The sequence below is a fragment of the Semicossyphus pulcher genome, unplaced genomic scaffold (genome assembly GCF_022749685.1).
Source record: "Semicossyphus pulcher isolate SPU_LCO1_2020_fin unplaced genomic scaffold, fSemPul1.0.p SCAF_17, whole genome shotgun sequence".
In the NCBI taxonomy this organism is placed as follows: Eukaryota; Metazoa; Chordata; class Actinopteri; order Labriformes; family Labridae; genus Semicossyphus; species Semicossyphus pulcher.
Window position 1 is genome coordinate 2,996,484 of NW_027211681.1, and position 138,624 is coordinate 3,135,107.

Here is a 138,624-nt window from a genome sequence, read left to right on the forward strand (position 1 = left end):
TGGACTGTGTACCTCGGTGTGGTCACCATCTTCAGGGAGAGACACTGTTTGTCTTCCCATGCCTGCCTGGAGAAGTTCAAGCTCCTCAATTGGCAACGGTGTGTACGATGTATTTTTTGGCAGCAGATAAAAATTGAGAGCAGTTGGCTTACTGGTGACTTTAACAAGATGCTTGGTGGCAGTCAAACACTTCTTTTTACCCCTACTGAAGTTGGATTTGAAATATCCTGGGAAAGATCTGTGGATTTAAAATGTAGTATTATAAAAGTATAATAACAATCAAGAGATGCATTAAATTGAAAATACTTATCATTATGATTTTCATAGATATTCAATTTGACTTTTGATCTGAAATTAGTGGAAATTATCAATTAAGTTTTAATTTCACTGGGGAAAAAAACATTGAAATCAAAATGTGACATTTTCTGCGGTCTGTCCTAACATACATTTTTTTCTTACATCTAGAGAGCAAATTTTCTAAGTCAGGGCATCACTTCAGCACTTTTTATATTGCTGTTTGTCAGACAATTTACCTTTATTTAAAAAATTATGAAAATTATAAATCAAATGCCTGACTGAAAGGGAAACAATATGCATATGTGAATTTAATCTTAGCGATTAAACAGAAGGGGTTAACCAAAGTGCATTTAGTAGGTGGACCTTTAACAAGAATATATTTTGCCATTTAAAACAAGCAAATGAAAACATGTGTTTAATTAACAAAACTTGTCATTTCTTGCTGTACAGTCACATTCCGAGGGGCCGGCGGTTGTCCTGTCTCTGGCGTCCTTGCTGAGCCGTTCGTGGCCATGGTGGTAAGCACCAAAGACACCAGGGCCCGTATTCATAAATTTTCCTAGTACAAGAGTTGCTCCTAGTGAAGAAATTCTTAGAAAATTCTTAGAATCGTGACGTTTTCTAAGAATTTCCCCTTAAAGTTAAGACTAGATCCTGGTAAAGACAAAAGTTATTCACAAAGCTTCTCAGCCCTTAAGAGAGATCCTAAGGTGAGAAACTGTTCGGAGTAGTGAGGAGGACTTTTAAAAGGCTTAAAAGTTTCTTAAGCAGAGAAGAAAATGGCGGAAAGACGGAGCGACAGGAGAAAAGTTCTCAAAACATTGAATAACAGTGAGCTAATTAAACAATAGCCTACAAAGTGGATCGTGCAGGGATCATTTTTGTGGTAGATCTCATTAGAGACGCGACGCAACGACGCGATATTGCAAGAAACATTAAAATATTTGGCAACTGGATAAATGCAAAGTGCAGCAGTGATGACTTGGGTCTGTCGCAACCGTCAATCAGCAGAGTGATCACAATAAAAGGGAATAGGCATGGGTATAGCGGGCTTTGGTATGAAACGCACATCCTTATTATTGCACGGGCATATTTTAATTCTGCATTTAAGTTAACTTTGACAGCAGTTACAAGTAAGAGGTAAACTGTCTCACCTGTGCTTGCAGATTCCCGTTTGGGTACTGAAGTCTCCCCTCTCACCTTAGACTTTAACACAGAGCCTACCACTACTTTTTGCACTCTTCACTAGTGTGCGCAACCAGATGGAATTTATCTGCTGCACTACATTTTCCCATGCCTGCCTCTTGGTTTGAGCTGTAAAACCGGGGCTGAATTTATGTCCTGTAATATTTTTTTATTCATCAACTACTTGAGATAAAAGTAAACACTATCCCTCCATCCAATTCGGTTTTCTGGTTCTTCTTGTTAAATGCCAGCAAACACAGCTTCTTATAAGCTTTATATAGGCTGGCCAGCATTCCCAGAAATTGCGAAGATGAGCCATTTTCCCTCGTTAATATCAATTAGATCAAGTACTAAAATTAACAGCATGGTAAATAAAAGTGATCAAGTAAATATAACTGCATGCGTTTCAAACATTCTGTAGGCTTTATACTTTAAAGTGTGGCTTACAATTTATTCAACAGAGATGTTCAGTACATAAAATGGTGTTCGTAATTACACAATGTCTGAGTAAATTCTATGATTAGGCCGATAGGTTTCACTGTCCTTCTCTGCCCATCATCACTGAAAGAGCTTTTTTTTGAAAGAATGTGTCATACATAGCAACGGGGTCAACCACGCCTCCTCACTAAGTTTCTGTTCCTTCCTTGCTCAGAGTTGCTCTGAGAGTGTTCCTAAATCATTCCTAGGCTAGGACTCCTTGCTAGAAGTTTTTAAGCAAAGTTAGGATCTCTCTGAGAGTATTCTGAGAATGTTTGTGAATATGGGCCCTGATTTCTAGCGGCTGACTCAACTGCACCATGGCCCTAAATCAAATCAAGATGTGACATTAACATTTCAGTTAAACTGGAAACAACTGGTCTTATATGTAACTTACGGTTTTCTGCTAATGTTAGATAAAATAGTTATACTTAGGTAGCCTACTTTTATAACCTCAGCTGTTAGCTAAAATAGCCTATATAACTATAGCTATATCTCCCGCTAGCAAATTTAACGGTCAGATAATATAAGATTTCATCAAAAGCATCAAAAAATATAATGTGATATGACAAAACTAGCTATAAATGAACAACTCACCTGACGCTGTGGCGTATTGCTGCTGTTTTCATCAGTTTCTGCCATGTCCATGACCATGCCTTTCCGGTAGCTAGCTACCTAGCGCTCTTTACTCTGATGTTGTAATTGGAGGCGGAACAGCCAATCAGAGTTGACCTTCTCTGACTTCCAATTGGTTGGTTTTGTTGCACCTTGTAATGCTGTGTCAGGTTGAGTGAGCCTACCATAGAGCGTACAGGCAAAGTTGAGCGAGCGCGGAGTGAAGAGGTTGAGAGAGAGAGACAATGGTCCTCATTCACTAATATCTGCGCAGAAATGTTCTTACTCTCCGCTAAAAATAAGTACTTACGCAAAATCACCGTCGGATTTATGACACGTGCGTACCGGCCAAATTTGTTCTCAACATCGTGCGTATTTTAGTAAATCAGAACCATTCTAAATTGACAGGTGCGTGTCCGCGATCTGCAATCAGCATACTGCCACGCCTCTATTTCTCTATATAAGGACATCCGTTTGGTGCCTCATGAAGAGAGCGGTGTTACAGAGAAGCTGAAAGAACGTGAAAGATGGCCTCAAAAGGTAAAAAGAAAAATTTCACATCAGCAGAAATTGAAGCAATTGTGGCAGAGGTGGAGGCCAGAAAAGGCACATTGTTCCGGAGCGTGCACGGGCAGCAATATCTTCCAGCAAGGCCAATAAACAATTTAAAAAAGGCCAAAAGTGTTACATTTCAATATGAACATTTTCATATGTTTTACTCTATTGTAAACTTAATAAACTAATTCAGCTGCTATAATTGAAGATTTTAATTATATGACAATAAAATATGAGCATGACACAGCATTTATGTTTGGTCCATACATTAGTAAATTCAATTATTGTTGTCTATCAAAGCCTTTTTTTTCCAATAAATGAAGTTTTAATATAGTATACATTTAGTTAAAAGGGTGTGTGTTAACATTTCCTGGGACATTTCTTTCATCATTTGTGCGTACGCATGGTCTGAGGGAGTTCTAAATTTGTTCGCAGAGTACAAAGAAATTTAGGTAAGAACAAATTGATGAATCCCAGATTTGTGCGTCAAACGTGCGTACAGATTTGTGCGTACGCACTGTTCGTTAATGATTTTTGTTTGCTCAAACGTCGTTATTTTTTCGCTTGCGTGTAACTTCTTTACAAAACATTATTTAAAGTTGATCGCTCAGGAATTAGGCACAAATATAACATAGTCTTACATCTACGAAAGCATTGGCTGGAAGGTTTTTGGTTGTTTTATATCTTGATTCATATGAATGAGCGACTTTTTTGATGTGCAAGTTTCAATTCAAAGTTAGTAATTATTTCTGGGTTTTTCATGATGCTAATTTACAATTATGTGACACTTCATTACATGATATTGTAGGACCTTTGTTAGCATATGCTAAGTGCAATTATATTGATGGCTATCACTAGTGCTTTTTGCTAGCTGTGTTGAAATCACACTGTAACATTTTTATGCTAGCTAAGAGACATTCTAAGTTTTGCTATTTTTTGTTTATGACAGTTTCACTCATAAACTTTCACCTGTCAAATATGAATATAATCATTAAAGGAGCAAGGCACTCACTCGTCTGTTTAATTAAGTTAACATCCCAGTCATACATAACACATAACGGGAACAGAACATGCCGTGTGAAGTCAAGTGAATTGAGCAGCACCGTGGGAGGTCCAGTAACCTTGGAGTGTCCCTATTCACCACAACACAGAGATAACAGGAAGTTCCTCTGTAACCCCCCGATCTCACAGGATCTGTCTCCGGCGCATTCCGGCGCAGCGATTTTTGGTCCATCAATGGCGCGGCCCCTTACCCAAGGGAAGCATGTCTGGTCCGCAGCGCAGCGGAGCACTGGCCCAAGCAGCTGGATTAGCAAAATCACAAGATTGCAGGAGAACTATATTATCCAGCAAGAATTGAGAACAGTTCAGTTTGCACATCCGAGGTTGATTATCTGCTCATTTGGAAATCATTCCGTGATTTTTGTGCTCCTACCATGGAGGAGTACACTACTTGATTAAAAGTGTTATTTTTTCGAGATTTCAGTGTGTTGATCTTAAAATAAACTGAAAAAAAGTCTGTACCGGTCTGAACATGGTGTTTTAGTTTGAAATGACCGGATGCTGTATGCTGCTTTCGTGTGTGACTTCCTGTTTGGAACAATCTGCTCTGTTGAGCTTGACGCGTGTTTGAAGCGGCCTCCGTCAAAAATAGACCTGGCACGTATCTTTAACGGAGCAGAGCAGAGACACGCTTCTGGGACGCGCCGGAGAAGGACCACAGTACGTGCTGTGGAATCACGATCATTGACTTGAGTCCGCTGAAGACGGATCCTGTGGAATTTGACCCCTCGATCCCACAGGATCCGTCTCCGGCGTGTTACGTCTGTGCCGCGTTTCTGGTCCGTCTTTTCCCGCTGAATTGGGCTACTTTTTAAGTGTTGCCGCGGGTCGAAATCTTTGTCCACTGGTTGGGTAGACCTATTTTGCATGCAAATTACATGAATAATAGGCTATCTATAAATAGAAATCCTTAATTTTTAATATTATTTTAGATGAAATCATTTATTTATACCCAAATCCTACCAAACGGACTCCATATCATTCAGCACTACTTCACTTAAAGTGAAAACGGAATCAAAGAATGGATAGGACGTGTGGCTGGAGATAATACAAAAGCTTTTTGTCGGTACTGTTTGACTGAGATTGCCGGGGGTGACAGGAGTTGTCCATGATGGATGCCAGTTTTAATAGCATCCTCCTCTTACCCACCTCTATGACCGTCTGAGTTTAATTAATCTGTGTATTTTATAATGCATTTGGCAATGATAGCAATGCTGTTAGACTTTAAAAGCAGTGTATATGGTTTGACAGGGGTACATTTTGAGTTCTAGTATTGGGCTGGTTTTTGGGCTGGTTTTGATTGGCCATTGGGCTGGTTTTGTCACACAGACCTGGCAGTCCTGCCTGTGGGAGAGGGCTCGCGCCATTGACGGACCAGAAACACGGCACAGACAGAACGCGCCGTGACGGATCCTGTGGGATCAAGGGGTAAGGGAGACCACCGCAAAAATTGTGCAGACATTGGGCCTCATTTACGAACAGTGCGTACGCACAAATCTGTGCTTGAACTGTGCGTACGCACGTTTGACGCACAAATCTTGGATTCATCAATTTGTTCTTACCTAAATTTCTTCGTACTCTGCGAACAAATTTAGAACTCCATCAGACCATGTGTACGCAACAATCTCCTGTTTAAAGCTACACTTCTTGGCTCCAAAAAGAAACAGTGTCGAACCTTAATAAGTTTTGTTCTTAGCATCTCTCAAAGAGTTTGATGATTTCAAGTTAATAAAGCTGCTGATCTAATTTTACATTCTTGCAGGTTGTGGTAACACACGCTGTAAGGTGCAAAGGTGTGAATTTTGCAACATAGACACAGCTGTTTGTCGTTCACACATTCTACTGGTGCAAAGACGTTTTTTTTCTTCTGTCATGTCCAGAATGCAGAAGCTGAAGAAATTATGCGTGGGGTTATAAGAAAAGTCAAAACACCCACAGTGGACTCAGCTGCAATGTTCACTACACTCCATGATGATCTGCTTGATATATATGTTTACATCCTGGACACACAATAATCGTGCACACACAGTGTTGTATATGTGAACTACACTGCAGCCTACTGTGTACTGCAGGCCGTAATTCTCTCTCATTTATTGATGTGGCTTCTTTGAGTACTTTTATTTAATCATGTTATTGTTCAGTTTTACTTAATTCCTAACTGTGTCAGCAAACAGCTGACTAGCACGTTTATGAAACAGGTTGCTATTACTGTCTTTTAAATAGTTGCCTTTACCTTTAGAATAATTGTGCTGGTGGTGGTTTAATAAATGATGCAACACCTTTAAACACCTGCACTCTTTGTAAAGCCTTCTGAGGAGCTGAATAATTAAAATTGACTGTGAATTGTGAGAAACCAGCGCTAACGGTAAGTATCGAGTAACTGTACAGTACATGTAGAACATGTTCAACAGCTGAACTGTACTAGCTGAACTAAAATGGGCCACATCCAAGCTTTCTTACTAAAATGTTTCCTAGTTGGGTTTGGAAAAAGTCAAAATGTTGATTAAAAGTAAGTTACGATAAGTTGCATGTTTATAGGTGTCAAATTCATTATGAGAGACATTATTCAGAGAGATGGTCACTCTGCTTTTCATTTGGTCATCATGGATGGAGTATTTGGGCTTATATGCTTCTTCCGTCGTAATCATAACATCCTCATTTCTACAGTTATGTTGCACAGGTACTTTTCATGAGACTTGTATAGTCTGTTTCATAACCAGCAAAACACTCCTCACAGGAGCTTTAAAAAATAAATGTGTTTTTCTTAAATAGTAATGAGGTTGTTGGATGCAAAGCCTAAAGTTTATGTTGCTCTTTTGAGGGATAAAGGCAAATACAGAGGCAGCAGCTCCCCCCGCTGGCCTAACTGATTCAAGGATGTTGGATGAAAATGTTCACATTGAAATGTAACACTTTTGTTACAATTTTTTCTATTTCTGCTGATGTGAAATTTTTCTTTTTACCTTTTAGGCCATCTTTCACGTTCTTTCAGCTTCTCCGTAACACCGCTCTCTTCATGTGGCACCAAACAGATGTCCTTATATAGAGAAATAGAGGCGTGGCAGTATGCTGATTGCAGATCGCGGACACGCGCCTGTCGATTTAGAATGGTTCTGATTTACTAACTTACGCACGGTGGTGAGAACAAAATTGGCCGGTACGCACGTGTCATAAATCCGACGGTGATTTTGCGCAAGTACTTATTTCTTGCGGAGAGTAAGAACATTTCTGCGCAGATATTAGTGAATGAGGCCCAATGTGATGAGTCAAAGCAGGTTCTCACTACAAGATGTTTCTTGAAGCTCTTTCTTGGTGAGGATCACAGACCTGAAAGCAGAGGATCCTGGGACAAACTGGTGTGGTTCAGACTCTCAGTGGAGTGCTGGAAACTAGAGTATGGCAACACTATAAGGCGCTTATTTAAGTTAAAACTATTTCTGTTCATTTTTGCTGGCAAAATAAATATAGAAAGTAGTGTAAAAAAAAAGAGAGTTCAGAGCCATCAGAGTCTGTTTCTCTGACAGTTTTTCCACAGCAGACCAGCACTGTGGTGGAACCCATCGGATCAATACTAACACCTATCCCTGGTAAACCTGTCAAAGGTCTGTCTGAGTATGTGTGCTCTGTTTGAACACACACTCATGAAAAGAGAACATGAAAATACCAATTTTGCTGCTACTTGTGGTTTTTTTGTGTCTCACATTGTGACAGGAGATATGTGAGTGTGCTGCTGATGCGTGTGAGCATGAAGTGTTAATTCATAACCTGTTTTTTTTTTACCCAGAGACCACACTCTTCCTCTATGTGGGTGTCACCACAGTGTCAACTGTGCTGCACTTACTGACATTTTCGTTGGTCGTCATTTATAAATACAAGTGTCGATAGGTACTGTATGTCTCACAAATGTATTCACAGAACCATGCACTAATATGCACACAACATGCAAACAGCTTCTTCAAATTATTCTATCTGTGTTTCTCAAGGAGCTGGAGTCAACATGAAAAGGAACAAACCCAAGAAAGCAGAATCAGAGGAACACATCAGTGTGGCAGATGTAAGGAAACGGAAGTCAGAAAAATTGCTAGAGGACACAGAGGTTTACAGCCCTTCTGGTGACCTGGTATCTGTCTGCTGCCCTTCAAGACCCTTGTGCCAACCAAGCCCGAAAACCCTCCTTCTTCAGCCTGACGGCTTCTTTCACCGCTGGTGTCCACCGACGGGTTCTAAGGTTGCCGCTGCGATGGGTACCGACAGCCTTCTGGCCACAACTCCTTGCAGCCGCTTCCACAATGGAGGCTTTGAACACTGTCTGGATGGACCTTGCATACCCGTCAGATAAAAAAATCCAAAAATGTTGAAAAAGTTGTGTCAAATACCTGCCAAATGATGCAATGAAGCAATGTACTTTAGTTTTAGTGCATTGAACTGTTTATAAGAACAGGAGTTCTCATCTTTGTAACGCCCTCCTCTCATCTCCTCTTTTCCTGGATTCTTTATTAGATTTATGAGAATCAGGATGTTGTAGGATGCTCACAGCAGAGGACCTCCAAGCAGCACAGCAACCATCACCAGTATGATGATGCAGGTGAAGACTAACAAAACTCTGTGTACCAAAGCTTCTCCACAATAGAACATATCTACTGTAATAAAATCTCTTGGCTTTAATGTACTTAAGTCATATCCAATACTTAAGTTCATTGCTGTTACTTAGATTTGAAGTTTTGCGCTTACAGTCATTATCATTGCTTCCCATAATTTAACAGAAACTGTAAATAACCATTTCAGTAGATATAACCCAACTGTAAGCTATGTATTTGTGTCTTTTGTAAAAAATAAATGAATTAAACCTTGGAAAGTCTGTTCTTAAAGACCATAGTCTTTGTTAAGTATGTAAATTAAGCAATAGCACATAAGCAAAATTTATTTCCAGAGAAAAACAATCTCCTGTTTAAAGCTACACTTCTTGGCTCCAAAAAGAAACAGTGTTGAACCTTAATAAGTTTTGTTCTTAGCATCTCTCAAAGAGTTTGATGATTTCAAGTCTTGCAGCTTGAAAAGAGAACATGAAAATACCAATTTTGCTGCTACTTGTGGTTTTTTTGTGTCTCACATTGTGACAGGAGATATGTGAGTGTGCTGCTGATGCGTGTGAGCATGAAGTGTTAATTCATAACCTGTTTTTTTTTTACCCAGAGACCACACTCTTCCTCTATGTGGGTGTCACCACAGTGTCAACTGTGCTGCACTTACTGACATTTTCGTTGGTCGTCATTTATAAATACAAGTGTCGATAGGTACTGTATGTCTCACAAATGTATTCACAGAACCATGCACTAATATGCACACAACATGCAAACAGCTTCTTCAAATTATTCTATCTGTGTTTCTCAAGGAGCTGGAGTCAACATGAAAAGGAACAAACCCAAGAAAGCAGAATCAGAGGAACACATCAGTGTGGCAGATGTAAGGAAACGGAAGTCAGAAAAATTGCTAGAGGACACAGAGGTTTACAGCCCTTCTGGTGACCTGGTATCTGTCTGCTGCCCTTCAAGACCCTTGTGCCAACCAAGCCCGAAAACCCTCCTTCTTCAGCCTGACGGCTTCTTTCACCGCTGGTGTCCACCGACGGGTTCTAAGGTTGCCGCTGCGATGGGTACCGACAGCCTTCTGGCCACAACTCCTTGCAGCCGCTTCCACAATGGAGGCTTTGAACACTGTCTGGATGGACCTTGCATACCCGTCAGATAAAAAAATCCAAAAATGTTGAAAAAGTTGTGTCAAATACCTGCCAAATGATGCAATGAAGCAATGTACTTTAGTTTTAGTGCATTGAACTGTTTATAAGAACAGGAGTTCTCATCTTTGTAACGCCCTCCTCTCATCTCCTCTTTTCCTGGATTCTTTATTAGATTTATGAGAATCAGGATGTTGTAGGATGCTCACAGCAGAGGACCTCCAAGCAGCACAGCAACCATCACCAGTATGATGATGCAGGTGAAGACTAACAAAACTCTGTGTACCAAAGCTTCTCCACAATAGAACATATCTACTGTAATCAAATCTCTTGGCTTTAATGTACTTAAGTCATATCCAATACTTAAGTTCATTGCTGTTACTTAGATTTGAAGTTTTGCGCTTACAGTCATTATCATTGCTTCCCATAATTTAACAGAAACTGTAAATAACCATTTCAGTAGATATAACCCAACTGTAAGCTATGTATTTGTGTCTTTTGTAAAAAATAAATGAATTAAACCTTGGAAAGTCTGTTCTTAAAGACCATAGTCTTTGTTAAGTAAGTAAATTAAGCAATAGCACATAAGCAAAATTTATTTCCAGAGAAAAACAATCTCCTGTTTAAAGCTACACTTCTTGGCTCCAAAAAGAAACAGTGTTGAACCTTAATAAGTTTTGTTCTTAGCATCTCTCAAAGAGTTTGATGATTTCAAGTCTTGCAGCTTGTGGTAACACACACTGTAAGGTGCAAAGGTGTGAATTTTGCAACATAGACACCGCTGTTTGTCGTTCACACATTCTACTGGTGCAAAGACTTTTTTTTTCTTCTGTCATGTCCAGAATGCAGAAGCTGAAGAAATTATGCGTGGGGTTATAAGAAAAGTCAAAACACCCGCAGTGGACTCAGCTGCAATGTTCACTACACTCCATGATGATCTGCTTGATATATATTTACATCCTGGACACACAATAATCGTGCACACACAGTGTTGTATATGTGAACTACACTGCAGCCTACTGTGTACTGCAGGCCGTAATTCTCTCTCATTTATTGATGTGGCTTCTTTGAGTACTTTTATTTAATCATGTTATTGTTCAGTTTTACTTAATTCCTAACTGTGTCAGCAAACAGCTGACTAGCACGTTTATGAAACAGGTTGCTATTACTGTCTTTTAAATAATTGCCTTTACCTTTAGAATAATTGTGCTGGTGGTGGTTTAATAAATGATGCAACACCTTTAAACACCTGCACTCTTTGTAAAGCCTTCTGAGGAGCTGAATAATTAAAATTGACTGTGAATTGTGAGAAACCAGCGCTGACGGTAAGCATCGAGTAACTGTACAGTACATGTAGAACATGTAAATACTGTACATAGCAATCTTCAGGAACGTGTCTTGTCAGTGTAAAGGAAAAATGAACAACATAAAATCTGAATATTTGGGGGAATTCTTCCATTTTCTTTAAATTACAGAAGAAATTCTACTCAACAACATTTGACATATATGGACATATTTCTTTTGCATTCACAAAAATGTGATTAATTACATCAATATCAATTTTAGACATCAACTTTGAGGTTGTGCTGTGGTGTTTTGGTGTTTCTGTGCCACTGCCCCTGTAGTGCTAATATGTCACAGTGATGTCTTTCATACGCTGTAGACTGATATCACATGTCTGTCTGTGTTTTACGTTTTAACCTGCTGTCGGGACAGTATGCATACTCTACTGTTACCTACTGCTGTATTTCACTGTGTTTGCAGAATATCCACAATGGTTTGAGTTTGAAATTTTCCATTTGGCCTCTAAGCCATAATGCAGTCACACTGATAACTGAAATTAATGCTTAATCACACCTGAATCATGACTGGATTATTTAAGTCTACAATTAGAATATGATGACAAAATAGGGTTAGGGTTAGGGTTAATATTAATATAATATGATATTAATAAGACAACATCAGCAGATACAAACACACCTGTTGGCTGCTAATTTGAATGGAATGTGTTCTGTTCTTTTCATTTATCATTATATGACTTTTGTCTGCGTAGATCCCAGGAGGTTTTTTTCCATTATTTAAACTTCAGTGTATGTTTGTAGTAACAGAAATTGTCATACAATCTCCATCAGACCATTTGATAACTGGTCACGTGATCCAGAGCTGCTGCCTGAGCTGCTCCCGCCATCATGTGTCACCAGGTAACTTCAAACAAACATACAGCCTGATCTGTTTCAGGACTGTGAACTCTGCATCACTGAAGCTACTTTTAATTTTTTTGTTTTTTTCTTGCAGCTGTTATTTACTGGTCAGAAAATGAGCTAAGGTGTGTTGGTGTCATGGCCTCACTATAGGTACTTTTCGACAGCAGGTACTTTCTCCAGGAACTAAGAACCTTTTGAGGAGCTCTGTGCATTTCGATAGCAGGAATCAGGGTCTAAATTTAGTTCATGGGTAATTGATTTATCGCCTGGAAAGTCCCTTGCTCGGGGGGTAGTACTTTCCAAAGGTCCAGGAACTTTCAAGGCAGGGCCTGCAGTGCTGATCGTTTCTGATTGGTTGAGTACTCGCAGCATTTTATTTCACCCGCTAGAGCTTCACAATATTGGTAAAGACATACATAACGATATCTTTTTGTTTGTTCTGCGATATTTATTGCGAAGTTAAAAAATACAGGAAATTACACCAGATTAGTGCAGTGTGTTTTCATGTCCATATAAACAATTAACGATCATATTTCTTATTATTTGGGAATTTTTAGTCTATTTTCCTTGTCCCTTATGAAAAAGTATAGTTCAGGTGGAGCGACACGTTTCCTTATAAAATAAATACAAATACACCTGTGGGCTGCTGTTGTGTTATTCATACGGTATGTCATCAATCATTTCTAACCAGCACTGGGACGAGGCGCTGCTGTTACAGGAAACCTCTGTTACATACATATACATACATTCATGCATACATACATGAATACATAGAAACGTATATACATATATACATACATCTTATCTATACCGCTTATCCTGTTCTGTCCTGTTCAGGGTTGGAGCCAATCCCAGCTGTCATTGGGTGAAAGGCGGGGTTAACCCTGGACTGGTCGCCAGTCAATCACAGGGCACATAGGGACATATGTCACGGTGAACCTAATGAGCTTTGGACTGTGGGAGAAAGCCAGAGACCCTGGAGAAAACACAAACATGTAAGGGGTGAACATGCAAACTCCACACAGAAAGGCCAACTTTGTCCAAACCTGGGGGTCTGAACCAGACTCCTTCTGGCTGTGAGGCAACAGCGCTAACCACTGCATCACCGTGCAGCCCTGCTGTATATACATGTATATATAAATGCATACATACATAGGCCTACATACAAACATACATACATACAAACAAACAGACAAACACACGTACATACATACATAAATACATACATACATTCAAACATAAATACAAACATACATACATGCATACAAACATACATACATACATAAATACATAAATACATTCAAACATACAGACAAACAAACATACATACAGTATATACAAAAATACATAGTTACATATATACATACATACGTATGTACATGCATACATACATACATACATACATACATAAAGTACTAGCTGAACTAAAATGGGCCACATCCCAGCTTTCTTACTAAAATGTTTCCTAGTTGGGTTTGGAAAAAGTCAAAATGTTGATTAAAAGTAAGTTACGATAAGTTGCATGTTTATAGGTGTCAAATTCATTATGAGAGACATTATTCAGAGAGATGGTCACTCTGCGTTTCATTTGGTCATCATGGATGGAGTATTTGGGCTTATATGCTTCTTCCGTCGTAATCACAACATCCTCATTTCTACAGTTATCTTGCACAGGTACTTTTCATGAGACTTGTATAGTCTGTTTCATAACCAGCAAAACACTCCTCACCGGAGCTTTAAAAAATAAATGTGTTTTTCTTAAATAGTAATGAGATTGTTGGATGCAAAGCCTAAAGTTTATGTTGCTCTTTTGAGGGATAAAGGCAAATACAGAGGCAGCAGCTCCCCCCGCTGGCCTAACTGATTCAAGGATGTTGGATTGCTGAGACTTGGACTTGTGAGTGAATTCAGCACATATTTTTTTTTATTTCACTGTGGATTTTATGATGTTTAATGTTTTATATTACATGAGGATAAAGGTTAATTTAATGTCCAGTTGCCGTCATGCACCATGTACCTTGTCACTTTTTCTGTACAAGGTTGGAAAGGGTATAATATGCACTTGATGATCAAACTTCTTTAGCAAATAACCACCTATTAACTTAAAGGAACAGTGCTCACTTCTAAGCCTTAAGGATTTATAAATAATTATCTACACAAACACTGAATCATACACACTCACCTGATTCAAATGAAAGTTTGTTTCAGTTTTAAGACTCAGCCTGTTACTTTGACATTTGAGTAACAAACTTTTCCTCTTTCACATATTTCAATCAATCACATAAACAAGTCAGTCATTACAACATTTTTACAAGAGAGAAAATCCTCTCATAGCAGATTCCATTGAGTGATAGTCGTTTTCCACGGCTGATAAAAATAAGTGGTATAAATACAGAAGTGAGAGTTCAACATCTACACGCTGACATATCCTGGGTGTAACAGACACACTTCCTGGAGAGTTCTTGTTTCTTTGCAATAGCATGAAGATGAGCAGCCTTCAAATACTGCAGCTCACCTTGTACAGTAAGTCATTCTTTAAATAGCAAATATATCAAGTAATTGAATACATTTTTTTGTTAATTTCTTTTGGTAACATTAAATTGTGTCTCGTCTTTTCAGGTGCTCTGAGCTGTGTGCTGTGTGTAGCAGATCTGGTCACTGTGTCTGGATATGAAGGAAGAGGAATTGGTGTTTCTTGTTCCTATACAGAAGGTTATCAATCTTATGAGAAGTACCTCTGTAAGAACGACTGCAAAGATGACGATGTCCTTATTACAACGGCAGAAAAAACGAAGAACAGATACTCTATCACTGATGACAAACAGAAACGAGTCTTCACAATGACGATTTCTGATCTGAGGAGCACAGATGTTGGGAGGTACTGGTGCGGGGTGTCCAGGACTGGGAAGGATATTTACACTGAAGTAAAGCTGGAAGTTGTACAAGGTAGGTGCTGCATTTGCACATTGTTAAATAAAGACTTAGCTAGACATTTTAGCTTAAAATGAATGCTTTCAATATGTTATGTTATTATTATATTATATTGTGTTATTATATTAACAATAATTCAGACATAATTCAACGCCTTTGTACTTTAGACATTTTCCTGTAGTGATATTTTTTTTTTTTACTTTTACTTTCTTCTTACTGGCAGACAGCTGCTGTGACCATAACACCACAGTCCAAAGTTACGAGGAGGACTCAGTGTCCTTGAGTTGTCCGTATAAGTCTGAGGACGAGAACAACAGGAAGTACATCTGCAGAGGGAAGCAGCCCTCCACATGTCTGCAGCAGGCTCTGATCACCTCTGACAACAACATAAATGGAACGTTCACACTTACTGATGACAAGGCGACGAGGAAATTCACAGTGAAGATTACCAGTTTGACCCGAAGGGATTCTGGGTCGTACCTTTGTGGTGTCCAAAGAAACAATGGCCTGGATGTTTTCTCTGCTGTTGAGCTGGAAGTTAAAGGTCAGAGGTCATAGGTCTTCCCTCTATGATAGAACTGTAAACTGTTAACATCAATAGCACCTTGATTTTGGCTAAAGATCATTTTGCTCTACTGTCTTTCTGTTTTTCAGAGTGGTGCTGTGTGAACTCAAGTGAACTGAGCGGCACCGTGGGACGTCCAATAACCTTGAAGTGTCCCTATCCACCACGACACAGAGACAACAGGAAGTTCCTCTGTAAGGGAGACCACCACAAAAACTGTGCAGACATTGTGACGAGTCAAAGCAGGTTCTCACTGCAAGATGATATTTCTTCAAGCTCTTTCTTGGTGAGGATCACAGAGCTGAAAGCAGAGGATGCTGGGACATACTGGTGTGGTTCAGACTCTCAGTGGAGTGCTGGAAACTACGTCAAGATTCAGCTGTCACTAGGTAAGATTATGGCAACACTATAAGGCATTTATTTAAAGTTAAAACTATTTTTGTTCATTTTTGCTGGCACAATAAATACATTTAATATAGAAAATCCTGTAAAAAAAGAGAGAGATTCAGAGTCTGTTTCTCTGACAGTTTTTCCACAGCAGACCAGCACTGTGGTTGAACCCAACGGATCAATAGTAACACCTACCCCTGGTAAACCTGTCAAAGGTGTGTGTGAGTGTGTGTGCTCTGTTTGAACACACACTGACTGTTCGTGCAAAGAGAACATGAAAATACCAATTTTGCTGCTACTTGTGTCTTTTTTGTGTTTCACACTGTGACAGGAGATATGTGAGTGTGCTGCTGATGTGTGTGAGCATGAACCTGTTTTTTTTTACCCAGAGACCACACTCTTCCTCTATGTGGGTGTCACGGTGGCAACTGTGCTGCTCTTGCTGACAATTTCGTTGGTCGTCATTTATAAATACAAGTGTCACAAGGTGCAAGGTATGTTTTACAAATGCATGCACAGAACCATGCAAGAATACACACATGCAACACGCACACACACACACACACACACACACACACACACACACACACACACACACACACACACGCATGCAAACAGCTTGTTCAATTATTTTTTATGTGTGTGTTTTAAGGAGCTGGCAACATGAACAGGAACAAACCCAAGCAAGCAGAAGCAGAAGAACAGATCAGTGTGGCAGATGTAAGGAAACGAAAGTCAGAAAATTGCTTGAGGACACATGAAATATATTTATATCTATGAGTTCACTCACGAGGCTGTAACGTTTATTTCAGTCCACATTACAAACTTGTCAGACAAAAAACGTACCTAGAATTTGTCATCAGTGTAATAAGCTAGGTTTGTTGTTTCGGAGGCACTTCAAAATCAAAAGAGTCTTAATAATCTGTCATGTGGTCTGCCTATAATGTTTCTCATTAAGATATAACTGGCTTGATGGAGCTGGTTGGGAAACGTGTAGGATCTAAAATAGAAAGGCTTCATTCTCTTGGAAGCATAAATCTGCTTGGAACATTAAGGATAATAGGCCCAAAGGATTTTGATCTCTTGGGCACAAGTTGAGAAATTGGCCTGATGATGTCAATAGAAGAATAATCAATAATCAAAATATTTATTTAGAAACATGACCATTTAAGTGGAAAACATATTGAGCAAAGTCCCAGGATGAGTCCTAATATGTTTTAACCTCGCATAACCATCCATCCATCTAGTCATCCATTATCATCTGCTTATCCGGTCCCGGGTCGCGGTGGCAGCTGGCTAAGCAAGGTGACCCAGGCGTCACTCTCCCCAGCAACGTTTTCCAGCACCTCCTGAGGGATTCTGAGGTCTTCTTAGGCAAGACATGATATATATATATATATATATATATGTATAGGGAACTCTTGGTCTGCCCCAGGGTCTCCTCCCATTTGGACTTGCCCGGGAACCCTCCAAAGGGAGGCGCCCAGGAGGCATCCTATGATCCATTTTACCCTCACTCGTGAACAAGACCCAGAGATACCTAACCTCCACTTGAAGCAGAGACTCTTCCACAATGGAGGCTTAGAATACTGTTCATTCAGATAGACCTTGCATACCCTTCAGATAAAATGTACTGAAAAAGTTTGTCAGATACCTGCCAATTTACTGTACTTGCTAGTTTAAGTGCACTGAACTCTAAAAACCAAACCAGAGTTCTCATCTTTGTAACGCCCTCCTCTCATCTCTTTGTTTTCCTTCATTCTTTATTAGATTTATGAGAATCAGGATGTTGTAGCATGCTCACAGCAGAGGACCTCCAAGCAGCACAGCGACCATCACAGGTATGATGATGCAGGTGAAGACCAACAAAACTCTGTGTACCAAAACTTCTCGTCAACAGAAGATATCTACTGTAATCAAAAGTACATTAAAGCCAAGAGATGAACAGCTTGCAAATTTGTAATCAAAATTTGGACTTTCTGAGGAAAATATCCTGTTTTTAGAGACTAACACGTGTTTCTGTATCATTGTTGCCCAAACTGTCCTGTTTGACTGAAAACTACAGTAATACTGTACAGATATATTCATTACTCATATTCAGTGTCCTTACTAACATTTGAAGTGTGCTTACACTCATTATTATTGCTTTCATTCATAAAAAAAAGACTTCTACTGTAATCAAATGTACTTTAAAGCCAAGAGATGAACAGCTTGCAAATCTGTAATCAAACTTTGGACATTTTGGTAAGAAGATCCTGTCTTTATTGTCTACATTTAAAGCAACCAATACACATTCCTATATCAGTGTTGCCCAAACTTTCCTGTTTGACTGACAACTAGATTATTGTACAGTTATCCACTACTGATATTCACTGCCTTTACTAACATTTCAAGTTTTGCGCTTACCCTCATTATTATTGCTTTTCATAATTGAACAGAAACTGTAAATAACCATTTCAGCAGATATAACCCAACTGTAAGCTACCTATATGTGTATTTTGTAACAATAAATGAATACAATCAAGGAAAGCCTGTTCTTACAGATCATAGTCTTTATTTAATTAAGCAATATCACATGAGCCAAACAAGCCATTTAAGCAGCTGTTTGCGTGTAATTCCTTCTATTTCCAGAGATAAACAATCTCCTGTTTAAAGCTACACTTCTTGGCTCCAAAAAGAAACAGTGTCGAACCTTAATAAGTTTTGTTCTTAGCATCTCTCAAAGAGTGTGATGATTTCAAGTTAATAAAGCTGCTGATCTAATTATACATTGTTGTAGGTTGTGGTAACACACACTATAAGGTGCGAATTTCCCAGCATGCAAATGCATGTTTGACATTCACACATTCCACTGGTGCAAAGATGTTTTTTTTTCTCCTATCACTTCTAGAATGTTGAAGATGAAGAAATGATGCATGGTGGAGTTGTAAGAAATGTCAAAACACCCACAGTGGACTGAGCAACAATGTTCATAACACTCCATGGTGATCTGCCTGATATATTTTGACATCAAGGACATACATAATCGCACAAACAGAGTGTTGCATGTCTGATGCCACCTATGCTCTCTGTCCACACAGTCCAAATGATGTCTGGAGGTAAGCAACAGTATAGATTCAGGCCCCATGATGTATTGCAGTACAATTCCTAGACTTGAGGCTGAGTTTGTAGATCACAGTGAGGTCAAGGGATCTAAAAGAGCAGAATTATTTGATATAAATAAATTATTTTAAATTGTGACGTGTTGTTTTGGTGTTCCCGGGATGCTGCCCTTGACTGCTGAACCATACTGACAACTGGTCTACTGAGATAAATGCTTTACGACAACAGATTATTTAAGTCTACTATAAGAAAATGATAAAACTATATATTAATAAGATAACATCAGTAGCGCAAACACACATGTTGGCTGCTATAATAAAAGTTTGAATGGTGTGCTTTCTGTTCTTTTACAAGTAGGCCTAAGTCTGGTTGGACCCCAGGAGCCTTTGTTATTATATTTAATATCTAAACAGTTGGTACATTTGTTTAGTGACTGAACTTGTAAATTACAAGTTCAGTCACTAAATGAGCTGATGGAGATTGTATTACAACTTGTAATACTATCAGCTCTTTGATTAACAGTCACATGATCTAGCTGCTGCCTGAGCTGCTCCTGCCACCATGTGTAACCAGGTTACTCCAAACAAACATACAGCCTGATCTACGCCAGGACTGTGAACTCTGCATCACTGAAGCTACTTTAAATTTTAAGCTGAGGGTTTAAGTTTTTTATCTTGCCAGTTTTTATCTGGTCAGAAAATGAGCTCAGATGTTTTGGTGTCACGGCCTCACTTTGACAGCAGAGCTGTGGCTCAGGGGGTCCCAGAGACAGAGCCTCATGTGCGGCCAGAAGTCCCGCAGCCGGCCTCGGGCTCAGCCACAGCGGGGTACCGCACCGCTAAATACACACCGGCAGAATGGTTCTCCAACTACCACACCATCCTTCAGCAGGCCGGCACCGACCGCCGCGAAGCCAACAGCATCCAACGAGAGTCCAAGAGTCTGTACCAGGACGCCGAGACAGCCACGCTGAAGACACAGGCTGAGGGAACTCGTCTTCTGGGGGAGAGACTACAGGATATCCACTGCTCGAGGTCTGAGCTGCAGCGGCACATCGCGCAGCTGCTGACCGACACGCACGCGCTGCTGGCGCAGAAGACGAAGCTGGAGAAGGCGCTGGACGCTACCGAGACTCCGTACGCCATCGCCACCGATAACCTGAACTGTAGAGCCAGAAGACCGGGACCGGACCTGGTGAGAGACTCCGTGGAGGAGGAGCTGCTGAAGGTGCTCACTGGCTACATAATAAATATATTCAGTGAAACTGTGAATGAAAGAGAGACAGAGCATCTAAAAGCATCACTTTCTTTGCATGAAAAAAAATTACAAGCATGAACACATAGCCGACTTGACATTAGGGCCAATATTGGATATAAATCCCAAATTTGGGCAAAAATATTATATAAAAATGTATTTTTAATTATTTTTAAATATTATAAATTTATATTTTTTCTATCCAAAATTATCATGGCAAATATGGGAGTATGACTAAAAAAAGTCATCCTTGTTGTAAGTTAATAGTAATAATTGTAAACAATGTCTTATTGATAATAGTTTAATTGATATTTTGGGAATAAACATGTTTACTTATTATTGAGAAATTAAAATAATAAACCTGCAACTTATTATTATTATATGTTTGTTAGATCAGTTGATCAAGTGAAATGATAATTTTACAAACTTGATAATGGATTAACTATTTGGTTACTCCAGCTTCTAAAATATGAGAATTCTCTTAAATTCTATTCAACTGAATATGTTTAGCTCTTGCACTGACAGTGTTCAAAATTTGTCATATGGTAATCTGACATTGTCCTTTTGTCCTGATGTTTAATTGATCGAATCTTGACCGATTATTCAAGAAAACAACCTGCCGATATATCAATGGTAACTCAATTTAGATGGTAACACAATTGTTCTGGTTCACAACTTTTCTCAGGATCATGTTTCACCATTTGTGAATTCAGTGTAACAGTAACACCAGGAGAGGGCGCACCCAGACTTACAATTACATCAAGCTTGTCTTTCGTAGGAAGTGCATTTGATCAGGAGCGTCCAGGCTCTTCTTAAGAGAACTACAGCTCAGGTCGTCAGTCAGATCAAGTAAGTGTCCAAACATTGTGACATCCAAACCCACTCATAGACTATCCTCTTTTGTCTCCAGAGAAATTAAAAATGATCCTTTATTGTTTCTTTGTGTGTGTCAGGATGAACAGAGAGGCCAAGCAGACATTAGAGTTGGACTGGTCTGATAAATACCAGGCCTACAACTTTGATGATCACAGCGGAAGATACAGTAACATGAGCCCAGATACACGGCACCACCCCAGCTCAGCCACCATGCAGGACCAGTGAGTCTACGCGTGTGTGACGTCTTTTATAAAACTTAGAAATAAATTAAATAAATCCACAGTTATGGAAAATGTGAAAGTGTACATAACTTTCATACAATTTGTCCTCTGGTCTCCTCAGGGTGTGTAACAGTATAGCATGGACCAAGTTTACTGAGGACAACCTGACCAAGGCCTTACAGGAAGAACACGCCACCAGCAGTCTCAGGTGTTTATCTGCCAAAGAATCCAGTCAAAAGATGACATGGCTTTAAATTGATGCTTAAATTGATGCTGTCTATGTGTCAGGATGCTGGTGGAGCGAGTGCTGCAGGACACCACAGACGACCTGAGACATCAGTGCTCCTGCGTGGACCGAGCCTTCAGCCAGCGCTGCGTGGAGCTGATAGAGGCCAAGACCCAGCTGGAGATGAAGCTCGCACAGGTAGATAAACTCAAAGGAATTAGGGCTGGATTCACCTATGATTGATTATCTTTTGCGTGATCGTCTGTGTAGATCTTGGAGCAGATTGGGGCCCAGGAGAGGAACATTGTGGCTCTGCAGGAGGCCATCCACAACAAAGAGGCTCCGCTGAGAGTCGCACAGTCCAGACTTTACCTCCGCTCCCTTAGGCCCAACATGGAGCTCTGCAGAGATGAACCCCAGCTCAGGTACACACTCACATTACCAATTATTCTCACACTCACACACACACACACACACACACACACACACACACACACACACACACACACACACACAACTTGTCAATCCCTGTACTCTCTCTTCATCCTACGTGTAGTTTGGAGGGGGAGGTGCGGCAGATTGATGCTACCCTGGCATGTCTGCAGCAGCAGCTGAGTGAGGCCAGAGGCTCCCTGTCCCACCTGGAGGAGTCACGTGTTGCCGTTGAGAAGGACATAAACTGTAAAACCCACTCTCTGTTCATCGAGAGAGACAAGTGCATGACTCACCGTAAACGATACCCAAGCATCTCCTCACTGTTGGGATATTGAAGACCAGTGCTTGTGTGGACTTTGCTTTGTTTCCGCAGATTATTGTGTCTTTGTTGTGCTGTGTTTTGAGGATCAATTTTTATATCTAAAAAGATTTGTAGTTAAGAACATATTTAATAGTATTTGAATTCATCAACTGATTATACATAATACATACATACATTATTACATGCACATACATACATACATACATACATACTGAACATGCATGCACATACATACATAAATACATACATAAATATCTACATACATACATTTACATCTACATTTCTGCCAGGTGGCTCCACCCACTCCCAATTGACAGTATTGGGGGCAGGTGTGGGAAGCCACACACCTGGGGCTGATCTCTACATCAGTGGAGAACAAAGGACAATCGGAGTTCAGTTTTTGTGACACACTGAGAGGAGGAGGCTCTCAGTCTCTTCCTCCTGTGATATCCAGGACAAACTTTGTGTGGCATTTGGAACCGGTAGGTTGGCTAGTGGTCCAGCTAAGGTAGTGTTCTGAATTTTGTAGTTTCAGTGATAGGGCACCTGAAGGAGCTAGATTTTCTGTTTTGGTTTAAGACTTTGTGTGAGGGTAAATAAAAACCCCTTTCCTCCGTTATCCTGACTGTATTTGATTGCTGCACTTCCACTTTTTGCCTGTCCTCTGGCCAGTCCTGTTACAATACATACGTACATACATGCATTTGTAATTATAAACCCTGACCAAAACCACTGTCATGGCAGAACGTAAGCCACTGTGTAAATGTGTGAAATGTCTGGGGAAGAAACGAGTAAGCGATAATGTATAGCGAGCAGGTTGTTATCGTGGAATGGAACCCCGTACCAACCAACCTTATGTTACTCAGATTCAATAAAAACATTTCCACTGATGGTAAGGTAAGACAAGGTGAACGGGACCACAGAAATCAGTGCAGCACCTGATTGAGGTTTTCTGTCTCGTCTAGTCTTTTTCTTTTCCATTCACCATCTTTAAACACAGCCGTATCAAGGACTGTGTTCTGTTTGTTTACGGTTTTGTCTCTTTTTCTTTTTTTTACCCCCTCTGAAGGCACCCCCGATTCAGCGGATTGTTTGATTACAGTTAGTCCTCTGGATTGTGTGATTAGAGCCGCATCCATAGCAACAGTCTGTTCTTCATAACGATGGTCTATTATTGAGAAATAATACACCTCGGAATGCCATAATTAACCAATTGGAATCAAGTATTTAACACAGCTGTGTAATAGGGCTGTCACTTCTCTGCAAAAATCCAGTGCGAACTACTTCAACGTGACATTGAATTTGTTCAAATTATATCGAACACTAACAGCAAAACGGCAAAAAGTATTCTGTTGTTGATTGTTACTTTTTACTACTATTTGCTGCTTATACAGAATGACTGTAAAAGCAATATCACACTCGAGGCCATGATGATATTCAGCACAACATCACTCACTTTCATGTGATATTGATATATATGATATATACTGTATATTGATATAGTGTATATCGTGATATTCTTGACAGTCACCGCAGTTGACTGTGATGTTGTGTGAATATTCCCTTTATTTATTGCAAAAGACAATATTATTTTTTCAAGAAAGACTATGATATGTAAAAACATGCTTTTTTCTTGTTTGTTTGTTGTTGTTTTTTTTTTACTAAAAATATGTAATACATGTACATGCAGTAACTTACAGTTGGGTTATATCTGATGAAATGGTTTTTCAACAGTTTCTTACAAGAAGTCTTTTTTTTTAATGAATAAAAGCAATAATGAGTGTAAGCACAAAACGTCAAATGTTAGTAAGGGCACTGAATATGAGTAATGAATATATCTGTACAGTAGTACTGTAGTTTTCAGTCAAACAGGACAGTTTGGCCAACACTGATACAGAAACACGTGTTAGTCTCAGTAAATGAAGAAAATAAAAACAGGATATTTTCCTCAGAAAGTCCAAAGTCTCATTACAGATTTGCAAGCTGTTCATCTCTTGGCTTTAGCACATTAAAGCTAAGAGATTTGATTACAGTAGATATCTTCTGTTGTGGAGAAGTTTTGGTACACAGAGTTTTGTTGGTCTTCACCTGCATCGTCATACTGGTGACGGTCGCTGTGCTGTTTGGAGGTCCTCTGCTGTAAGCACGCTACAACATCCTGATTCTCATAAATCTAATAAAGAATGAAGGAAAACAAAGAGATGAGAGGAGTGTATTGTACAGATGAGAACTCATGTTACGCACAACTTTAAATCACATCCATCCATCATCTATATTGCTTATCCTGTTCAGGGTCACAGGGAGGCTGGAGCTAATCCCAGCTGTCATTGGGTGAGAGTTGGGGTTACACCTGGACTGATTACCAGTCAATCACAGTGCCAACACAGAGACAGACAACCTTCACACTCACATTCACACCTACAGGCAATTTAGAGTCACTGATTAACCTAACAAGCATGTCTTTGGACTATGAGAGGAAGCATCCTTTTTTTCCCCCTAATTTTTAACACGGACTGAAATGAATATTGCAGCCTCTTCAGTTCACTCATAGATATACCATCATCAATCAATGTATTACTATTTCTAAATCTCCAAATTATAATAAAAGTCATCTCTGGACACCAATAAAGCAGAGCTAGACCATACTTCTGAGAACCAGACTCGTTGGTGAGCAGCCGTCTGCATCGACTGACTGGGATGTGTGGGGATGGGATGGAAGGGGAGGCAGAAAGAGTTTCATGTGTCCTCTAGCAAGTGTTTTGTTTCCTTACATCTTCTAAACTGATCTGTTCCTCTGCTTCTGCTTTCTTGGGTTTGTTCCTGTTGACTCCAGCTCCTTGAAACACACAGATCAAATTATTTAAACAAGCTGTTTGCATGCATATGTATGTGTGTGTGTGTGTGTGTTAGTGCATGGTTCTGTGCATGCATTTATAAAACATACCTTGCACCTTGCAACACTTGTATTTATAAATTACGACCAACGAAATTGTCAGCAAGAGCAGCACAGTTGCCACCGTGACACCCACATAGAGGAAGAGTGTGGTATCTGGGTAAAAAAAACAGGTTCATGCTCACACGCATCAGCAGCAGACTCACATATCTCCTGTCACAATGTGAAACACAAAAAAGACACAAGTAGCAGCAAAATTGGTATTTTCATGTTCTCTTTGCATAAACAGTCAGTGTGTGTTCAAACAGAGCACACACACTCACACACACCTTTGACAGGTTTACCAGGGGTAGGTGTTAGTATTGATCGGCTGGGTTCCACCACAGTGCTGGTCTGCTGTGGAAAAACTGTCAGAGAAACAGACTCTGAATCTCTCTCTTTTTTACAGGATTTTCTATATTAAATGTATTTATTGTGCCAGCAAAAATGAACAAAAATAGTTTTAACTTTAAATAAATGCCTTATAGTGTTGCCATAATCTTACCTAGTGACAGCTGAATCTTGACGTAGTTTCCAGCACTCCACTGAGAGTCTGAACCACACCAGTATGTCCCAGCATCCTCTGCTTTCAGCTCTGTGATCCTCACCAAGAAAGAGCTTGAAGAAATATCATCTTGCAGTGAGAACCTGCTTTGACTCGTCACAATGTCTGCACAGTTTTTGCGGTGGTCTCCCTTACAGAGGAACTTCCTGTTGTCTCTGTGTTGTGGTGGATAGGGACACTGCAAGGTTACTGGACGTCCCACGGTGCCGCTCAGTTCACTTGAGTTCACACAGCACCACTCTGAAAAACAGAAAGACAGTAGAGCAAAATGATCTTTAGCCAAAATCAAGGTGCTATTGATGTTAACAGTTTACAGTTCTATCATAGAGGGAAGACCTATGACCTCTGACCTTTAACTTCCAGCTCAACAGCAGAGAAAACATCCAGGCCATTGTTTCTTTGGACACCACAAAGGTACGACCCAGAATCCCTTCGGGTCAAACTGGTAATCTTCACTGTGAATTTCCTCGTCGCCTTGTCATCAGTAAGTGTGAACTTTCCATTTATGTTGTTGTCAGAGGTGATCAGAGCCTGCTGCAGACATGTGGAGGGCTGCTTCCCTCTGCAGATGTACTTCCTGTTGTTCTCGTCCTCAGACTCATACAGACAACTCAAGGACACTGAGTCCTCCTCGTAACTTTGGACTGTGGTGGTTTGGTCACAGCAGCTGTCTGTCAGTGAAATAAGTACCAGACACGGTCACAAGCACTGACACAGGTGTGGAATTTAAAATGTTCGAGTTTTTGTTTATAATTTAATTACACAAATTAATGGGTATAATTTTGCTCATCCAAAGTATAGATACAGTTCTAACAATTGTGTGTCAGAAGTGTTAAAAATGAAATACATTTTCTTGAAAGTGGGTGTTTTTGCAACACAGAGTAGAAAAGGCTGTTTTCACACTAATACAGACACGCATATACACAAATATACATACATACAATGTATACATACATACAATGTATACATACATACACACATACCTACTTACCTAGGGTGTCATAATTGATGACCAGCTAACCTTTAAGGTTCATGTGGCCTCGATTGCTCTGTCTTGTCAATTCGTCCTGTACAACATCAGGAAGATCAGACCCTAGCTTTCAGAGCATGCAACACAACTGCTGGTACAGGCTCTCCTGATATCACGCATTGATTACTGCAAGTCCCTACTGGCAGGCCTTCCTGCATGCACATTCAAACCTCTGCAGATGATCCAGAACGCAGCAGCATGACTTGTCTTCAATCAACCCAGAACAGCATATATCCCTCCACCGCTCATATCCCTCCACTGGCTCCCAGCCGCCGATCGCATCAAATTCAAAACCCTGTTGCTCGCTTACAAAACAGCAACAAAAACGGCTCCTGCCTACCTGAACGCCTTCAACCAGGTCTACACTCCCTCCCGCCCACTACGCTCTGCCAATGAAAAGCGCCTGGTACTCCCATCACGACAGGGCACTAAGTCGTTAACTAGACTCTTCTCCTCAGTAGTCCCCAGGTGGTGGAAGGAACTTCCAAACTCCATTCGATCCGCAGAGTCCCTTTAACCTTTAGGAAGAAGCTAAAGACCCAGCTCTTTCATGAACACCTCTGCACTTAATGATATTGATGCTACTGATGATGACATTGAGGATGTAGTTTATGCTGACTAGGATTTTCATGATGATGATGACTATACTGATCTTGTTGATGTTGCCGATGATTATTTAATTTATTTTTATTTTTTAAACCGCCACGCCCTATACACTGCCTGTTGCAGCGTCTGCTAAATGAAATTGTAAGATTGTAACACTTAAACATACATACATTTATACATATGTACATACATAAATTTATACATACATACATACTGTTAAGATTCGCCAGTTCCTTGTGTTTTCCCTGTGTTTTTTCCCTCCCTTGTGTGTGTTGTGTCTGTCTTGTCCTTGTTTTCAGGCTGGGCGTGGTTGACCAACTTTCACTCCACTCTCACACCTGCAGTTTATTCTCATCCAGCCATTCTCCACCTGCTGCAGTACTTAAAGTCGAGCTGAAACGGCATTTCGAGAGTATCTAGCTTCCGTATCGTTACGTATTTCCGAGTGAAACAGGACTTGCAGGTGGGACATAACATTTTGATGGATTTGATTTGATCGTTGAGAAGTGGGCGTAGACAGACGTTCTCCACAGCGCAGTAGCTAGCTAACTGACCGAACGTTCTTGGTGCTCTGCGGCTAAATGTTGCTGATTGATTGGTTGAAATTGTTTGGTGCTAGCTTACGTAAGCACACAGGATTTTTTTTTTTTTTACAGGAAGAAAAAAATATCGGATTTTGATATAAGAATCCGAAGAAATTGATTTTCTGTATTTTTTTTTGCCTATATTGTCAAATATCGACCCGGCCGATGCAGATTCTGAGTGTTACTACGGACTCTGTAAACCTGTTTTTGACCTTTTTTTTCCCTCGCCGCAGATACCTGTTACACCAGCCTCAGTCCTTCCACGCCCAGCCTCACCTGTTCTCCGTCCTGACCCCAAGGAGATTTTTTTGTGCCACAGTTATTCTGCTGCTTGTAACCTAAGTTCTTATTAAACCGGATTACCTGTATTCTGCCTCCTGTGAGTGTGTCTGCTTTTGGGGATCCAGTTCTACTATTAAGCGTAATACATTTATACATAAATACATACATTTATACATACATTTATTGTCACGGTTACGAGTTAAACAAAAAGGTGAGGACCCAGATGCAGACTGAAATAATGGATTTAATAAACAAAAGGCAAAAATGCAAAACAAAATCTAAAATCCAACAAAAGACAAAAAGGAAAATCAAAAGGCAGAGCAAAAAACTTACAACAAAACCAGGAACAGGTAATCCAAGAGACACGAGGGGTCAGGGGAAGCACAAAGAATATCCAGGGACATAGACTAACTCCAGAGAAGGACGACACAGGATAGACGACATAGACTCACGCACGGTGGATGATACAGGATAGACGACAATGAACTGGCAACAAGGCAGGGGAGCACAAAGACTAAATAAACTTAGGAGGTGAGGCTAATCAGACACAGGTGAGACAATGAAGGGAGCAGGTGAATCAATAAGGGCAGGGCACATAATCAAACAGGTGGGAAAACACACAAAGGCAGGAAGTAAAGTAAGACAAAACATACATAGGGCAAGAACTACAAAATAAAACAGGAAACACTAAAAACCAAACTCAGGACTGTGATAGCAGAACTCAAGCAGAAAATCTCTAGACAATGAAACACAAATGAATTACATAACTAAACGAGACCAGAACACAATATATTAAATACAAAATTAAACAATAAACTCATGACATTTATACATACATACATTTATACATACATACATATACATACATACATACATACATACATACATACATACATACATACATACATACATACATTTATACATACATTTATAGATACATACATACATACATACATACATACATACATACATACATTCAAACATTTATACATACAAATATACATATACATACAAGCAAACATACATACATACATACATACATACATAAAGAACTAGCAGCTTTCTTACTAAAATGTTTCCTCGTTGGGTTTGGAAAAAGTCAAAATGTTGATTAAAAGGAAGTTACGATAAGTTGCATGTTTATAGGTGTCAAATTCATTATGATACCTGTATATTTCCCCCTTCTCTCCTAATGGCTGTACAAACAACTGCTACAGCTTATATTTATGTAATATTTTTCTTATTTGCTTACCTGTCTTTACTTCCAATTTTACTTCTGCTGCGATATCTTTCCCAAATGTGGACACCATACACCAGTATTGCCCAGCATCATTAACACTCAGATCAGAGATGGTCACTGAGAAGATACGTTTCATTTGGTCATCATAGATGGAGTATTTGGGCTTATTTGCTTCTTCCGTCTTAATCAGAACATCCTCATTTCTACAGTTATCCTTGCAAAGGTACTTTTCGTAAGACTCATAGTTGTCTTCATAGGGACAAGAAAAATTAACTGTTTTCCCTTCATATCCAAAGAAATGGGTCACATCTGCTGCTATCATCACACAACACAAAGCAACTGTGAAGAGAAAAGACAAAATCAACAAAATCAAAAACTTTTATGTTACAATACTTTTCTACCTATGCATAGAAAATGAATTATATTTGATAGATCATTTTTAGAGCTGTGTATTTTTAAAATCTTATCATGAGCACAAAAATGTGGATGTTTTACAGCTTTATATTGAAATACAATTTACATCTGATTAAAAAATAAATGTGTATCTTTTTTAAATCCATCAGAACTTACTGCAGAGGATGAGCAGCACACTCTCAGGGGTCCACGTCTTCATGACTGTGAGACAGTAGAGAAACTATAGCTTTTTTGAATGTCTGAACTGACTATCTGCAGTGTATACCAGGGGGAGAACATTAGGTGGAAGAATGTGACACCCACAACATGCGTCATCAAACATTATCTCTCAGTGTGGTATTAGATTCTTTACCACAGAGTTGCACAGTTTGGCCTCTGTTCAAGTAATTTGTCATGTAACAGCCTGGACAGGTTGCCAGTCAGTCACAGGGCTGACACATACAGACAAACAGTCACGCTCACATTCACACCTACAGGCAATTTAGAGTCACCAATGAACCTAACAAGCATGTCTTTGGACTGTGGGAGGAAGCTGGAGTACCTGGAGGGAACCCACGCATGCACGGGGAGAACATGCAAGCGTCACACAGTAAGGCCCCCTACGTCCTGGGATTCGAACCAGGAACCTTCTAGCTGTGAGACAACAGCGGGCCATCCACCCATGTATTATGATATATTATAATATAATATAACTTAAAGGGGACATTTTCAGGCATTTACTTTTGATGTTTAAGTACAGTTTCCTGTTTACTCTCACATGGGCTACTTTTACTTTAACAATTTTTTCCTGCTGAACTTTTACTTGTACCAAAGTATTCTGACAGTGTTTTAGTACCTTGAGTAAAGGATCTGAATACTTCCACCATGTACATAGATCAATAATCTTAATTTACTTCCAGGGTCAGAAGAGCTGGGTTTAAAGTTTGTGTCTCTCTGAAGTGGAGAGAACAGGGACATTTGTTCCTCTGAAAAATCAAACACTTTGAAAATACATTTTATTAATTATGAAAGTTTTTATCTATGTTTATTTGACAAGTCGTTTGGAGAGCAAGTTCAATTCTTAACCAATGAATTAAAGAATCTTTGAACCGAAAGTCTTATTTGTGCAGCAATATATCCACATTTAAAAAACAAATGTTTGTCTTTGTTTAAAAGACAACTTTTTATTCTGCCCAAAATATTGTTTAACAGTGTCAAGTTTGTATCTCTTATTCTTTTAGTATACTTAATAAACTAAAAATATTATTCAATTAATGAACACCAGAAACAATCCTCAGGAGAAAACTAGTGAAGACAGACAGTTTGGTGAACATCCAGATACAATTTCAGTTAGAAAGCTCTGTCAAAGATCAAATGTTATGAATAAATGTTTAAATAGTTCCTTAGTTTCGGTAACAGCTTGTATTTTGATACTTCACAACCTGCTCTTTGGCATTAGCCCTGCTCAGCATATCACACAGCTATTTTGATTCCCACATTTGTGCAGAAAGCAGCAGCTTTGAGTGTTTGCAGACAATAGTCCACCAGTTGATCCTGTCAGTAAAGATTTAAAGGGAATGTAACACCTGACACCAAAATAACAACGGATGTTTTCAGGGGTTATATCCTAGCATTAAAGGTGGGGCAAATTAAGATTAAAAAAAATTAGGGATACGCAAAATGACATATCAGCATCGGCAGATGTCATTTTTCTGCTGTTATTTTCCACCAATATAACAGCGCTTTAATTTAGCCTAAATGCTTGTTGAGTCCTGAAAAAAGCTTGACGTACTGCTACGACATCAACTCGGTGAGAGTGTGCGCGTGTACTGCCGGCACAACGCCTCTTTCGCCAAGCGTAAAGAAGGGTGCAAGATGTCTGGGGTATGGCAGCGTTTCGGAAACGGACAGCAAGGTTGATCAGCATCATCCAAGCCTGTCTTGTCATGAGTTTCTAGTTTAGTTCTGGTTGTCTTGTATTTTGGTGTTCAGTTATTATTTCTTGTTTTACCTTGTCACCTTGTCTATTGTCATGAGTTCTCATTGTTTAGTTTTGTATTTAGTTTATTCTGTGTTCTTGTCAATTTAGTATTTCACTTGTGTCTCTTTGGTTGGATCATTTCCTGTTTTACTTTGTCACCTTGGGGTGTGTCCGAAACCGCATACTATCATACTAATCATACTAACCGTGACGTCAAATTGAGTATGTCATGCGTTCCCATCTCATAGTATGCAATTTTGTGTATGCGAGAAATCCCCGGATGTATACTAGATCGGCTCGGATATTTGAGTATGAGACGGGAGCTCACTGGTTGTACTCAACCGCCCCAAAATGCATTGCAGCTATTCAGCTTCTACTATGGCGGAGATGGGCTGGAGATCAGACCGGACATACGTAAACGATTAAGTCACGTGATACGGAGAAGACAGCTCTGAGTGTGATGTGAACGGAATCCTAATAGTCAGATTAGTAGGCAGTATGCAGTACATACTGTTTGAGTATGTAGTAGGCAGGACGTTAGTATGCGGTTTCGGACACAGCCCTTGTCTCTCGTGTTGGTCCTCTTCCTGCCTTTGTGTTTCCCGCTTGTTTGATTATGTGCCCTGCCCTGATTGTTTTCACCTGGCCCTTCTTCTTCTTCTTCTTTGGTTTTTATTGGCGGTTGGCAACCGACTTAAGGTACATTACCGCCACCTACTGGACTGGAGTGTGGAGCAGTAGATTGGCAGAAAAATAAAACATAATAAGAAAAAAAATAATAATAAATAAAAAAATAAAAATATATATATATATATATATTTATTAACCAAAAAATAGAATATAAACAAAACAGAATAGAAACGAGGAAACTAAATCCTCTCCATCAACTTTGTTTCTTTTAAATATGTCATTAACTGAACGGTTATTCTGTTTAATTCTGTTCTGACTGAGTAGGCTCTCTATATTAAAACATACCTTGGCTTTCTCTGCTGCCGTTATCAGTGCCCTCCTTTCCTCCTCGTACGCTCTACACTCCAACAAAACATGTTTGACTGATTCAGACTGACCACAGTGGTCACAATTGCCGTTAGGGTGTTTACCTATTTTATGTAGTGTGTTGTTCAGTCCTGTGTGCCCTATCCTGAGTCGTGTGATGACTGCCTCTTCCCTCCGGCTCCTGCCCTTCCTTCGGACCACCCCAACTTGTTTTTGTATATTATAAAGGTGTCTTCCTGTATCTTGAAAGTCCCAGTATTCTTGCCATACTTTTCCAACATGTTTCCTAATTATTGATTTACCCTCTGCCCTACTTAACGGAATTTCTATGTCTACAGTGTGTGATTTAAGTGTTTGTTTGGCCAGAATATCTACCGCTTCATTTCCCTCTATTCCTACATGGGCAGGAACCCAAATAAAGCAGACAGTCAAACCCCTCTTGTGTATTCTGTATAGTGTATTATGTAATTTGATTATAAGATTTTGTCTGCATGATTTCATGGTTTTGATGCTTGTGAGTGCTGCCCAACTGTCTGATGCTATTACTGTATTCCTGTAGTTATTTCCTTCTATCCACTCCAAACCTAATTTGATAGCTAAAAGCTCAACTGCATACACTGATAACTGATCTGTGGTCCTTTTCTTAATGTGTATTTTGTATTGTGGAATGTATACTGCAGCTCCTGTTCGTCCAGTATCAGGGTCTTTTGACCCATCGGTGAAAATCATTGTGTTATCTGAGAAATGATTTTCCAGATAACTTTCAGCTGCCCTCCCGGGAGAGACTTGCTTATTCTTTTTCAGCTGTTGTTTTATTTCAAAATTTACTGATGGTTCTATAAATAACCAGGGGGGAGTATGTGAGTATGGGACTGTCGGACTGAATTGTATTTGAGCCAAACCTGCTTGCTCTGCTTTTATATTTCCTATCCAGCCAAAGCTTGTAAAATTAGAGTCATTATGCTCCCAGCATTCCTCCAGGATGGCTTTAGCTGGATGTGATGTATCATGCCCTTGAAGATTTACCCAATACGCTAAAAGAAGTTTAATTCTTCTGATCCTTAACGGTTGTTCACCCATTTCAACTTGAATGGCTGCTACTGGAGAGGATTTAAAAGCTCCACTGCATATCTCTGTGCCTGCTGCACATCCAGTTTCCTATGATGGCTTTCTGCTGCTGATAAATACCCTATACATCCATAATCTAATGTTGCTCTCATAATGGCCTGATATATATTCAGCAGTGATGTTCTGGTTGCTCCCCAGTCTCTACCTGACAGGCATCTTAAAAGATTGTTCACCATTTTTTTTCTTACTGTTTCTAAATGATGCCTCCACGTCAGCTTTTCATCCATCCACATTCCTAGCAACCTTATGACCCTAACCTGCTCAATTGTTTGCCCATATAATGTCAGGGAAATATCTTTGTGTCGTCTAGAAAAACATATGCCTTGTGTTTTTGTAACTGAAAGTTTAAAGCCCCATTCATTTGCCCACTGCTCCACCTTCACAATTTCTGCCTGCAGTTTCTTCTGTATATATTCCTTATTCCTCCCTCTTATCCATAAAGCTCCATCGTCAGCATACAGTGACTTCCCTATGCCTCTCTCAACATTCTCAAAAATATCATTAATCATAATGTTAAACAGAACCGGACTGCAGACACTTCCCTGAGGTGTTCCATTCTCCACCTGATAACTTTTTGAATACTCTGTACCCACTCTGACTTCTATTGTTCTCCCATACAAGAAATCTGATACCCAATTGAATAATTTCCCACTTACCCCTAACTTATGAAGTTTGATAAGGAGTCCCTCTTTCCACAACATATCGTATGCTTTTTCAACGTCAAATAATACAGCTATCACAATTTCTCTGTTGGTCTGTGCTTTCCTTATTTCTGTTTCTAGACATAACACACTATCCATCGTCCCTCTTCCCTTACGAAATCCACTTTGATATATTGAAAAAAGTTTTTTTCTCTCTAGAAAGTGCATTAATCTCTGTTACCATCCGCTCCATCGTTTTTCCTAACTGTGACGTAAGTGCAATGGGTCTATAGCTAGAGGGATTGGATGAATCTTTACCTGGTTTCAATAAGGGTATTATGATTGATTCTTTCCATGTTGACGGGAGTTTACCTGTGTCCCATATCTTATTAAATAGTCTTAATACTGCTTCAAGTGCATTGTCTGTCAAGTGAGCCAACATACTGTAGCATACACCATCTTTCCCTGGTGACGTTTGTCTTGCCTTTAAAATTGCTCTCCTCAGTTCGAATCGAGTGAATGGCAGATCTAGGTCTTCACCTGATGATGTCCTTCTTTCTGTAACCCCTTCATTTTGTGCGAGGGTATTGTCTCTACACTGCTTGACTTTTCCCGATAAATTTTCTGAGCTATGAACCTTCACAAACGTCTTTGCTAGGAGCTCTGCCTTTTCTACAGTACTTATTGCTGTAATGTTACTACTATGCATCACTGGAATCTCAAAGTTCCTCTTAATGCCATTCATTTTCCTTATCATTCCCCATACATCTGCTAATTGCGTTTCTCTCCCAATTCTATTGCAGTATTTCGTCCAGTATGTTCGTTTTGCTGATCTTATTATTTTCCGAACTAATGCTTGGGCTCTCTTGTACTGAATCAATGTTTCTAATGTATAGTGAGCTTTCAGCTGTCTAAACGTTCTGTTTCTCATTTTTATTGCTTTACTACAATTATCATCCCACCATGGCACACTCTTTCTTCGTTTGTTTCCTCTACTCTTTGGAATGGTTTCTTCTGCTGTCTGTATCAATGCTGCTATCAATTTCCTGTTCATTTCTTCTACATTTGCCACATTCTCTTCCATTAGTTTTACACAGCTAATTTCACTTAATGATTGGAATGCCACCCAGTCTGCTTCATCCAGCTTCCACCTTGGTGTTCTTACTCCCTCCTCTTGATATATCTCAATTCCAATTTTGGTCATTATTGGATAATGATCACTGCCTATTGTTGACCGGTTTAACACTTCCCAAGTACTTACACCTGCAATTAAAGCAGATGTGAGTGTCAGATCAATTACACTTTCTGTGTTCTGTGAGCTATTATACCTTGTGCCCTTTCCATCATTGATACACACCAAACTCATATCATCCATAAACTCCTCTATTACTGATCCATTTACATCTGAATTCTTGCTCCCCCATAATGTGCTGTGAGCATTACTACTTTCCCTTCAATCAGCCCACTTGCACTACTTTCCCTTCAATCAGCCCACTTGCATTATTCAGTATATCAATGCTCAGTCTATTACATGGGTTATAGTAATTGACTATTGTTATATTACTTTTTCCTGTCCAGATTTTGATTACAATGGATTCTTGTTCTTTTCCTATTTTGACTAATTTGTAACTCAGCCCATTCCTCACAAATGTTGCCACTCCTCCACCTTTCCCAGTTTCCCTATCATTTCTTATTGCTGTGTAACCATATATAACAAAGTCCCATTGTGGTTTTAACCATGTCTCTTGTACACATATTACATGAGGTTTATCTGATAAGTTTGATATAATTTTTTTAAATTCCTGTCCGTTAGAGATAAGACTCCGAGCATTCCACTGCAATATAATTAAGACCATGAAGATCCACCAGTCCATGATTGAGAGTTAGACATTTCTCCAGCTAACATTTCCTCTACTGCTTCCCAGCTTGTCCCCTTAAGTCCAAGATATTTCTCAGCTGCTCTTACAATAATCTTAATCTTTTCCGTTTTCCTGCTCGCTTGTGCTTGTGCTGAACAATTGACCGCCTCAACCATAAACATCACAAAATCATTCTTGCCTACGATCAGCGTATCCTCCTTTATATCCAGTTTAGTACATCCTTCACAAGGTCTGCTGTTACTTTCTACTCCCATTGGTTTAACGGCCCCTGGCTGCACCACCTTTACTTTCTTCAGTGCCTCTGCATATGAAATCCCCTGGGAGATTTTGACCCTCTGTACCTCAGCCGCTTTCTTGCTTACTTCACACCCTCGATAAGCAGAAGTATGCTCTCCTCCATAGTTGCCACACTTAAGCTTAGTTCCTTCTTTACATTTACCATACTCATGTTCCCCTGCACATCTACCGCATCTTTGCTTGCCTCTGCATATTGCCGCTACATGACCATACTTTTGACACTTGAAGCATCGCAGTGGAGGAGGAATATATGGCCTCACCTCATAGCTCATATATCCTATGTACATTTTACTTGGTAGTCTGGGCTCATCAAATTTGATAATTACAGACAAGCTATCGCATTTTTCTCCATTTCTGGTCGTTTTCAACTGTCTGGCTTCCAACACTTTTGACCCCTTCACGTTATCTTTGATCTGATCTGTGGATACTACTAAAGGTACTCCTGAAATGACTCCTCTAGTCAATTTCCTGTCTTCAGGTACTGAGCACTGCACATTTTTACCGTTGATCTTGTTCAATCTTATAGCCTTACCTTGTTGTGCACTATCCCTACAGAAGATCAGCAGTGATCCATTACGCAACACTTTAGCATTCTTAATTTCTCCTATCAGCTTGTGTATTGCTTTCGTCAACTGAATCGGGTTCCACTCACCGAAAGACGCACCGTCCTGAGAGAGTTTGATGTTAACTTTATATTCCTCACTCCGCTTTGCTGTTGATGTTACACTTCCTTCACTGTCCGCTTCTTCAATATTGTCACTACCATTTTGTTGACTCCTTTTTTTTCGTTTTCTCTGGCTTTTCCCCATCAAACTCCAACCATCATCCTCCCCGCCAGCCACTTCAATTCCTCCCATCTCACTTCCTGATCCGTCACTTCCTTCTGCCATCTCCTGCCCATTCACAATCCAGCTGTTGCCAACCGCCTTCCCAGGACCAGTTACCGCGTGCAGGGACTTCACCTGGCCCTTGATTGTCTCACCTGTGTCTGATTAGCCTCACCTCCTAAGTTTATTTAGTCTCTGTGCTTTTTGCCTCTGTGCTGGTTCATTGTCTTTGTCGTGTTACCTGTGAAACTGTCGTGTTACCTGTGATTCTGGATTTACCCGTTTCCTCGTCGCTCCCATGTGTTTCTGTTTATTCCCTTTGGATTATTCTTTTACTTGGACAGTAAGACTTTTGTTCTACAATTTGGTTTTCTGTTTTGTCTTTTGTTTGATTTTAGATTTTTTTTTTGCACTTTTTGCCTCAGTTTATTAAACTCCTTACCATTGTCTGCACCTGGGTCCTTTACCTTTTTATTTTACCCAAAACGTGACATGTCTAAGTTTTATGAGTATTAGTTTTTTTTGAAAGAAAAAAATAAATATGGCATTTTTTACATAACCTAAGTTTAAGTACTTCTTATTGCCCATTGAATGTGTATATTTTAAAAAGCGCTGTATGATGTTATTTCTGCATCTGCCAGTGGGCCACTACAGTAAGAGTAGGCATGATATCGATTCCACTGCAGGGCGGACTTGATGTTCTCTGCAATTAGGTGGAAAACACATGTGCCTAATATATCGGTATTGAAATCGGCAAAAAGGGTTGGAAAATATCGGCATATCAGATATCAGCAAAAAATCCAATATTGTGCATCCCTAAAAAAATGATTAGTTATAAACTTTTAAACTTTAAAACATTTAAACAACAAAATGAATTCGCAGTACGCTTCTATAGGCTGAATATGGATTGTCAAATGGCTAAATGTGTTTCCACTTTACTTGTATTTAACAATTCTGATCTTTCTTTTTCTGATTGGCTCAATTTGGGCAGATTTTTATCGATTTGTTTCCATTTTGTCAGTTCATTCTGTCCTTTCCACTAGAGGGAGCTCTTGAGCCTCTGTATCTCATCTCTTGTCACGTCTGTAATTGTGAGCTTCTTCCACGACAAAAGCAGCATATATAAATGTGTATCTGAATTCCTAGTAAAGGAATATTTAAAGTTTTAAAATCAGTTATACATTAAGATGCTACTGTTTGTTTTATATACCATTGTATGTGTTAAAAGACAAGCTGCATCTCGTCTCTGCTGCGCCGCACTCAAACCGACATATTGTGGAATTCGAGCATTAAAAAGAGTCATGAAAGGGAGACACTGCCTGGTACTGTCAAAAGAAGGAGATGCTTACCTTCATGACACATTTAGCATTAGGGCCACTTAAAAGCACTGCAGCCTCATCTTTTTGTAACTTCTGCTCCTCTTCATTTAAATAAGGAGCCTGCGTCTCTATTCTCAGAGAGAGCGTCCTTTGAGCGAGGAGCTGCCACGACTGAGGATGTTATGAAACTGACCTTTATGCAAAGAGAGAGTTTAGGCACACAGTATTTAGTTCATGACACCACTGACTGTGGGCATGGAGCGGTGCCAGCGCTTGTGTATTCCTGCATAGGATTTTACCATCGTGTGGGATAAAGAAAAACACACACCCTGTCTTCAGACATCAGGGTCATAATGAGATGAAAGTGTAGGTTGGGTAAACACAACATTCAATATTCAAAGTATAAAACTAATATTGATTGACTGAACTAAGTGTGTAAGGAGAGAAAATAGATCCTTGTGGTTCTTTATAAGTTGAGCTCACGTGTCCTGTGAGTCCTGACCATGTGACCAGAGAGAGGCTGGTTTGATTTGAACAACCTGCTGCTGCAGAATAGAACAAACAGTTTAAAGGTAAAACAAGTGTTAACAGGTCTGTGTTGGTATGCACACATTCATTTAAAAACATCAAGCTAGTCTGATTTGGCATCTTGAGAATGGGAATATTATGTCTCATTTAAGTTTAGATTGTCTTCTTTTCTTTTTTTAAGTGATTTCCCTGCTCCGTTTTTTTTTCTCCACATCTTCTTCAAATGTGACCCGAAAAAAAGACGAAGAAAAAAGTTGCATAAATAAAGAAAATGGGAGGGATGGATGAAGCAGCAGATCTAAGGGAGTGACAGAAAAAGAAAGAGGGAGGGAGGAGAGGAGAATAGAGGGACAGCAGGACCAGACTCGCTGCCTTCTTTTCCTCCAGTGCTCTGTCCATTCTTTCTCTCAGTGACTCCAGGCTGAGACCAACAGAGAGGTGAGTGACACTTCAGGAAATCTGTCCTCTTCTCCTCTTTATTTCATTATTTGTTTGTGCACTCTGTCCTCCAAAATCCAAGATTTCATCCACTCTTTTTTATTTTATTTATTACTTTAATCTTTTCTTTAAAAACCTTAATTTATCCCTGTTACATTTTATTTACACATAATTGCTTTTACTGCTGCATGTCAGTGTATAGTAAGCAAAATTTGACCCCTAAATGGATGAAGTTGTCTCTCTCATCCTCCAGATCTGCTCTCCTCTTGCACCTTTTCTCTCCACTTGCCTCCCTCTAGTTATTAAACGCAGCTCCAAAGATGAATTAATCATTGCTCTTTAACCAAAGTATCTCTCACACTCGCAGACCTGCTGCTTTATTTATGTGTGAGAACATTTTTATGGCTGTGTTTATTTGCTTTTGTGTCTGTTGGCTGAAGGCATGCAGCTCAGCTTGAGGGTTTGCGGAGAGCCAAAGTTTCCGTTGGCTGGATGGAGAGGCTACTTTTAGCTCTGGTTATTACTCCCTGCGCTCTCACTGGTTCAGACTGACGGCTGCGTTTCTCAAGCCTCTAACTGTCCTGTAAATGACTCTGATTATTTTAAAGGATAATAACATCTATCAATCTTTCCTTTTACTGTGGAATGTCCCAACAGGGTTAGAAGAGGAGTTTCTAATTATATGTTTTGTCACAGTTTGGAATGTGAGCTTCATGGCTTTGTGTGATTTGTTGGATTTTTGTGGTAACATGTGCGTATATATTTAGGGGCTCCTGCTTTACGTACATCCTCTGTTCATTGTACTGTTTAACCTCTCTCTTTTAACCTTCTCATCAGCCTTCTCGATTGTGCTTTCAGGATGCTGTGCCTCAGCTCCCTGTCCACACTCCTCCTCCTGCTTCTCCTCTGCCCCCCTCCGCTGGCTGCCCAGGAGGTGCATGTGCGTCTAGCTGGTGTGGGCCGTCGCGGTGCACACGAGGGACGTGTGGAGGTGTTCTACAATGGTGCATGGGGCACAGTGTGTGATGACGAGGTGGATCTTAATCTGGCCAATGTGCTGTGTAGACAGCTTGGCTACAGACGCGGCTTAACATGGGCGCACAGTGCCAAGTTTGGTGAGGGTCAAGGTATGTCCAACAAATAATGTTTAGCGTTGATCAAGTTAATGATAAATCCTGTATTTCTGTTCATTTAATGACTCTTCATCCTCACTTGGTAGGTCTGATCTGGTTGGACAATGTTCGCTGCAAGGGCACAGAGCTCTCTATCGCAGAATGTCGCTCCAATGGTTGGGGAATCAATGACTGCACCCACTCTGAGGACCTGGGGGTCATTTGCAGTTCAGAAAGGAGAACCGGCAGCCCTCCTGTCCCCTCAGAGCCAGCTCCTTCATCCTCCAGGCAACAGTCAAGACAGAGAAACCCTCCACCTCGATCTTTGTCTCCTCCAGCTGCACCATCAGCCCCAGCCCACATCTCCTCTGCTCCTGCAAGAGGCCATGAAATCGCCCTCAATCGGAACCCAACTTCTTCCCGTCGCAGCATCATCTCACCGCAGGAAAACGGCCACGAGATCCAGATCCTGCGAAGACATCGAGGAGGTTCCAGACCGACATTGCAATCTAGCTCAGCTCTGCCACAAGGGCACCAGCTACCTTCACATCTGGCAAACGGCGCAGCCTACAGGCAGAGACAGGAGACAGTGAGGCCCAGTCCACAGGCAGTGAGACGAGAGGCAGAGGGACAGGTAAACAGGCAGGCCCAAAGCCAGTCCGGGCGGAGGAGCGACAGGCGTCAGTCGCTCAGTGGGAACCATGTTGAACCAGAGCCTGTTTATCCAGACATGGGACTGGAGACTGATACGCAGTACACACAGGTAAAAACACACACACGTAGACACACAACTTCTTGTACAGTCCAGTGAAGTAGCCAAATTTAGGTTTATTCATACTTCCATACATACATACATTTCATTTGTGGAGCCACAGGAAAGTGGACATCTATAATTAGAGACAAACCTTAAACCAGATCCAGCAGCATAAAGGCTTTAAGTTAAATAGGCCCAACCCAAAGATCTACAGCGCCAACCCTTCAAACGTGCAAGAAAGTCTAAGCAAAGGAAATTGCAACTGTTTTTGTTTTTGTTTTTACAGTTTCTTTAACATTTTGTAATCATCATGACAAATTCCTGACACATTAAACAAAGTATTAGTTTCCTTCCTGTTGCCCACATAATATGGATGATTAGAGAGAGTGATGATTAAAGACTTATCATGTTAATCGTCTCTCGACTGTGTGCTGTCTGCGGTATAAAGTTAAACATAGTCATGTTTATTGTCTCAAGTTAATCCTCTTTTAGTGTGCATGACAAGAGCTTGGTTGATGTAGGCTGAGGTAAAAGCCTTCAGAAAGTGTGAATAGGACTGTTTCTTCTCTTTGGCAGTGCAAAGAAGGAAGGTTTTTATTATATTTAGGAGAGAACTTCCATCAATTTTTAATGATCTTTAAAAAACTGTATTTTTTCTGACAGGGATCTGACAGGGTTCACTTAGAGGAGGCTCGTCTCCGGCCTGTGCTGTCCGGCAACCATGGTGGCCTGGTGACAGAAGGAGTTCTAGAAGTGAAGCATGCTGGGAGGTGGCGTCATGTGTGTAACCAGGGCTGGGACCTCAGCAGCAGCCGTGTTGTCTGTGGCATGTTAGGATTCCCTGCCGCTGAAACATTTGACCAAAACGCCTACAGGTGAGTATGTGAGTGGACACAGCAGAGTAAATGAGGAGGAAGAAGACAGAAAAAGAGAGTGTGTGTATATGTGTGTGTGTGTGTGTATGTTATTATAAAAGTGATGGAAAGTGCGGTGGACTACACATCCCTCCAAGGATAGCTGTTCCATCCCCCCCGTAGTAGAGGTTAACCACTGCTGCTGTCATTAGTAAAACCACACTTGGCTCAACTTGTCCACTGTGGCATGAGCCGAGCCCGACTGTCCGCCAGGCCTGTCTGTCCCATAGGCTGAGTTAGCCTCAATAGAGACCTTTAAAATAGACTTAGAGAGTATGTTATTAATGTCAGATCCAGACTACAAGATTATCATCATCATCATCATCATCATCATCATGGTGTGTGTCTTTTCATGAAACCTCCATTACATGGTTTCTAATCCTATAATTAAGAACCCCCTAGTAAAGTGTGTGCAGCAGCACTTACTTTAGTCTGAAAGTCTGAAGACTCACTTCTATTCAACCTGGAACACTAAATATTTATTGCTATGTAATCTGTCTGTATGTCTCTATCAAAACAACAAATTATATCCATAGTTTATAAATCACTTAACAGCAGAATTCTATAGTTAAGCAGCAACATGATTTCAAGCTAGCTAGACAACAATAAAAGCTGTGTCTCTGTGAAGGTCCTTAATCATCCAGGTCATTCTAAGTTTAATCCAAAAGGCAACTAGACTTGGTTGAAGTCTTCAAGGCCAATTGCGTCACAGCGGTGCGTCAAAGGCTGTCCCAATTTGAAGGCTCCTTCAGATGCGGCCGACAAATGCGTCCTCCTTTTCCAGGGCCATGAATCGAGTGCATCCTTCACGACTCAACGTATCCCCAGAGTCATTGCCTGACTCTAACGCGGCCAAAGAATAAAGTATAGTTAGAATAGAATATAGTTTTTGGTTTCAACTCAATCAAATAACTAGCGTCACACATGTTTAAAAAACGAAAGGACCCTTGAAATAACTTGTCTTTAAAATAATTTAAGTTAAGTTACGTGACGTTAGTTATGCTAGCTTGTTAGCCTGCTAGCTACCTGTTGCTAGGCAACAGGAACAGCGTTTGATGAAGCAAGGGTAAGGGCGGAAACAGCTGTTGACACAAACAGGAAATCTTCTGTAGACAAGACCATCTCATTTCAGTTCGGCTTTAACGGTCTACGCAGGCTAGAATGGTACATCCTCTATAGACCGCCTCCTTCAAAGGCTGCAGCCCCTGGATTGGGACACAGCTAGAGAGTTTAGCTAGCATCTGTAGCTCACTAGATTTCTTTTTGTCTTTCTGAAAAGCTACTCCTGTTTTCTGTGTGAAAGGGTTTGTGTGATGAGAAAACAGTGTAGTGTCTTTTTAGGTCATCCTTTAGTTTTTTGTGTGTTTGTCTGATACAGAGAACAGTTCAAATCCAGCACCAAAAAACAGACAAAGCTAGCAGCTAGCTTGTCAGCAAAGGGCTAGCAAAGTGTTAGAGCCAAATATATTACCCTAAGGAGTTATGTGAGACCAAGGCAGATATAATATTAGGAGGAGAACAACATATGAACGATAATGTTGCTACATATCTGCTGGCTGTGCAAATAGGCAACTGTTAGCTAACATGGCATTCACCATATCAACTTAAAAGGGTGACAACTCTGTTGTGTTCACAGCTTGTTTCAGCTGCCCACAACTAGGCAAAAAAACTCAAAATGTCAGGTATAATAAATATAGGTATACAGTATTACTGTAGGCTACTGTAGGCAAGTTCTTTTTCACACAACTAAACCTTTTTGTTTGTTAGCTAGCCATTTGTAAGTTAAATTGGTTATCAACTACAGCTGCATGGGACCTGTAGCTGTTAAATACCAACCAAAAAGTATAGGTGTTTTCTTAGTTAAAAAACACAAGTGCTAATATTTTACTAGGTATTAGCCTACTAGATGAAAATGTAGTTTACTGTACAGAAACCATTGAATAACAAAGCCTAGTCCAGAAGCTCTGTAGCAAAGGGAGCTTTTAATACTTTGTCGTCCCTCTAACACAAAATCATTTCATCAACTAATAATGCCAGGCTGCTGTGCCAATTTTGTCTCTATAAATCCATCTCATCCATCTAACTACAGTCATAAATACCCACTGAAGCACCTACATGAACCTTCAAAGCCATTACGCACATACCAACAAAACCCCAGTGCCTCACTTACACACAGATGCTAATGCGTCCTTCCCTCCAACCTCATCGCAGAGCATCTTACGAGACTTCCAAGTGCACACGAAAATAAACACACACACTTGTTCAGACAAGAACACAACCCTCTGTGTGTCAGTCCGTCTGCCCACAGAGGTCTTTTTATGGCTCGGCTAACAGGACGACTGTACTGACCACTGGCCTGACTTCCACCATCTGTCTCAAATGCCGCCAATAATTACCCCTTGTGTCCTGGCTGCTTCTCCTCAGCTGCCCTGATCACAACCATTTGTCAATGAGTACCACTCTCTCATAATGTCTTATCTCTTTAGGCCAGAGTTATGTAGGTCAGATGCAGGCATGTGAGAATATTCCTTTTTAACCAAATATCCTCACTTTAAGTAAATAAGTGAGTCCTTTGAGTGTTTTAAGTCAAAGATGGAGTGAATACCTTATCAAGAAGGTGTCCAAGTCTGGTTGTCTATCATGCTCACTTTCTAAATCTAATGCTAATGGGGACAACAACTCTGAAAACAACCCTAGAGTTGTCCGGAGAAACATCATATTTCTGTGCCAAGAACCCAACCAGCCGCTTGTGTAAAGACTGGACCAGGCCTGAGAATGTTGTTTGTTTTTTGTTAACCTCCACCCAGCTACGTGGGAGATGAATGGAGCAGCCAATTTTATCTGAAGTAAACAGCAAAGGGAAGAAGAACCCTTTTCCCCCCAGAAAGAACCAGCATGAGGTGGATCTTTGACATCTGGTGCCACATGTGTTTACATATTTTGAAGAAGATATTTATGTTGGACTGCACATTTGAAAAATATTTCCTGAGGTTGAAATTGAGACATGTATCCACCAAGCAAAAAAAAGGCCATATTTAGCTTGACTAGTAGCATGGCTGTAGCTTGCAATAATGGTCGGTTGGCCAGTTGGCCAATTACTTTGGTTCAAACAAAAAAAAAAACAAACATAGGATGATTGGGTTTAAAATTTGGAATGGATGACTATATTCGAAAGAGGCTGAATCCCACTTGGTTATTCCTTGACTTTCCTTTTGCTTTAGCACCACTGTGTAGTTGAAATTTTGGCTTTTTTTTGTAAAAATTTCCCAACAACTAATGCATGGATTGCCATGAAATTTGGTACAAACATCCCCAGAGGATCAATCCTAGAAACATTGGTGATACCCTGACTGGCAGCACCAGCAGTTCAAAGTTTTCCAATATTTCCTGGATGGACAGGCTCAAAATATGGTACATTAGGACATTTATCTTTCACAGACATCACATGAATTCTTCTGATTTTGCCGATCCCCTGACTTTTCCTTTACAGCCACCATGAGGTTGACATTTGTATTTTTGACCGAAATGTCTTGACAACTCAACCTCTGTCTGATTGGTTTTCTATGGAGATTCATGGTTCATGAGGGTGTACCGTATGCCTTTAACGATGATATTTTGAGCTACATTCCTCCATAATGTTGGATGGATTGCCATGGAATTTGTTACAGCCATTCAAGTCCTCCTCAGGATAAAGCGTAACATATTTAAGGATTCCATAACTTTTCTCCCAGCACCATTGGTTATGACAAAAACTCATAAGAGTAATGATAACTCCCATCAACCTCAGTTGTGCTGTATGATAAAATGGTAAATATGGCAAACAGTATACCTGTATACCTTCTAAAGATCAAAGCATGTTAGCAGTCATGTCAACACAGTAATGCGACCATATTGCTCAAAGCACTCGGTACAGTTTGAACAACAGCTAGTGAGGCTGTAGACTCCTGTTTTTATTGTTCCGTACATGATAATAGTGAAGACTTCCCAGTGGTACCCACTGTTCTGGCTGTGGCCCACTCTTGCTCTCGTTCTGAGTTTGTGTCCACTGTAACGGCTGTAATTATGGTCAGAGAGGTCCTCTAATCTAGAATATTCTCTCAACTGAAGCTACTGCCCACCCTTTGCTGTGTCAGCACTTCTCTCTATGGTCATGTGGTTGTTTTTGTGTGTGTATGTGTGTGTGTGTGACTGCCTTTGTCTTGGCCTGTTAAGTTGCTCAGCGCATTTTTACAGATGTTTAAATGCTGTTCTTACAAAAGGCAAGTTTTTAAGCTATTTCCCAGCTCCCTTGTTTCATCACATCCACACTCTCTTTGAGGCTGACTGTAACTACTTCAGTTCTTCTAATTTAATTTGACCCCCCTGCTCCTTCTCTCCTCCGCAGTCACAGCTTCTTCTTTTTTTAAGACTTTTAATGCCTTTGTGGCAATTATACTAAAACCCACATTTCATGGAAAGTACATCATTATGACCCCTTTAAGTTTTCGTTCCATTGAGGTTAATGGGACTGTCTAGAGGCTGTTGTGCAGTCAGTGTTGCATCCTGCTGTCTCCTGAGAGTGCAATTGTTGCCGTCAGGTAGCTTTGCATTTATGCAACATAATAACAGGTTATCTGACTGCCAGCTTCTCTCTCCTGTGTGCATTATGGTATTGTGTGGTCAGAGTTGCATAAAAAACCTGGCAATGAGCTGAAGATGCTGAGAAGTAAGACAGTCTTTTCCTGGTTGAAAGGGTTCAGCTGTGCTGCAGTCACAACCTGTTAGTCGTGCCTGAGGCTTGATGCTGTGGTTCACTTCCCTTCCTTTAATTCTCCTTAAAAGACTGAACGAGCCTTAACTCCGCTCCAACTTGTTTGTCTGTCCAGACAAAGAGCAACATCCAATTTCGTTCGGATTTAAGCTCTCAGCAGGACAACTGAACTGTGTCTCAGTGAAAACCAAAAGAACAAGCTTTTCGTCCTCCCGTGAAGTTAAGCGATGCTCATAAAAGTTGCCCAGTTCACAGAGATTTCTTCTTACATCACTTGATGTTGACCGTGTTTCCCAGCATGCACTTGTAAAATTTGGTAAAGATGCTGGGGTTTTAAAGAGCTTTGTTTTTTACAGAGACAAGGCAGGGAAACTGGATATGTACGTGCATATTTCCATGTCTGGTGTGTGTGAACCGACATGCTACTGCTCGACCGCACAGCAGACACTGCCAAGCACAGCAGGCAATTATATGGGTAGCGTTCTCTCCCCCTTTCTCCCCTCCCTCCACCACCACCTCCCTATCTCTGCAATTTTGATTTAACACTGACTTAAGGAACACTTTCACACTGTGCAGTGCAGACATGCTTAGACACAGATAGACACACTTCTTAAAGAAGCCATGTATGTCACTTCTCATCAGCTAAGGAGTGTGTACTTTATAATCAGTGTATAATCAGATATGTGCTCAGTCCCTTGCAGATGTCGTATCTTTAGTTTTAGGAGAAGGAAGGAAAAAAGAAGAAGCAAAGTATAGAGAAAGAAAATGAAACAACAAAAGGATGGTAGGAAAGAAGAAGGGAAAGATAGGAAGGTAGATTACAAGTAAAAAAAAAAAACTCTACTGAACATTACCTGCTCTACAACAAACAGCTGACAGCGAAAAAATCTGATGAACTCAGTGGAGCATTTGTCAGCTAAAGAGCCAGATACTTTTCTCCGGGGCGGGTGTGGCTCAGTTGTAGACTCAGTCGTCTCTCAATCTAAAAGTTGGGGTTTTCGATCCTTGACATGTCGAAGTGTCCTTGGACAAGATGCTGAACCCCAAATTGCTCCCAAAGGCATAGCCATATATTGTGATTGGAGACTGGCATAGTAGCCTTTGCCATCAGTTTGTGAAAGGGTGAATGTGACATGTAGTGTAAAAGCGCTTTGAGTAGTGTGAGGACGAGAAAAGAGTTATATAGTACAGTCCATTTGCCGAGTACCATTCAGTAGTAGGTGGAGACCAAAAACAGAGCTTAAAGAGAGAGACTATTCAACATACGTTCACCAGTTGGCAGGAAACCAAATAATGATTACATGTTTGCTGAATGTGTTGAATGTTTGCTAACTCTCCATATCATTTTAACATGATATTTCAATTTAGCTAAGACTCAAAGAAGAGCAAGGGTCTTTGCAGATTTCCCCACTTTGAGTCTGTTATTGTAGGGTAGGAAGAATAAAGAAATGTATCTCCTAGAGGAGGTCAGTTGTCTGGACCAGAGTGGTGGTCTAACTTACAATCTCCACAGTTCAACTTCAGCAAACATGACAACATAATGATATGTAACAGTGTAAGCTTATCTAAGGGTGGAAAGTTCCCTTAAATCCCTTCGCTGTCTGGCCTGACGGTAAATGATTTGTGTTGCACATGTTCCATACAGCGGTTTTTCTGGGTCATGGTTGTGGGTTTCCTTATGGGCCCTTCCAACTCAAACACATCTCTCATTTAATGTGCATAATAGTGGAATAGCAGGATGCTGGGGTTCTCCTGGAGAGGAAACATGTCCCGTTTTAGTTTTCTCAAATATTTAATTGCATCATGAATCTGGTCGTACAGTAAACTCTCATCCCGTCTATACTTGGTGTTCTGACTCACTTAATTCAGGCACATTCATGAAGGGCGTCAGTCACACTGCACCTGTCTGTGGTCACGCTGCCCGATGCAAGCGGTCAGCTCTAATGTGTATGTGTGTGTGTCATAGAGAGAGACACTTCCCAGACTCTGCCTGGTTAGTGAATCATTCTTTTTATTGAATCCCTGTCTTTTTTTTCTTTATTAGGTTTTAGCATGTGGTGTGTGTGTGCCCGAGAGTAGGGGGCCTCACTTTGTGTATACACAATGTTTCCCTTTAATATTTGACTCTAGTTTAAGGTAATATCCTTCAAACTCGACACAGTTTAGAAAACCCTGTTGGAGTTGGCAGACCTCAATAAGGCTTCTCTCAGGGATTAATGTGTAGTGGCCTATTCATATTTATGGTTCTTTCCACGTTGATGCCCCAAACCAGACATCCACTGCAGACATATAGACAAACACAGAAACAGAAATACCCATGAATGTTCAATTGGAAGGTCTAAAAAAGTCATGACAAGAAGGTGGTGATTTGAGAGGAAGGAAAGAAAGAAAGAGGGAGTTATGTGATCCCTTATTGTAAATCTCAGTCTTTCTTTTTGCTCCCTGTCTTTTACATGAGGGCTATGTTTAACTACAAACACACCCTTTCCAGCATGTTGTTTCTTAGTTTGTTTATTTTAGGTTTGATCGAAAGCAAAGAGTAGGGATGTCAAGGAAGAGAAGAAATGAGGATGAGGAGGAAAGAGGAGTACAGGAGCAGACTGTGGGAGTATGGGAATGCTGGTTGTTTAGTCTACTGGATGTAAAGATGCAGTCAGACCAAAACAAATCGAGTGTGATATTCTTTTTCTTACAGGAAACTGTGGGATTCCAAATTAGCTGATTCAAACTCCAGGTAAAATCTAAATCTGCTCTTTGAAGGAGATAACTTTATAACATTTATCCAAGCGAAGTTTGATAAATTAAAGTGTTATTTTTCTTTCTGTTCTTTCCCAGGCTGAGGACACAGATCAGTAAAAAAGCCTATTGGGTGGAGAAGGTGCAGTGTCAGGGCATGGAGATGTCTCTGTCGCAGTGTCAGGCACAGCTCTCCATCCCCAGGAGTGATGTCCCATGCAGGGGTGGCATGCACGCCGTGGTCCGCTGTGTGCCCGGATCCCAGTTTGCACGCTACGGGAGAGTACCTGCACCACCGACCGTGCCGGTGAGTGTGGATGAGAAAGTAAAACATTACAAAATGTTTAGAAGAGTAGATCATATTTTTTACTCCTTTTCTTGCAGAGCATTCAACATGTGTACACAGTCGCCATTTTCCTCTGATGTCACAGTCAGGAAAGCTCATGCTGCTATATTGTTCTATGTTCAAGGTTTCAAGTCGAATAAATGTAGGGCATCTGACAAATAAGCTAACATTACTGTTAGCCAAGAAAAAATACACAGTAACGTCCTAGCTAACAATACTGTTGGCCCGTAAGTGTTTGCAAATTAACTTAACTATGGAAATTTAACTAGGAATTCACACCTTATGTAACACACCAAACTGTAGTTTGGTCTGAGTAACATTCAGCCACTTCCCAGCTAATTGTAATATTATCTAGTTAGCAGGCTGAATGCTAACGTTTACTGTTGTGTAACGGTAGCTACTGGGTTATAAAATAGGTTTTTTTACTTCGAAATATGGGCCACTGGTCCATCCAGATTTTCACTGTTCATTGTTTTGTAAGTGACGATCAATAAACAAGTGAAATGGTTGTATTGTTAGATACGCTGCATTTACTACACATAAACTTAAACACAGTAGTACAACATAACAACATGTTAGCTTCCGACCCTGAAAGTGACATCAGAAGAAAATGTCCCGAAGTGAATATGGTCACTCATACCTCTTCCAAGTCTGTGTTAGCTAAATAGATGAAGCTTAGCTACCAGGTAATTAGCGTAGCATAAAGACTAGAAGAAAAAAAGCTAACCTTGCCCCAAGTAGTACTGCACGTCTTCGTCTTATAGTGTATAAATTAAATATATTCACCGCTTATTCGTAAAAGAAAAAATGATGAGGCACTAGAGAGTGGATTTTGTTACCTTCAGTCAGTCAGGATATATGTCTTACCTTCTTCCAATCACATAGAGTCAGAAGAGATCTAAGTTTATTTCCAAAACATCAAAAGGTCCTGTCAAAAAGATGAAATACAACATGTTATCCTTATAACAATGGTTATGACCTACATTGAAAGTTAAATTACAATCATTTGCACTGTTAAATCACTAAGTTCATTATGAGGCTTTAGCCAGAAGCTGGTTAGCTAAACATTCGGAAACCGCTAGCCTGGCTCTGTTCAAATGTAGCATGATTCATCATAAGCGTTCCTAGCTCCTGGATAGCTAGCTGTTTTCCCCAATTTAAGTCATTGTGTTAAGCTTAGCTAACAATCTCCCAACTGTGGTTTCAACCTTTTTCAACTCATTCTCACCCAGAAAGTGAAAATGCATATTTCCCAATATTCAATTAAATCAACAAATCTCTAGTTTCAGTCTTTCGCTCCGTGTTGAGAAAAAAGTGTGTGTTCTTTTTTTTTACCCTATATGAGCAAGAAATGTCTTTGGTGCTGTTGAAAGCTTAAATAGTTTTTAAAAAATTGCAACAAATAAAAATGAGACAAAAACAGTTGTGATAAAAAATAAATTACAAACTTAATCTCCAATTTTAACATGAACTCTCGTTTGAATCTTCCAGCCAGTCGTGCGTCTGAAGGCCGGGCCCAGGATCGGTGAGGGCCGTGTGGAGGTGCTGAAGGAGGGGAAGTGGGGCACCGTGTGTGACCACCTGTGGGACATCACTGCAGCCAGCGTGGTCTGCAGGGAGCTGGGATTCGGGACGGCCAAAGAGGCCCTAACCAAGGCCCAGCTGGGACAGGGTAAAATCAGATGCATAAACAGCCACACACGTAGTGTACTTAAGTCAAACTGCGCTTTGAAGTCTTTCTGGTGATGCATTTCGAAGCTTTACTCACTATGACCATCACCATGGTGAGGTCACAGAGGGAGACGTTTGTATGTTTAAAGAAATATTACTGAGACTTTATTTGTCCTCTTGTTCTATACTGGGCAGATAATCTAAATCATATATATATATATAAAGAGTATAAAAAGGACCATGGGTTACTGATCTGATAACCAGTTTTGTTCTATTGACTTTGTACCAGTGCCTAAGTTCACTATGCACTGTGAGCATGATCAGTTTAGCTCTTTTATCCTTCAGACTAAACACTTCTCAGGCTAAATATCTGTTGCTAAACGCAGCACGCCAAGAACCATGAGTCCGAGCGGACAAATAAACTCAGAGAAAATGTTTACAGTCGGACTTCTACTTCTATCAGAGAAGCTGATTGTTAAGGAACTCTACCCATGACCAATTACGAGGTTCCAGCGACCCAAACAATGGCATGTGTAGTTGTCAAAATAAACCTTTTGTATGTGAAAAGTTACTGCAGCTTTGTAACCAGGATGTCAGGCCATCATCGCTGAGCATGATTGCAAGATTGTGATTGCTCTTGCACTGCCTTTGTTCTGGGTATGTAAATATAGCCACTACTCTGCCGAGCAGTAAAAGTGTTAAACATTTTCTCAGGAAATAGAGCCCACTTTCACACAGACACTCAGTTATTGTCTTTTTTTTCTGGACTAATTTCTGCAGTTACTCTGCAATCACGTTAATTTCCTCCCATTATCTTTCTGCACAAATGAGCACATAGCATGTCCCACAATGGTGGGTGCATTTCCTTTTCTCTACTTTAGCTAATTAAGTAATGCATGGAAACCACTTGATTGTTACTTTAGGGCTCTATTAAAGTAGGTGCTGTGGGGCTGTTTTGTCTAAATAATGAACATGGTTAATGTCAAACTGGAGCACTGTGGCTTTTAAAGTCTTGAGCCACTTTACCAGACTTTTGTGAACATATAACATAGTAGAAGTAATGTGAAGGCTCATGGGTAGTGCATTAAGCGAAGAGCAACTTGATGACATCATTAGCTATTTAAGGCCTAATTATAGGGCTTCATGGGGCTTTAGCTTGGTCCTCACACACCTACACAAACAGTTCAAAGATTTTCCTCCATTTTGGCAGTTTGGGGGCTATTTTGGTTTATACAGCTCCGTCCTGAGTATACAGCAATTTAGACAGAAGGCTCTCTGGCTAAGCTCAGTTTCAGAGCCACATCAGAGGTCCCGATCATGTCTGGGGTTTTAATCCAACTCTGGGGACATCTGTGGCTGCAGAGCCATCAGGTTTAAGAGTCTTTCATGTACCGTGTGTGTGTGTGTGTGTATGTGCGTGTGTCCGAGCCAGCACGTAGCCTATGTTTGGTGAGACAGATGTGAATCAATCAACTGACACTCCCTTCCTCTGTAGGTACTGGTCCCATCCACATGAACAGCGTGCAGTGTACAGGCAGGGAGAAGTCTGTTACAGAGTGTCACTTCAGGCCGGTGCCGCTTTACTCCTGCAAACACAACCAGGATGTGGCAGTCCGCTGCAATGTGCCAAACACTGGCCTGCAGGCAACGGTGAGAAACACTGAAACACAAATAAATACATATACACAGAGAAGGGTGTAGCAGCTTTCACTGAATGACAAGAAAACCCTCTCTCTTTCCTTAACCCTCAGGTTCGTCTGGCAGGCGGAAGAGAGCCATCAGAGGGCCGTGTGGAGGTGCTGATGGATGTTGGAGGGTCGAGACGTTGGGGCTCCGTCTGCAGCGAGAACTGGGGCATCAACGAGGCCATGGTGGTCTGTCGTCAGCTGGGATTGGGCTTTGCCGCAAGAGCTCACCAGGTAAACAGAATATGTTGATGTTTTTCACTAGTTTCTGTCTTTCAGCTTTTATTCTGTGTGCTCCTATATTTCTTTTTCCCCTCTCTTTCTTGCCGGCCTGCTGTTTGTGTGTCTGTGCTGTGTTATTACCGAGGCCTGAGGAAATTACAGGCTTCTCAAACGTCCACTTCCAGCACACCAAAAATAAAAGAGGGAAAGTGAGGCGAAGAGAGTTCGGGAGAAATTCACAGAGCAAACAAACTGAAAATAGAACTGTGCATGGAAAGGGCAAGCGTGAGTGTGTTTTGAGGGGGGGCTGCGGGGAACATTTAACAGGCAGTTTTAGAAACGTGAAAAAGTGTGGAAAATGTGATAATGTGTCCTGATAGCTCCTATAAAAAATGGTGTTTCTCTGTTTATAGCAGAGGCTGTTATTTTCCTTCAGTTCTGACATTTTTCACATGGTAAATTTACTGCACTTCTATAGCATGACTTTTTAGTCCTAGACCCATTAAAAGGGCTTTATACTACATGTCACATTCACCCCATTCACACAAACAATGAGAGGGCTGCTTACCAGCACAAAGGGGTTCCCTAGCTTGCCCAAGGACACTTCAGCTTCAGGAGGCAATCTTTCAATTGGTGATTGACTTGTTCTGTTTCTGTGTCTCTGCACAGGAGACATGGTACTGGCCTGGTTCTTCAGACGCTGCTGAGCTTGTTCTAAGTGGAACTCACTGCATCGGCACTGAGATGTCTATACAGCAGTGCCGGAGGAACACAAATGTCTACTGTCCCAGAGGAGGAGATGGCAGGGCTGCGGGAGTCACGTGTGTAGAAAGTGAGTCCAAAACCAGCAAACATGTGAACACAGCTGTCTTTTTTATGCAATGAGGCTGGAATTAAACCTGAATCTTGACCCCTGTAGCTGCTCCTGACCTTGTGCTGGATGCCCAGCTCGTCCAAGAGACAGCCTATCTGGAGGACCGACCTCTGCACCTGCTGACCTGCGCTAATGAGGAGAACTGCCTGTCCTCCTCTGCAGCCAGGATGAACTGGCCCTATGGACACCGCCGCCTGCTGCGATTCTCCTCCCGTATCATGAACCTGGGCCGTGCTGACTTCCGACCTCTGGCCTCCAGAGAAAGCTGGACATGGCATCAGTGTCACAGGTGGGACATTGATGTGTTTACTCCAAGCAGCTGTGTCACGAAGACGAGCTTTCGGGGTTTCATTTGAAACAACAGCTGCTCTTTTCACGCCTTTAGATGCAGAATGTGTGGTGAGTTTAGTCGCTGCAGGGTTTGGCTTGAAAAGAAAAGCTGCAACCCCGATGGCACAGCATTGGGCATCATTACATGTGGCACAAGAAAAAGGACCTTTTTAAAGAGACTTAGTTGCTACCAGAGGTCATAAAATGAGACGTCTGCAGCAAAAGATGAATGGGTATTAAGAATTTGGTGATGGGATCACTGGGTGCAGAAAATCCCACCGATACTTTATAAGTACAGTCCATTTACTTTTAAGATCTGGACTAAAAATAACCAAAGTCTGTTATTTAACATAATAAAAACACAATCTTTTATCCTCCAAAATGATGTTTACAATAAAAATCCTCCTCACTGGTCACCCGGTTGTTACAGTCAGAAACCATGACTGCACTCAGCCTGGCTTCTTATCTCAGCGGTTGTGGTTCTGTGTCCCAAAACGAGAGGCACAGCTCGGTGTCTCTGTCAGCCGCAACCCAATCACTACCTCAGCAAGCAGCAAACACATGGTTTGACTTTTGGTAGAGTCTGTTCTGGGAATGATTCTGTAATGAGAGAAGAGCAACACCAAACTGACATCTATCTATCAACCTGTGCTTATACAATGTAATTTCTGCAGGATGACGTAGGCCAGAATATGTCAACAAAAAAAGATCTCACTCTAATTCTTTGATAACTTAACATCATTTGTCTTTATCGTCTTCATGCATTAATCATCCCATTGTGATCCAATCCTCAGGCACTACCACAGCATTGAGGTGTTCACCCACTATGACCTGCTGACCCTCAATGGCACCAAGATTGCTGAAGGCCACAAAGCCAGCTTCTGTCTGGAGGACACTTACTGTCCTGATGGTAAGACAAACGACACATTAATGTTACATAAATCTGCTGTAAGGGAGGGTAATGTGGAAGCGAGAGCAGAATCGTGACAAGCAGGGCTACATAAAAGTGCAAAGCACAAATCCCATAATGAGCATTCAAAGTCAGTGGCAAGCTGTAAGATCAGACGCCAAACCTAAATTGATATTGGCTTTACAAAACACAGACAGCTTTATGCAGCGAAGATCCTTTCTATTCATTTCAAAGCCCTAAAAAAAGACCTGGTTTTTAAATCATGTTGTTATAATTTCAGGCTGTTGGTAGAAATTATAATGCACAGCGACTGACAGCAAGGGAAATTTACATCTTCTCCTCTTAAGGTCTCCTTACATGTTTCTATGCGTTTTTTTCTACCAGGTATTCATAAGCGCTATGCCTGCTACAACATGGGACAGCAGGGTATCTCCGTTGGCTGCTGGGACACCTACCGCCACGATATTGACTGCCAGTGGATCGATGTTACAGACGTACGCCCCGGTGAATACATCTTCCAGGTTAGCCTTTCTCTCTCTTTTTTCTTTTTTCGGTCTCGGAAAGGGGTATGAGATGGACGTGTTGACCCGATTTTTGTGTTCCCTTCAATTGCGATCGGAGCCGAGGTAATAATAACTGCAGAGTCATTTGACCTGGTTCTAAATGCCGATTGTAGCCTTTCCCACTAAGCCAAAAAGCCGGGTGTTAGCGGGTGTTAGTGGGGGTTTTTACCAGTGGGAAAACGGCTTTATAAAGTCTGCTCAGCTGCGGATCAAGATAACTGTCCAATGGTGGATCCAATAAAAAGGCAGAGAAAATACTAATCCGCACTTCAATCTTCATGGTGAAATAGCGTAATTTCAGTAGCTTACACAGCCTCTCCGTTCAGGCATGACAGTGAAAACAGTAGAGAGAGAAAACACTCAGGTTGGTGTTTCAACATCTGAAGGTGCACGTGAGATTAAAGCTGCGATAAAAGACTGTAATTTCACTAAATGGCTCTTGGCTGTTTCAGGTGTACAGCATGTATGTAGTTTTAAGGGTGTGTGCATACTTAAGGAAAGTGAATTTAGTCTGGTTTTATATAGAAAGTAGACCTGCTATTAGTCCACCCTTCCAGAAAGTACAGGCTTTTTGGCAGTGGAACTGCTGTGTCAGCGTATCACATTTGGACAAAGTCAGTTTTATGTTTGTTGGTTGGGCATCACATGGCTCGTCTGTTTCCAGACATCCGATCTGCTTTGGTGACCTTCTCGTCTGTCATGCCTCTGTGTCATTTGTTCTATTTTTTCCTGACAGCTTTTTCTGGGTGTTTACAAGTAATCAAGATGTTGAAGTCTGGCTTGCACGTGTATGTTTGTAGTCTGCATGCAAACTACATGCAGGAGCGGTTGCACTGTATGAGTCTGTAGATGTGCAACGAGCCACGTCTTGAGAGATAAACCCAAATATATGTCATAAAGCAGAGATGCACTGTTGCGATGATGATGTGACCCAGCAGCACTTTGTGGTCGTGATTATGGTTCAGCCGTAGTTCGGTTGCTCATAAATTTGTGTTAGAAGTGAGAGACGAGATGGAGGGAGGGCACGGATCGCTCATCTTTCATGCAGTTGGGTGTTTCTCTGAGTCTTCACCAAGAATCACAGGGTGGCAGCCATTTTTAGGACCATACATTTAAGCCGATGAGTCACGTCCACCTCAGCGTGATTGCTCCTGATTGGTCCGTCATTTAAAAATCAGCTGCACAACCTCGCGTTCTTTTTTACAGGACGGTGACGACCTTTCATTGTTCTGTAAAAGCAGGCTGTGGGCCCTTTGTTTCACATTATTACAAGAGCTTTTAACTGCCACCAAGTTAATATAGTGTTTTACATCGGGCCTATAAAATATGTGCTGAAATCATTGGCTGCTCCCAACATGCAATGATAAAAAAAATATGAACCTCTCGACACCAAATTTGGGCTTAAAATGACATAAAAAGAAAAATAATGATGGATATTTTTCATCTTAAATATGTGTCTGTAAATATAATTGGAACCACAAAATTTATACTGTATGCAAAAAAAAATGAAACTGGGTTGCTTTGTTGAATATGTGGTCAAGTTATCTGTTTGATGTGTGCATCAGGAAAATTCATTTGTGTGCTTTTCTTATATACGGCAGGCTGGCAGACAGTGCGGAAAACAACAAACCATGGCAACCCACCATGGCTGCAGCCTAATGATAGGCTGCAACTTAAATCCAACCCAAATTTGTCATCTGCATCTCTGGGCCTTTTTTTCCCCCCTTCATGGAGATAACGGTGGAAAGTGATGTCATGCATCTCTTGAACTCCCGAATTTATATATCATGAGCCATATAGAAAGTTAGAGAACAATAATCCTGTGGCTTCTTGGCTGGCTCTGTGGAAAACCAGCTGTTTCCCTTTTGAGATGTTCCCAAACTTTATTAAAATAACAGTGTTTGCAGTGTTCCTGGTCTAGACTTGGAGCGATAAATCAATGACTTGTCAATAAAGAACTTCATAAACTATAAATATTAATACACACACCTTAAACAACATGTAACTTGCAAGTTAGTGAGCTTTGAGGGGGCCTGTGGGCATATTTTGCAACACTGATAACAAAAGCAAACTGCATGCCTTGATACTGCGAGTCTTTATGCTAAAGCTGACCAATTCCTGGAACTTTATCTTCTCATGATACTGAATAAGCATATTTTTAAATATCCTGAACTACTATTTTAGCTGACACAAAGCCAGGTCTGCAACACACTCAGATTGTAGTTAATCCTTAAACTTGGAATTAACAAGATCTAAAGAAAAACCTGAGACAAAAGGACTCCCCAAAGCATTGGCAAAAGTTGACAAGCATAAAAGCATAGCATTGTTTGGTGTAAAATAAGGTCAATGATTAATCATGGCGTTAATGAGCAACACATTTTAATGTCATGCATAAGTATAAATTATCTTCTAATCCAGCAGTGTTTAAATTTCCTCTTCATTGTAAATACTCAACTCTGCAAAGAAACCTGTCAATATAAAAGATTGTTTTCAAAATTGTCTTTATTATTCAGTGTTGTGGGATGGATCCTTTTTGCCAGATAGTTAATCTGTTATTAATTATATATCCAGAGATATGTTAATATATTAAAAAGGTACGTACTCAAAATGTTGACAAATATAACATATCATCTGCATACAGTGAAATACAAAACATAGGCCAGTCCATTACAACTAGGGTCTTTGGAAGCAAGGGTCAGCCTTATCTGCATGAGGGTTGTGATGGAAATGTGGAGGACAGCTGTCATCCATATCTGATGTTGTCAGATCATTGAATTATCAGTTGACATCATTACCATTAGAATGCTATTAGAATTTAGATGGGGCCAACTGCACACACCAGCAGACCAGGCTAACGTTACCAGCCCTTTATAGTCATGTTAAGATAAATTGTACGTAGTGAAACTGGCACACTTTGTTTGTGATCAACGGCTAAAACTACTTTGTTGGAATAAAGATTGTGGTTTGGGTCAAAATTCTGCTCTTCAAGGAAACTATAAAAGCAGATAGTGAAGTTCTGTTACATGAATGATGCCAGTTGACTACCCGGGAAACTAATCCTGCTTAAAAGTCTTGTCCTTGACCTGACTACATCCTATGCTTCCGTCATAACTACTACAGCCACTGGGCTTCGCCACCTTAATATTAATATGGATCTTGTTACCAGCCAAGAGAAGATAAAACCCTACTCATACAACATATCAGTGCTCCTGATGACACACCTGAATCGGCTGTGTCTTTACACTGGCAGCTTCTGCGTATAACAAAAGAACAGCACTATATTCAGAAAGTAGTACTTTTATAAATCATGTCTAATCAAATGGATACTTTTTGGCACAGCAAGACAGACTTCAGTTTTGCAGCATCTTATCTCTAGTCTTTTTTCCTTTACAGGTGGAGGTCAACCCTTCCTTAGACATGGCTGAGTCTGATTTCCAGAACAATGTGATGCGCTGTCGGTGCAAGTACGATGGAGCACGAGTTTACATGTTTGGATGCCATGCAGGTACAGTGTGAAGAATTTCTCAGTGCACATTTATCCCCTCAACATCTCAATATGTCCTGATTTGTTGCTCCATTTCACATCCTTGTCTGTTTTCGTCAGGTGATGCTTACAGCGCCGAGGTGGAGGACTTGTTTGACCACCAACGTCAGATCTCCAACAACTTCCTGTGAATAAAGGCACAAGCAGATTTAAGGACAGAACAACCGTACAACTCCTCACCACACCTCAACATGTCAGGAGAAGAAGCGTGAATGAAGATGACATGCCAGTAACTTAAAGATGAGGGTCAGAGGGTGGGAACTGGGATTGTATCGGAGAACCTAATAACAATCCTTTGACTGATTGTCACCAGCATTGACTGTTCCTCAAAGAAACAACAGGAGTGGAAATAAGAGAGGACCAAAAAGTAAAAAATAGACCAAAATTGTCCATCGCATAATGTCACCATGATAATACATAGAGTAGTTAATAATTTGAAACATGTGTCTTGAATTGTGTTACAAGTTTAATAGCCTTGATCAAAACATAACCACAGTTAAAAAGTAATGACATGAAGGCACATGAGAACACATCCTTTACCTTTACAGAACATCGTCAATCTGTCATCCATTTAATATCAACCCAGGGTACAGACTGTCTACAAACTCTGTACATGCTTCCTGTGCTTTCACTGTTCACATTACACATGCAGTATTTCCTGTTACAACTGTGTGGTTTTTGATTTTGAATGATTTTTTTTTTTTAATTTCATGGTGCTATTTTGCCTTATTTGAATAAATATTGTAATGTATTGCAAATGTATTGTCATGTACAGTTTTATATTACCTCTCTGGAATATTGTGCTTTAGGTCTCTAATTTATGCAGAATTTTAATGTAATTTTGAGTTGAAACTTGTGCCTGTGTTTTTTTTTATTGTCACTTTTATTATGAGAAATATTTTTAATTGTTTGTTCTTGACTTGTTTACCATCGGTTACATCAGATGAGATCTGGTTGTAACACGTTTTTGCGCCTTTAACAGTACTTGGTAATGGTAGTGAAAGAATAAACGTCAGCTTGACAAACTGTATGTTTATTTGAGGCATGGTTATTTAACAACAGGGTTTGCTAACAAAGAAGAAAGACGATGACTAATGTTTCTGCATAAGATTTTGGGGAATCTGTTAACATTGTAAAAGGGATTCCCTAATTTAACTGACAGAGGACAAATAGTTAAACTACAAGCTAATGCTAACAGCAATCAAGGCTGCTTATGCTAGTTTGACAGTCTGTAAAACAGCATCTAGACTCCGCTGCTACCTTCAGCAGATTTGGAAAAAAACAGTGAAGTTGAGACACAGCTAAGTTTCACATCTTTTTTAAAGGAGCCTGAGCTAGCCTGAGTTTTATGGATGTTTCCAACCTCATTCCCACCGATGAACACATACAAGTGCTGGAAACTCTGACATTATCATTTTTCATTGGCCATACTATTAATATGTAACTGACTTGGGTCTTATATTTTCCTTTTTATTAGTAGGAGTATAATAGAATTTTTACTTTAAAGTAAAATGGCAAATGAATAAACAAAGAGTGACAGACTTGTAAAATGTGATTTTTAGTGACACCTGGGGATACTGTTGGCTGGACTGGCTGCCATATTCTTTATGGTGATGACCTATCATTTATATGTGGATTATAAAATAATCCTACCTTTCTAACCTAATAACAAACAACTCCTTGATAACATCATGTGATGTTCATCAGTAGGACTTTCAACAATTAATCAGACTTATTATCATACATTTCAACACATTTGATCCATGGCAGGGCTGTTCAACTTTTGCTAACAGAAGCAATGGTATGGTATGGTAATGTTAAGCTACTATCTTGTATTTAGCTAAAATGCTATGCAGTTGTAAGGTTAGCATCAGTGGAGAAGAATCATAAAGTCAGCAAACTGAATCGGTTATATCCATTAAAAGCAATTTGTTTAATGTTAGCAAACATTAGCCATCAGTAGTTTTTAATGGAATGTTGCGTTTAATTGTCGATGAATTCATTTCATTAATTTTTAGGGGAAGAATCTGTAATATCTTTTCTCAAAGCACATAGTCACCCTTTAAGTTTGCAGTATCATCTTACACATAATCTACTGTGTGACTGGCACGGACTGCAGAGGGAGAATTAGTAGTCAGGTAAAGGGAATAGTTAGGGTAGGGGAAGTCCCGCCTTCCCCTGGAACAAAAGACCCTGCGCAGCCTCTACTCCTAAATCTAAACTGTACTTCACTGAGCTAAAAAGCAGTAAAGGGCTGACTTGTGTTGTACCTTGTTTCCCTCCCTCGGGGAACATTTGTTATATGCATAACATCTACTTCCCTTTTGGTTGGTACACTCGATACAACACATAAGTATGAGGACATATCAGCATGCCCCCGAGACGCCCCTGCAGATAGACTGAAAGAAACTGGCCCTGACGCAGCAGCAGTGATGACGTAATCCACATCACTTTCCTGCTGAGAGCACAGACTGGGTGACATCCTGAGCTGCCGCGTCCAGACAATTAAATAAACTTAATGAATGTATGTGGGGAAGCCCAGCTTACAGCTGAGCACACATCCGCCACAGAAATCCCTTTAGAAAGGGCCCAAGATGCAGCCATACCCCTGGTGGAGTCCCCTTGCTGGCATAAGCAACCAAAATAGCTTCTACCATCCAGTGAGAAAGGCGATGCTTTAAGATTACATTAGATTAGATTAGCAAAACAGGCAAAAAGGCTGATTAGTTGTGCGCATTTCTCATGTTTGTTCAACATACACATACAATACACGTACCGGGCAAAAAATATGCAGATGCCGTTGCTCGGTTGATGCAAACGGGGTCCTTGAGGCAGCCCAAAAGTTAATGCCCTGTGTGAGAAGGCAGGTACTTCAGGGATGTAAGCAACGCAAAGGATGAACCAAGAGTGCATGGATGTCTCCCACATGTTTCGCTGAGCATAAAGCCAATAAGAACGCTGTCTTACAGGAAAGCTTGTCAAAGTCCAGCCTGTATGGTGCATCGCACAATGCATCTAAACCAGACAAGGTCCCATCGAGGGATGATGCTTTTGCGCATCGGCCTTTTACGCTGTATGCCATTCATATAACGCATCACCAGAGGATGGGAGCCAGGGGATTTTCCATCAAATCCCACATGATAAGCAGAGATAGCTGAAAGACAGACTTTGAGAATGGCAAAATATGAAGCACAGAGCTTTGGAATGGCATAATATTCCTTTTGTGACACCAAGCATCAAAAAGACACCACTTCAGTGTATATAACCCTTGCCTGGACACTTCACAGTTATGCTAGCTCTGCTAGACCGACTGGAACAGCTTTTGTTTTTGTCAGGTGCCATTCCACTCTACCAGTTAGCTTGCTAAACAAGTGTATGGTAGCTGGGCTGAAATTGGCAAGCAGCTAGTTAGCAAGCTAAACCAGTGCTATGTAGAGAACCTTGGTAGTGACGCCTTGGGCAGGGAGCTAGTTTACCTCCGGGCGGGCAATTAAATTGCTATCAGGGGTCCTACGGGAATCAGGTTTTGTGAGGTGAAGCGCAAAAAGCTTGAGGAGCAGAGCAGGGTCTTTTGCAGTCACAGGGGAAGGCGGGACTTCACTTTCCCCCCACAGTCTCATTGACCATTACAGGTGTTTTTTTCTTCAGGTTGGTCTTGCGAGACGCGATCCCCATACTTATGTGTTGTACCAAGTGTACCGACCGAAAGGGAACAATCTATTTCATTGGTAGCAAGCTTTGAATTTTACGAAAGGAGTGTGATGTAAGGTGTTCGCTGACACTGGTTGGTGCTTGGAAAGATAACACCCGACACCACCAGAGTCCTTTAATGTGGTGGGACATGAGATTATTCCTTCATTTGGACCATGCTTCATATAATTTGCTCTATGACACAACAGTTTGTCTCTGAAGCAGGTTTAAGGCAGAGTTAGCACGTAAAACGACTTGCTCAGTAGTGGTTTGTGCTTGTGTAGTTAATCTAACGATTGTGTGCGAAGCACCCAGTGGGCTGCTCTGCGGTATATTACCTCCTTGTGAAGCCACAGTAAAGCACGAGATTATAGGCAGGGCTCGGATCTCACACGATGTTGGTAAAGAGCAGCAACAGCTGTATGTGTCGAGCACAGGGAGGTCCACTGCTGATCTGGCAGGCTCATAATGAACATTTGTTGGCATTTAGTTTTTTTGCACACTGAAAGTCAGTTAAGGAGATTCTTCAAGGTGAGCTGAGCTGGCTCCAGCTGTTCAAAACATAACAGGATAACAGGAAAGTTTAAGTTTAAACAATTGCAACTTCAAGGAAGACATTAGCTTACCAATAGAAAGAAAGTGCCAAATTTGAAAAAGGATGTAAGCTTATAAGAGATGACAAATCAACATACAGTATATTCTGTCTGTGTTTGTCTTCAAGGATGCCTTCTGGTTTACATAAATGACTATAAGGATGTAACATCAGGCATAAATATTTCAACTTTGACCATGTATGAGTACGTGTAATGTTCTAAAAACACTTTAAGAAATCTCTAGAAAGTTATTAATACCTGCAGTGATATTAGAGTTATTAAATTGCATGAACATGAATGTCTTGCCAATTGTGGACTAACAATAAAAAAGAAAAACTGAAACTGAACACGTAATGGTGCCTTCTCTGAGGCTGCAGCACTTTAATGAGCCACGTGGCACTGTGTCTCAGCCGTTGTCAGCCAATCGCACAGTGGAGCAAACACGGTTAGCTGCAGCAGTGATGGACTGCATTTATTTGGTTAGTAGTAGCAGAGTTAAGTTTCACAGGGATACTATAATTAAATTATGAATGATCACATTTTAAATCTACCCAGCAATCTGTTGCACTACTGTGTTTACATATCAGCTTTCAGTGGGTGAGACCAAAGCAAAAAGACATTTTTTGTCTGACTTTGATATGAAGTTCAATAATTTGCAGGAAAGCAAAATGACACATTTGCAGCGTTTTCCAACATCTCCAAGAATAAGACTTAATTATTGGCTTAGGAGGTGAAGGAGACGCAGTGCCACATGGTCTGTGGTCGGCTGGGTGAAGCATCAGAGGAGGCAGCTGCATCCAGCTGTCACAAACGTCTCCAGAGCCTGCTCGTGTGTTTCAGGAAGCCGAGTTATGAAAGCTGAGGCTGAATAAGGAGGCAGAGATTGAAGTTCAACGTTTAATTTAATTCAATAAACATTTACTCTCTATAGTAAAAGGCTTCATCTCAACTTTCAACACAAATAAAAAACAGAACATTGGAATTAACCATCACAGGTTTTTAACTTTTAAGCAATTTCAAAGAGTTGTGATGAACCCAGTGGTACAACTTTAAAAAGAAAATACTTCTGTCGCTGTGCAGCCACCTCAACACCTAATACTATCCTGTTTTTAGGATGTAGTTCAAATGTACTAGCATAGAATAATTAATTTACATCTTTAAAAGGAAGGTCTTATCTCAACAATGTTGTCATATACCATAGAATGATGTAATATATCATCAAGATGAATTTAATTTTACTTGATCTACAACAGAAAGCCTTGCTGCCCCCACACTTACAGGTGGATTTATTGGGTCATCTATGAAAAGGAAAAATCTCAAATAGGACAACATAAATCTAAAATCTATTAAAACATAATTATAACAAAGCATGTGTTACCCTTTACAAATGTTTAAACGCACTTACTACAAACGTGTTACAATATTAGGAAATACAAAACAATGTCAAAGGTGAGGTTGTGTTAGCTATGAGCCCTGAGGCAACTGTCCCTGCATGGAGAAAATATGAGCATACAGGTAAGGAAATAGTATGACACTCTTATCTAATGTAACACTGCCGCCAAATGGACAGTGGATGATGAGAAGTTCAATTATAGTTGGTGAGGAATTGTGGAAGAAAGAAGGGAAAATTGCGAGAATCCATTTCTGGGAAGTGTGGTGTTTTGAAGGAGTGGCCAGTTGAGAAAAACAGAGCAGGAGAGGACGCAGAGGAGAAAACTCACTTTGCTGAATCAAGGAATCTAAAACAAAACAAAACACAGAACACACAGACGGGGGGGTAGTTTTCTGTCCCGTCACTTCCCCTCCCAAGCATCTTCTTTCTGCTTGGCTGCCAGGTTCTTTTGTTCTGAAAGATCAATCACAGACAATCAGTGAACGCCTGTAACTCATCACATAGGCCATTTGCTGCTCTAAATTAGTCAGAGAGACGCCTGTAAATTATCTCTGGATAAAACCATATGTGGCGTCCATTCCAAGGACACTATGTTCAGCACATGATGCACTGCTGCGCTGACAGTCACTGTGTGTGTTGTGATCATAAATAAAGAGCACAGCAGTGCACCCAGGCTGAGAACAAAGGAGGTTTTTTTAGTTTGTCTATACTCAAGCCCTGACTTCCTGACTGGCTGTTCAGTGGACGGCCACTTGTGGTTTTCTGCGCCTATATACTTATGTTCCATCCATGAAGGGGAAAGGCTGCTGTACTGATTATAGACCGGGTATGATCCGCACGGTGGTGCAAAGAGAGCAACTTCCCTGGCATCAATTTGCAACTACACTTTCCATTTTCTTCAGTAAAGTATAAGAACAGCTCCCTCAAGTGGTGAAGACCTTGTGATGCTAAAGCCTACAGACAGATTAAAACTGTGACATATTTTGAAAATTAGTGTATTCACAGGAGCTTGTCTGGGACTGGGGCACTAACGTAAACATATTTAATCCGTTATTCACTTAAGAAGCATTCAAAAGGAGGATTTGCAGTTATTTCGGTCAAAAGTCTGCTTCTTAAATATTTAAGCTATTGAAAAGGAAACAGCACTTCACATTAAAAGACCTCAATCGTAAACTAAATATAATAATGCACCTCTTGCATCCTGGAGTTTCCTCCTCTCTGCCTCACGCTGCTCCTTCGTCACGTTGCTCTTCACACCGAGGGCACCAATCACAAGCTTGCGAGCGAGCGCTGCACTCGTCTGAGGTCTCTCTTTAGCCGGCAGGAGGTAGTCTGTGGATGGGAGGAAAGCAGAGTAAAAAGGGACACTGGTTAATAGTTGTATTAATGTGTGAAATACAGAAACAAAGTGATAAAAGAAGTAGAGAGACACAAGCTGTATTTGAACCTGAGCAGCTACGGGCTTTGGCCTTTGTAGCAGAGGAGGATTTGGAAAGTGGTCGCAGCTTCATCAGTGGATTTTTGGATCTTAAAGCTTCCCGTGCTGAAAATGAAAAAGGAACATACAAGTTTTAGGCAGGTGTGAAAAAATGCTGTAAACTAAGAATGCTTTCAAAAATGTTAATAGTTTATTTTCATCAATTAACAAATGAACAGAAGAGAAATCTAAATCAAATCAATATTTGGCGATAAGTAACTGCCTGTATTTCTCAGCATTGAGGACACCATTAATCCTGACCAAATCTCCAACTCCATTTGAAGAAACGCAGCCCCAAACTTGCAAGGAACCTCCACCACCTCTTCCTCTGTTGCCTGCAGGCACTCAGTATTGTACCGCTCTCCAGCCCTTCGGCGAACAAACTGCCTTCTTCTACAGACAAATATTTACAATTTTGACTCATCAGTCCAGAGCACCTGCTGCCATTTTTCTGCACCCGAGTTCCTATGTTTTCGTGCATAGTTGACTTTTGGCCTTGTTTCCATGTCGGAGGTATGGCTTTTTGGATGCAACTCTTCCATGAAGACCACTCCTGGCCAGACTTCTCCGGACAGTAGATGGGTGTACCTGGGTCCCACTGGCTTCTGCCAGTTCTGAGCTGATGGCACTGCTGGACATCTTTCAATTTCGAAGGAAAATAAGCTTGATGTGTTTTTCATCTACTGCACAAATTTTCCTTGGCCAACCACTGCATCTACGATCCTCTACGTTGCCCGTTTCTTTGTGCTTCTTCAGAAGAGCTTGAACAGCACATCTTGAAACCCCAGTGTGCTTTGAAATCTTTGTCTGGCAGAGACCTTGCTGATGCAGTATAACTACCTTGTGTCTTGTTGCTGTGCTCAGTTTTGCCATTGCAGTCGGGGGAGGAGTCATAAAGTCGGACACGTCTTTGTTGACAAGTTTGCTGCTGACTTTGTCAAGCATCTATAATACCAACACCTCACTGTAAATTGAAGTGAATAAAGTCTTCATTTGTTGTTGTTGTTGTTGTTATTAACTCTATCAATATTATTTTAATTGGATTTAATATTAAGTTCTCATTATACTTTATTCAGGGATTTTGATAGTTATTTCGATATAAACGTCATTGTATTTGTTTATTAAGACAACGTTCAGGAGGAATGAGTAAAGCAATACAATGTGAATGACAGTACTTTGATAAACCTGTTTGGTGTCTGTCTGAGTGCTTCATTACGTTTAATGAATAATAATAAATAAGACAGAAGTCTCATCACTTCCTTGTGGGGGGTGTCGAGGCTTTTTTCAGCCAATAGGCGCTTCATTCAAACCAGAGCAAGTCGTTTCCCATCATGCATGGAGTTGTGTAGTCGGTGGAGAGCAACTGCGACGTCTGGCCCTGAAAACTGCGGCCGCCTCGCTCCCGCAATACTTCAAATCCTCGCGCAGTCAGGTTTTCAGAGCAAGTCGGACAACAATCTAACCACCATGCAATATTTTTGGCAAGGCTGCGATCGATTCTGCACATGTCTCGCTCGTCTCGAACAAGCCTTATGACTGTGTTTCAACCCACATGTGAAATTGATGATCATTAGCACCTGTTTGGTATAATTGGTTGATCATACACCTGACTATGATCCTACAAAATCCCTGACTTTGTGCAAGTGTACCTAGAAGAATTGATGCTGGTTTGAAAGCAAAGGGTAGTAACACCAAATATTGATTTGATTTAGATTTTACGTTTGTTCGCTTACTTATCATTTTTGAAATTGATAAAAATAAACAATTATTTATATTTTTGAAAGCATTCTTCAGCTGCACATGATATTGTAATTTTAAGGTAGCCCCACACATACACAGACATACACTACATCCCCATCCTTTCATGGACAGCAGTCCTTCACTAACCTGCTATGGGGCTTGAGAAGAGACCCAGTGCATGCTTGTCATCAATCCACTTGATGTCAAAGCCTCTTTGTCTGAAAACCATTAAAGAGAGAATGTTAGAAAAACAAAAGGAAGATGAAACTGTTGGTTTTGAGTCTTCTGGATCTCAGATTAAATACATATACCAGGGATCAAACACACACTGAGATGCCATGTGCTTCAGATAGGAAGCTACTTCTGATCTTAAAATACAGCGAGGACATGAAACCTGATGTACATTGGTGAATGGGCACTTAATTGTAGTAGTTACCTTTTAAAGCATATAGCAGAACTTTGAATTATACATACTGGTAGCACTGAAATAGTTTGAGAAGGTCCTCTGTCTTAAACTCGGCAGGGAAGTCATAGATCTCCACAATGTGGGCCATTTCGTCCTCCGTGAGGTCGATGTCGTCCTCTTCATCGCCATATCTATCCATGTTGTAATAATCAAACCCGGGCTGCTGGATTGACTCCTTCTTTTTACCCTCCTTCAAAGCCAGCTGGGTGGATGAAGGAGTGAGAAAAGTGGGCATGATGGAAATTACAGAAGATTAAGAGGGATAAGGTCAACAATTTAACTGTAATTGAAACTTTTATTAAAGCACTTGTACCTAAGACTGCATTAGTTTTAGCTAGGTGTACAAATAAACAAATGAGTATATGTGAATGTAAGAGATAAGTTCTACAACAAACTCTCACCTCTTCAAGCAGGTGTGGATCCAGACAATCTCCATCATCATTGAACAAGGTGTCCCAACTATCCTCTTCCACATTTTCATCCTGGAGGGATGTTGCCTCCAGCCATGATGTAGCAGCGGCCTCCGCACTGGTTAAGTCAGGGTGCCCATTAACCTGAACATCTGTATCCTCTAACCTCTCTTCCATGACCTCGGGCTTGCTGTCACCGTCCTGCATTTCACCTCCTCCCACAGTGGCTCCCATCTCCGTTGCTCCAGCCTTGTCCTTCTTGTTTTTGGCGTTTTTTCTTGCCTTATCAGTGTAGCGAGGTCTGGGTCTTGGTTTGACTTCTCCCTGAGTCTGAGCTTTGTCTTTGGAGTCATGAAGTCGTTTCTTGGGGACATACAGAGGCTGACTTGGCTTCTTTGACTGAGACGGAGATGTGGGTGTTGGCTGGGCTGGAGCACAGTCTTCCTTTGGTTGTTCTGACTCCATTATTAAACTATGTTAAAACATCTGGATCATGGAGGAAGGGAAAGAGGAGAAAAGGGGAAATAACAACATGTAGTATCATGTATAATTTTGTTCTCAACCGTTAACAGAATTACAAACGAGTGTAAAGACAATATTAATTATATATATTTATTTAAACGAGTTGAACTTGTTGATTAATCAAGGAGAAATGTTGCTAAAATTAAAAACAAAGAGCACTTAAACCAATACCATGCAGTTAGCTAGCCAATTTAGCTTACAAGCTCTACTTCCTCCCGTTCAGGTTGAAATATTTGTTAATTGAGGACACAAAGACGAAGTTAATATGAATACACGTTAGAATATGATTCTGTTCATTTATATTTGTTTTCCAGACCAAATAATGAATGATAATTGTTGAAATTCAATTGTAATCTTTCAGCTTACCCGTGTTTGGTATGTTCAGAAACAGATTTCCGTCGCAGCTCTGACGCAAATGTAGGATTAACGCACAGCATTCTGGGAGATGTTGTTTTTCTGTGATATTGCTGCTTAACCATTTTTGACCGCAAGTACGCTATTTCAACACCAACTTAGTGTTTTTATCATTATACCAATTGTCTTTTTGGGTCAGAGGTCCTATCCCAGCAGGAAATATTTATGCACTGTCTCTTGAATGTATACTCTCTTGGCCGTCGCTGAAATATATTTCTATACCAGCGACTACAAACAGAGCCGATTGGTCAAGATTCTAAACTTTCACACAGTTCTTCGCTGATTGGATGATACGTTACACAAGCTGTTTCGTAAAATTTAAAGGCAGGAATTGTGTAAGGATTCGGACATCGTTGCAGCGAAGGCAGATCCTTCTAATCTGTACACACTGATAGAGCTGACAGGTAAATTCTAGCACTAACTGAATTCTTGCATGCCTCTCCACCCTGGAACAAGCAGGGATGGATAATAGATTCGTGAAGCAAATTAATTTGTATATCGTGTTTTAACACTGCATTGTAGTTGTTTATAGACATTTTTTTGTAGGACTTCTTTCTCAAACAGGGTCAAACACAATCGTGTTCTATAATTTTTTTTTTCTTTTAGAGAAAAACCTCCTATGTAAAACAGTTTTAATTATTTAAAAAAAAACCTATATTCCTCTTATTTATTTTTGTCTTTGCTTTGATTGTTATTTCATAATTGGGGAAACCCAGCAATTTAGCATTGCATGGTAATAGAACTGAGCAATTCACATTAGACAAATGAAAATTAGCATGTAAAACTCATACGCTATAAACTCATACTAATACGTTAAATGCGATTCTTTGACCTAACATGCTGTCTATCATGTGATAACAACAACATTTCTACACAATATAATTGCTCGTGATGCATTGTCTTTCCTGCTTCATGTAAAGACTTCTGCATCATCAGCATATTGAATTGAAACTTATGACCTAACCCTGTCCTGTGTTCCACCTGGTTGCAGTGATGCAGGGTTCAGGTCTGTTGCTCCTGCTGGTCGGACTCTGGCATCAGACCCACAGCCAGAACTCTGAGGCCATGTTTCAGGTTGTAACACAGACGATGCTTCCTCCTGACAGTCTGCACAATCCCACACAGCTCAATTATGGGATGGCTGTCACAGACGTGGATGGTGATGGCGACCTGGAGGTGGTAGTGGCTGGGTGAGTGTGAAAAGAGTGTTAAGACCTTTTATTACACTTTGTTGGTTAGTTTCTATGAAACTGTGTAAGCAATTCAGGCCTTTGTGATGCTCTCCCTCAGGTACGATGGGCCCAACCTGGTGCTGAAGTACGATCGCACTCAAAACCGGCTGGTAAACATTGCTATTGATGACATAAACTCCCCGTACTATGCCCTGAGGGACCGACCAGGAAAGGCTATTGGAGTTACTGCTTGTGATGTTGACGGAGATGGACGTGAGGAGATCTATTTCCTCAACACAAATGGTGCCTTCTCTGGTAAATGATGCAGTCTTACAATATGTCATAAGCATTTTTGCACAAGGAAATAATATCAGGTAGCTGAAAGACTTGTCGGCATGCTCACTGACTTTTGTTTTGCAGGACGGGGAACTTATTTCGACAAACTCTTCAAGTTCCGTAACGGCCGCTTCGAAGATCTTATAAGTGACGAGCTCAATATGCGGCGTGGCATTGCTAATAGGATGGCAGGACGTTCGGTGGCATGTGTTGACAGAAAGGTTAGTAAAATCAACGTAAACCTGTTTCTCATTGATTCACAATTCCTTACATTAACACTCTTGCCTGTTGTTGCTCGTCAGGGAACAGGACGTTACTCGATCTATATTGCCAACTATGCCAGTGGCCGAGTCGGCCCCCACGCTCTCTTAGAAATGGATGAGGCGGCCAGTGATGTGACCAGAGGCATTATTGCTCTGTCTGATGTGGCTGATGAGGCCGGGGTCAACAAGCTCACAGGTCAGAGGTCAGGTTGGGGAAGTGAAGTCTGTGAGGTTTCAAAGTTTGCTGCATCAGTTTAATGATATCTGGTTATGCAGGGGGGCGCGGTGTGGCGGTTGGACCGATCCTGAGTGAGTCGAGGTCGGATGTTTTCTGTGACAACGAGAACGGACCCAACTTCCTGTTCAAGAATAAAGGAGACGGGACTTTTGTGGATATGGCCAGACAGGCAGGTGTGTATGAAACCGAAAGGGAGGAAGGCGAAACAACGTTTTAGTCAAGGCCAGAATTTACTTTAATCAAAAGTTAATTTTTGTGTATAGTTAGTAATTAAGAAATTGAAGGTCTTTTAAAGTTTCACACCAAATAATGTATATTTTTCCCAGCTATGTGTAATACAAACCAGTTTAAGCATTGCTAGCACTAGCAAAGGCAGAGTTGTTTTGTCAGACTAATAGCTTTGTTTCCATCAGAATTGACTTTATTACTATTGAAAAGATTGCTATGAAAATTATTAAATGACAAAATTAATGAAAAACTGCTGAACTTTGTGTTTTGTGCTGTTGAGGCAAGGAAATATTTACGTTATTATGGTTGGGGTACCAGAATGCATTGCTGTCTGACAAGATGTTTTATACCTACTACCACCAGGAGGTAACAATGTGAGGAATTTTAAAATCCTCAGCTCCAGGACTTGAAGCTCCTGTGAGGGACTTTCGGTTTGTGTTGTAAGCCGTACCTCTTATCTCTTTGCTGATTTTGTCCTGAACATGTTTAAGTGGTGTTTTTTTTAACAAAAAGTCTCATCCTGCTTTCTTTAACAGTCATATGTATCACTCACTTTACATTTTTGACCTGTAAAATGTAAACAAAGGCAGCATGCAGTTAATCGCTTTTCGCAGTTTCAGGCATTCAAAATAACTATATAGAAATAATCAGTCTTGTCGTTTATGGTCTGTTTTGCTTTTGTTGCTCATATAGAGTCATCAGAATTACTTTCAGTCTGTTTCATAAGCAGCGAAAAACTCCTCACAGGACCTTTAAAAAAAATTATATAATGAAAGTATACAATTTTCCTGCACTAAGGCTTTTAATACATGTCTACAGGCGTGGAGGACACGTTCCAGCATGGCAGAGGTTTGGCACTAGCAGACTTCAATGGCGACGGAAAGACAGATATCGTCTATGGCAACTGGAATGGCCCACACAGACTTTTCCTGCAGGGCAGCAACTCTAAATTCCGGGTAAGAAAGAAATGACGGAAGATGCACAAAAAATCTGACTTAAAAACATCTGTATGATGGAAAGTGTTGATAAAGCAAAACTTGAATGTGTTTTCATTTGCAGAATATAGCTACTGCAGCATTTGCCACTCCCTCACCTATTCGCACGGTCATTGCTGCCGACTTTGACAACGACAAGGAGCTGGAGGTGTTATTCAACAATATTGCCTACAGAGGCCCCGCCCCCAACAGGCTGTTCAGGTCAATATTTCCATTACTATGTGAATCTGAGGTTCAGTGAGAGGCAACAACTGACACATCATTGAGACATGGAATACTGTTTGCATTATTAGTTATTTAAAGTGTCTTGTGTGTTTGTTTTCAGAGTGTCAAGGAGAGCAAACGCAGACCCTTTGATCCAGGAGCTGAATGTGGGAGACGCTGCAGAGCCACAGGGGCGAGGGACAGGTCAGCTCTGTCTTTACTCAGAAAAGAGGACTTTGGACAACATGTTTTCATCAGTTTTGTTTTCAAACCTACCTCAATCTATCTAAATGTCATTCAAATCTACCTCTCTGTTTGAATGAGATTTAGAAAGACAGTCACAGTGAAGTAGTTCTGTAGGTCAGTGCAGCAGTGAAAACTGTTGTCTGTGTTGGACAGGTGGCACTGTGACAGACTTGGACGGGGACGGACAGCTGGACCTGCTGCTGGCGCATGGAGAGAGCGCCGAGCAGCCAATTTCTGTCTTCAAGGTCACACAGGTGTGTACTCGCATGTGTGTGTTTGTTTGCCAGTGCTGGAAATAGTATTCAGATCCTTTGTTGAAGTAAAACAAAACAAGTTGATAATACTCTCTTAAAAGTAAAAAGTCTGTCATTTAAAATCATATTATAAAAGAAAATAATTATTAACCCCAAAATAAAGTCAGACTATTAAAATAAAACCGTTTTCTGCAATAAAATGTCCCTTGTGACTGATATTTATGATTTATGACATTATGAGAGTGTTAATAGTGAAGTATCAATACTTAAGTACTTACTTTTGGAGCCAATTAAAGCTGCTGTGAGGAACTTTCGGTTTGTGTTGATTTTGGCGCCCCCTATGGACAAAGCCGTACCTCTTATCTCTTTGCTGATTTTGTCCTGTACATGCTGAAGTGGTGGTTTTTAACAAAATCTTGTCCTGCTTTCTCTAACAGTCATATGTATCACTAAATTTCTGCCCTGTAAAATGTAAACAAAGGCAGTGTGCAGTTAATCGCTCCGTCTGACACCTACCCCCCGCCAGAGGTTTCAGGCATTAAAAATAACTATATAGAAATAATCAATCTTGTCACTGATGGTCTGGTTTTCTTTTGTAGCTCATATAGAGTCATCAGAATGAGTTTCATTATCAGTAAAAAGAAAAAACTCCTCACAGGACCTGTTAAGTGATAATCTCGAAGTTCTCAGTTTCGTTCTCTTTAATGGTACCTTTGGTGATAAACAGTATACCTAATTGTGGGAATACACTTCCCTTGTATGCAGATGTCTACGGTTGGCTCCCTTTGTCAGGGTTCTAACGCTGGATTTTCCTCTCTGACGGTTGCTTTCCTTTTTAGACTGTTTGCCTTCATCTGAGCATCAAATTTGTTTCTTTTTCTTTGGATTTTCACTTATTTTTGAAGTTGTATCTGTAGTCATCGATCTTTTCTCTGTTTGTTCAGCCATAGTAGACTACTGTTTACTCGCAACACTTGCAGAGACCGGAAAAGCAGCCGCTTAGCTCCACCTACCCTCTCTGGCAAACCAACCCCTGCTGGGTGATGGAAAACGTGTCACTAACTGGGCGGCGCTTGTGATTTTTCTGCGAATGTCGCCACAAACACCCAGTCCATAATACTGCAAATAATATACTGCAAATGCAAAGGCTTTGATTAGTGGACCATAGGCCCAATCACCATTGTGTTACCTCATTCGGCAATAGATAGTGACTTAACAGACATTTATTTAAATGAAAATCTTCCAGATTATATCTTTAAGTTGGAGCTTTTTTAAATACTACATATCACGGTGGCTTTTCAGACAAACACACAGCGATGTAAGAAAACACATGCAAATAGTTGTTCTTGTTGGAGAGACAAAGGAGACAAAAAAATCAGTCTTTCGGAGCTCCTTTTGGTTAACAATTGGTGTAAGAAGCCGAAAAGATCGTGGACCAAAAGATTAATTCATTGAAACTAAGCGCATGTTTTAATGTAAAATATAAATTAACAAAGTAACTCCGGCGTACAGATAAATATACCTGCTGTATAAAGTTCAGTGTTTTCCCCTGAAATGAAGCTGAGTTGAAATATAAATGAGCATAAAATGATGATGGATGGACAAAGGAAAATGCATTACTCAACTTAATTTGAGGTACCTAATCACAATTTGATTGCATGTACTTTGGTACTTTCCGCCACTGATGTTTGTTTTTAGTAACTAAGCCCTAAAGATCCACCACCTAATCTGTCAAACCTCATCAGGGCTCATCCAACAAATGGCTGCGGGTCATCCCTCGCACCCAGTTCGGCGCTTTTGCCCGGGGAGCCAAGGTCACGGCCTTCACCCGTCTGAGTGGAGCTCACACACGCATCATCGACGGAGGCTCGGGGTACCTGTGTGAGATGGAGCCTGTCGCCCACTTTGGTTTAGGTACTTCTTTTACACTTTCAAAATTTACAGACATTGAAAGAAATGGGACAATCTAAAATATATCTCAAGACAAAAGAATTATAAGTTGCTACTTTAAAATACAATCTACACAAAGGTGTTTTTTTTACCAGATTAGCCTAGTTTATCTTATTTTTGCATACAGACTAGAAGCAGGGAGAAACTGGTACTGAAACAGTTTATTGACACTGGAGATTATCCATCATCCAAACACTGAACAAAGACAACCTCACAGAGACAGCAGTGTAAGAAGTCATGGTAGGCATGTTTTTCAACTATTGACAGATCCAGAATAACTGTCTCCATTGTTTCCACTCTTCATGCTAAGCTAAGCTAATCATCTCCTGGCTCTCCCTTCATACCTACAGACATGAGTATGAACCAATCGTCTCCTCTAGTTTTCTGCACAAAAAGAAAATACTTATCCTGACACACACAGAAAATGATGTAACTTTTGAAAGGTTAATTTTCCTTATGGATGATGGTCACTGATCTTTCTTCAGGAAACGATGAGGTGACAGTGTTAGAGGTCTCCTGGCCAGACAGCAGCTCCATAACCCGAACCCTTCAGCCAGGTGAAATGAACTCAGTGGTGGAAGTAGCGTATCCCAAAGAAGGGGAAAGTTCTGCGCTTGCCAATGACACTCAGGTACGCAGAACGGATCCACAGCATGAATTATGAACATGGGTAATATTATATCCAGTCTCTGATAGAGGCGATCACAGTCAGTCTATTGTTTCTCTCTCCCTCATAACCTTCAGTCCTTTGTCTCTCTACACAATCAATGTATTAAGTTTGTATGTTAATCAATTTCACTCTTCTATTTGTTCAGTGTGGTAAAGGTTTTACTGTCCAGAATGGCCGCTGTGCAGGTAAGCAACTTCTTTTAAAATGAGGTAATTTCAGTAAATTTAGAAGTGTCTTATACCCCTTTTCCACCAACGCGAACCTGGTTCTAGTTCGGGGCTGGTGCTCGTGCTGGTTCGGAGCTGGTTCAACTTTAGAACCAACTCTGAACCAGTTTGTTTTTCCACCCGCTGGAGCCCGTGGAAGAGCCACGTCATGACATCGCTCTATACGTGACCGCTTTTCCCAGCAGCAACTTTCCCTCACAATAACAACAATGGCAGACTACATGGCATGTTTGCCTGACGTTATTGCTCCTCTTTTCGAAAATCACATTAGATCCCAAAGACAACTTATCCGACACATTCGTGCTACTCCTCGTGTTTTCCATGGACGTTGACTTCTTAAGGTAATGAGCCACCCAGTTTTATTCTTAATAAGACTGAACGTAAGATGTTGTTAGCCTCTCTGCTAGCCCGCTAGCTTAATTTAGCTTGTTATTTAGCATCGATTAAACTGGTATCTATTAAACAAATCAGTAATCTCTTACTACGTTTTCCAGGGAGTGTACATGACGACAGAGTTCTTAGACACTCTCGTCTGGATGCCCTCAGCGACGGGGCGTTGCCGGGGCAAAACAAAATGAGCATCTCCGGCTGTGATGTTGGACATTACCTGGGTCCGTTTCAGAAAGGAGGTTCAGGTTTCCTGAAGAAAACCTGCTCCCGACCAGGTTAGGTTCACAGACACAGTTACCATAGTAACCAACTCAGAGTTGAAGTTACCTCTCTTTCTGAAACGGCAAACCCGAGGTTTCCCTCATTTCAGGGTTAACAAACCCGGGGTTTTCACTAAACCCGCTTTCTGAAAAAGACCCCTGATCGGTGGCCCGCTGGTGATATCGCCCTACTGGTTGCTACCCTAACTGGTTTCCGTAAGCCAGCTGTTTCTGTGTTTACTTATCAGCAGCAGTTGTTTTCTGCCTTAGTCGCCGGATTCGCCACACATTCATAAACACATCACTGACGATGTTCAGGGGTCCGTTTCAGAAAGGAGGTTCAACAAACCCTCAGTCTAACCCCAGACTGTGGTTTGACTTACTCGTTATAATTCACTGGCGTTTTGGTTTCAGGACAGCTGATCAGAGTTAATTCAATCAACTGAGTAGGTTCAGCCGGAGTTAAATGCGTGCACAATGACTATAAAAAGACAGCATTAATGGAGCCCCGATACCACGATTCACCATGGCAACGGTACACAAAAAGAGGTCCTCCTAAGTCACACCAGTGGAGCTCGAAATCCTCATGCGGACGTTCAGCGAATACGAGCATGTTTTAAAAAAAAAAATAAAGTAACAGGGCTGCAGCTGCAAAAGAGAGAGAAGCGGCGTGGGAAGAAACTGCTGCTCGAGTAAATTCGCAAGTTTGAACTGGTCTATTTATTTTATACTTAATCACCACCGGAAGCTAAAATTTATATTAATTTAGGAGCAATCCAGCGGGAGAAAAACGTACATGGAAGCAGTTAAAAATAAAATACCAGAACATCATTCAAAGGTGCGGCTCAGGCAGAACAGGCTCATGGCTGAACCTCACTTCAATCATATTTTAAATATGAAACTAATGAAATATCATTCAGTGGCTGTTTTAATGTGCATTAGCTTTATCCCTAACATGATGCTGACTTCACATACATTATAATTCATGTTGATTAAACTGAATTGCTTGAATTGCTTAGTTTAAAGTCTTGTTTAAGTGCTCTCGGCAGCGGTGTTGGAAAATCTAAAAGTGATGACTTTGACACAGATTTGTCTTTTGATTTTTTTTATCATAATTATAAAAGACTTTTGCAAAGGGGTCAGAGCACCACAGAAAATTTGTAACCGCTCAAACACATGCGTGAGACGGGCTGAATAAATGAGGAAGTCGAATGAGGGTTTTATATTCTAGAGGGAGGAGACACTCTGAGTTTCCTGAAGAAAACCTGCTCCCGATCACGTTAGGTTCACAGACACAGTTACCATAGTAACCAACTCAGAGTTGAAGTTACCTCTCTTTCTGAAACGGCAAACCCGAGGTTTCCCTCATTTCAGGGTCACTGTACCCGCTTTCTGAAACGGACCCCAGCTCTCCTCTCATATCAACTGCGGCAAAAATGATTGTACAAGTGAGCAGTTCATCACAGCCGCCAACGGAAATAAATAAATGTCAGAAATTAAAGTATTTACAAGCACGTGTCAACCTGGTTTCGATCTCACCTGAGCAATAACATAATGCTCCATGAGCAGCAACTTAATACTGTGAGCCACCAAGACCACACAGTGATTTGATCCGTGTCACATATTAAATCATTATGTCAGCATTCTGAATCACACACGGGTCTCTTGTTTCATTTTAATTTAAAAAAAAAAAAAAAGTTTATGTATGTGTACAAGCTTTATACAACATGGATTTTAACTGGCAGAGCTGCTCGATGGTGCAGGTGAGCTAACAGGTCAGCGGTGGCTGCAGTGTCGCGTCGGCTTCGGCATCATCAACTGCAGACGATTCTGTAAACAAGGCAATGAACAAAACTTTTACATTGCACATAATGCTTGCCTAGAAGTCAAATGTTAGGTGACGTTAGTTTATGAGCCAGTGGCAAAATGTAGAAAGTTAGTCGCATGCTAAGCAAGCTAGCTAGCTGTTGGTGAGCTAACATTATGTAACCAGCTGATTAGAAGGGTACGCCCCGTAGTGTGTCAGGTTAGGGGGGAACCAATCACCTGTGGCTCTTCATCCAGTTTCTGGGGACAAAATACCCTGTCTTCGCTCCCCTCGCCCTCTGCAGTACTTCCGTTTCCAGGGCAGGTATGGGCCACGCTGACTATCATGCTGTCTGTTGTATCTGTGTAGATCGTGATTTTAACGTTATTCCAGGCCGGCGGTTGACTTGTTGCTGTCGTTGCTGTGTCGGTGAGCGGGTGTTTTATGACATGTCGGGGTTCGCGGTTCGAGACCAGCAAAGAATTGGGGCTGCTCTGGAACCCGTTTTCAGTCTAAACACAAAAAAATGGTTCACAATTGAGCACCGGCCCTGAAACTGCCTTGGTGGAAAAGGGTCATTAGAGAGAAAAATAAAACCATTAAATACAGAATTTGATTTGTTTTCTCTTTAATTTTCTTTACTGTTTATGTTTCTACAGGTCTGTGAGGATAATGGAATTCAAAAAAAAAATAAAAAATTCTGCACTTCGGCAAACTCCCTGGATAAACTGCTACAAATCAATGTGGACATTATATCATTTCAAAGTGCCAAAAAAAATCATCTTATCAGCTTTTAAAACAAAAGACAGATATGGTGACCCTTTGTCCCCCTGTGTCTGCATGCTTTAAGCTAGTCTCCTCTTTCTTCCTCATGACATCTCCATCACTTTCAACCATTTGAACTGTGTTGTCTTAATCTGATGCCTGTTTCCTTATGTCCCTCCTCCATGTTTCCTTCTTCTCTCCTCTTCTTTCCCTCCACCCACCCTTGCAGCGTTGGCTCCATTTTACAACAGCATCCGCTCCACCTCTGTGTCAGCCTTTGAAGCTTCTAGATTTAAGATACTTTTACTGCAGTGTGTCGTGGCACTCTCTGCACTAGGAGAAGTCAGGGGGTGGTTGTCTTGAGGTAAACAATGATACAGTAAGACAGCTTTTCTCCAGCACAGCATGCCTGGATTAAGCTAAAAGACTCAACTCCATGTGACATGCAGAAACAGGAGGTCTAGTGTTTGGACATCCTGCAGTTTGACATTTGCACTGGTGAGCTGGGTGCTTGCACTGAAAGTAAAGACTGAGAAACTGTGGTCCGTATCATGGCCTTTAGCAAACTGAAAGCAGCAGGGTTGTATATTCTGTGGCAAGCATGAATGCTCACATGAGGGAAGTTTTTGTAACATCACTTATGTCTGATGTGTTCAGAATACGATTTATGTTTTAATCATAAAAAGAACGAATCGACTTGTAACAGAAATCACAGGAGTTGCAAAAAGGATCAAGAGTATCTCTGTGCTATTCAACAATGATTCATGTAATTATTTGAACTTTTTCCACTGTCATGTCAAAATGTCTACAGTGAAAATGGCTTATTATAGGCTACAGAAAATTGTATAAATATGTACATATATAGTTGATGGTTAAATAAAATCCTGTCCTGCCAAAATGACAAAAAGGAAACGTCAACATTAAATTGTCAAAAAATATGTGTGAAACAAATTAGCCATTTTTTGGGCCTCTTTGGGGCAACGGTACAAGCCGTTAATACAACACTGATATATATCCGATACCTTCACATAGACTTTGTTTGCTTGACATAGAAAGTGATGTGCATGATATTCTTGGCATTTAGGTTTTTAAGTCACAAGAACACAGCCACAAGGCAATAGAACATGGACGCCAAATAAATGTTACTGTTGGGGTCTGAAAAAGAGGCGAACAACTTCGCCAGCTAGCGTAGCACTGTGCCAGCTAACATAATGCAGGAACTGAAAAGTGGTAAAGACAGAGGAAAAAGATGAGGCCATTGGGAATGTCAATGAATCCCTCAGATATGAAAGGAGTGTTCATATGGAACACACTAGAAACACAAGCCCATTTAAGGGACCCAATAGTCACCCATCTAAATTGTTATGGCTAACCTAGCAAAAAGCCGCCAACACATCTGGCAGTTTCTGTGCATCTACTGTATGGCCATGTTCCCTCTTTCTTAGCTCGCTTTTTGGTCTCCTCCACCACCCGAGGGAAATATCAGCCTCTTTAGCTACTGAATGCCACATTTGTCTGCCCACTATTTATTGAGTGACACTATGAGCAACCCCTGTCAGATCATCAATATAAAGATGTTGGTAACTGCAGCTTTATAAGGACTGATTTCCATTTAGGAGTTCCAGTGATGGAGCCCTGCTGCAGCGCATGATAGATTATGGTCAAGTCAAAATGTCTGCCATAGTAAAAGTAATTTGGTAGATTTACAGTTCAGAAACAAATAAATAGACCCGTCCAACTGTGATGAAACAGTTTTTATTTGACACCAGTCATTTATACCTCATGTATCACGTGTATCAAACAATAAGCAGTACGAAAGTTTGTTCTTGCACAAAATGTCAACAAAATAAGAGACACATTCACATTTGTGAGCCAGTTTTTGGCAGTTATTGTTCTTTGGAAGTTTGTTCTGAACACGAGGAAGGGTTTGTTTGATTTAAAACACTCCAGGTACGATTCAGGAAGACTTTTTGATCCGTCCTTTGTCTATTCACTTCAGCTGTTAATGCACAGTCTGTCTTTGCATAATCACAATTTAGGAAGAGTCGGCCTCATTCAATGAAACCAAGAGGTTTGTATTAAAATGTGTCCACATTACTGTGTTTGAGAGTCTAACAAATAGAATATAGGCTTCACGTGAGAATATGGAAGATCTGCTACATTATATACATGGACAAGCTGAATGACATTCATCTGCTACCAGACAGTGTGACTAACATGAGTAAAGGAAGAATAGGTTCTTTGTACATCTTATCTTGGCTCCAGGGAGGGGACACTTTCTGACGCGCTACCTCAATACTTCATTAAACATCCTACATACATTTGCTAAAATCGGGACACTAGCATTGAGCTACAGATAAAAAAAATAATGAAAGCCAGTGCCTGATGTGCAGGGTGGATGGAGAGGAGTTCAGTCCAGTTCCTGGTTGGTCCAGTGTGATCGGGTGCAGCTGTGATGACTGAGGTATGAGGTTTGGTGAGGTTTGTGGTTTTCACGCCTGCTTCAACACTTCCTTACTCCCTCACATCCATCGTCCTTTTCTGACCCGTCAGATAACTCACTGCTGTGATTAACTTCAAAGAGGACGTGAAGGTACGATCACACAAAGCATCACAAGCACATTTTTTTAGTCTTGTCACTGAGACATTGCATCATAAATTAACACGACTGTGTCACACTGATTTGCAGCAAAGGACTGAAGTGTGTGTTTTAAGCGAGATAAAAGCTTGAACAACTTTAGCATGTGTTGGCACACGAGGAGCAATATGCCTCTCTTAAAAGTTAGTGAATCCTTTGTGTGAGCGTAGCTGTTTGGATGTGTTGGAACAGGAGTAGTATCATTGTCCTAAGTTCTCCTCCTGGGTTGTGAGCGATCATGGTTGTTCGGAAGCACCCAGTCATCGAGCAGTGCTGCCGGACACGGAGCTGCTGCCTGAGCTGGAGCCACTGGAGCCCCGGTCCTCATAGATGGAAATCTCTATCTGATGGATAAAAAGTTAGGGATCAAAAATTTGCTTTGGAGTGTGATTAATTATGAAGAAAAAAAATGCAGCTGCTAATGAAACCAAAAACATAAAGAAAGGATACGACACGCATTCCCCTCTCTATGGGATCCGTAATGAGCAGCCCTCTGGGAGCGTAGATCTTTTCATTCTGCTCCTGGATGTACTTCGCTATCTTCTTTAACACCTAAAACACAGACAGCAGAAAGTGAGAAATTGTCTGGAATAAATTCAAGTTTGTCATTAATAGACCATAAATCTCCAGTCTGACCTTCTCATAGCGGGTCTCCATGCAGAGGAAGATGAGATATGCTGTAGCGCAGGCCAGACATCCTTCCAGGTACGACTGGCCTCCGATCTTCTCTGCCTCTGCGTAGTAGTTATTTAGGGTCTTCACTGTGTCCTCAAATAGTGTCCGCTCAATCTGGAGACAGACGAAGAGGAAGGATTAGTTTTGTAACTTTTTGCCATTATTTGATAGTAACAGTAGAGATGCAAATGAGAAACATGTAGGAGGGAGAGAAGAAGATGGAGACAACATGCAGCAAAGGTCCCTGGCCAGAATCCAACTGGGAATACTGAATATTTTGAGTGTCTTTATCACCAGGGCCTTAATGGGGTCGTAAATTAAGCTAATACACGCATTTAGTCATTTTCCTCTTTAAAATTCTATTATTTTAACATCAATTCTCTGTATGGAAGTATGTAATCTTTAAAACACTTCAAACATGCCAATTTGTCGTTTTGTTATGAATAAGCACATATTGTTGAGTCTACATTAGGTATTCACTAGATACCATTTGTTATGTATACATTTTTTATTGTCTTCCAGCAAACTTGTTTATCTATATTTCATCACTTTCTCTCATTTCTTTTGCATTATTTATATGTATAAATATCAAAGCTGTTGGTAATGGATGCTCAGCAGTAAAAAAAAAGATAAAAGTTCTAGTAAACGTTTGTATTTCTGTTGTAATGGATCTGGAAAATAAATTCAGTACAAAAAAATAAAATAATAAGCCTATCTTGAGATGAATTAAGCAACTTTTAACCCCTCAAATATAGAGGACATTCTCACATACCAGGTACTAATGTTAATAAATACACATTCACGTGAATGGATACTACAGTGTCCTCACCCTGCTCTCCAGCTCTGAGGGGAACTTGGTCTGAAACCTGCAGGTGGTTCCTTCGCTGTAGTCTCTCTGGATGAAGACTTTATTAGCCAGAGACGCACTGTGCCTCAACTCCTGCAGATTGTGGAACTGAGGAGGATAATACACACACACAAACAAACAAATATAAATTTAATACAGTGCGTATTTAATGAATCCCTATAGAGAACTCCATCTCTCTGAGCACCTGTTCGCTCCTAATGTGCACAAACAGTTTTTGATTCGGAAGTATTGGATGATGGAGGAGAAGTAGACGAGCTGTGATCAATCACTGTGTGGCTCAGTGTCTGCTGTTGTTGTCTGTTGGAGCACAGCCCAGGACTGGACATACTATCTTACCCACACACATACACACTCTTTCATTCTCTGGTCCTGCTGGGAAGTAAAGCTTGCAGGAGACGGACAACATTTCACTACAACAGATCGATCAGGCGGAACAAGATGAGGCATTTAGATAAAAGGCCACACGAACTCTTGTGATCCCTCGTGTTAATGCTGGACATGCTGATAGCATCACGGTGCATGTTGGGTATTCGTCAATTTTGTTCAACACCAAATGTTTATTATTTTAGAAAGCACAGATGGAGGCAAAGAAAAAAACAGTGAGGAAGGTCAGGGCGGCTGTCCATGGTGCTGATTCCTCTGCGTGTGTGTTTGTGTGCGTTTGTGTTGTGTGCGTGTGTGTGTGTGTGTGTGTGTGGTCAGTGTCCATTCAGTGGCCTGTCACCGGATTAACGGGGCGTTTCAACAGACAAAAACAGATCTGCTTTCACCAAAACAGCTTAACATCGCGCAGTGATTCGCTGTTTTCTCCTAATTTCTGTTTCCATGAGTAGCAGCTGACTTTCACAATTCCTGTTTGTGTTTTCCCTTCAAAACGCCAAAAACACGTTTACAGGAAGAGTAAAACGACCAGCCTCGGACACGACTGTCATGATAATGTAGGACAGTAGTGATTTAGATTTAGTTTAACCGTGTGCAGCCTCGTTGCCCTCGTTGACCGTGTTCACTGCGCGCGCGCCTGTTTTATTTTAATGATAATACAATTCGCTGGTAACCGAAAATTAAACAGATAACATGAGAGGCTTACCTCTGTCGCCATGTTGCCATCCGTAGCCGCAGGGACGAGTCCCTGCATGCGCTGAAATCGCTTTAGTGGGACACGGGGACGGGTTGGAGGAGTGGAGGGGGAAGGGCGGGGGAAGGAGAGGGGAGGGGGGGGAGTGAGGCGGAGGGGCGGGGCTTTCACGAGAACAGTCACATCACATCAGCTTTTACAATTTCATTTTAGTAGAGGCTTTTGTCCAAAGTGACGTACACCTCAGAGTTAATACAACCATACTGTCTCACGTGCGTTTGGACGCTGCCTTAAATATTTTACGTTGGTTTTTTTGTCGTTTTTTTCTCTTATTTGTTTTTGGTAAATATGTTACCTAGTCTGCTATAATTAAAGATGACTCCATTATTTTAAAGTGTCTAGGGACAACACTGGGGTACAGCGTTCAATACCAGGTCCCTTAAATCTAAACATCTTTAATTTCATGATCTACAGTCATGTAATTTTTTTCAGTTTTATAAGTAGCAAAGAAAGACCTTAAAATATTTTGGCTATCTATTTCAGCCTATTGAAACAATATGTTGGAAAAATTTGGAGTGAGGTTTGTGTCCTAAGGGTGAATATGTTTTACTCTCCACCAACTCCTCAGGGAATGATTTTGCTCTTTAGTGGCTAAATACAGCACTTTGTTCACCCGCTAGCTGCTAACTTTCTGTCTGCTGTTTTTTGCTGAGGAGTTAGGAACAGTTGGTTAATTAGAGCATTTTGCCCTAAAACATCTGCCTGCAACGCCTGGAAACAATGCTGATGAAGGTGGTGTAAGTGAGACTGCAGAGTAAGGCAGATAATTCTCCTTTCAGATAAAAATGTTGAAGAGAAAAACTTCAGGGATTTAAATATTAAAAGCAAGTCCAGTAAAGGACAAAGATCAAGTTACACAAGTTGGATTGGTGAAAGCCGGACAGCAAAATAAAACCTGAAAAATTCGAACTTGACCATCTGGCCCACTAAAGATATTCAACCAAGTGGATGATACAACATCTTCTGTCAGGTGAACTGTTTCAATGCTGTGTTCATAAGTATTCAATTTCTACATTATGCTTCACATGGTTGTTTTAGGTTTGCAGTTCTGTCTTAATTGTATCATTATGGCATTTTTGTCTCTCCATACTTCTGAAGAAAGGACACCAGCAGAACTTACAAGTCAAATAACCAAACTCCCACTTGTGTCTTAAAGGTCATCAAACCATCACAGAGTTTATTTCAATAATGGCATTTCTCATCCATAAAATAAGGGCAATATATACATAGTTGATAAAGGTTAAATAATCATTTGTATTTTCTGGAGTTTTAAATTAAATATATTAGATATAGTAGAACATTTTATAGTAACAGTTAATATGTGATTACAATAAAAGCAAAGCAAACGGTTACAATCATCTGTGTCTTAATCATGATTAAAACAACTTTACCACCAAGATCCACAGTTTGGGTTAGAATACCTCCACATCGATTCTTTTAAGTCCCGCTTGCAAGAGAGGGAGGCTCAGACGACAATTTGAGCTGGTTAATCAGTCCAATTCTGCCCGGGTGGGTCGACTCTGATCCAGTTGAAGGCTCCAGGGATCTCTAGCAGGTTGTTCTTTTTTTACATAGAGGCTACTGCTCTACTCCAAAAAAAATCTAGCATGTCCACACTGGAAAAATTACGTCCAAAATGAAGCTAAATTTAATCATGACAAGTCGACCGAGCCGGTCCACTCAACAAAACCTTAGTCACCGCAATCCAAAACACCATAACAGGCAACATGTCAAAGATGTAATGTGATTCATTGTAGGCCATTCATTTTTACTGCCATAGAGCGATCCTAGCTTTATGTTATGTCATACCAGTTCCCTTTACATTTTGTAAGCTCCTCTAGCTGGTTGGAATACCCTTTAAAAACACAAACTTCAAGTGTGTGAGTCCTCTAAGAACTACTTTGTTGTGTGCTTGAGATGCTCTTGAACATCTGAGCAAATGCCCTTTCACTTACCAACATGAGATCTGGTAAATGACGTGCACATCCACAAGAGGAGCATTTAGTTGCAGTGGCAGCAGACACCAAAGAAAAAAAATGAAAACATCACTAAAGTTTTGGACAAACCCAGAACTGATCACGACATTGTTGACCAAGTCTGACTGGATGACATGCGCACACTGTGCCGATCAAAGACAAAGGTAGAGCTTCTTTTGTATGTCCATTATTCTTTTATCAGAACAAACCTAGATTCAAACTTCCAGCTTCCCTCAGACTATCCTGTGACAACTGTAAACAGCGCCCGGACGGCCTTAGAGAAAACTCCACTTAGAGTACAGTTCTACTGCTACACAGGGCTGAGGATATCAACATTCAAGTGGAGTCAGCTTTGTGACGAGGCAAAGCACGAGAAAGAAAAAACATCGACAGTCTGTGACGGTTTTTGTATCAGCTGACACCTCCACCTGCATGCTTTGTTTCCCTCTGCTCAGCAAAGGGAAAAAGGTCCTTTGATTATCGAGCTGTTGTGCTCTTCAAAAATGTCATTGACTCATAAGGTCCAGTTCTTCATTGAGAGATGACAGAGAGAATATTTAACATGTTACAGTAGAAGTCCCATAAGCAACATGTGTAACTCTAAGGAGGGACATAAAGGGTTAACGCAGTGAAGGGGGGTTGTTGGAGTTCAACATGGGAGGTCACTTGTCAGATAGCAGTGCCTGTAGTTGAATACAAAGGCATGATAGGGTTTCAGTGACTTGTAGTAGGCCTTGAGGGCGAACAGTGAATCACCTCCAGCTGGAGACATGCCAGCTCATTGTAACTTGATGAGAGAGGAATTACAGGTAGCACAAACAAACACAGTCTCTCTCTGGGCCTCTGGAGCTGAAGAACAAACAACAATAAGAGAGTGAGATCACAGGAAAATAGAAGAGAAAGAGCAACAGAAAGAGTACATGACTGTCACTATCAACATGTCTTCTCTTCTCACCTGTCGCCCCCATGCACGATCTCAGCACCTTGTAGGAGCAGCATCGGGAGCAGAAGCTGTTGCCGCAGTTACTGCAGTTCCTCTGGAAGACAAAGAGACGTCGTGTTGACGCTTGTGCCGAGGCAACAGTGAGACAAAATTAAATACGATGATGTCGTGACGCCTAAATATATCCACAGATCTTGTCACAAGTTTTAAGGCTCACCCTTTTCTTCAGCACCGAGAACACGGCACTACAGCTCGAGCAGTTTCCTTTGGAGAAAAACAAACACACGTAAACAGTATTATAAAATGTGTTCAGATCTGAGATCTTCTTTCATCAGTGAGGTTTAATAAGCAGAGAAGAACCAGTGGATGAGTCAGAGCACACTGACCTGTGCTGGTGGTGGGGTAGCGTTTGCGCAGTTTCTCCGTCAGTTTGGACACCTTGCTGCGTATTGGCTCGTTGCGGCTCAAGAGACCGTTTTCAGAGATGGTGTCATACTCGGGAGCACCCAGAGACCCCTCGTCATCCTCCTGAGGGAGAGGCGGCAAAAGGGAGATGAGAGAAAGAGAGAGGCAGTTAGGTACAGTGTAAGCTAAAGTAACCGGAGTCGGTCTTCAGGAAACAAGCAGAGTCAGGCCCAGCAGTGGGGCCACACTGGATCAAATTCATTGTGATGATTGCAGCCAGCTGAACTAAGACATGTTTGGCAAATAAACGAAGCATGAAGACAGCAAGTGGTATCACTGCATGGGAGAAATGTACATACAGCTGCACTTCATGTCTGCCAAACATAAGAACACCAAAGCCCCCGATGAGCTGAAAAAATAAACCATTTGCATCATTTTATCCTTTTAATGCTGACCATGTGTTGTTTATATCTCTAACTGCTAACATATAGAGGTTACCTTATTCACCAATAAGACGCTGGACACCACAGACTAGCAAATTAGGTTGGTACAATCCAATCCTCCAAAAGTCTAAGTCAAAAACTACAACTTTATAAGATAGAGGACCAAAAATTAAAGTGATAATCTCGAAGATTTTCATATAAATAAATGTCTGTTAAGTCACTATCTATCGCCGAATGAGGTAACACAATGGTGATTGAGCCGATGGCCAACTAATAAAAGCCTTTGCATTTGCAGTATATAGTAGAATAGCGGACTGGGTATCTGATGCAACTGAAAAAATCACGTTTGTAACGAGTTTTCCATCACCCAGCAGTGGTTGGTCTGCCAGAGAGGGTAGGCGGAGCTAAGCGGCTGCTTTTCCGGTCTCTGCAAGTGTTGCAAGTAAACAGTAATCTACTATGGCTGAACAAACAAAGAAAAGATTGATGACTACAGATACAACTTCAACAATAAGTGAAAATCCAAAGAAAGAGGAACAAATTGGACGCTCAGATGAAGGCAAACAGTCTAAAAAGGAAAGCGACCGTCAGCGAGGAAAATCAAGAGTTACAACCGAAGCCAACTGTGGACGTCACACATGCAACACTGTCTGGATATCTGGGAAGTGCGCTCCTGCAATTACCGTTTATTGCCACAGGTGCCGCCAAAGAGAATTAAACTGAGATCTTCGAGATTATAACTTTAAAAAGGACAAAGAAGGAGAGAAAGAAAACCATCCACCCTCAACAAGCAGGGAGCAGGATTGCTTGTCTCTGCTCGCTGTGTGTTGAACAGCAGATTGTTTTTTTGAATAACACAGCAACTTTATTGACAATCCTTCTAAAATGGTTTGAAGAAGGAAAAGCTGATGTAACTGATGGAATATGTCTCATGGACGATATCAAACAAAGCAGAAATGAAAGAGCCCCCTGTATGATTGGATTATTATTATCACTGTCACATAACATGGCTGGATGGATGGACAGTTGCATGGATGAGGAAATCCACTTACCACTAAGACCAAAGGGGTTTCCTAATCAGGAAGCAGAACAACACATGAGAACAACGTTACCCACAAACACTGATGTTCAGTGTGAATGCACACAAACGTACCATACACCATGCTTCTAAGGGCAGAGCAGGAACTACACTACGGGACTGACAGGTTACAACACATGAAGTCGGTGTTCATGTGTCAGGTGGTTCTACAGTGAGGGGCAGAGCACTAGTCTGTTCTAAACAGAAGAGGGCGACACTCACCTGCAGGGACAATGAATGCTCCTGAGGTCAGACAGCAGAGGAAAAGAGGAGGTAACAGAACGTAAGGCGGGGATTTTAAACACAATGATGGCGAGCTCCAACAATTGTGACTCAAATATGTGACCCTGCAACCCTGTTGGCTTTAATTGTCCAACAGATATCAGGTGCCACAGCTATGTTTAGCTATGCAATCAATTTTCTATTATTCTCATGTGTTTTCACGTTGGTAAAGTTTGGTTTGTTTTAAAAATGTTATACTAATTTAATTTAATTTAATTATTTTTCACAGCCTCTCCTTCCTCCTGAAATGAACAGGCCGTTTTGCCATTCAAAGTTCAACCTTAGCCACGATTGGCTGACAGTAATTGGAGTGACGGCGTAGTCCCTCCCCCATGTGGGGGAGCGGTGGCACTGCACAATCACTCCAAAGATGTAGAAAACATGGCTGCTCTAGGATCGGTTATTCAACCTTAGATGTACGAGCCAGAATTGCCAGGAGGTATCAGAATGGAAAGTTGAATTCTTGACAACAACTTCACTACAAGTTAGTGCGAGAAGGCAGCCTGAGGTGAACAACAGTGAATTATGATTGGTCGATTTCAACAAAAGCAAGGTTCTACATTGAAACACGCAGCTGTTCTGAAATGCCCATTTCAGAGGCGACCTTTTTAAACATGTCATTTAGAAAAAAACACAGAATTAGGTAGTTTCACTTTTTCCCTGTGAACAATAAAACATGCAAAAACGTGAAACCCATGCAGAATATAAGAATATCCATTTCAAAGATATGGCCCCTTTAATTCCACATTCAAAATTCATATGACCATAAGGGTAAACCGACAGTGACATAAAAAAACAAAAACAGAAGTGTAGTAGAAAAATATAAGATTAAGTTTTAAGTAATATTTACCTCTATGGCATCTTTAAATTCATCATCAGGCTCAGCCTCTTCAGCTTCCTCCACACTGCCAGGAGACAGGTCCTGTCATCAAAAACACACACACACACACAAATTATTACATCAATCCTGGGATGGAAAGTACATTCCGGACAGCTCCTGAATCCCTGGTGGCTCCAGGATCAGCACAGTGGTGAGCAGTCACGTTCAGACAGATCAGTCTGAGCCGTTCAGGAAACAGGAGTATTTCGTTCTTGATCATTTATCACCTTTATTGTTTTTTTTCATCTAGCAGTTGCTCTGTTGTGATCCAGAGGCCCCCATGCAATTAAAATCAAATTACTCCAAGCCTCTTTCCATGCCGTCAATAGAGAATAAAAACAGAAAAAAAGTGGCTCCATGGATGGATGGAGCAAATCTGTGCATTATTAGTACTGGACATATACATTAAGAGCACAGGATAAACTGGATAAGAGGCTTAAAGCCATGGCTCCGTCCTCTCACCTCCAGGCTGGTTGGTGTGGGCGTCCTGTCCAACAAGCTGCCCACTTCATGATCGTCACCCGCCCCCTCTGAGGCTTCGGCGTGGCCCATGTGGGACAGCTTCCGAAGGTCCACCAAAACTGGAAGCACACGAGAAACACTTTACTTTAGCTTTTTTAAAATACGTTGGTTACCCTTGGTTTTTCCAGACAGGATGAACTGACCTCTGTAGAAGTCTCTGTTCCACAGGAAGACGGCGCTGTTGAGCCCGGCGAACACCCAGCCCACAGGAGCGAAGAAGAGCAGACACATGAGTATTAACATCCCGCCATAGAACCTGGAGGGGATATAACACGTCAGCTTCAACGCTATAATACATCAAATAGTTACATGTATGCTTATTATTGTACATGGTGCCTTAATAAATAAAACAAGTGTCTGGCTGTTCGTGTGCTGATTGTTACACTAGGTGATACTGTGTGTTGAGTAGCTGCAGACCTTGATGACTTGGTGTGATTATCCCAGTACAGGACCTTGTAAATAGTTTCAGCTGACAGGCAGGCAGACGAAAGCATGTCGTCCAGGTGCTTCAACCTGAGGAAGGCAAAGAAAGAGACGCACACCCACAAACACAAACAATGTAAGAGCAAACACACACTTCTGCCCACATGAACAAATACTGTGAACAAATGTCGCGTACACGTGACTAATGGACACAAGCCAGTTTGTAGACCTGTTTCTAAAAGGGAAAATAACTGATATTTCTATTCTAAGTTGGTCTCTTTATTATTATTATTATTATAACTAGATATCAAAATATTTCTTTATTCATAAATCATTGATTTTAGAATGGTTTAATGCAAAGTGAAGCAAATATAGCAGGTAATCTGCAGAGCTTGTGACCACGAGCAGAGCCGTAGGGTAATGTTTTGATTTGATAAAGTTTGTTGTGTGCATGTTTACATTTTTAACAGCTTTGCAAAGGCTCCAACAACTTGGGGAATGAATTAAACAGGCCCCGAGGATACACATTGTTATATATTTTTAATGAAAAACAGTAAATCTGAAAAAAGGGTTTCATAAAATGAAGACTCCACAGAGTACCTAAGCATTTGTGAAGCCGCAAACAACATGACTAGTGACGTCCAGCGAAAAACACCACTGCACAGTGAAGTGACACTAAAGTGCACAAACACACGTGTAGAAAAGCTCTCTGCCTGTCCACACACGCATACAGCACTTTAGAGCTGAAACAAAGACATCTGCAATTACTTTAATAATTGAGTTATTTCTTTAGTCAATTTCAAGCCCAAATTTTATGATTTGCTCTGTTTTTTTGGCTTGTGTAGAAGTGAAATGAATTATTTTTTCTGGTTTTGAACTATTGGTCGGACAGGCTTGCTAACACTCTATGTACTTAAGCATTAATCGATAAAATAAGGAATCGATTAATTGATTATGACAATAATCAAAGGTTGCAGCTGGGACGAGGGATAAAACAATCTCAATGAAGGATAAAAATTATGTTGACGATGATCAAATGTGGATGTTTTATTACTTGATATAAACGAAATAGAAGGACACAAATGAGTGGACTCAAGGGGCATTGAAACTGCCAGGATTATTAAATGGTATATGATGATGAAAAATATGAATATTGATCAATATAAAAAGAATTATAGCGATTATTTTTTGCCAAATAGTCTTGCCCTATTAGCACACAATCCCAGCCTTACAGGTCTTTGACTTCCAGCATGGCCTCCTGTTTGGTGAGATGAACTGTCTGCAGGTCTCTGCGGTGCACAGCATGAAAGCGTCTCTTCTGGAGCTCATCTTCTGAAGCTCTGCCCCCACACCTGTCCTGCAGGTAACCCAGGGCAGCAGGCGCCGACAGCGTCACCACACCCACTGTGAACCAACCCACTGACACAAGAGAGGCAGACACAGAAAGGAGTTAATAAATTATTTAAGTGTCTTTTATGACCCCAAATAAAAGCTGAATCAATATGAATGCCTGATGGCTCATGTTACCTTCAGTAACAGTGCAGAAGAAGACATTGAGGAACACACAGACGAGCAGAGAGCACACAGGCATCTTCCATCTGAGGGGTTAAAAAAGAACATGACATTGAACACACCATCATATGGCTTTTTTAATGTCTAATCAAAGACAAACGCCTTGATATAAAAAGATGCTTAAACAAGTCACATACAAGCACAAATACACACCCGAGTAGGAAGCGCATCAGCTCCACTGCATCTGTGACGGGTTCTAGAAACAGAGCCATTCTCTTATAAGACACGACCATGTTGAGGAGGTCAAAGTTTGGAGTACACCGTGGACTCCCCAACTCAGAGGCGTCTGGAGACCCGGTGGTCTCTTTGGATAATGAGTGCACCAGCTCAGATCCTTCGCCTGCACCCTGTGAGGGGTCCTGGGATACTCCAGTGCTGTGCATCGTCATCCCTGTAGAGAGAGAGGAAAAGATGATAGAAGGCATGATACAAATGGTAAAAACAATAAAGATTCCTGACTTGCTAATGTCCCTGCCTCCTGAAGAGATAACTCAGGACCCTGTCAATCAGACCAGATGCTATGTCTAAGTCAGGATGTCATATTGTCATTGCAATATCAAACAATGTTATTGCACATTGCCGGTTTTCCTCTACAGGAACAGGACAACTCAAGGGTGCGTCACAAAACCATAACATCACAGTCAGGTGTGGTTACAGGTGCAACACAGACTGTGCTCTATTAGACCCTGCAGGCCTACTGCTTGTTACATGGCAAAGAAACCTGTCTTTACACAGCTTTCAAGTGTTGGCAGAAACAGTAAAGTGCATTTTCTTTAAGAAATCAGACCCTATAAGCCATGTAAAATGATTTTTAATCAGTCTTTGTTTTTCCTGATGCTGTATACATAAAGAGTTATCAGAAGCTACCCGGAGAATTTGTGGCATGTGTCTCTTTTTGTTCTGCTCTGTCGGTCAAGTTTTAAAGTACACCCACAGCACATTTGACCCCACCCAACAGAGGAGCGACACACTTCAAAGCTTGAACCAGATAGGGCAGTTAAAGAGCCGGATGTTTATTTCCAGCAATGCATAGTAACTAAATACATTGTCATGCATTATTAGAACAGATTGATCTTGCACATATGGTAGAAATAGTGAACTATTGTTGCAGAGGAGAGATTTAGAGAAAAGCTAAGCAATGGTTTGGGTCTGTTATGGTATAATATGGAGCGCCTACTGTCTTAGCTAATTTGAGTCTCTTTTAGGTGGGTGTATTTAAACTATTAAAGTCAAGCTGATCTTTAAAAAAGCAACTACAATCACATGAAAAAAAGACCATAAAAGAGGAACTTTCACTTGTATTTTTGCTTGAGAACATAGTGTTCAACACAAGGATTCATGACTCAAAACTAAGTAAGATGTGTATTAATTTTGACTTCGCTCCATCCCTGACCATCCTCATTGGCACTACCGTGTCAAATTAGACTGCCCATGGCCGTGAACAGCCACATAAATGAGCAGCATCTCCTTAAATCAGTGCTAAATGGTGTGGCCTGTGAGAAGCTGTCAAACTGGAAAGTTAACTTGGCTTGCTAACAGGAGGACATTGTAGATATTGTTGCTAATTCAGCCCAGCTATCACTGTCTTCCGGGTATAAGAGGGATAACTTACCCCGAGCAGAGTGCACAACAATAGCCGACTTGTGAAGCAGCAGCAGGGGTGCTGAGAGGAGCTCAGGCGTAACTAGCGAGTCCCACCGACTTCATCAGCCTGGAGGAAGGAAGAGCCTCCAAATCCAACCGGCCTGTTCAACATGACAACAGCCTGCCCTCCTGCGCGAGCATTAACATGTGAACGAGGCGGTTTATACAACTGTCAAGTTGTCTGAAGAGAACACCGACAGATAAAGCAGTTATTTTTGTTTGTGGACAGCTGGTTGTCCCTGTTAGCTTTGTTAGCTCCGTGTTGCTTTGAGGACGTCCGCTTCCTCGTTTAATCCAGGCCGCGTAATGGATAGAAGAAAAGGGGATTGTGTCTGATACAGTCGATCACAGAGTTCGATGATCGTAGGCTGAGTTAAACTAAACTAGTTGAAGCTCCTGTGAGGAGTTTTTCCACTGGTTTTGAAACAGACTGAAATTAATTCTCATTACTCTACATGAGCTACAAAAGCACACAGACCATCAGCGACAAGATTGATGATTTCTATATAGTTATTTTGAATGCCTGAAACTCTGGCGGGGGGTAGGTGTCGGACGAAGTGATTAACTGTACGCCTTTGTTTACATTTTCCAGGGCAAAAATTTAAAGTGAATGATACAAATGACTGTTAAAGAAAGCAGGATGAGATTTTTTGTTAAAGAAAACACCACTTCAGCATGTACAGGACAAAATCAGCAAAGAGGTAAGGGGTACGGCTTTGTCCACAAGGGGCACCAAAATCAACACAAACCCAAAGTTCCTCACAGGAGCTAAACTAAACTAGTTAAACTAATGTGCACTTCTTGGAACTATATCTTTAAAACTCATTTTAGTGTGGAGGAGATTATGTAAAATAAATAAATCTGATTGGCTATCCAAAAACGATGTAAGTGAGGAGGTGACTAGAATTTTTAACCTGATCTAAGCTCCATCAACACTGTCATTCATGACTGTTGAGGAGGGTTCATAACTGAGTCTGATTAACCTTGATTGAAGTACAGTCTGATGAATAAATCAATACTGGGTTCTTGATCGAGGTGTTACAGTTATCAAGACACCATGTTTCCATTGTTTTTTCATGATAGGAGGTTGATTGTCCCATTATCCCGGGATATCAACGTTCGTTTTTAAGATAACAAAATAAATAACTAGTGATCTCCAGATGAAGTCCACTGCTAAGTGTCCCCTGCTTAGATTGCAATAAAGACAAACTGGAGAAGTGAATTTAGCTGATTGTAGTCACTGCTATCTGTGAAGGAGGAAGTGACACCTATCAAATGTATAAAAACAGACTGAACATGGGTTTTGTTTGCAGTGTCATGAGATATGTGTAAAACTGTGCTGTTGAGGTCATTTAGTGAAATTCCTCGTGCACAGGAGAGAAGCTTTGTTTCGTAGCTGCATGTGGACATTTGATCTCTGTTTTTGAAGGACTTTCGGTGCTTTGTGTGCAGGGTATGCACACTCTATCGGAGAGAGAGGGAACAGAATTAAAAGCCATACTAAGATGAAAAAACAGGATAAAAAGAAATGGTATTGATTGACATACAAAGGATGTATGAGAGGTGTCAGTAAACAAACGTGAAGCAGTTTCTCTACCACTGAACCTTTGATGGGTTTTGCTGTGAAGGACATTGATTCATTTTAGCATCAGTGAGAAATGTGGCCGTATAAAAAGGCACATGCAGGAACATACGCAGACACGACACAGAGCCTCTATTTCCATATCAAAACATCCAATCAAACTACTCGAGTCTGCAGATAGGTATGGTGTGATGGGATGAGGCTATCTCCTGGGACACTGGAATAATTAGACCCTAATGAAAATGTTTAGCAGCTACAGCAAGTACATCATTATCATTTATAACTCTCATGTGGCAGCGACAGGCTCTTTGAACACTTAGAAGAGGATTTGATGTGTGTAACTACACACTAATAAAAACATTCACTGTGTGCATACCTGAGAGTTTTTCAGTGAGGCAGGGAGGAGTATATGTTATATTGTTATTATGTTATATTAAATAAACATCGATCAGCCATAGCATTATGACCACATGCCTAATGTTGTTTAACCAAAACAGCCCTAACCCGTCGAGGCATGGACATCACTAGACCTCTGAAGCTGTGCTGAGGTATCTGGCACCAAGATGTTAACAGCAGATCCTTTAAGTCCTGTAAGTTGCGAGGTGGGGCCTCCATGGATGAAACTTGTTTGTTCAACACATCCCACAGATGCTCTATTAGATTGAGATCTGGGGGATTCGGAGGCCAAGTCAACACCTTCAATTATTTTTGCAGTGTGGCAGGGCGCATTATCCTGCTGAAAGAGGCCACTGCCATTAGGGAATACCGTTTCCATGAAGGGGAGTACACAACAATGTTCAGGTAGGTGGTACATGTCACATGAATGGCAGGACCCAAGGTTTCCCAGCAGAACATTGGCCAAAGCATCTGCCTCCGCTGGCTTGCCTTCTTCCCATAGTGCATCATGGTGCCAGGTCTTCCCCAAATAGGCGACACAAACGCTCGGGGCACATGATGTAAAAGAAAACATGATTCATCAGATCAGGACACTTTTTCCATCGCTCCGTGGTCCAGTTCTGATGCTCATGTGCCCATTGTAGGTGTTTTCAGCAGTGGACAGGGGTCAGCATGGACACCCTGACTGCTCTGCAGCTACGCAGCCCCATACGCAACAAATTGCGACTCTCTGTGTGTTCTGACATCTTTCTATCAGAACCAGCATAAACTTTTTCAGCAATTTGAGTGACAGTAGCTCTTCTGCTTGACCGGACCACACCGGCCAGCCTTCAGTCCCCACACGCATCAATGAGCCTTGGCCGCCCATGACCCTGTTACTGGTTCACAGGTTGTCCTTCCTTGGACCACTCTTGGTAGGTACTGACCACTGCAGAGTGGGAACACCCCACAAGAGCTGCAGTTTTGGAGATGCTCTGACCCAGTCGTCTAGCCATCACAATTTGGCCCTTGTCAAAGTCGCTCACATCCTGACAGTTTTATCATTTCTCCTGCTTCCCACACATCAACAAGATAATCAATGTTATTCACTTCACCTGTCAGATGTCCTAATGTTATGGCTGATAGGTGTATATTCTCCAATTGTCTGAGTGTATTTAAAATATTCATATTTTTCTCACTTTAGTGTACATCAAAATGGTTTTTGCGTAGATAGATTAATGTTGACTATGCAGATTTTAGGAACATCTTTGACTGTCAGTAATGTCATGTACATGGTAGGATTTGTAATTTAACACCAAATATACCACATTCTATGCACAGTTGCATCTTCTGGTACCAGTGACTACTTGAGTAAAAGCTCTTTCCACATCGGACCATATTCAACATTCAACCTCAATATATGGGCTTCCATAGTTATTTATACACTGCTCAAAAAAATTAAGGGAACACTCAGTCGTCACAGTATAACACCAAGTCAGTTAAACTTCAGGGATATCAATCTGTCGATTTAGGAAGCACAAGTGATTGTGAATTAGTTTCAATTGCTGTGGTGCAAATTAAAGAGACAACAGGTGCAATGAGGTGCGGTCGCAAGACGGTTTGCTGTGTCTCCCAGCACAGTCTCAAAAGCATGGAGCAGGTACCAGGAAACCGGTTGTTACACGAGGAGAGCTGGACATGGCCGTAGAAGGGCATCAACCCAGCAGCAGGACCGATATTTGCTACTTTGTGTGAGGAGGAACAGGAGGAGCACTGCCTGAGCCCTACAAAATGACCTCCAGCAGGCTACTGGCTTGCATGTTTTTGACCAAACTGAGAAACAGACTCCATGAGGGTGGCATGAGGGCCCAACGTCCTCTAATGGGACCTGTGCTCACAGCCCAGCACCATGCAGCTCCATTAGCATTCGCCAGAGAAAACCAGACCTGGCAGGTCCGCCATTGGCACCCCGTTCTCTTCACAGATGAGAGCAGGATCACTCTGAGCACATGTGACAGACGTGAAAGAGTCTGGAGATGCCATGGTGAACGTTGTGCTGCCTGTAACATCATCCAGCATGACCGGTTTGGCGGTGGGTCAGTGATAGTCTGGGGAGGCATTTCCTTGGAGGGCCGCACAGACCTCCATGTCCCAGCCAATGGTACCCTGACTGCTGTTAGGTACCAGGATGAAATCCTCCAAGCAATTGTTAGACCTTATGGTGGTGCAGTGGGCCCTGGGTTCCTCCTGGTGCTGGACAATGCCCGGCCTTATGTGGCCAGAGTGTGTAGGCAGATCCTGGATGACGAAGGCATTGATGACATTGACTGGCCCTCTCATTCCCCTGACCTAAATCCAATTGAGCACCTATGGGACAATCTGTATCGGTGCATCAGATGCCGCCAAGTACCGCCACAGACTGTCCAGGAGCTCACTGATGCCCTGATCCAGGTCTGGGAGGAGATCCCCAGGACACCATCGGCCGACTCATCAGGAGCATGCCCAGTCGTTGTCGGGAGTGCATGCGAGCTCGTGGGGGCCATACACACTACTGAGTCACATCATGAGTTTCCATGATGACACGTAAGCTGGATCAGCCTGTGATTTCATTTTTTTACTTTGATTTTTGGTGCAATTTAGAATCCAACCCTCAATGGGCTGATGATTTTGGTTTCCACTGACCGTTGTTAGATAATTTTATCAACAAATTATACAATGTACGTCAGTAAAGATTTTCAACTTGAATTATACGTTCATCAAGATCTGATGTTTGATTTAAGTGTTCCCTGAATTTTTTTGAGCACTGTATATCGAACCAACAGTCCAACAAAGCTGATAGCCACTTTTTGAGCTATTTTCATACTTTTATTCATTAAATGAAGTTATTTTCCACACGCTGAAGTCAAAATACCATATTTGGGGGCAGGAAAAAATCTAACCAAAATTGCCATGAACAGGAAACACAAACTTATGGTCTTTAATAACCATCATAAGATGTGTTAGAAAAAACTGGCAGAAATCTTCCACACTGATCACTTTGCTACATTATCTTTACTTCCTACTTGGTCAGTTACTACTAAAGAGAGGACACTGACTTATAAAACATCTACACTAAAATCATAATGAAATTTGATTTAGTAACAGCACCATGACAGCAATATAATGCACTTGACAGTTATAACCTGGTGAGAAGCTGCTTTCTGGATGAGAGCTCTTAAAGACAATACTTGGCATGTTAATAGACCTGGTTAAAAGGTGAAACAGTACTGACATGAGACACCTGTTATTGAATAATCTACCTTTACCTGGTGGGCTACGCTAATATAGTATGTGGGCCCTTAATGCTTAAAGACACTGATAATGAAGTATGATTCACCGTCTTTGTATTAGTCAAAGCTAGTGAATTATATTAGTACTTGTACTGCTTACACTGGGCAGATGTACATTTCTACTTCTCTTTCTGTATAGGATTTAAAAGCAGTATTCATGAGGTCTTCACTCTAATCACATTTCAACAACAAAAGCCTCAGGGGGTGCAGTCTTTAAACCCTGTAAAACTGTTTCTTTTCAAGTCCAAACATTGCATAAATAAAAAGAGTGTTTTTTTTGCAGACACATACATTTGTCTGGTCCCACTCTACGGTTGCTTTTTGTTATGCGAGCGCTGGTGAAATTTAAGCCCTCCACAGTTCCTGAAAGACTTCCCGCACTGTCCGCAGACGTATGGCTTTTCTCCAGTGTGGATGCGGAAGTGCCTGGTTAACGCCCCGGAGTGACGGAAGCACTTGGAGCAGACGGAGCAGGTGTACGGCCTCTCTCCCGTGTGGATGCGAAGATGAGTCTTGAGGTTCTCCATGCGGTTGAACTCTCGGTTGCACTCGGTGCAGCGGAAGGGGCTGCAGCCCGGCGGGTACAGCTGCAGTCTGGTCCTCTTGCTTCCTGCTATGGGCTGCTGATAACACTGCTGGAGTCTCAGCTGGCACTGCCCGTAGTGTCTGCGCAGCAGGCTGGGCAGGTGGAAAGTCTGGCCACAGTACTTGCAGGAGTAGAAGCCCAGGTTGCGACTGGTCCTCACGTGGACTCCATAAACGTGTGGAGGGGCTTCTTGGACGGGGGCAGGATCAGGTAGCTGGAAGATGTTTGGGAACTCTGAGGAGAGGGACAGAAGATCCGAGGGTGGTGGGAGGTTGTGGGTCAAGTTTGAAGCAGGAGCTGCAACAAATCAATTTTAAAAAATAATCACATGTTGTGTTAAGGAAATTTCATCTTTACCTAAATGTTATTTAGAAAAATATGATACAAATAACTTTAATGTAAATTGCATTCAAAATATTTTTTATTGATCAACCCGACTTAATGTTTCCTCCTTACCCTGAGCAGGCCCAGTGTCTGACTCCTGGCTCTGAAAATCCAGCACTTCTGGTGTCCACTCCTCCAGCAGTTTGGACTGGACAGCTGACATACACTCAGGACTGAAGTCCTCCACTTTGACCGAGTCCAAAAAGCAAGCAGAACCATCGCTCTCCTCTTCCAGTTCCTCCTGCTTTACTGCAACCTGCTCTAAAGTGGACTTGTTATCCCTGCGAGGAAGTGGGGGCGAGTCACGGACTTGGTCTTCCAGGTCTTTACATGTCGCGTTAATGTTTTCGAGTCTCACCACACACACACGGGACGCCTCTTCACTGACTTCTGTGGACAGGAAGATGACATGCAGTGAGCAAAGTACCATTTTTTTTTTTTTTTTTTTTTAAATCAACAGGAAAACAATACGTGTGATCTTTAAAGTGTTTCATCAAGTACTGTGTAATTTCCCATGAATGCCTTTTAGCATTAAATCCTGAGCTCTTTAGCAATGCTGAATATTAGCAACACATGCAATAGGAAGTGTTAGTCACCACACCTTTTTACCCAAGTCTTCAGAATGTGTGAAAACAGTCAGCACCATATGAACAGCTTCAGAACACACTTAGCTTTTTAGGTAAGAATCATTCTACTTTACATTGACCTGTGGGGTATGATGGTCTGAGAGGAATCACACATTAAAGCTGCTACATACCTACAGTCAAGGAACCATTAGAAACCGCACAGTCATTATTTTTCTCTGCATCTGAAGCGTCACTGTCATGATGTGTCTTCACATCCTCGCCTGATGGCTGCTCCTCTTCTCTGCTCACATGTTTATGTTGGGAATCAGGAGGCTTGTGGTCTGCATGAGTGTCACCTTTGTCCCCAATGCATCCGTGCCCATTGCCCACTTTGAGATTTTGGCTTTTCTGGTTGTATTTGGAGCGAGACAGTCGATCCGAGTGTTTGGTTGCATTCAGGAGCTGGTTCGAGTCCAGCATAGCCTCAGCTTCCTGCAGTATTTGTTTGAGGGACTCGTTCTCTCGTCGTATCTCCTCATAGATGTCTCCAGTAGCCTGACCTACGAGCTTTGACACCTCCCGCACTGCGATCTCCACAGCCACCTCAAACGCGCCATGTATCGCTGCAACAAGCTTCTCCTGCAGACAAAGAGCGACATCGGCTCCGGCTTCTTTTGTCTTAGACGGACGCTTTTCAGTTCTCATCAGCTGCGGCTTCATGGCGCATTCAAAGGCACGTCGGATGTGTGCAATGATTCCGTGATCTTAATATGCACCCCGGACTTCTTTTGTAGCGATACAGCCTGTCAATCAGGAAAGAGAGAGGTTTCACTTCCGCCAGCTGCTTCTGACATCTAGTGGTGAAGAAGTTGAACTGCATGACGTAGGCCTAATAAAAAGACTGACCAGTGTAATTGAGAAACATGAGTTTATTATCACAAAAAGGATTCAAAATGCACTTTAAACGAGTGTTAACGATGCTCTAAGGGCCTCATCCGTCAGTCACGGCTTTTATAGTCATCCAAGTGGGAAAGTATCCAACCAGAAGGTCCGAGGACGGCCAGAGTTAACACGGTCATCACAAACGCAGATTCCTGCAGAACAGATTCGTGTTATTTCAGTTACTTACGAGACTATATGGAATTAATTTACAGGGATATTTCAAGAGCTCTGGATTTCAGATATTTTACAGCAACTGGGATAAAAGTCTAAGGAAACGTAGCCTAAGACGACTCATTGTAAACTCACCATTGGGCCAATGTTATCTTTAGGAGGTTTGCCTAAAATGTAGCCTGCTCGTTGTTGAATCGTTACACGTGCCCCGGGAGCAAGAACCCGTAGAGCCCTCAGCAGTCCAGAAAAAAGCCCACTCATGTTGGATAAGGAAGAAAAAGGCCAGTTACAGCTTCAGAGAAACCAGCTACGAGCACTTGAGAGGGGACCCATGCGCACACGCTTAATAGTAGGGTACACACCTGTAATTAGTTTGATTTTAATTAGGCTGCCTTCAGGTGCTATAGGAAAAATTCAGTAAAAAAGGAAAAAGTCTGTGATTGTTTAGTGATGAGATGAGTTAAGTTAAATGCGTTTTTGCAGAACTAACACAATAAGTATTTAATGTATTGATTATTAATATTATACTAATATTGATTATTTATTTATTTATTGATTATCTTGACTTTTGTTTATTTATGTATTTTTTTCTGAGTTCTAAAGCACCAGCTGACAATAAAGGTGACAGTGACTGGGAGTAGAAGAGCAGAGCATGGAGATAGACTGTATTTTTTATAGTTTACAAAAGCTTCTTTCAGCATCAAAAAGGTCAGGCATTAATATGCCAGAAGCACAACATTGTGTTGTTGTAATGACTACATCACTAGAGCTTCTATTTACAATGTCGTGGATCGTCATGTGTCAGAGTCACAGTCCTTGCTTTCAAGCACAATAAAAAAAAAAACTTTCAATCATTGTAATATTTTGTTTAAATGATGTTTAAATTACAAAAAAATTATATGACTTTTTTTTTTTATATTTCTGGATTTATTTCACATGTTAATCCATATTTACTTCGTACTTTTCAACAACTTTGCATTAATCTAAAGTGACACTCTGCTTACTCTGACTTCCTCCAGACGACAAGACATCCCTTGTATCTCTAAACCATGTGCATGCAATGCCCCCCTTTTTCTCTTTGACTTGTTGAATTTTCAGGAGGTTTTTTTTCTCTCTTTCAGACTTGCACATCTGCAATGACATCATTCATGAATTAGCCTATTAGCCGACCTTTACTCTCGCGCTACCACGCGCGCCTCTGACGCGCCGGTCGGATGTGGGTCGACTCGGTATTAACTGGTGTGAAGGTTGTAATCTGGATGCAGGTTCAATAAATAGGCTGTCTGTCCGTCTGTGGTGTGAGGTCAGACTTCGTCTCGTCAAACTGCAGAGGATAAGGTAAGCACTGTCATAATATTACATTCTAATAGTGTTTCAATTATTTTGAGTATATTACCTTAGTAAACCCCTTGTGTTTCTTGCTAGACAGCTTTGAGCAACAGAATTGAAAAGTGAAATCAATTAATGCAAATGTTAATAGAAAAGGTAATATTTTCTATTTCACAAGTTAACTGGAGAATGCTAGCAAAAACACATAAAACATATAAGGTTGAGCATTGTAGAGAAATCGATTGTATAGCATGCCCATCACTGATATGTTTAGAAATAGGCATATAGTTAACTGAGATGTACACCACATCACAAAAATCTGTTTTTTCTGCATTTTAATCGCACTAGTTAACTTGCATCTTCAGTTTATCACTCGAAACATGGTGGTGTGAGTTTTTAGAAGGACACCTGCAGTAGTATTTATTTATTTATTTATTCCTTTAAAATGGATTTTAAAAATCAGCAACATCAGGTGTGGATGTGTTGATTAATCAATTAGTCAGTCGACTGAAATTTATTCAGCATCTGTTATGATAATCGAATTATCTTTGTAGTCTTTTTTTTTTTAATGACACAAATCTATTGGTTTTAACTTCCTCAAATATGAATATTTTCTGGTCGTATTGTAAACTGTGATTTCAGACTACATTCATTTCAGGGTTGAACTGCTGTTTGGGCAATAGAAGCAATTTTATTATGTCAAAATTATAATACATGTTTTATACACTGTTAAATCAATTAATTAAAGAAAATTATCTGAAAGATTAATACAAAAAAATGAAATAGATGTATACCTGCAGTTGTGCATCAGTGGGTCTGTGCATGAGTGTGTATGCATGTGTTACCACTCCATTCAAGGCCCATTTATAATGAGATAAGTCTGTCACACACTACCAAACAGGGAAGGCTGGCTTGGCTGCAGTCATGGAAATGTGTCTGCTGGCTAAAGGCTTGGGCTTTTCTGGGGCGGCTGTGGCTCAGCAGTTAGTGGGTCAGCCTTTGGAAAACCTTAGTCTTTGGAAAACATACTAATCCTGAATGACTGCACTCTACAGACCATTCTTGTTTAACCAATTTGGTCTCTTTCTTCTCTCCACCTTTTCAACTAACCTTACTTTCCTTGTCTACTATCTGCAGCTCTTCACCTTTGCATAATGACGGAGGCCCCAGCACCGCCCGCCTCTGAGAATGTTGTGCCGGTGCAGTGGAAACTGTCCAGTCGACGAAGAAGGAAGTCTGGATGCTCCAACATCTTCACAGGTGTCAACCTCCACCAGCTGCACAGGCTGTTCAGAACAGCAGGAGACAGAGAAGCTGAACATAGGGCAAAGTTAGTGTGGCGAGGGATGGATGCAGACATGGAGGGAGCAGAGGAGGAGAAGGAGGAGGGAGGGGAGGAGCAGAGACAGGATGAGGCGGTGCTGGTTAGGGCCTTGGTGGGTCTCCGACTCAGAGGCAGAAATAAAGCAGGAATCCGAACAGAAGGAAACAGAGACCAGAAGTGGGTCCGAGCATCAGGATATCTCAGGTGAGTGAAAGTGTCAAAGGTCCAGACGGCTGCATGAAGTAAAGAAAGGATGTGAAAAGTTTTACGTAGATGAGGAGTAAACTTTACTTTAATAAGATACAAACACAAGATTTACTTTCCTCCTATGATCATATAAACCATCAGTTGATATTGTTAATCTTCACGGTCATGTCTCACTTGACTCCAGACTCCCTCTGCGTCTTGAAATGCAGTGTGTAAATTGTCATGTGCCTAACAAACTCAGCATGACTTTACAAGACTGTGTCCTCCTCGCTCTGCATACCACACACACACAAAATCACACACACACAAAATGTCATGCTTTGCTTTCGACATTCCTCACTGACACTAAATTAGATTAGCTGCAGAAGTAATGAAGTGCCACAGAAGAGTAAAATGGTGGTGTGAGTCAACAGGGCGGTGTAGTTATAACAAAATGGCGTACTGCAACATTTTTTCAGCCAAGCTAGCATGGCAATGTCAGAAAGCTAGCTACCACTCTGTCAGTCTGAAAAATGTTAACTCGTACTGAATAGATTGCAAATGAGTTTGTACACATTTCTCTTTTGTATGTTTTTATCTGGCACCATAAAAACTGTTTTTTATCAAGTAAAATTACCCTCAAGGCTAATGACATTGCCATTAAGCCCAGCTAGTGCTAATTAGCAAATGTTAACATACTAAAGCTCTAAAGCTCTAAAGCTCTAAGCGCCAGTCAATCACAGGGAGTTTGGCTCTCTCAAACTATAATTTAAAAATGACTTAACTTTGCTAATGTAGGACAAGGTTGTGAGTTAAAGCTCAGTTTGACTATATAGTAGAGTTCTGTCGAACATGTTAAAGTGTCTCAAGTTACATTGATAGGCAAGCTACACACATCTGTTTCATTTGCTAAATGGCTAATGCTCTTTTCCTCTACCTGAGAAATACAGGATTTTTTTTTTCTCCATTCCGTTCTGCCATCCTAGTTTCAGTTTACCTTTAAATTGCATTTGACAAAAAAATAAGTATAATCCAGTTCTATTAAGCAGCAGTTGTGAGCTATTAACCATATTGTATAATAGTTGGCAGCGGTGGCAGAGGTTTGGAAGCAAAACTTGTACAATCAACTTGACTTACATTAGGGAATTAGGGTTGAAAAGAAGCATTTGTAACACCATTAATCTACAACAATCAGTATTCTGCTTGATTGATGGTCATGTTTTTACTTTACACAACCGACTCACACATTTACTAGTCAACAGAGATTTGTTGGGTTGTCAATTATGCTAAACGTTTGACATGCCCAGTAGGCCTGTAGTAGTTCAGTTAAAAGCAGGAGTAAAGTTATCTTTCTTGCAGGATTGAGGAGTCATTATCCGGCTGTACTGTTGAGGATGAGGAGGATGAAAAACCGTCTATTACAGAAGAATTTCTGCCAGCGACTGAAGAAGACGTCCCAGAGAATCAAAAGCCCTTCAAACCCTGCTCATGGAGGTTGGATTTAGCAAGAGAGGAGTGTGCCAGGCAGTCTGAGCGCTACCTTCACCGCATCCTCCACTGAAAACGGGCTGGAGTTTGGACTGACACATAGTGGTGAAAGATGCGATTGAAAGACAATGCTAACACACTCTTTGCGTAACACTTCATGTTAGATCCCAGCATAAAGAAAAACTAGTGAGCAGGCTCGGGTTTAGTCCAACTATTACTATTAATCCATCTGTAGAAAACTTAAACATGGATCTGTTGGAGGCTTTGGCAGGAGACGGTTATTGTGTGAGTACAAAGCATCTTCAAAGGCAAACCAGGCAAAGGAGTTTGATGGACAATTGGTGTTGCACTTGCCAAAGGACTCATGATTCACTGTCATTGTGTTTGGGGGATGATATTGTTTTAATGTTATCTTTTCAAAAGCACTTTAGGAGCGTGTCTAGCCGAGGATGTTTTGGGATTTCATAACTTAATACTGAAATAAATCCTGATAACATTATTTTAAAACCTGCAGTGACTGTTATTTTGGTTACTTGGTGGCAGCAAAAAACCTGTTTACACAACAATGACATAGCATCAGCTTTCGCTTACAGACAGATCAACATCGAGGATAAGCAGAGAAGCATTAGCACTTAAAAGGAGTCAAGTCTCTGAGCACCTGATTTCGGTCTCTTCTAACTCTTGTGGGGAATATCTAGCTCTACTTTTAGCTGCTGAATGCTCCAATATGTTCATTAGCTAGTCACTAATGCCGTTTGGTACTGAGCGGGTAGTGTGCTGAGCTTTGTCTCAGAAAACATCTTGCTCCTGCTGGAAATGATGCTAATGAGAGTGGTCGAATGGAACCATAACAGTAAAGGTGCTAGCCATAAAACAGAAACATAGAGCTGAAAGATGCTTAAACGGAAGAAAGGGTCTCCTTCCACATAAGATACTGCAGAGTCATTTATCAGTTGTTACTATAAAAATAAAAATTCATAAGCTTCAGAGGTATTATAGACCATGAGCAAATCGTTGTTGATCTATGCAGCCTAAAAGATGAATACAGTGAAGCAAACAGATCTGGCTGGATTTTGTGGGTTTTGTGTAGCGGGAATTAGGGATGCACAATATTATCGCCATGTTGTCGGTTTCTGCAGATTATGGTTGGAAATGACATATCGGCATAAGCAGATATTTCATTTTTCTGCCGATATTTTCCGCCGATAAAACAACTCTTTAATGATGCCTAAATGCTCGATGATTCCCTAAAAAAGCTTGACATAATGCCATGAAATGTACTCAGTGAGAGTGTGCGCACGCACTGCCTGCACCACGCCTCTTTCGTCAAGAAGAAGAAGTTGAAGAAGGGTGCAAGATGTCTGCAGTAGGGCAGTTTTTCAAAGTTTCCGAAACAGACAGCAAGGTTGTGCTCAGCATCGGTCATGAGTGGAGGGGCAACACTACAAATTTAATCACCCATCTCAAGAATCTGCCAGTCGGCCACAACAATAAGATGGTAAATGGACTGTACTTAAATAGCGCTTTTCTAGGTTTTGCAACCACTCATACTGCTTTTACACTACATATCACATTCACCCATTCTCACACACACATTCATACACTGATACACTACATAAACTGTCAATCACTTATCACATTCATACCCGTTGGCTGTGCCACCGGGAGCAATTTGGGGTTCAGTGTCTTGCCCAAGGACACTTCAACATGTAGCCTGAGGGAGCTGCGGATCGAACCTCCGACCTTCCGATTGAAAGACGACCGACTCTACCACTGAGCCACAGCCGCCCCAGAGAGTAGGCATGATATCAGTTCCACTACAGGGCAGACTTGATGTTCTCTGCAATTAGGTGAAAAAAAAAAAAGTGCCAAATATATCAGTTTAGAAATCGGCAAAAAGGGTTGGAAAATATCGGATATCGGCAAAAAATCAAATATCGTGCATCTAAAAATGAGTATTTCTGACTGTAAACTTTTCTCACAAAAGCACAGGTAATGTTATATGTTTTAATTATAATCTATCATTAAATATTACATACAAATTATACAGTGCATTGCCACAATACATTTCATGTCAGTTCAGTACAGCAGGAAGTTACTTTGTTTACTTCAGGCGACCCCACAAGCCAGAAAATGAACAGAAATCAACATGGCCGACACAAACAGGAGCGTGTGGGCTGGGAACCACCGACTCCTTCTCTGCCTGCTGGCAGATGGGATTATTCTGTCTTCTTCACATGTGGTTTAACTCATCGATGGAAGAGTGAAAAATTGGGTGAGCCACTTATCTCAGCTCAAAAAACAGTTTGTTTCTTTAACCGAAGAGTAACTCTGATTTCCAACATCACCTCGGTGGACTTGTAGATCCTCATCTAAACAGTTAGGAGAAGCAACTGTGAAACCAGTTCACAATACTTGTATTCACTGTGTAAAGACATGCACACCACTGTCAGCCCAGTTCCTAAATCATCACAACTTAACCACAATGAACACTTCTTTTTTTTTTTTTAACAAACTAAATGCTGATCTTCAGTAGTGGCACCACAGCTTTCCCCAGCCCAGGGCTTTTAACTGCACGGGTTGGAAAATGCAGGCAAATATTAAAAGGCAGAGAGGTATGAAAAAACAAACAAACATGGAATGCAACATCTCCCATCCGAAAACAAAACATGAGAGGCTTTAATGTGAGCAAACATTACGTGCACCCAGGAGTCCAAAAGAAGAGTCTGACCTCTCACTGAAATCTTTCTCTCTCTCGCAGGAAGGTACAAAATCTTTATCATTTGGGCATTCGATCTCCACATCCACAAGGCACAGAGGCAAACAGAGAAGACGTGTTAAACTTTTTCTCTTTTGGCCTCATTGCTCCACGCATCAACTGGAACCAAAATATCCACAAGGGACGGGTGGTGAATTATTTCCAAGACAGACTCCTGCGCTCTCAGATTCTGTCCTTTCTTTCCTCGGCACATCGACACTCCTCGCTCCTTCTTCCTGCAGTTCCTCCTCTTCATTGTTGACTCCTACCACCAGGTGAAGAAGGGTCTTCTACTCTGGAAACTCTGTGTGTAAGACTCGCTGTTGGCTCTCTGAGGTGCTCTGGCTGTTTCGACGATTACTGGGGGCATCTGGACCAACTGCAGGGGTGTTTTACCGTCCTTCAGGGCTTGGCACAAGTTCAGGATCTTGGGAATAAAAAAAACAAACATTTTTTCATATTAAACCACTTTAAAAGAAGCAGTAGAAACCATTTCTTTCACAAAGAAGAATTCCCCTAATTTCCCAATAGATTTCTCTGTCTACGTAGAGAAAAGAGAAAACTCACCTGTCCCCTCATTACGGCTACTTGTTTGTGGAACTGTCCTCTGTCGAAACCAGGGTCTTTCTGCGAGACACAGTACACCATACACACATTATTGTATGTTAAAGCCACAGATCTGACATAATAAGCTATTTAATCTGCATAAAACACTTCATCTGAGTCCCTCTGTACCTTGAATAGTTCATACAAGTCCTCCTCCAGGTCTTTGATGAAATTTGGGTCGGAGAGTTTGGGCATGACAAGCTCCCGGATTTCCAGGGAGAAAGGAACTTTGGCCTGGGAAAGCCACGCCCAGTAGAATGGATCTGGTGATTGGACAACGAAACAGAGCCTTAATGATCATGTACACTACTCGGACTGGAAAAAGGAAGAGGAAGAGCTAATTTTAAATTTTGGGGAGAAAATCTTGTGAAAGGTGAAAGAGAAATAATTATAGGATAAAAAGAAGTGGGGTTTAAAATATATACACATCTATAAAAGTAGAGGTATTAGAGAAATAGATTGAAACACAAGGTTTAACTGGACAGACTGTTGAAAAGCTAGAAAGCATGCAGATAGTGAGCAGTGACTGGTTATAAACTCACAGGCTCTCCAGGAGTCAGGGTGTTTAAGCGGGAAGGCGAGGCCGTTGTCTATAGCTGCCAGCTTGATGATGGGATCCTTTACTACCACCCAGTCTGTGTCCTACAGAGGAGAAGACAGTCATAAAATAAACACATATTCAGCCGTCAGGGTCATTGTTTTAAAAGTTAAATGTCAAGACTCTAATGTTGTCTGTCTGTCCTCACCCTATTCCCAGGGTCCATGGGACAGTCGTACTTTAGCAACCAGTTGTCATTTCCACGATCTAAAACACACACAAAAAAAATTCAAATATACTGTTCAGATTAGAGTGACACGGTTTGTGCTGAGCAGGGGGGCTACATGCCTGTGTTTCTGATGATGTAATCAAGAACCACGAGCCGCTCAAACTGGAGCTGGAGCTGACGGTTGGTGTTTTCAGGCAGAGGCTCGGCTTCGAACCTCCGTAGCCAGAAATCTGCATCTTTGTATCCGTCGACAAAAAGCTGGAAGGAACCGACCTGATGAAGAGCAACAGATCAGAGTCTATATGGTAAAAGACAGTATAGGTATTTTCTTGATGTTGAGGTCACTGAAATAATCCTGAATGTACCGAACTGAGTTAAACATATAAAGTGTCTATTTGTTGCTCGCTCTGTTCAGTTTGATTGAAAGCCCCAGAACAGGATTTCGAACATCATCAACTAATAACATCTAACAGTTTTAATTTTAAGACTACTAAGGGGCACATGAATTCAGCTCTGAATGCAATCACCTTCTAAATATAACGATTCATCAGCTTACCTTTGGTGGCAGTCCGATCCTGTGGAAGCGCTGGCCCACTTTAGGCACCTTCTCCAGGGCGAGCCTCTTTCCTCGAGATTTCACCCTGTCTATGGCACTGTAGTTGAATGTTTCACTCGCCAGGTACACCACCTATTGTTTTGTATAGGTACATAATTTTGATTTACAGAGTTGGCATTTTGGCAAATGGCTTTGACGATGTGGAAAAGGAGCCAAACGTGTCTGTACCTTGGTCCTGGGAACAATGTTGAGCTCCAGTTTCTGGTCGACCAGGCTGGCCCCGGCCTCCGAGAGGTAACCCTGGTTCAGGACTAAGCAGTCTCGGCCGAAGCAGCAGGGACAGCACAGTTTCTGGAGCCACTTAGTCCACTTTGGGTTCAGCTGGCCATATGGCTCTTCGTTCTTGGGTTTGAACACTCCAATGATTTTCTGTGGAGGGACGCAGAGGGGAGAAAATAAGATTTAGAGAGAAGAAAGGTTTGGCTGTGTTTGACACATTTAGATACTTCAATTCAAGGACACAACTCACTTAACTACGAAAAAAATGATTAAATGTAATTAAAATTACAGCATGTTGAGACCAACTGTCCAATCAAATTTGGCAGCAAAATCTTTGAGCCTATAGGGGATGAGTGTCTGATAACAAAAAGATAGATTTTAAGTGCCGTGTGACTTTAAAGTTGTATATAGAAAAATCACATGTTGCGTTACGCCAGTCTGGCACAAACGTGCGTGCGCACGCACACGGACACACACACACACACGGCGATTACAACACGAAACTTGGTCATTGAAGAGAATTACACACTCAGAGGGCTAGCACATGACCACTAAGCACACTGGTGACTAACTCAAGAAACTGGTGAAATTGGAGGGGGCAGGGGGAGTGGGGCACTGGATAACAATGTCACACACTAACAACCCCACTTCATTTTCTTTTGTGAGCTTTTGAGTGGAGAGTGTCAAACAATGAGGGATATTTGGGAGGAACCAGCAACAAAGTCCAAAGACACACTTCCTCTTTTTAAAACATACTGAACACAACACACACCATAGATAGACGCAGATTGACAGGACAGTATTTGAGAGTTGCTCAAGACTTATAACGGTTCAAGCAGAGATGATCAACGTTTTCTATCACTTATCTGATTAGAAAGAATCAGGAGACATCATGGCAAATTGAGAGATATGCTCTACAATAGTGTAAATGTGGACTGCCTGATTCTTCACTTTGTAAAAGACCTGCAAAAGTAAAGTTCTTACTGTAACATATCATGTGTGCAAAGCATCTTTGATCATTTATAAGACTTTGTTCTTTGCTCAGACTTGCACTACTTCCTGACACGAAAGTTGGCATGCATCTTATCTGTGACTGTGTTGTTGTTCCTGACGTCACTGTGACAGCTGTTGGAGATGGACTTTCACTGACAGACTACCTGCTCAGCAGGAGGATCTGACAAGATGATCAGCCGCCAGCACAGCCACCGTAAAGTGATGATAAAAGAATCTCTTTGGGAGCTAAGCAACCGTATCAAGAAGTTAAGAGAAAGCGCAAAATGTTTTTTGTTTCTTTTAGAAAATTTAAAATGAAGGTTCATGTTGTAATTGCATGCCCTATAATCTATTTGCCAAGTCATCACAGGCTAGTTTTCAGAGGCCTTTCCTCGAAGCGATTGACACTTTTATTTAAAGAGTCCTAAAGTCATTGCGACACGCTCACACACTACTTCACAGCCGTTAGCATAACAACTGTTAGTAATCGGTAAGCTAGCAGCACTTCTTACCCCCTGTGAGTCTTTGACAAAATAGCTTCCACTGGACCCTTGGTAGATCCTCTCCGGGTAGATACCCTCCTCTATGGCTCGCTCGGCCTTTCGGATGATCTCTCTGAACTCGGGATCCTCCGGGAACTCGTTCCTGTGCGGCTCCCGCGGCGAGCTCCCACGGTCCCGGTCCAGAAGCGGCTGTCTCTCCCGGCTGAGCCCAGGGCTGCCGGCTGGGATACGTACCACCGAGCCCGGGGTGCTTCCAAACGCGCCCCGGGGGCTGGTGGGCTCTGTGGGACAGTAGCTGAAATCACCAGAGTCCCGGAGCGGAGAGACAAGCGGACTCGTCTCGTCCATGATTTTGGTGGTGGACAAGGAGTTATGTTAACTCCTGGAGAAAGAGAAAAGAGGACGATATAGGAGAGGTAACGAAAGTGGGACGTCTGTTTAGTTGGCTAGTACTGACGCTGGCTAACAAGGAAACACAAGGGGGAAAAAAGAAAAATCAGATGACTGTCAGCTTCCGGGAAGAGGCGGGACACTATGAGTGTTTTGGTCTTTAACCAATCACCGTTCAGATTCTCCTGTCTACAACCTAAACTCATGTGCTGATTGGCTTCTCTCGTCCCGCCCACGGAAGACATGTGACAGCACAGTTAACCCAATCAATTAACTCCGTATAAAAAACCTTTGAATCCTTTTACTTGTAGTTGTAAGCTGGTAAGAGCCAAATTCAGCCCGAAAGCGGCTTTAAAACCTTTAAAACCTGACAAAACTTTCTCCAATTAAGTTCACTGAATGTAATCAATAAATGTATAGATTAATGGAACACAAGGTTGTGATTTATGTTCTGTTCATATTTTCAAGCAAAAGCAAACATTTCTTTTAATTTATCTTTGACATTGGTCAGTCCTTAACTAATTCATATAATTTTTTACTTTTATTCCAGCTGTTTTTAATCTGTAGGATATCTTTAGCGCAACAAACGTTGTGACAAACGCAGATTGAATTGTTACATCTTGGCTACTCCCCCCTAAATTGGAAGGTCAAAGGTCAGGGATATCAGCATGCGAAGCTCTTAAATTCAGTGATATATTGAGCACAGACTGTATAAATACAGATATTTCATTAAAGTGAAACTTTCGTGAGGCATTATCTGTTTTGAATGAGGGACTATTAAAAAATATTCTAAAACCGTGACTGCAACAATTCACAGCAACCAATGTCGACGTGAAAGATCCACTGAGTAATGCAGTGACAGTCAGTCATGGATGGGGAAGTCCCAGTCAGGTCTTAAGTCCATGAGGTCTCTTAATCCTCAGGAACAAACTACAAATTAGAAGCTACTTGTCTTTCCGGTCTGACGTAACAGTGACACCACATTTGTTTCTATATTTGCTCCTTTTTTCATTTCAAAGCTGTTTTAACTGTGTTTGGGCCTAAGAATAAACTTTTATTTTTATTCTTCTTTGGATTGTGTATTGTGCAGTTCAAATGTCTCTCTCTCTCTCTCTCTCTCTCTCTCTCTCTCTCTGTCTATCTATCTATCTATCTATCTATCTATCTATCTATCTATCTATCTATATTTAATATATATTTATACATACATACATATACAGTAAATACTCAGGAGATGAGGAATACATTTGCACTGTGTTTTGGTAGTCTGTAATGTTTGAATCATTCTGTTTTTAGTTATTAGTGAATGTAGATTTTAACTGTAGTATTTCACGAAATAGATAATTAAAGACACTTTACACACAAAAATGCACCTTTGCCTATATGATGCACAATCGCCAGCCTGTAGGATGCACTGCTCGCTGTGTGGACGTGCCGCTGTGCGCATCCTCCTGCCTCCCTCCTCCTCCGGCGCACACAGCTCGCCCTCTGATTGGTGGAAATTAGCAGGAAGAGAGCTCGGGTGGTGATATCTGTCAAGTTCGGACACACCAGCAAACTCTCCAAACCCTCTGCTGACACAGACTCTCCCTCCTGATCTACAAAATACTGCGCCCGCTCCTTTGTAGCCGTATTTGTGTTTGCGGCGAAATCCGGACAAATCTGCGCACGTTGCTGCTGCATTTTAAGAAGACCCACTTTCTCCAAGTTTCCCGGAAATACAGCGCAGAGGGCATTGGTGTGAGGATGGCTGCGTACAAACTCGTCCTGATCCGCCATGGAGAGAGCTGCTGGAACCAGGAGAACCGATTCTGCGGCTGGTTCGACGCCGACCTGAGTGAGACCGGGGAGCAGGAGGCGAGGAGAGGAGGAGAAGCGCTGAAAGGTACCAAAATAATGTCACATTGTCTAATCGGGCTTTGTCTCTGTCATTGGATTAAGCCTTTGCAAGTCAGTGCTTATGCAACTGCGCCGGATGGAGAAACAGGTAGTCGGCCTACTGCGACACAAGAGCAGCAGGAGCAGGGATGGACGTGGTTAAATCGTTATCTTTATTAGACTTAGTGCTGTGAGTCATTAGTATCCACGCATTTGTGGGAGAATTTGGCTGCAGCTAATTGTCTGATTAGACAGTCTGGTACAAATCTAACAGTCTTTGCTGAACCAGTTTTTCCCCTGAGCCATGATGGTCCCACACACCAGTCCACACAGTCTGGTGTTACAGTATATACTATTTAGTATACTTCAATATAGTATTTGAGGTTTTTCATACATCAGCAATCTCCAGTAAAGACAAGTAAAGACTTATTCTGATTTGCCTTCTTTTTTTCATTTTAAATTGTAGCATATGTTTTGTGTGTTGTGAATTTGTGAAGTAACTTAAAAGCCAGCATAGTTTTGGGAGGTCATGATTCATTCTCCTAGCAGACATCCATTTCATTTGATCAGATTTATTTAGCTGAGACTTTAATCTCAAGATACTTCACTGCACGTACATGAACTTCTTACCCATGAGGAATTTACTGGAAGGTAGGATCACTGTTAAATGTACAGTTCCTAGACACACGTCACTTTAGCTGTGTCTAAATTGTTGTACAGATAGTGAAGGAAATAATATTTAATCATTCAATATCATAAAAGCAAATTATCTGTTGTTGGGGAATTGCATGTTTATTATGTCCAGATTAATTCAGGTGTCTCATTAGTCATTGTCTCATAGTTCTCCACCTTTATTTTAGTGTTTCTTTCTGTGTGGAAAAAGCTTTTTTTCCATGACCCAAAAATCCTCTGCAGGCACATCCTGCAGAGCCTGCAGTCTGAGTCCGACGGTGTCGCCGCCCCTGACTAAGCAAAAGCAAATGCATCAAATAACCAGTAACATATTCACATTGACCTCCTTTTTCATATCCTGTCTTCTATTTACTTCAGACGCTGGTTATGAATTCGATATTTGCTACACCTCTGTCCTAAAGAGGGCCATCCGCACCCTGTGGTTCGTCCTGGACAGCATCGACCAGATGTGGCTGCCCGTGCACAGGACCTGGCGTCTCAATGAGCGTCACTATGGTGGCCTGACTGGGCTGAACAAGGCTGAAACGGCAGCCAAACACGGAGAGGCCCAGGTCAAGATCTGGAGGCGCTCTTTTGACACTCCTCCCCCTCCCATGGATGAGGATCACGACTTCTATCAGAACATAAGCAAGGTGACAACACAGGGAGACACAAATTCTTACCTCAGCACACATGTTCTGCAATACTAATTCTCTGTCTTTGTAGGACCGGCGTTATGCTGACCTGACAGAGGACCAGCTGCCCAGCTGTGAGAGCCTGAAGGACACCATCGCCCGTGCACTGCCCTTCTGGAACGAAGAAATCGTTCCTCAGATCAAAGAGGGAAAGAGGGTGCTGATTGCTGCCCATGGAAACAGTCTGAGGGGCATCGTAAAGCACCTGGAGGGTAAGAGACAGAGCAGATCATTCTTCCTTTATCATATTTAAAAATACTCATACAACTTCACTGGTTAACTAAATGTCAATATAAATTGGCATTCATATAAGGCCCAAGGGCAGTGCAGGCTGCCTCCTAACAAATATTAGCTGTTCTGTCTGTTGCTTTTTCCCAGGGATGTCAGAGGAGGCTATCATGGAGCTGAACCTGCCCACAGGGATCCCCATCGTGTACGAGCTGGACAAGAACCTGAAGCCTTTAGGACCCATGCAGTTCCTGGGAGACGAGGAGACCGTGAAAAAGGCCATGGAAGCTGTGGCTTCTCAGGGCAAAGTCAAGAAATAGACCCCCCCATTCCCTCTCCTTCATGAATGGCCTAGAGTACAGGTCAACCATGTGCTGTTCAGTTATCCAGTTATTTCAAGGTCATTTATTGTTCCAGTCATCACAGAGTTGCGCACACACAGAGACATATAGTGCACTTTTATTTTGATATTACCCGGCTGTCACGCAGACATACAATCCAGTACTGATTGGTCTTTACTTTGTGACATTCTGAAACATACAGTTCATCGGCTGTAATATGATTTAAGCACTGACCAAAATGCAAATTTAGGGACCAGCGAAAAAGGAGCAAACATAGCGAACCCTGCAGACTCGTTCCAAGTGTTCCTTCCTTTTTACGATTCATGCAGCTGAAGCTCAGTGGGAAGAGTAAAACCTATAAAGTTTAACACTGGCTATTGTTAAAAGGGCAAGTTAAAATGCTCCGCACTGCTGATTATTGTTGCTGTGGCATTGTGAGAAAAAGAATAAATATTGTGAGCTATTATGTGATGACGTCTTTTATCAGTGTCTGATGTTATTTTCCTCCATGACTGTCCACTCTGTCCTCATGAATTATTCATTTAGGGAGAAAATTAGATGATTTCAGTTTTTCATTATGAAATAATACAAATTGAAGTAATAAAAAACCCTAATATTTTAGTTTAAAGGGATAAGATAAGATAATCCTTTATTGATCCCCAGAGGTTGCAACATAACACGCATAATACACGGTATTGGAGCAAAGTTGTATTGATACTACAAGGATTTCAAAAATATAAGAAACACACATAGTACAATGGCTAGGAAAGTTACAATTGATTAGAAGGCAGGCGTGGTAAACGGACAGCATACCACTGTGGGAATTTGATTGGTCACACCTACTCCATTCATTCTTGCTGCATTTTTGTAGTAGTAGTATAAGTGGTTGTAAATTATTTTCCCATCATGTCATGTTCTTGGGTTGTATTTCTCTTCACTGGTCCTAGAGAAGGCAAAAGCCTTCTAGATTTTGGATATTTAACAAACCCAGAAAGTTTTAAGTCTACAGCAGAAAGTACACATCATGTTGGCATATCACTACAAGGTGACCTTGTCAACATTTTCTAAATTCTTATCCTTTCATGACAGCACTATATTTCCCCTTAGCTTTGTCCAAGACAGCTTGCCTACATGTAAAAGTAATACACTGTTACTGAAATATTTCATTTTAATATTTTATTTTGACATGATCAGTGTGTTAATCCAATTCAGAAAATACATTTGAAATATTTAGTTGCAACATTATAACAAAAACTAAAATCTCACAAATGTACAAAAATATCTGTTTTGAAATCCATGCTTATTGGCAAAAAATGCCCCTATGAGCACCCTTTAAAATGAAAGTGTCCAAAATAAGAAAGGGATTGTTATAACTATTACGAGGTTTTTGTTGAGGTTGAAGTATAAGTAAGTAAGCTACATTTTTAACGTAAATAATATGTATACAGTTACATTGAACTGTGTGTGGACGTTTTCATGAGGCATTATTGCATAGCATGTGCCCATGTGTGCCTCAACAAAGATGGCGGAAAGAGCCATACTTCTTTCACTTCCTCCCAGCGTACGACCAGCCAATCAGAATCCACTAGAGGCCTTCGTCACAGCCAATCGGCTAGCGAACTGCTCTTCTCGAAAACATGTCGCCCATGAAGCTGTGTGTTCCAGGTGAGTTCCGTAAATTTGTATTTATGAGAGTTTAGGATGTAGTTTAACCACACTTTGTCGCGTTTGGACTTTTGTGCTCACGTGGGCTGTCGTAGCCGTCGCTACATTGCCAGAAAATATAGTTACACTGTTGATGAATGTGTACACTGTTATCCTGTTAATTACTCCCAGCTGCCATGCGTGGGGTTTGATTTGGCGTGGATTAGCGTAATTTACGGTAAATTCAGTTACTTTTTTAAGTTATAATTGTTTGTGTCATGTGAATAGAAGACGGAGTAGGAGTATTAATTAACTTTATGGACCATTCTTTTACGTGAAATGAGCGTACTTGTGCAGGGCTGTAAGCGTGTAACTTTTACTTTCCACTGCAGGTTTGATCCCCTGCCCTGCCCATCGCCTCAGGCGCATAGCTGCATTCCTTCTCTCACTTGTTTTGACTCACCCATGTGAAATCCTCACTTTTAAAATGTGGGTGGTTGTAGGAAATGTCAACCAAAATGTTTTACATTGAAAAGTTGTGTGAGTCATCTTATGGAGGAGACACCACTTCTTGACTATAATAACAATGAGTGTTGTTAGTCTTTAAAGCTCATGCAGTTAGTATTTCACGTCATATTAGGGTTAAGTCCAGACGGCTAAAAGGAGCAACAGAAAAGCAATAAAGCAATAATTGTCCTCCTTAGATGATGGATAAGTTTGTCATGCTCTTTATAATAATAATAATCGTGCAAGAGAGGTTCTGGCAGACTTTCATTCCTCTTACCCACTGTTGATCAGAGTCTCTAGAGTAAACTGATCATGTAAATAATTGCGTAGAGTTTTTTAAGCTGGTCTTTTATTTCCCTTTCATTGTTGGCTCTCACAAAAGTGGATTATAAATTCAGATTTCAGCAGAGATGGTTACATTTCCACTAGAAAACACACACATACAGAATGCACAACTTTCCTCCAACACTTCCTGTCTTCCCTCTTTGTTTTCTCTCCAGGTGACAAGCTGTGCAGTGTAGAAGACTGTATACCCGGCACAGGAGTATACCTGCGGCATGGCTACATATTCTCCTCACTAGCAGGCTACGTTCTCAGGAAAAATGAGGGAGAGGAGGTGAGGGGTGTGGCGGGTGCGGGTCAGAGAAAGGCAGAAAAGCTGCAGAAGCAATCAGGCATGTGGGAGTGGCAGAGTCAAGAAATTACGCAACAATTCTGAATAATTTTGTTCAGTGCCTCTGAAATACGCACCATGTGACAGCTCTTTCCTTCAGGCTGTTTTGAAGTTAAATCATGAAACCTGAACTGGATTTTTTTTGACGCTTTAATACACGTGATTTCTGTCTCTTTGTAGTTACCTGTGATCTCAGTGGTGAGGGAAACAGAAACACAACTTCTACCAGATGTAGGTGCAATAGTCACCTGTAAGGTATGAGATGCTATCAGATACCATTGTTCTGTATTTGGATGATCTACTGAGGGGACCAGTTCATCAAAGAGGTGCTTTGTTTTGAGTTTTACTGTTCCACGCTTTGGCAGGTAACCAGCATCAACCCCAGATTCGCCAAGGTCCACATCCTCTATGTAGGCTCTACACCGCTGAAGGACCGCTTCAGAGGCACGATCAGGTAACCCCCCAAAAATGTCTTTGTTGTTTAACAATGTTTGATATTGTATTTGCCCCAAAGCTGAGTCTGCTTCTTCTGACTACAGGAAAGAAGACGTACGTGCAACAGAGAAGGACAAGGTGTGTTTAAATCCATGACATCGTCATTTTTTTTCTGCTCATTACTTATTGATCAAAGATGACTTTTCTCTTCGTTGTCACAGGTGGAGATTTACAAAAGCTTCAGACCTGGTGACATCGTCTTGGCAAAAGTTGTATCCTTCAGCTGCCGTCTGACAAAATGAATGCCTCTTTTCAATAGTGAAGATATGGAAACCTTTCAGCTCAAACATCTGCTCCCGTTTATTTGTATTCCCTGAATTCCGAAACTCAGAGTTTCTCTGAAAAATCACCTGCTCTCTGTTATCAGTCTCTCTGGGAGACTTCTGATGTTTATTTAAAGGCGTGCTGGGAATGTGGCTGATTAACAATTTCGCTTGTTAATTTTTGAAATCAACTGCCTTTGGATTTTCACCGAGTGCACTTAAAGAACAGTGACACTCTGTGGTGTTGATGATTGTTTCTGTATTTTTTACCCTTAACCTGTGACCAGATTTCTCTCGGTGACGTGCAGTCTAACTACCTGCTGACAACGGCAGAGAATGAGCTGGGGGTGGTGGTGGCACACAGTGAAGCAGGTAACTTTCTTTGTATTCCCAATGTTAAGCACAGGTTGATAGTTTCCTGTTTGAACACAGGGTGGTGCAAGAGTAACAGCCCAGAGAACTTCAGGGACAGGAGTTACTGCTGTACACGTGTAGACGATTTTTGACACTTGGACAGTTAATAGCCATTTGCTAAGTAGTAGCTTTTATCTATCAAACATTTACTGTAGCTTTTCTTACAGCATGGCAGAAGTTTAGTTCTCTGATCTTGTAACTGAGCATGAGACCTTACTGAGAGTTGTAGTGACGGCTATGAGAGTGGCAAAAGTAAAAAGGGAATATTTGAATATATTTTTTCTTTTAATCTACCAAGTGAAAATGCAGGTACAGAAAATAGTGCATGATCAGCACCTACATGAATCTCTCTCAAACATACTTTTGAGCAGTTAAAGAAGTCAGTAACTCAGACTGAGATGTGTGATATCTTAAAGACACTTACAAAATGTTTTCAGTTTTCTCTGTCGTCTGACCTCTTTTGTGCACCAGGTGCCCAGATGGTTCCCATCAGCTGGTGTGAGATGCAGTGCCCACTAACACACGGCAAGGAGTTCCGCAAAGTGGCGCGAGTGCAGCCTGAGTACCTGCAGGCATGAGAGCGCTGCAGCTTCTTTCTTCCACGAGGAACACACAGCTTCCCCTCCCTCCTTCCATCACTGCCACCACGCAGCCTCCTAACGCTGTCTCGGATGTTTCCTGAGAGGCTGGATGGCGTGCGTGTCGTTGGCTACTTCTGTCTCATGACTTTAAGGGTTTTGTAAACAGCTTTCCTCTGCACATTGTGTCATCATTTGATTGTGCTAGCTTGAAAACAGAAGCAGGCTCAAGCTATATGATATATTCTTAACAATGTAGCTACTGTAAAGACATTTTGAACTTAATTCAATGCATGTGCACAGTAGGGCTTTAAAGTTGCCCTTAAAATTGCATAACCTGACCTAGATCACTCAGGATGTTACATTTCAGCTGTCATACTTAGTAAGGGAGCACTTTGTGTAGAAGCTAAAAGCATCAGACTTTTGCATCTGTCTTTTTACAGAGGCAGGATTCACTCTGTTTAAAGTTGGTGCACATTGCTGAGTGCAGAAACGGGAGACTTGCTACAACAAGACCCACTGTCTTGCTCATATAAAGGCAAAAGTAAACATGTATTTTAAGGCCAAATATTGTTCAAAGGGCAGTTGATGTTTTTTGGTCTGATATAAGGACCACTGATGCATGTAGGCATTATGCCCTAAAACATTACGTCATGTATGTGGTGGACTTGTTTTTTATACATTGACCATAAATGTGATGAAAACATTAAGCCTGAAAGAAGAAATGAGAATTAAATGTCTATGAAAGACATTTGATTCTCCTCATGCTCATTTCTCCTTTCAGGCTTTTCTAGTTTGGTGTAAACTGATGGACAAATATTGTCTATACAGCAGTTTAAATGAAAATGACTAACAGAGAGCCTTATGTTCAATCAGTTAAGACACAGCTACTTCACACGGAGTATTGAAGTAGATGATAGTCGAATATTTTTGTGTAAAACAAAATTTATGAGCCAACAATCAGCAAGCAGACATGTTTCTATTTTATCTTTGAAGTAGAGTGTACTTTGATTTTCCTTATTCGTTGTTCATGTGCAAAAATTGAATAAAAAGACTATCAAAACAACGTTTCAGCTTTTCATCCAGCTGGATTTTAAAGATGCTCTTAGAGTGAGTCAAGAATATTTATGTGACTTATCCTTTCTCCTTAGAGCCAACAGCTGCTCATCTGTTCAACCAACATAATCGCCTTTTCATTCATCTACAACATGTAATGGTTTTTTACATCGTAGTTTAACACGTTTCTATTGACGTGCTAACTTGTAAACAGTGGAACAGCATGTCTTTTTAAACTGCAGAACTAACTCAGGGTAAACCAGACCAGTCCAGTTGTTGAAGCTGAAGGAGGTTTAATATACAGTATGTACAAACAGCATTATGAGCAACAGTACAGTATACAAATCTACAGTTAAAACTACACATGCAAAAAACAAATGTCTGTACAACCAAACACACACACTTAGATCAATCATCAAAATGAACTGATCGACACGCATTTACATCAATGGAGAACTTCTTATTGGACGGTGCAGTAAACCCGAGTCCTGCGCCCCTGTTATTGAAGTCCACTCTGCGCGACTGAGCGCGTTCAAACTCTCCCAGAAGCCCTTGCTGCAACTGCTGCTGTGCGCCTTTCCCCAGCGCCATGTTTGCTCCACCAGTGCTCCCAGAAGCTGGTTGGAAACCCTTTTTGAAGCCGCCCATCAAGCGGAGGAACTTCTGCTGCTGTTCAGAGTTGTCGAACTGGGCGGTGCCCCACTGGCCGAAACCCTGAACAACAGAGACACAGAGGTCAAATATTAAGAACTTAGTGCCCTAAAGAGACTGCTAATAGTTCTGCACACAGAGATGGCTGTTAAAAACAGCCTTATAGAACCTTGTATGGATCTGTAGGAGTTTTTCTTAAGGCAGAGAAAATATCCCTGATGATGTCATTAGGATTGACTAAAATAAAAAGTAGAACCCTGCGTTAAAAACTGAGACGGCGGAGTTCAAAGATATGGACATATTTCAGTCATTGCAGGTCCAATCAAGATGCCAATAAGTTGCATTATGGGAAATGAATGATCCAGTGTTTTTTGAGTGTCACTTAATATAATAGTAATAAATAGTTTCCATTCACACTGGTTTAGCTCAGTTGGTAGAGCACGCGCCCCATATACAGAGGCTACAGTCCTCGTCGCACTGGTCGCAGGTTCGACTCCCTGCCGACCATTTGGTGCATGTCGGCCCCCACTCTCTCCTCATTTCCTGTCTATCTTCAGCTGTCCTATCAAATTAAAGGATAAAGGCCCACAAAATAATCTTAAAAAAAAAAAATCTCCATTCTTTCAAATGCAATGTTAATAAAATGGAATGCCGTTTCAGGGAAAAAAGCAGAAAGGAGATTTAATAGTTAGATGTCCTTAAAGGAAAATACTGACCGCAGCTTTTGATGGTTTTTGAGGTTTCGAGGCCTGATCAATCTCCATTTGTAAAGCTTGCCGTCTTTCCTAAGACAAAAAAATAACACATTTCAATTAACTTTACTGCATTAAAAAAAATGTATAAGTTATAGTTAAACGTTTGTGGATATATGATTTTTTTGTTCAGCATTATCTGAGAGGATGGATACCACTCTCTTGTCTGTTCATAACATGTGATACTACAGCCAGGAGACGTTTATATTAAGTGGATTAAACTAACAAAATGTATTGTGTTAGAGTTAGCTAAAGAGATATCGGTTATCTGATTTTTTTTAAACACTTGGACAGAACCAGGCTAGCTGTTTCCTTCTGTTTCCAGCCATTATGCTAAGCTAAGCTAATCTAATCAGCTGTTTCCAGTAGCTTCATATTTGAAGGAAATATTTCATGTTTTTTTGTTTCTCTCTGATTGGAACTGAATAAGAGTATTTCCCAACATAATTTAATTTATGCACATGTAAATACTAAATAGTCATAGAGGAATAATGAGAGAGTGTTTACCTGGTTGATGGTTACCTCGTCAGTGTTTCCAGACTTCTCAGACAAGAAGACCACGTCCATCTGAGGGGACACCTGAAACACATGAAAAACAAAACAATGTTCACTCGAATGGAGAAAGAAACAGAAAAACCCAGGTCAGTGTCAAACGCTGCTGACGACATACACTCACATGTTCGTCTGTCACCTCCTCTTTAACCTTCTTCTTTTTTGCACCAGTGTTGAAGCTCACATCCTGAATTTCCTCCTTAATGGAGCTCTTCTTCGTTTTCTTTTTTTTGCTTGTGTCTAAACTCTGCTCCTCAAATTCTTCACACTTGAGCTCAAGTTGTTCTCCCTCCTCTGCCTTCTTCTTTTTCTTCTTCTTCTTCTTTGGTTCTGTCTCCTCTACCTCGCTGGCCTCCACAGAAGCTTTTCTTCTCTTTTCTTTTTTCTTTAGCTTTGTCTGCCCCTCCTCTATAACAATCTCACTCTCTGTGGAGTATTCTTTCGTCTTGCTGAGGTTATTGTCTTTGTCCACTTTGCTTCTTTTGTTTTTATCTTTGATCTGAGGAGTTCCTGCTTCGTCTACTTTCTTTTTCTTCTTTTTCACTTTTACCTCTTCAACCTCCCCAGTCTCTCCCTGTGCTGTTTCTAACTTCACTTCATTCTCGGCTACAATTGTTTTAGCTTTATTTTTCTTTGTGTTTACATTATTTCCATCGATAGCTTTAGTGGTTTCCTCTTTGGGGACTTTCTTTTTCTTCTTCTCTTCTTTAACTTGCTCCTCAGTCTCTGCACTCACAGCTAAAATGCTCTTTTTTGCCTTCTTCGATTTCTTTGACAACTTTTCCTCTCCAGCTCGCTCTTCTTCCTCCACCCCTTTCTCTACCTTTACATTCACCGGGTGAATTTGTACAGATTTATTTTTCACTTTCTTCTCCTTCTGCTGTTTATTTTCCACTTCTTCTTCTTTTACTAAAGTCTCTACAGTCTTTACTTGATTCTCCTCGTCAGCCAGCTTCTTCTTCTTCTTCTTCTTCTTGATGACTTCATTTCCATTGTTGACATCAGAACAATTGGCATCATCCAGAGATTCTGTTACAATTTTCCTCTTCTTCTTTTTCTTCTCCTCCTTTTCATCACCTCCTTCCCACAAGTCCACATCTATAACTTCTCCATCAACTTTTTTATTCTTCTTTTCTTTTTTCACCCTTACTTGGCTCCCTTCATTGTTGTCCAACAGAGAGGCGTGTCCTTTCTTGTGTTTCTTCTTCTTTACTAAGTTTTCCTCACTCTTCTTTTCCTCCAGCTTCATTTTCACACTTTCCTCTGACCTCTCCACAGCAACAGACGTCTGGCTTGTCTGGTGAGGGAAATAAAATAATGACAATGGATTAAATAGCTAAATTAGACTCCTAAACTTTGTGTATGTGCAGGTTCGACTAACACAGCAATGAACACTAACCAAAGGTTTGCCTTGCTGCTTGGGCTGGGACTGGTGCTCAATTTCTCTTTGCAAGGTCAGTCGCTTTGCCTGCAGGGAACAGAGAGTTGTGCAAAAATGTAATAAAAAATAAAAAATAAAAAAAATAAAATATATGTATATATATATATATATATATATATATATATGAAAAATAAAACAATAATACTACTGCACTCAATAATCTATCCGCATAGATGATTTCACACGTTTCATTCACATTCATCAGTGTGTCAGAAACTCTGCAGTAGGGACTTCTCATGATTCACAAATGTGTCTTCTGTTCATAAAGGTAGGCCCAATTCTGCAATTTTTTGAGTTTTACATCTTATATTTTAACGCCGGCAGAGTAAGATATATCTATATGTTAAGTTTGTCCGATAAAAAGGGCTCTAATCCTGGAAATCTTGCTTAAGTTACTTCATCAGCACAAATTATTCTGACACAAATAGGCTGATATCTGATGTTACAAATCAGTACCTGGTCAAAGATAATCTTATATGATTTTGGCACTCTCTTTTCGGAAACGAAGATCACCTCCTCATCAGAATCCGTCTGAAACATAAAATGAACATGTTGTTTTGCTGATGTAAATAAACATGGATTACGTCCCACTGTTCAATGAGATAACCCGTCCATGGCACCTTCACTTAAATGAACGGTGACTTAAAGACATGTCGAGCTAAAATGTAATACATTTAGAATGATAACTGCAAAACACTCAGGCAGAATGAGCTGACCGAGTATTTATATAGCACACTCTTGGTAACCATGCTCTAAAGCTAACACTAGCTAACCATAAATTGCAGCTGATGTGTTAAAACACTGACTAAACAAACTGCGCAGTCCGCCAGGCTATTTTATCATGTGGCACGAAGTATTGTGAAAACTATGTAACCTCGAGCGGTAAATTTACTTTGTAATCTCTGGTAATTCACGTGGATACCTGTATGCTGCTTTCTTGACCCGGAAGTAGTTTCCCTTCCTTCCGGTTAGCTACTGGCCAAGCGTCTGTAGAAACGAGCGCGCGCATGCGAACCCTTTCCGGAGTTGTACGAGTTGCACCGAATGAAACGAACTAACAACCTCACTCCAAAGTTCACCAGGTATGGTTAAAGTTTTTTAAATTGTATTTGTTGGCTGCACGTTTATTTCAATACTGAAGCGATAAGGCTACGTTAAAGCTAACGTTATATTCATTTCCCTTTACTGAACCAACATATTTACACTTGAGTCAGCGACAAAACTAAAGGATACTAATAAGTCAAATGAACAAATGGATAAAATCATAAAAACATGTTCAATAACTGGGAAAAAAACATACACATATAACATATATTATTAACCAACAGTTTATAATATACACTTTCCCCTGAAGACTCTAGCAGCAGAAAAGCTGCAGTGGCCTCCAGTGGAGAAAACGTCATGCGGCGTCCTCTGTAGGGAAAACATGATGCACTTATGGTTACTTAATTCAGTGCCATATAGGCCGTTATACAGTCTAGAAAGTAAGTTCCCCTCCGCATGCCTCAAAATTAATAAATAGTCAATAGTTACCCATGTGTTTTTGTTATGGGAGTTTGGTAGTTATACTTATCTCAAATAAGAAAGTCACAAAACCCATTATACTAACCAGGCTTTGGCTATTATATATTAGCATTTGCGCCTCAGATTGTGTAACGCCATGCAATGCTAATGAGGAGAGACGACACCGAAATCCACAATTCAACAAATAATATATCACCAGCTCTGTTCACACTTTTGTCTTCAGACCTAATTGGATGACACTTCATACTAACTACTTTGTTTTATTCTCCTATCTTTAGCATCACCTGAAAACTTCAGTAGCTCTCCACAAGCCCCCTGATGTATCTCCATCTTCAGCCTCAGAGGTCAAAGAGCAATTGCCAAAACCAGTGTTTGCAGCAACCATCTTCCTGCAGCTTTTGGTAGCTAGCCACTACAGATACAGCTCCCTCCTTTGTTGTCTCCCATTTGCAGCCATGCACTTACAGCAGCCAAAGTGTCCCCATGTATCCACTGTTTTCTGCCTCCACCTGCTGCTTCTGCAGCTTCAGCATACGACTACAGCCAATTACAGGTATTTGCATCAGATTTCGCCCACAGCCTCTCTGCACACAGCATTCACACTGCAGTGTTAGTTTAAATAAGTTGAAAGCTGAGGCAGTAGGTGGTTCTTTAAACCTCAGACTGCAGATTGATGGCTAGGTGTCATATAGCTGCAGCTTCTAACTACATATTTGAGGAACCAACTTCAGTCCAAACCTCCATCCACAGCTCCTGACAGCCAAAACTTTAGAGTGCCTTGACAGCACAGGTTACTTCTGAAACACTCCCACATGCACTGAGGGATTATAGAACAGCAGCTCTGTTGCTATTTTTTAACAGATAGAGCTGTGGGGTGAGCAGGCTCACAATGATTCCAAATATCAGTCAGGGTGAGGATGTGTACAATATCATGATGTCAAAAATGAAATATGAAAGATTTTAAACACGGTCTGCAGCATCTTTGTACACGCAGCAGTTTCTTTATGTAATTTCTTTCTTTATTTGCAGCTATTTCTAAAAGTGATGTTTGTTCTTTCAAAGTTGTGAAGCTGATTATGTCTCCTAAAAATCAGTGCTTTATGTTCCCTCTCCCTCCGTAAATGCCTCCACATTGTTTACTTTGTGTAAAGTGTAAAGTGAAGTGACCAAAAGAGGCTGATGAAAGATCAGTTCAATGACACGACAATAGGAGAAAATGTGCACTGATGTATTAGCCACTTTGTGCAAACCACATTACAGACATTCATGTTACGCTGCCATTAAACAGTGACAGTGCTATCATCATAAAAGCATTTCAAAAGGAAAATACCATTGCTTCTTCACATTTGTATCATTGACATGATTAAAACTCTGTTATATAGGGTTGATACATAAAAATCATGTGGAAGTCATAAAGTCATTGTACAATATTAGAGCACACACCCACACAAAAGCAAGTTGTCACAAGTTAATTCAACATAGTGATTGTTCTTTGATCTTCATTAGAACTGGATGCTCATAAATAGGGATGCACGATATTATCGGCACGTTATCAGTATCTGCAGATTATGGCTTGAAAATGACATATCGGCATCGGCTGATATGTCATTTTTCTGCCGATATTTTCAGCCGATAAAACAACGTTTTAATTCTGCTTACATGCTCGATGATTCCCTAAAAAAAGAAAAGAAAATGTTACAAACAAATAAATATGGCGTACACAACCTAAGTTTAAGTACTTTTCTTATATTGCCCAGTGAATGTGTACATTTTAAAAAGCACTGTATGATATTATTTCTTGACGTGACTTGACGTTCTCTACATTTAGGTTGGGAAAAAAACATGTGCCTACTATGGTATCGAAATCGGCAAAAAGGCCTGGAAAATAGAAGCATATCGGATGTCGGCAAAAAATCCAATATTGTGCATCCCTACTCATAAAGAAACAGAAACCCTCCGGTCTAACGTGAGGGGTTGCTTGTTTGTCTTTCTGCTTCAGATTTCAGTTGTCAGTGCATTTGAACAGCGGCTGCCAACTAGAAATCTGTCTGGACTTGGTGCCAAACTTTGCTGTGTGACTTATATAAACAGTATATAAGCTTTTGAATCTGTTTCAAGTGACATTCACAGGAATGGAGGACTCACTGCTTTCTCTATATTCGATTAAAAGGGATCCTAAATAGGAGATTATAATGGGATGTTCACACATCTCAAACAAATAATATAATAATCAATTCTTAAATCCAAAGTAACTTTTGGAAAAATGAGTGAAAACGTGCTGAAACTTGTTGACAAAACTGTCCAACCTCAAGGCCCATTTAGTGGCTGTTCCAAAGCTTTTCATTGTAAAACTACATGGCATAGACTGTATAAAAAGATGGACGACATGACAGCTCCCTAAAAGTGAAGCCAAAACATCTCTAGTGCCCCCTGCTGACTGGCTGCAGTATAGGTCATAAAGCCCGCCTCCACCGTGTGGACAAGTTTAGTTGTAATTTGTTATTTGATGCTGTAAAAAAGATGATTGACAGCTCTGTTGACAAATCCGGCTCCTGCAGCCTATCTGTTCCAGATTAGCAGAGTAGAGGAGGAACGGTGAGAGGAGACATAACTAAAACAATCACTACAGTCACTGAAGTTTACATATCTGTGAACGTCTGCTTCAGACCAACACAAGAAGCTGTTCTGCTGTTAAAGTTAGTTGTGTGTTTTGTTTAGCTCCACCTGCCGTTCTCTACTGCGCAGCTCTAACACCAAAAAACGTCACCATCGCAAGATGGCAGCGCCCGTCACGGGGGGTATTTCGGCTTCAATTTTGTACAATGAGATTTGATGGAGACACGCCGTCCATCTTTATATACAGTCATTGGTACATGGCACATGGCTGTTTCAATGTCAAGGATGAACTTGAAACTCAACACTAAAACTGCTATTTCTCGTATATATATCAAAATACTAGAAAACACTCAAAATACATTTATTTTGACAAAATACATTACCTTTAAACTGTGCTTTTACATGCGTCTCAAATGATCCCAAATACAATTCAAATATCACAATGCCCAGATATAATCAGCGCTGATAAAGTGCAAAATACAACCTCCTACAGTAAACCCTATATACCACACTGTAAGTGTTGCAGTATTAAATGGCTTTTTAATAATATGCTTGTTTTTAAAACAAGTTATCCGTAAGCTGCAGACTCATCTTCAGCCTTTTAAATTGTCAGATAACCCTGCACAAGTCTGCACCGGCTCCGGTAAATGCACGACACTGAAATGTCTAAACTGCCCGACAGCACTGATAATGGAGCAGAGATCAGGAGAGAGAAACACTGTGAGTCCTTTGGGTTGTTCCAACATGTAATACAGAGGCTAAGCAAGCTTTGTGGGCGTATGAAGGTAATTTACATAAACACAACAAGTATTTGTTGCAGCGTGACGTTAAATAGAGAGAGAAGGATAGTGTTGTTTTTATGAAGCAAGCATCACAGATGAACTGGTATTAGTAAGAAACAGCGTCGTCTCAAGCCGCTCAGGCAAAATGTTTCATTCACTTCATTCAAATCCTCCTTTAAGCTTTCTTTTGGTCTAACAGCTCCTCTTTGAGCCTCCACACTCACCACCACTTTTTGATATTCACCTCTTATATAATATAACTTTAACCCTCTTTAAACACTCCTCTTCAGTGTATTTACATATTACAATTAAGACTTAATATGCAGATCTGATCTGATCGTAGTAATGCACTGTAAATGCCCTCATTCTCTTGAGATTTCACGTCCCATCTGCCATAAAGATTCAACCCAGAAAAATTCAGCAATCCTTCAGCACAAACACGACCAGGGTTGCTTCTTAAAATCTACAACTCATACATTCATACAATACATTAGACACACTATCTCCTATCAAATTCATCATGTGTGATCTGTGATGTCTTAAATATCTCCTTCTTCTTCTTAGGCAACAGGAAGTTCTACCATCACAAACCGGTGTGACACCCGTCTGTCCTCTTCAGGTCTTGCCCCATATCACCACAACCGTCGTCCAGTGTAGTTAATCGGTGCTGTGGGCATCTACAGGAGAGATAAGGAAGTAGTGAACAATCCACCTGTGGTTTTGTTAAATACACTGTGTTTCTGTCATACTTACAGTTCCACCGTTCATGACCAGAGCCATCTCAGTGGGTTGGTAGACGTGACCTCTGAAGGCGATGCCAGGACGCACGCTGCCCTGGTTGCTGTGGTATGTTCCAGTTCTCAGAGCTGACGGGCAAACAAGTCACAGGTGTCAGAAGAAGCCACAATGATCGATGAGAGTGCTACTAACTGATACAAATGATACATGCATCTAACTGGAATCTGATGTATAGTTTTCCTAACAGTTGGGTAACTCAGAGGCCCTTTACAATCATAGTGACCCACTCAGGTGATTTTAATTATAATGGTTATTTAGGCCTTCCTGACTGTGTGTGTGGCAGCTCTTTTGTTAGCTCTCTTATGCTGGACAAGGTACGCCTTTATAACTCTCATTGTTACATAGCAATGACATCATGTAATAGAGGTGCAATTTTTTTTTTGTCTTGCCCCGATTCCAGCAGTAAAAGACTCATTTATTTTTTCTTAAAGCCAAGATGAGACAATAACTTTGCTATCAGATAAGGTTACTCTATAACAGCTGCAGATTTGGCATCAATTTTGCAAGAGTCCTCCAGGTATTCTGCTGTTAGACATTTTAAGACATATATATAATGTTACAATGCTGGATGTTCATACTAAATGTGGGTGAAGTTTCAAATCTGTGGCTAAAAGTATGTGGGAGTAATCCCCAGGCTTCTCAGCTCAGACTGCAGGCTGCTGTGAACGCCAGGTTTCACACAGCTTTTTCTACACACTGCACCCTCAGCAGGCTTCAGAGACCTGGCCAATCAGAAGAAAGTGAGCTTGCAGGGGCGGGGTTTCTTAAAGGACAGAGCTGACTGAGTCGTTTCAGGCAGAGGCTGTATGAGGGCCTGCACAGAGCACCAGTGTGAGAAAAATTAGTTTTTTAGCTGTAAATTATGCTAAGCTACTCCCTAGGTATCACAGAGTGAAATATGAAGCTTGACATTAGCATAATCCCCCCCCCCTTTTAATGTCTGTGATATTCACTGCTAACAGCCCAACTGTTGGGTGTTGAGAAAACTAAAAAAAAATTGCAGCTGAAATAGGTTCAGTTTTAATTTCTGAGTCAATTTAAAATGAAATCAGCTTTTTCTGTTTCATTGTAGTATTTGCTGCTCCTCTGATTTACACTGTCTTTCTCCCCATGGCAACAGAGGCTGAAACTCTTGGGTATGAGCAGAGGTCTAATCAGACAGCCCCACTCTCCTTCAGCCTGAAGCTGAGTGTAGAAGAGGTCCATTCAGATAGAGTTATTTAAAACACCCATGTGAGTGTGCAGAACCTTTATAGGTAACTATACAGGGAGCAGTCATTTAAGAGTTCTGACACTCAGAAATCATAGTCATTTCAGTCCTCCCTCAGAGCTGTAGTGTTGCACAATTGTAATTTTCACATTCCAAACCTGGAGCATTGCATTCTGGGATCTAGGGCTGCACAGTAATTTGAATTTTTGTCAGCATTGACATAAAGATGTTACATGCATGATAAACACATCACAAAAGGCTGCCTAAACGTATTACATGAAGCAAAATTAGTGTTAGAGAAGGAAGTGGGACAAGCAGGAAACAAACGTGTTTTAATGAGGTGCCGTGTGTTTACCTCTTGTTTTTTTAATGATAAAAGAATGAAATATTTAGCAGAGACTTGTAAAATAAAATGAGAATATGACTCATAAATGTCTGTTACATAATATCACAACATTGCCAATAGATTGTTATTGCCATGTGCAAGAGGACAATTGTGTTTTATCTTCTTTTAAATGTCTGACTTTTAAAGGGACCAACCCGGGTCTCATGCCGTAACTCCACCATTATATGAACACATAATTCACAGGCTCCACTGCAGATAATACAAAGACAATGTATTATTCAGTGGGGCAAGTAACAAAAGCCTTAACTCAAATATTTCAAGCAAAGACTCAGTTCTCTAGTGACACTGTGTTACATAACTTCTCTCTGTATGACGCTGCTATAGTGAAAGTAGATTAATGACCCGCTCTCTGCAGCTCAGGTTCTCCTCCTCAGTCAGACATAACTACGCCAAAGAATATCACATGTCTCTTTGATTCTGCTGTCTTGAGAGATGCTGTTTATCTGCTGCTGCCTCCTGTCGGTGTTTATCCTGGTTCATCGAGCTCTATCTCTTCATCTGTGCTTTTGGCTTCAGATAGATATGAAGAGCAGTCAAAGTGAGTGACTCATGCATTCCCCTGTAAGTCGAGTGGAAAATCAGACATTTGGTCAGGTTTAATTGGATTTTGGTTTGTGTACAGTTGCTAAAAGTGAGCCACACATTGCTATAAACAAACCTACATGGCGCTCATGGTAGTACGGTTATATGGTCGTCATCCTGTAAGTTCTAGTTTTGATAGATTAAAATATCGTTGTAACAAATAGAGGAAGGAGTGTTTTATGTTTTTTTGCATATAATGATTTTTTTAAAAGATGTCTATGTTTCCTCAAAGGAAATTGGGACCATATTCACGCAAGATCCAAAGGCTTACAATAGCTCCTGGCTGATGAAGGCCAGTAACATAAGGGGCTTGACAGTCTTTACTTTTTGTCCAAGAATAATTCACAGAACATTTGAGTAGGTCTTGTTAGTCTGGGACAGCACAGAAGACTCTTTAGTGGGATCTACTTACTGTCAGTCAAATGCAAGTTATGATCCTCATTGAATCAGTATTTAAGAACTTATATCAGGATATTTTAAAGGCAGGTGAGTTCATGAGAATCAAATCAGCCCTTAAACACATCGAAACAATCAAATAGCACCGGAGAGGATAGTTTGCACAGATGTCCACTACTTACAGTTTACAGTGCTGATGCAACTGACCGGTAATCTTCTTCAATTAAATTTCCTATTTATACTACAATGTAATTTTATATTTTAAAATTAATTGTTCATTAATTATCTTCCCTTTTTGATTATTTCTATTTTAAATAAGATATTAATTAAAAAAAATCTCATTTAATTGAAAAAATACTTTGTAATTACTTTGAAAGGGAAATTATTCATTAGATGTAATTAAATATTTAATATATATATTGTATGATATGTACGTATAGTTTATTTATTTTTATGTAATTAAATTAATGGCATTGAATTTTGAATAATATTTAAATTTTAAATTGATAAAAAATAAATTTATATTACATGACAATTATATAACAAATACAAAATAAATAATTCAATTCAAGTTATATTTTTGTTGCCTTTTATTTGATTTCACATTTAATTTAATAAAACAAATATGTAATCAAATCTAGTAGCTCTCAGGCCAATGTGTGTGATTGTTATTTTCTATTGATAATTTATTGATGACACCGACTGGTAATCTGTAGACACAAGATTTAATGAATTCATGAAGCATGATGTCATCTCGACTCAGTTCTGTCAGATCCTCAGTGAAACTGCTCTCAGCAGCTTTTTGCAGATTTCTTGAGTGGACACTCTTTGCTTGGCAGGTTCAGTGATATTTGGTATGAAAAGACACTTTGTGAATGCGGCAACTGCTCGCTGATGAAATCCATTGTAAAGGACTTAAATGCCGCTGACCACAGCCAAACTTACAACAACAAACACCGTTAAGGCTCTTAACACAGCACTAAAATGTACATGTGAAAATGTCAGGCTCCACTGAAGTTATTTGTATTGTCTATTCTAGTTTCATTCCTCAGCATGACATTGAATCATTGAATCCATAAAACTAACAAATTTTGGATTTTGGCAACATACAATGTTTGTTGTCAGTTGCCAGGCAACAGTGTTTACATGACCCGCAAACACTTTGATTCCAAACACATTTTGTTCTCAACCTAACTTTTTCAGAAGATGACCTTATGAGCTACATTTGAAACACACACACACACACACACACACACACACACAAACACACACACATATTACATAAGCTTACTTGCACCGTGTTCCTCGATAGAGAAGGCCTGGTTTTCTTGGAAGGGGCGGTGAGAGTGTGCAGGCAGCTCGTCTCCAAAAGGTGGAGGAGAGGTTGCGTGGCTTGTGTCGAAGAAGTCTTGCGTGTTGGACTGTGGGGGTTTCCGAAGACAAAGGTGTGCTTCTGGGATGGCGTGGAACAGCAGCAGGATCCATCCCTGAATGACTAGGGCCACCGCCAGCGCAGGCTCATCCAACACCTTCCCCTCCTTCTTTCCTCCTGACCTCTCCCCTCTCCCCTTCCCCCTCAGCGCCTGGCTGCCGTAAAGATAAAACCCCAGCCAGGCCACCCACAGCAGCGCTG

At 40.9% G+C, this 138,624-nt stretch overlaps 14 protein-coding genes across 19 annotated transcripts in view; 6 read left to right on the plus strand and 8 right to left on the minus strand.

Moving 5' to 3' along the window:
* Positions 1-14,878: 14,878 nt before the first annotated feature.
* On the plus strand, positions 14,879-18,521 carry LOC138594517 (polymeric immunoglobulin receptor-like). 3 transcript variants are annotated; one of them, XM_069665637.1, is made up of 7 exons: positions 14,879-15,075; positions 15,284-15,604; positions 15,715-16,014; positions 16,153-16,230; positions 16,405-16,509; positions 16,668-16,735; positions 17,786-18,521. In XM_069665637.1, the coding sequence occupies exons 1-7, from the start codon at positions 14,970-14,972 to the stop codon at positions 17,957-17,959; spliced, it is 1,152 nt and encodes a 383-aa protein (XP_069521738.1). In that variant the 5' UTR covers positions 14,879-14,969; the 3' UTR covers positions 17,960-18,521. The 3 variants fall into 3 exon arrangements, with proteins under 3 accessions (XP_069521738.1, XP_069521739.1, XP_069521740.1); XM_069665638.1 differs by lacking the exon at positions 16,153-16,230; XM_069665639.1 differs by lacking the exon at positions 16,668-16,735 and having other exon boundaries at positions 17,786-17,834.
* A 1,295-nt stretch (positions 18,522-19,816) lies between these two features.
* tekt4 (tektin 4) lies at positions 19,817-23,025 on the plus strand. Its single transcript, XM_069665636.1, has 7 exons — positions 19,817-20,344; positions 21,150-21,220; positions 21,325-21,468; positions 21,590-21,676; positions 21,757-21,892; positions 21,965-22,119; positions 22,251-23,025. Exons 1-7 carry the CDS (start codon positions 19,817-19,819, stop codon positions 22,462-22,464), a joined length of 1,335 nt encoding a protein of 444 aa, XP_069521737.1. The 3' UTR covers positions 22,465-23,025.
* A 1,131-nt stretch (positions 23,026-24,156) lies between these two features.
* On the minus strand, positions 24,157-30,338 carry LOC138594515 (polymeric immunoglobulin receptor-like). The gene is made up of 8 exons (XM_069665634.1): positions 30,261-30,338; positions 29,703-30,029; positions 26,299-26,619; positions 25,889-26,188; positions 25,674-25,751; positions 25,396-25,500; positions 25,223-25,287; positions 24,157-24,624 (listed from the first exon to the last, which is right to left on the minus strand). Exons 1-8 carry the CDS (start codon positions 30,301-30,303, stop codon positions 24,466-24,468), a joined length of 1,398 nt encoding a protein of 465 aa, XP_069521735.1. The 5' UTR covers positions 30,304-30,338; the 3' UTR covers positions 24,157-24,465.
* Positions 30,339-40,039: 9,701 nt separating this feature from the next.
* On the plus strand, positions 40,040-61,635 carry LOC138594507 (lysyl oxidase homolog 4-like). Its single transcript, XM_069665620.1, has 15 exons — positions 40,040-40,118; positions 40,977-41,245; positions 41,338-41,993; positions 42,648-42,859; positions 50,344-50,382; positions 50,484-50,691; positions 52,222-52,402; positions 53,897-54,051; positions 54,153-54,320; positions 54,978-55,140; positions 55,228-55,471; positions 56,307-56,422; positions 56,807-56,943; positions 60,379-60,490; positions 60,590-61,635. Exons 2-15 carry the CDS (start codon positions 40,978-40,980, stop codon positions 60,658-60,660), a joined length of 2,730 nt encoding a protein of 909 aa, XP_069521721.1. The 5' UTR covers positions 40,040-40,118; position 40,977; the 3' UTR covers positions 60,661-61,635.
* Positions 61,636-65,695: 4,060 nt separating this feature from the next.
* On the minus strand, positions 65,696-71,218 carry r3hcc1l (R3H domain and coiled-coil containing 1-like). Its single transcript, XM_069666172.1, has 7 exons — positions 71,187-71,218; positions 70,290-70,784; positions 69,897-70,090; positions 69,570-69,640; positions 67,653-67,748; positions 67,397-67,537; positions 65,696-66,658 (listed from the first exon to the last, which is right to left on the minus strand). The coding sequence occupies exons 2-7, from the start codon at positions 70,761-70,763 to the stop codon at positions 66,606-66,608; spliced, it is 1,029 nt and encodes a 342-aa protein (XP_069522273.1). The 5' UTR covers positions 70,764-70,784; positions 71,187-71,218; the 3' UTR covers positions 65,696-66,605.
* Positions 71,219-71,579: 361 nt separating this feature from the next.
* On the plus strand, positions 71,580-82,163 carry crtac1a (cartilage acidic protein 1a). Its single transcript, XM_069665790.1, has 14 exons — positions 71,580-71,638; positions 72,226-72,424; positions 72,525-72,721; positions 72,827-72,963; positions 73,045-73,201; positions 73,282-73,416; positions 74,291-74,427; positions 74,531-74,667; positions 74,792-74,874; positions 75,070-75,170; positions 76,916-77,084; positions 77,606-77,751; positions 77,936-77,975; positions 81,134-82,163. The coding sequence occupies exons 2-14, from the start codon at positions 72,228-72,230 to the stop codon at positions 81,139-81,141; spliced, it is 1,644 nt and encodes a 547-aa protein (XP_069521891.1). The 5' UTR covers positions 71,580-71,638; positions 72,226-72,227; the 3' UTR covers positions 81,142-82,163.
* Positions 82,164-82,990: 827 nt separating this feature from the next.
* LOC138594846 (golgin subfamily A member 7B-like) lies at positions 82,991-86,534 on the minus strand. The gene is made up of 5 exons (XM_069666100.1): positions 86,508-86,534; positions 85,382-85,507; positions 84,514-84,666; positions 84,328-84,429; positions 82,991-84,221 (listed from the first exon to the last, which is right to left on the minus strand). The coding sequence occupies exons 1-5, from the start codon at positions 86,517-86,519 to the stop codon at positions 84,138-84,140; spliced, it is 477 nt and encodes a 158-aa protein (XP_069522201.1). The 5' UTR covers positions 86,520-86,534; the 3' UTR covers positions 82,991-84,137.
* Positions 86,535-87,709: 1,175 nt separating this feature from the next.
* zfyve27 (zinc finger, FYVE domain containing 27) lies at positions 87,710-97,007 on the minus strand. 3 transcript variants are annotated; one of them, XM_069666326.1, is made up of 14 exons: positions 96,692-97,007; positions 95,233-95,470; positions 95,035-95,105; positions 94,740-94,926; positions 93,502-93,597; positions 93,228-93,340; positions 93,025-93,143; positions 92,533-92,604; positions 91,623-91,643; positions 91,375-91,395; positions 89,861-90,002; positions 89,692-89,738; positions 89,487-89,568; positions 87,710-89,380 (listed from the first exon to the last, which is right to left on the minus strand). In XM_069666326.1, the coding sequence occupies exons 2-14, from the start codon at positions 95,466-95,468 to the stop codon at positions 89,310-89,312; spliced, it is 1,278 nt and encodes a 425-aa protein (XP_069522427.1). In that variant the 5' UTR covers positions 95,469-95,470; positions 96,692-97,007; the 3' UTR covers positions 87,710-89,309. The 3 variants fall into 3 exon arrangements, with proteins under 3 accessions (XP_069522427.1, XP_069522428.1, XP_069522430.1); XM_069666327.1 differs by lacking the exon at positions 91,623-91,643; XM_069666329.1 differs by lacking the exons at positions 91,375-91,395; positions 91,623-91,643.
* A 4,534-nt stretch (positions 97,008-101,541) lies between these two features.
* Positions 101,542-104,309, minus strand: LOC138595160 (uncharacterized). Its single transcript, XM_069666505.1, has 3 exons — positions 103,737-104,309; positions 103,052-103,369; positions 101,542-102,892 (listed from the first exon to the last, which is right to left on the minus strand). Exons 1-3 carry the CDS (start codon positions 104,263-104,265, stop codon positions 102,318-102,320), a joined length of 1,422 nt encoding a protein of 473 aa, XP_069522606.1. The 5' UTR covers positions 104,266-104,309; the 3' UTR covers positions 101,542-102,317.
* A 6,686-nt stretch (positions 104,310-110,995) lies between these two features.
* On the minus strand, positions 110,996-115,894 carry pi4k2a (phosphatidylinositol 4-kinase type 2 alpha). The gene is made up of 9 exons (XM_069665950.1): positions 115,457-115,894; positions 113,901-114,101; positions 113,673-113,804; positions 113,236-113,389; positions 113,096-113,154; positions 112,892-112,991; positions 112,479-112,612; positions 112,311-112,370; positions 110,996-112,170 (listed from the first exon to the last, which is right to left on the minus strand). The coding sequence occupies exons 1-9, from the start codon at positions 115,793-115,795 to the stop codon at positions 112,009-112,011; spliced, it is 1,341 nt and encodes a 446-aa protein (XP_069522051.1). The 5' UTR covers positions 115,796-115,894; the 3' UTR covers positions 110,996-112,008.
* A 1,450-nt stretch (positions 115,895-117,344) lies between these two features.
* pgam1b (phosphoglycerate mutase 1b) lies at positions 117,345-120,117 on the plus strand. Its single transcript, XM_069666591.1, has 4 exons — positions 117,345-117,722; positions 118,766-119,040; positions 119,114-119,294; positions 119,461-120,117. The coding sequence occupies exons 1-4, from the start codon at positions 117,584-117,586 to the stop codon at positions 119,628-119,630; spliced, it is 765 nt and encodes a 254-aa protein (XP_069522692.1). The 5' UTR covers positions 117,345-117,583; the 3' UTR covers positions 119,631-120,117.
* A 1,147-nt stretch (positions 120,118-121,264) lies between these two features.
* exosc1 (exosome component 1) lies at positions 121,265-125,278 on the plus strand. The gene is made up of 8 exons (XM_069666022.1): positions 121,265-121,316; positions 122,303-122,418; positions 122,656-122,730; positions 122,841-122,929; positions 123,015-123,048; positions 123,132-123,182; positions 123,521-123,605; positions 124,119-125,278. The coding sequence occupies exons 1-8, from the start codon at positions 121,289-121,291 to the stop codon at positions 124,223-124,225; spliced, it is 585 nt and encodes a 194-aa protein (XP_069522123.1). The 5' UTR covers positions 121,265-121,288; the 3' UTR covers positions 124,226-125,278.
* Positions 125,279-125,566: 288 nt separating this feature from the next.
* knop1 (lysine-rich nucleolar protein 1) lies at positions 125,567-129,877 on the minus strand. Of its 2 annotated transcripts, XM_069666757.1 has the most exons (7): positions 129,600-129,877; positions 129,134-129,208; positions 128,636-128,704; positions 127,361-128,533; positions 127,192-127,263; positions 126,649-126,717; positions 125,567-125,995 (listed from the first exon to the last, which is right to left on the minus strand). In XM_069666757.1, the coding sequence occupies exons 1-7, from the start codon at positions 129,684-129,686 to the stop codon at positions 125,690-125,692; spliced, it is 1,851 nt and encodes a 616-aa protein (XP_069522858.1). In that variant the 5' UTR covers positions 129,687-129,877; the 3' UTR covers positions 125,567-125,689. The 2 variants fall into 2 exon arrangements, with proteins under 2 accessions (XP_069522858.1, XP_069522859.1); XM_069666758.1 differs by lacking the exon at positions 129,134-129,208.
* Positions 129,878-131,408: 1,531 nt separating this feature from the next.
* The window catches only part of gprc5bb (G protein-coupled receptor, class C, group 5, member Bb), a 9,114-nt gene continuing 1,898 nt past the window's right edge, over positions 131,409-138,624 (minus strand). The window contains exons 2-4 of the mRNA XM_069666275.1: positions 138,283-138,624; positions 134,353-134,465; positions 131,409-134,276 (exon numbers count right to left, since the gene is read on the minus strand). The exon at positions 138,283-138,624 is cut by the window's right edge and continues 763 nt beyond it. Of these exons, the coding sequence (XP_069522376.1) occupies positions 134,232-134,276; positions 134,353-134,465; positions 138,283-138,624 (500 nt within the window). The 3' untranslated portion in view covers positions 131,409-134,231. The remainder of the gene's footprint in view (positions 134,277-134,352; positions 134,466-138,282) is intronic.

What these genes read in the sequence shown, in the direction of transcription:
- crtac1a (XM_069665790.1), top strand. Translation starts at nt 72,228, where the DNA reads ATGCAGGGTTCAGGTCTGTTGCTCCTGCTGGTCGGACTCTGGCATCAG. An exon ending in GGATATGGCCAGACAGGCAG is followed by an intron (nt 73,417 to 74,290) that starts GTGTGTATGAAA and finishes ACATGTCTACAG; the next exon opens with GCGTGGAGGACACGTTCCAG. An exon ending in CTGTCTTCAAGGTCACACAG is followed by an intron (nt 75,171 to 76,915) that starts GTGTGTACTCGC and finishes AAACCTCATCAG; the next exon opens with GGCTCATCCAACAAATGGCT.
- LOC138594515 (XM_069665634.1), bottom strand. Translation starts at nt 30,303, where the DNA reads ATGAAGACGTGGACCCCTGAGAGTGTGCTGCTCATCCTCTGCA. An exon ending in AAAATTGGAAGTAAAGACAG is followed by an intron (nt 26,620 to 29,702) that starts GTAAGCAAATAA and finishes TTTCACTGACAG; the next exon opens with ACAGCTGCTGTGACCAAACC. An exon ending in TGTTGAGCTGGAAGTTAAAG is followed by an intron (nt 26,189 to 26,298) that starts GTCAGAGGTCAT and finishes TCTGTTTTTCAG; the next exon opens with AGTGGTGCTGTGTGAACTCA.
- LOC138594517 (XM_069665637.1), top strand. Translation starts at nt 14,970, where the DNA reads ATGACGATTTCTGATCTGAGGAGCACAGATGTTGGGAGGTACTGGTGC. An exon ending in CAAGTGTCACAAGGTGCAAG is followed by an intron (nt 16,510 to 16,667) that starts GTATGTTTTACA and finishes GTGTGTTTTAAG; the next exon opens with GAGCTGGCAACATGAACAGG. An exon ending in AACAGATCAGTGTGGCAGAT is followed by an intron (nt 16,736 to 17,785) that starts GTAAGGAAACGA and finishes ATTCTTTATTAG; the next exon opens with ATTTATGAGAATCAGGATGT.
- LOC138594507 (XM_069665620.1), top strand. Translation starts at nt 40,978, where the DNA reads ATGCTGTGCCTCAGCTCCCTGTCCACACTCCTCCTCCTGCTTCTCCTC. An exon ending in CAAGTTTGGTGAGGGTCAAG is followed by an intron (nt 41,246 to 41,337) that starts GTATGTCCAACA and finishes CTCACTTGGTAG; the next exon opens with GTCTGATCTGGTTGGACAAT. An exon ending in CTGCACCACCGACCGTGCCG is followed by an intron (nt 50,692 to 52,221) that starts GTGAGTGTGGAT and finishes TGAATCTTCCAG; the next exon opens with CCAGTCGTGCGTCTGAAGGC.
- tekt4 (XM_069665636.1), top strand. Translation starts at nt 19,817, where the DNA reads ATGAGCTCAGATGTTTTGGTGTCACGGCCTCACTTTGACAGCAGAGCT. An exon ending in TCAGCCACCATGCAGGACCA is followed by an intron (nt 21,469 to 21,589) that starts GTGAGTCTACGC and finishes TGGTCTCCTCAG; the next exon opens with GGTGTGTAACAGTATAGCAT. An exon ending in TGGAGATGAAGCTCGCACAG is followed by an intron (nt 21,893 to 21,964) that starts GTAGATAAACTC and finishes TCGTCTGTGTAG; the next exon opens with ATCTTGGAGCAGATTGGGGC.
- zfyve27 (XM_069666326.1), bottom strand. Translation starts at nt 95,468, where the DNA reads ATGACGATGCACAGCACTGGAGTATCCCAGGACCCCTCACAGGGTGCA. An exon ending in CTGATGCGCTTCCTACTCGG is followed by an intron (nt 95,106 to 95,232) that starts GTGTGTATTTGT and finishes TTAACCCCTCAG; the next exon opens with ATGGAAGATGCCTGTGTGCT. An exon ending in AATCACACCAAGTCATCAAG is followed by an intron (nt 93,341 to 93,501) that starts GTCTGCAGCTAC and finishes TATCCCCTCCAG; the next exon opens with GTTCTATGGCGGGATGTTAA.
- pgam1b (XM_069666591.1), top strand. Translation starts at nt 117,584, where the DNA reads ATGGCTGCGTACAAACTCGTCCTGATCCGCCATGGAGAGAGCTGCTGG. An exon ending in AGGAGGAGAAGCGCTGAAAG is followed by an intron (nt 117,723 to 118,765) that starts GTACCAAAATAA and finishes TATTTACTTCAG; the next exon opens with ACGCTGGTTATGAATTCGAT. An exon ending in TCTATCAGAACATAAGCAAG is followed by an intron (nt 119,041 to 119,113) that starts GTGACAACACAG and finishes CTGTCTTTGTAG; the next exon opens with GACCGGCGTTATGCTGACCT.
- r3hcc1l (XM_069666172.1), bottom strand. Translation starts at nt 70,763, where the DNA reads ATGGAGTCAGAACAACCAAAGGAAGACTGTGCTCCAGCCCAGCCAACA. An exon ending in ATCCACACCTGCTTGAAGAG is followed by an intron (nt 70,091 to 70,289) that starts GTGAGAGTTTGT and finishes TCATCCACCCAG; the next exon opens with CTGGCTTTGAAGGAGGGTAA. An exon ending in CTTCTCAAGCCCCATAGCAG is followed by an intron (nt 67,749 to 69,569) that starts GTTAGTGAAGGA and finishes TTTCATTTTCAG; the next exon opens with CACGGGAAGCTTTAAGATCC.
- pi4k2a (XM_069665950.1), bottom strand. Translation starts at nt 115,795, where the DNA reads ATGGACGAGACGAGTCCGCTTGTCTCTCCGCTCCGGGACTCTGGTGAT. An exon ending in TTGTCAAAGACTCACAGGGG is followed by an intron (nt 114,102 to 115,456) that starts GTAAGAAGTGCT and finishes GTCCCTCCACAG; the next exon opens with AAAATCATTGGAGTGTTCAA. An exon ending in CCCTGACTCCTGGAGAGCCT is followed by an intron (nt 112,613 to 112,891) that starts GTGAGTTTATAA and finishes TCCAATCACCAG; the next exon opens with ATCCATTCTACTGGGCGTGG.
- knop1 (XM_069666757.1), bottom strand. Translation starts at nt 129,686, where the DNA reads ATGCGCGCGCTCGTTTCTACAGACGCTTGGCCAGTAGCTAACCGGAAG. An exon ending in AGGAGGTGACAGACGAACAT is followed by an intron (nt 127,264 to 127,360) that starts GTGAGTGTATGT and finishes CATGTGTTTCAG; the next exon opens with GTGTCCCCTCAGATGGACGT. An exon ending in ACGAGGTAACCATCAACCAG is followed by an intron (nt 126,718 to 127,191) that starts GTAAACACTCTC and finishes TTTTTGTCTTAG; the next exon opens with GAAAGACGGCAAGCTTTACA.
- LOC138594846 (XM_069666100.1), bottom strand. An exon ending in CCTCAGAGCTGGAGAGCAGG is followed by an intron (nt 84,667 to 85,381) that starts GTGAGGACACTG and finishes GTCTGTCTCCAG; the next exon opens with ATTGAGCGGACACTATTTGA. An exon ending in TAGAGAGGGGAATGCGTGTC is followed by an intron (nt 84,222 to 84,327) that starts GTATCCTTTCTT and finishes TTTATCCATCAG; the next exon opens with ATAGAGATTTCCATCTATGA.
- exosc1 (XM_069666022.1), top strand. Translation starts at nt 121,289, where the DNA reads ATGTCGCCCATGAAGCTGTGTGTTCCAG. An exon ending in CATGAAGCTGTGTGTTCCAG is followed by an intron (nt 121,317 to 122,302) that starts GTGAGTTCCGTA and finishes TTTTCTCTCCAG; the next exon opens with GTGACAAGCTGTGCAGTGTA. An exon ending in CGCTTCAGAGGCACGATCAG is followed by an intron (nt 122,930 to 123,014) that starts GTAACCCCCCAA and finishes TTCTGACTACAG; the next exon opens with GAAAGAAGACGTACGTGCAA.
- LOC138595160 (XM_069666505.1), bottom strand. Translation starts at nt 104,265, where the DNA reads ATGAAGCCGCAGCTGATGAGAACTGAAAAGCGTCCGTCTAAGACAAAA. An exon ending in TAATGGTTCCTTGACTGTAG is followed by an intron (nt 103,370 to 103,736) that starts GTATGTAGCAGC and finishes TCCTGTCCACAG; the next exon opens with AAGTCAGTGAAGAGGCGTCC. An exon ending in AGACACTGGGCCTGCTCAGG is followed by an intron (nt 102,893 to 103,051) that starts GTAAGGAGGAAA and finishes GATTTGTTGCAG; the next exon opens with CTCCTGCTTCAAACTTGACC.